At 39.1% G+C, this 144,179-nt stretch overlaps 3 protein-coding genes across 7 annotated transcripts; 2 read left to right on the top strand and 1 right to left on the bottom strand.

Moving 5' to 3' along the window:
• The first annotated feature begins 5,218 nt into the window (after nucleotides 1-5,218).
• On the top strand, nucleotides 5,219-14,733 carry LOC108709790 (stress-associated endoplasmic reticulum protein 2). The gene is made up of 3 exons (XM_018249941.2): nucleotides 5,219-5,378; nucleotides 10,249-10,321; nucleotides 14,511-14,733. The coding sequence occupies exons 1-3, from the start codon at nucleotides 5,295-5,297 to the stop codon at nucleotides 14,549-14,551; spliced, it is 198 nt and encodes a 65-aa protein (XP_018105430.1). The 5' UTR covers nucleotides 5,219-5,294; the 3' UTR covers nucleotides 14,552-14,733.
• A 17,616-nt stretch (nucleotides 14,734-32,349) lies between these two features.
• LOC108709791 (TSC22 domain family protein 1) lies at nucleotides 32,350-86,681 on the bottom strand. 5 transcript variants are annotated; one of them, XM_018249942.2, is made up of 3 exons: nucleotides 83,053-86,673; nucleotides 39,768-39,819; nucleotides 32,350-34,010 (listed from the first exon to the last, which is right to left on the bottom strand). In XM_018249942.2, exons 1-3 carry the CDS (start codon nucleotides 85,767-85,769, stop codon nucleotides 33,744-33,746), a joined length of 3,036 nt encoding a protein of 1,011 aa, XP_018105431.1. In that variant the 5' UTR covers nucleotides 85,770-86,673; the 3' UTR covers nucleotides 32,350-33,743. The 5 variants fall into 5 exon arrangements, with proteins under 5 accessions (XP_018105431.1, XP_041440285.1, XP_018105433.1 ...); XM_041584351.1 differs by lacking the exon at nucleotides 83,053-86,673 and adding an exon at nucleotides 46,942-47,147; XM_018249944.1 differs by lacking the exon at nucleotides 83,053-86,673 and adding an exon at nucleotides 39,991-40,852.
• A 45,872-nt stretch (nucleotides 86,682-132,553) lies between these two features.
• On the top strand, nucleotides 132,554-137,856 carry LOC108701294. Its single transcript, XM_018235713.2, is given in 2 exon segments — nucleotides 132,554-136,287; nucleotides 136,289-137,856. Coding segments are annotated over 2 exon segments (5,256 nt in total). The 5' UTR covers nucleotides 132,554-132,555; the 3' UTR covers nucleotides 137,813-137,856.
• Nucleotides 137,857-144,179: the final 6,323 nt, after the last annotated feature.

Genomic DNA, 144,179 nt, shown 5'->3' on the forward strand with positions numbered 1-144,179 from the left:
TAGGGGTGTAGGTGTACTTTACTTGCTGTCTGTAGATGTCATATTGCTTATGGACTACACATGGGATTTTCATGGGAATCTATATGTCACTTTGTTGTAAAGATCTACCAGGAATCCACAGAATCCAAAAGTTTTGTAACCCTGCGTTTGAAGCTAATTTTAGAGGAGTGAAGTTTAGCACCAATGGAACGGAAGTGTGTGCACAGAATATGTGCACAGATTAATAATGTGCAAAGGCTGGTGCATTATCAATTTATCAGCCCATCCCCAGTGCATGTACCTCTGTCATCGCTGGCTACAGATTACATCACTAAGCTCTGTGTCATATTAGTTTACATAGGTTTAGCATGCGTTAAACAGTGTTTTACAGCAATGTGTAACTATTGCCTGGAATATTTGCCATGTAGCCACGCAGGTTGCAAAACAAATTCCTGATAAACAATGTCAACACAATGTAGTATAATGGACACACTGGTAAATAAAAAAACAATCTATACAGAACATACCATATGACAGTTTGAAATGTATTAGTCTTCTGTAGAAGACATTTCATCAGGGTAAATGCACAAATAGTTAAATGCATATGTAAGTTAAACATGTTCCCAAGTAACAGGGCAGGGATTTTAACCATTTATTTATTTTTTTAAGATTTGAAAATCAGTTTTCTTACCCCCAAAACTGGTTTAGAAATAATTATTTTAAATACTTTTATCTATTGCAGTAGGGCATTTCACTTTCTTAATGCAGCACTGATATTCAGTATTGGGTCCTGACCATAGGTTAAAATTGACTGTAAAAGAGCTTATAATTTTATATATTCTTGTACACTTATAGCCATAACATAGTTATTAAATTATATCTTATATTATAGTTTATTAAAACAGATTAAGTTGATCAAAACATAGTGGAGACTATAGACACTATGTGATATAAAAACAGGAATCTACCCAGAGGCAATTTGTATACAGGTATGGGACCTGTGATCCAGAATTCTTGGGACCTGGGGTTTTCTTAGAGATCCTTCCTTAATTTGGAACTTCATACCTTAAATCTACTAGAAAATCATGTTAACATTAAACCCAAACGGCTGGTTTTTCTTCCAGTGAGGACTAATTATATATTAGTTGGGATCAAGTACAAGGTATTATTTTATTATTACAGAGAAAAGGGAAATAATTTTAAAGTTTCCAGATAACGGATCCCATACCTGTATTTATATATTTCGAATGAACCCAAAGTAAGTATGTGTGTCATAATTCCTGCAGATTTCATAGATTTGGTGTCAAAATGCAGGACACAAATCAGTTGGGATCTGTATGTTCTAGAAAACTTGAAAGTGCCCTGATTCTTGAGTGAGTAGAACCAATCAAAATACCAGGCATAACACAGGCCTTAACAGCCTTGGGACAGCTGGGGCCAGAGCTAAGCGAGAAGGTGAAGTATCTGCTAACACTAACTACAAGTGCTCTGTTGTACATGAACTGTTGTGCATGCATCCTATCACTTGCCTTCACAGGCTTCTCTGTTCAATGCTACTGTATGTATTTAGAAACAAGGTGAGCATAGCATAGCCCAGCAAGTGCCTATCCAGTATTAGATAGCATGATGACATTGACATCATGGTACATCACATACAGGTGCAATCACACAAATTTATCAAGAAATTATCTTGAAAATGCTATGTACACTGGCTATGAATACTGCTCCTTTTAATTGCATATTACACCAGTGTCCATGTGAAATCCTTTGTCCACTATAATTGTCCCATTGGCAAATGGTTGTAAAGGTCTAGAGCAGTGTAAAAGATATATATATATATATATATATATATATATATATATATATATATATATACACACCTTTAAAACGGTTTTTATTAATTACAAATTTACAGAAAACCCTTCACCATGTTCTGATACTGGAATAAATAGAAGGAATTGTCCATATTGGTAATAGGTAATTGTCAGTGGCAGTGCACATGAAAAGGTGGTGTAGGGTTAGTCTGTGATATCTATTGCTTAAAATCAAAACAATTAGTGCTCTGTAGTGATGAGTGAATTTATTCGCCAGGCGCGAATGTAAGCGTTTCGCTGTGCTGTGAAAATTCGGCGGTGAACGACAATTCCGATGCCGGCGACAATTAAACACACGCCCATTGACTTTAATGTGCATCAAATTGATGGCGGCGTCGGGCATTGTCATGGGCGTCGATTTTGACGCCAACAAATTGATGCTGGCATCAAAACTCGCGTTTTGCTAATTTAGTGCGAAAATTCGCAAATTTTCCTGCAAAGAAAAACGGGACAAATTCGCCCATCACTGGTGCTCTGAAATACACATATCTACAGTGAAAATCTTGAAGAGCATGTTGCCTTTTACAATGGAGTGAAATTAAGAGATGCAAAGAAATATAAATAGGTGGCTGAGCTTGATTATGAAAAGGGCCCTAAAATTTGTAATATTCATTATTTCTATAAGTAAAACTCGGTAGTAAACAGGCATGAGTAGTGATAGTGAAATTTTTCACCAGGTTTCACAGCGAAAAAGATGCCCATAGACTTTAATGGGTGAAACAAATTGTTGCCCATCTGGCGAATTTTTTGGCATTTCACAAATTTTCTGTGAAGCGGGTCAGATTCACCCATCACTAGACATGGTCCTTAAGTAACAGAGGTATTTGCCAGTAGCAAGGGATCAAAACAAAAACTGGGAGACAATGAAGCAAGTCATATAATTATAAGAGCAGTGACGTAACTATAAAGGAAGCAGATACCCTGGCGACCCGGTGAAAAAGGGGGGAGCATACTGCAGGATCTACTTCCTCAATAGGCCGTTTGTAGCAGCTTACCCAAATAAATATTGTCCAGAAGTGCCGTCTGCCTGTGGAGTTTTTGATCTACTTCCTCAATAGCTGCAGGAGAAAATGAGTGCAATAGGCGCAAATAGGCTGTAGGGTTGAGCGTAAAAGTGCATGCATACAGGGGTTGGTTCAAGTGCAGGAAAGGTTCCACTACTGTATAAGAGATAAGTTGAGTAAAGTTCATGCCATTGCAGTATAGTATTAACTATTAATATATGAAGTTAATGTGTTGAGGGGGTAAGCGATAAGCCTTTGATTTGGGATCTCATGCTAGAGACCTTGGAAATCCTTATGATTGTGGGGAAATCCCTTAAAGGGGTGGTTTACATTCAAGTAAACTATAGAATGGACAATTCTAAACAACTTTTCAATTGGCCTTCATTGTTTATTTTTAATAGTTTTTGAATTAATTGTTTTTTTCTTTGGACTCTCGCCAGCTTTCAAATGGGGAGCACTAACCCCATTTATACAACAAATGCTCTAAAAGGCCTCAGATATATTGTTACTGCTACTTTTTATTACTCATCTTTCTATTCAGGCCTCTCCTATTGATATTCCAGTCTCTTATTCAAATCAGTGCATGGTTGCTAGGGGAATTTAGACCCTAGCGACCAGATTGCTGAAATTGCAAACTGGAGAGCTGCTGAATAAAAAGCTAAATAACTCAAAAACCACAAATAATAAAAAATGAAAACCAATTGCATATTTCTCAGAATCTCACTCTCTACATCATACTAACAGTTCATTTAAAGGTGAACAAACACTTTAATCTCCTGGTGTCCCACTGTAGTTAGCGTTCCTATAATGGTTACCTTACTTGCTGCAAAGTGCTGTGAGTCCACAGGAGAAAAACACTATTGAAATGATTAACTTTCCATTTTCATCCTCAAAAAATAGGTTAATTGAATTTTCTCATGAAGACCCTTGGAGGAAACTTTTATTTTGCTCTAAACAGTTTGTACTGCAAAAAATATAGTAAGAAATTATATATACATATGTGTGTATACACTTACAAAAGCACTATGTGCTGGAACTTCATGTAGGCAATAGAGACAGGTGCCTTGGGAGTATTTGCAGTTGGTTTGTTCTGCTCTTACTGCCCTTGACTTCAGAGGGATCATAACAACCCACTATAAATAATTTTTTACTGACCCCTGATATTTTTTAACCTCTTTTCAGCAAAAGCATCCTGGAGAAAACATGGTGCACTCCTCCTATACATTTGGGGGTTCTATCATTTTTTTCTTCCATGGCCAATGAATAGTAGTTCTAGCACTGGTCCCTTGTCTTTCCCCCTATGATAAAACAACATTAAAGGGGTGGTTCACCCTTAAGCAAACTTTTAATATGTAATCGAATGACCAATTCTAAGCAACTTTTCCACTGGTTTTCATTATTTTTTTTGTTATATAGTTTTATAAGTATTTGCCTTTTCCCTCTGACTCTTTCCAGATTTCAAATGGGCGTTGCTCAGGTCAGGACTGAGAATTAAAATAGGCCCTGGCATTTCAGGTACACAGAGGCCCAATAAGCCCACACAGAGGCCCACCCAGCCCACTAAATACTGACGTTCTATGGCACCTTATAGCAGCCCCTCTGGCATTTGCCAGAACCCACAGATTGCCAGTCCGGGCCTGCCGTCGCTGACCCTAGATGGGTTAAAAGCAAATGCTCTGTAAGGCTACAAATGTAGTGTCATTGCCAAGGCCTCTCCTATTCATATTCCAGTCTCTTATTCAAATCAATGCATGGTTACTAGGGTCATTTGGACCCTAGCAACCAGATTTTTTTATCATGCAAATTGTAGAGCTGCTGACTAAAAAGAATGAATAACTCAAAAACCTTAAATAATAAAAAATAAAAACCAATGGCAAATTGTCTCATAACATCCCTCTCTACATCATGCTAAAAGTTAACTCAAACGTCAATAACCCCTTTAATATATTGCATACAGCAAATTACATCGAATTCAGGATCAGGACTATCAATAAATTGGTTTTTTTTAGTGTCATGGGTGTAGTCACCCTTTTTAAATACTGAATTTTAGAACTAATCGCAGTAGCCACGCCCCACATACACGGAAGTGCCGAACCAATCGCAGTGGCCCAAGTATCAGTCACTTATAGAGCATCTCAGCGCTGGTACCATCGCCATGGCAACCAACAAATGGAGCATCTCCGCCTCAATTATGTTTCCGTTAGCTGCAGTTTTATTCACGTGCCGATATAACAGAAGTCCTGCAGAAATGAGAACAATAAAAAAAAAAAGCTCAGATGTAACCGTCAGGTGAAAATGAGTGAGCGGGAGAAGCGCACGGCGCTCCGGTCATCCAGGCGGTGAGACGCAGGTGTTGCTGACGTCACGGGGCAAGCCGTTAGCTTTGTGAGCGCGCAGAGAGAGGGCTGCTGAAACGTTCACTGGTCGCGTTGGCACCATGGTGGCGAAACAGAGGATTCGGATGGCTAACGAAAAACATAGTAAAAACATCACCCAAAGAGGCAACGTGGCCAAAACCTTGGTAAGAATGGGAGAGGGGTGTGTCAGCTTTAATTATCTCTATATGACACTCCAACTGCTTTATTAATAATAATAATAATAATAAGGCAACACATTGGGCTGGGCTCTATGCATGGCTTTTAATTGATGTGTTTGGACAGTAAAGCTAAGTAGCCTGTTGTTCACATGCCTGTGCCACTCTATGTCATACCTCCCAACATTTTGGAAGTAAAAAGAGGGACAAAAATGTTTTTGACCACACCCCTTTCTGTGGCCACACCCCCTAATTATCATGTTCATTTTACAAAATTTGGCAGGTTATGAAAGTTTGAAAATATTTCTCCTTTTCTCAAAATTGTTACAAAGTATCTTCTTTGCACCTGTTAGCTCTTCTGTGCTCTCTGCTAAAAGCCAATTAAGTGAGAAACTTGGTTTATTTTTCTGGCGGTTCAGTGCAGAGAAAATAGGGACTTTCCAGTACAAATGAGGGACCGCAGGTTGAGCTGTCAAAAGAGGGACTGTCCCTCTGAAAAAGGGACAGTTGGGAGGGATGCTATGTGTCTTAAAGTGATACTGACATTAAAATTGTATTTTCAAAATATTAATCATGAAAAGTTACCTATAGGTCATGTTGATCGTTTTTCACTGATAGTTCTGCTTTTATAAGTAATTGTCCCTTGAAGTTCCTAAATCTGACTGTTTCGTCAACGTGACTGTCTTATCTCAACTTGTCAGTTAGAATTACTAATGCTAACAGACTACTGCTGCACAAATATAAAGGAACATGTGGGTAAGAAAGGTAATGTAAAAGCATCAGGCAGATACTTTTATGGCAAAATTATAAATAGTATTCAAAGGCAATGTTATGATCGATATTAAAAAAGTTTATTCTCTGGTGTCAGTATCTCTTTAAATGTGTGCTGTGTTGTGCTGTACTGCCGGGCAGTCTGTGCCTTCTGCTCTACTGTCATGTCTCTGCCCAGGAGCACTTGTACCTACACAGACATTGCTGAATGGAGTATTACTGATCATTTGGTAAGGGTGTTACAGCAGGTTTGCCCTCCAGCCATTTAATAACAACAAAAGCCTAGATGGGCACCCTGCGCTTTATTAGTATTCCGAGAGATCTGTTGAATGGACACACTGTACCTGTTGCACAGCTCTAACCTGTTGTTTGATTGTTTACGCTGTGGATACATGTACCAACCCTATGGCTACATATCCAACATTTGTTTAGAAACTGAAGTTTTCCTTGTCTGCTAACTTAACAAATGGCAATTATTTTGTATTTTAGTTGTATCCTACAAGACTACAGCTAGATCCTTTACTAGTTGAATGAATAAGAGTGAATAGGAAAATGTCTGTAAGAATCTGATTATGATAGGATGGTCTATTCACACAGTGGCATCTTGGAAAGTTGTGCCAAAGTTGGGCTGTTTTGTAACTTTGACCCTGTTGTATTTTGTCTCAAAGTAAACATGGGAATGTGCATAAAACATGCTCAATTCCTGTACACACAAGGAAAACTAATGACTGGCTCTGTGTTTTCTTATTAAAGGGGTTGTTCACCTTTAAATTAACTTTTAGTATGAAATAGAGAGTGATATTCTGAGACAGTTTTGCCGTTGCAAAATTTTTAATTTTTAGTATGAAATAGAGAGTGTTATTCTGAGACCATTTTGCCGTTGCTTTTAAATTTTTATTATTTGTAGTCTGTTATTTCGATTTTTATTCATAATTAGGGATGTCGCGGACTGTTCGCGTCCGCCGCAAGTTCGCGAACGTCGCACGACGTTCGCCAATAGGCGTTCGCCTCAAAATCGTTCGACCATTCGACCATTCGATCGCTAAAATCGAAGGATTTTCGTTCGAATCAAACGATCGAAGCCATTGGATTGAATGAAATCATTCGATCGAATGGCTTCGATCGTTCGATTCGAACGAAAATCCTTCGATCGAACGATTAAAATCCTTCGATCGTTCGAATCGAACGATTTTCGGATGTTCGAAGTTCGCGAACTGTTCGCATTTTTTGCCGGTGTTCGCGAACGGCGTTCGCGAACACATTATCGGCGGTTCGCTACATCCCTATTCATAATTGAATAGTAAGTTAGATTGAAATTTCAACCTTTTAAGTCTATGTATAACCTGCTAGTTGATCCAGAGGAAGGCAAAAAATCCCATTTAAAGCCTCTCCAATTTGCCTCAGAGGGGGGAAAAATTCCTTCCTGACCCCAAGATGGAAATTAAATTAGTCACTGGATAAACTTTTACTTTGAGCCATCTTCCAAAACCCTGTATTCTCTCCCTTGCTAAAAAGTGCACCACCACAAAGTAAATGACCAATGGATCTTGGATCAGTTTCAATACATCAAAATACTTGAAGAGATAATGTGGCCTTATGCCAAAGAGGAAATACCCTTGAAATGGGTGTTTTAACAAGACGAGTGGCCAGCCCAATCCCCGAAACTTGTGGGTGACATCAAAAATGCTGTTTCTGAGGCAAAAGCAAGAAATGCAGAAGAATTGTGGAATGTAACAGGTGCCAGAAGTTCGACTCTATGCAACACAGTCGGACTGGAGTGCCAGGGGCCCACAGAAAACCGTAGACAGTGGGCCCACTTTCCAAACTATTATTGCTCCTCTCCTCACTTAACCTCTTTATTCTCCTAGTCTTTTATATCTAGTTACTATATTCTATTCTTCCATTATTAAGCCTCTTTTTTCCAATAAAGAAATAGGAATGACAATGAAATAGGCCAAATGGTTAGAAGCAGAAGGGCCCACTGACACCTGGGCCCACCGGGACTTTTCCTGGTATCCCTGTGGGCCAGTCCGACCCTGAACACAGATGTGCAGCAGTTCTCAGAAACACTGATTATACAACTAAATATTATTTCAGTGATTCAGAGGAAAGCAAAATCTTGAAAACATTTTCAGTTTATACAGTGAATGTTTGAGTTTGTAAAGAATAATGCTGACACTCTTATTTTTTGGAACAGCCAAATATTCCCTTCTATTCACTTTCTGTAAAGGAATAACACAAATTTGATACATTTTTCCTTATTTTTTGATTTGGAATATAATGTGCAGAGTTCCCAATGCATTTGTGTGAATGGAAATAAAAGCTATTATAAGGATTTTGAGCTTTAATCACTTTTATAAACACATTGCTATTAATCTGAACACTATGTATACTGTAAAATATGAGGATGTTAAAAGTCATTGAGGCGTTCCATAACCATATAAAAGCACAAGGCTGAAAGTCATATTTACAATATAAGCATTCCTATAGGGCCCTTGCATAGTTTTAGGGGGCAACCATCACAGGCCTAATGGGAGAATTTCATATGTTTCATTAACACTAAAAACGCTTGCAAACACCTTTGGTAACGTTAGCGACCATGTTTGCATCCTTTTTGACCTATTACAGACTTCAACAACTTCCTCGCAATGCTTGCAAACAAATGGATTTTGCAAACATGTGCAGTGCATGTAATAAAATTTCTCAATTGTATAGCTTTTATTGTGACAAAATATTCTACAGAGCGTATCTGTTATCTGCTGTGTAACCTAAGCATTTTCTCCTTTGAATGGCTACCCCCATTGCTACAGAGCAGCTTATTTTAATAAACAATAGTAGTGTTTCTAAAACAAACACAGCAGTTTTTACCAGTGCAAGACAACACTACATTATTATTTTATTACTTTAAAAAAATCTTTCATTTTTTGATGTTACTGTTCCTTCAAATATGTTGTACGGTCTGATGTAAAATATTTTGTTTAGGAAATTTGGCATAAATATGAAGATATGAAACTACCTGCACTAACCAATGTTGTCGGTCTTATCTAATCAATCACTTGGTATGTTCTGTAGCGTTATTTGTTTGTTATTTTATACTCCACTGCTTTGCCTCGGGAGACGAAAAGGTAATAATGAATTTCAGCCTTTGCATTCTATACCCCATAACCCCATATACACATGCAAGTTGGCATCTGATATCTATGGAGTGAGTAGCATCAATGACACAAAACACTGTGGTACTGTAAAATACTTTTTTTGTAGTTTCAACCTGTGGCTTCCTATAGAACTTCTTAATTCACATATACTAAGCTTGTTTTATTAAGCTTATTAAAGGGATCCTGTCATGGGAAAACATATTTTTATCAAAACGCATCAGTTAATAGTGCTACTCCAGCAGAATTCTGCACTGAAATCCATTTCTCAAAAGAACAAACAGATTTTTTTATATTCAATTTTGAAATCTGACATGGGGCTAGACATTTTGTCAATTTGTGCTTCAGTAAACTAACACTGACTTTCATTGAAGGCTCTCAAGTATTCCTTACTACATATAACATTATAAACAGCCAGGAAGGTACTTTACATTTAACAAATCTGCTTGATTTGTGACGACCCTTAAGCTTAGCTTCTCGACAGCTGCTCCAGGGTGGGAAACTCCTGTGGCAAATTTGAAGGCCTGGGTCATTAATAATATAGAGATGCCGAACTTTTAGGCTGATTCAATAAATATATACAATATGGCTTTTCTAGCTATATTTATTTTAAGGGTTTAGTTATCCTTTAAAGATGCAGTTATTGTTTAAGTCTGTGTAATTGATTGCGCCTAATTGTGTGCATTAGCAAGTTAGTTCTTTTGAATGTGGGACCTAGCTTCTGAATATAGCAGATTAAATCATACTCTTGCAAGTGTATTCAAGATGCACTGTGGTTTTTCTATATACTATCTTATTTACTATACTATTATAATGCTTGTTTTGTTGGATATTTTTCAACCTATTTTAGAATTTATTTTATACCGGTACACAACATTTTTAACACATTACATGGCAAATGGATAACAAAGTACATTTCTTTTTCCACATTTTAGAGGCCACAAGAAGAGAAATATCCTGTAGGACCTTGGCTTCTGGCACTATTTGTTTTTGTTGTCTGTGGATCAGGTATGAACAAAGAACAGTATAGAGTAACCAAAAATACAATTGATATGTTCTGTTTCCTGTTGGAAATCATGTGCAACGAATGAATGTTACTTATTCAGTTGTAAAGACAATCACATTTAAGTAATAACGTAAATGCATTTGTAGATTTGTCTTCATTTATATTACTAACACCTTTAAAATACCAATTCCTAGGTTTGTCACTCAATTTACTGCCGACTTCTTTATTTACCAGCGCTTATGTGACAAGGGCCACGCTTGTCCTCAGCTCTGACAGGCACAATAAATCGATGTCTGAGCACAGGAATGCTTTGTGGTTGTCAAAACTCAGCAAAGCCTGCAGGAAACACAAAGAGGGATCCCCTCCCTGCTAATCTATTTCTACAGTGAACAATAAACAAACACTGCTGCACAATATGGAGTTCACAATTCCAATGTCACTGTTAATGTAGTGGTGTCATTGTTTGTAAAAAGGTAAAGTATTTATGGGGTTTGGAGTACTGAGAGGCTTATATAGCAATGCCGTAGGACCGGAAGTGAGAGATGGTAACCCTTACTTAAATCATTATGATGGGGGACTAGCACATTGCTTATATTCCTGTAGCTAACGATGCATCCAGAATCTTCTGGATTGCATGTTGCCTAGCAACTCTAGACAATAATTGAAACCAGAAATCTAGAATCTGTGTCTCTTGGCTCTATAAGACTAAAATGATGGCAACAAACTTTTCTTAAGTAAAAAGTCAAAAAGCAAGCAAAAACACTACCGCTACTCAGTACACATATATATCTTTGGGTTTGACCTTGCTGCCAACCATGTGCTCTGAGCTTCTGTTGAAAAATTAAACTTTAAAGTGGTAAGAAATCATCAAAACTGTAATAGACAGCTACAATGGCACCTTTGGACCACAAATCTCCACTGATAAAGGGTTAATCCATTGTGCCCAGCCCCCTAGGAACAGGGTCAGGTCTGGACCAGGCCCGGATTGGCAATCTGTGAGTTCTGGCAAATGCCAGAGGGGCTGTTTTAAGGTCCCATAGACAGTCACTATTTAGTGGGCTGGTGGAGGACTATTTGGGCCTCTGTGTACCTGGAATGCCAGGACCTATTTTGAATCCCAGTCTGGACCTGGTCTGGACTGACAATCTGTGAGTTCTGGCAAATGCCAGAGGGGCTGCTGTAAGGTCCCATAGACAGTCCCTATTTAGTGGGCTGGTGGAGGACTATTTGGGCCTCTGTGTACTTGGAATGCCAGGGCCTATTTTGACTTCCAGTCCAGACCTGAACGGGGTGAATATAACAAATGAGTAATTTGCCAGGCACTGTGTTCTGCTTGGAAACAGTTTACCGAAACAAAGATTTCAGTTGAGTAAAAAACTTACACAAAACAAAAAAATGTTGGGTTTCAGTTAAGCCCTGGCATAGCCAAAATCGTAGACCCAGGAATGTGTGAACCCTTTGACAGTTTTTGATGCTCACCCCTTTTCTGACCATTACCCCTGTTGGTGATATTTAAACGGATGCCGCCATTATGTTTGGCCATCCAAATAGCAAATGATGTGGATATTCATCACTGCATGTAACTTCCATTCTTGACCCCTAAAAAAGGGAATTTTGCCTTCAGGAAAATATGATTCTTTCAGAGATATCATCACTGAGGGTATTTCAGTTCAGCTAACTCTGCAGACAGTTAAGCTAACACTGTTGCTTAATGACATGGAATTACTGAATTGGCCTATGGGACTGCCAGCATTGTAATTATCCTAAAATAGACTAAAACATCGACATCATTAATTATTACTTCAGTATTCTTCTCTAAGCAAAACTACATAGTAACAGTAATGAATTTTCCATTTACCAATGCTTCTTCAATGGATGGTATCCGTATTTGAATTTCTTTTTTATTAAGCTATATATTTTTCATTGATTTGAAGTATGCAGGTCAGCACTCACTCTATAAATTTCTAGCACAGACACTAATAAGACATTGCCAGTATTGTGATAGCATGAAAAAAAAATTATTTTTGACCAAACTGACAGACCATTGGTTATTTGTGTGTATCCCACACCAATGTGAAAAAGCAGAAATGATCACCTGCAATGGAAGGCATAATAAACTCAGATGGGTCAATATAATTTGAATGTTCTAGCCCTGCTTACTCCGAGCTGGTTTTTATACAGACAACAAATACAATTAAAGGGCACCTATCACAGCCAAAATCAAACACATATTAACAATCTGACCAGTACAAGCTAAACACGTTTAATCAAACTACATATATAGTTTTTTGAAAAAACTGCAGGTTTTAAAAAAATCCCTTACTTCGTCAAATGGGTTCTTTCATTGAGGGAGGCCATACTGTGACTATAACACAGGCTCTAATATGCAGATTTCAGGAGCATGCTCAGATTGTAACACTGCTTTGAGTATTCTACCCAGAATGCCTTGTTTAAGTAAACTCCTCCACTAGAAGTATCAGGAGATTTCCCCATCTTGTCCCCTGCTGGTGATGTTATTATGCAAATGAAGAGCACACAGTAACTTCCAGCAGGTGGCAGCACTACTGAACAGCAGCTAACACAGAGGTTTGGCTGATTTGAAAATAGCTTAAAAGGGTTGATAAGCAACAAGGAATTGCAACTGAGCATGTGCGAGATTTCAGAGCTACAGTTGGCTGGGAAGATATAGGTAGGAGGAGCCAGTGAAATCCAAGATGGCTGCTTCAGCTAGAACTGCAGTGGAGATAGGGGAGATCTTGCAGAAGGAATAGTGAGCTGATCATTTACATTATACAAACAATTCTAACTGTTTTAAAAATCGAATTTCTTGAACTTTCACATAGTGTATTTACTTAGTAAATGATTTTGGTCATGATTGGTGCCCTTTAAAATAGTTACTTGTTCCCTTATGAAAGTCCTTAAAGGACCAGTAACATTATTATTTTTTTTTTTTTTTAATTAGTTTGTACAAATCGAGAAAAAAAACCACCAAGACACTTTTAACTTTAAATTAGCAAAGTCTTTAATTAGAAATAACTTACAGATTCTCTGCTTGCGCTCCTCTTCAGAAACGGCAACGATCCATTATGCGGCACTCGGTTTCTCCTCCCTGGCTATCTCCTTTAGAAGGCAGGGAGGAGAAATCGAGTGCCGCATGATGGATCGTCGCCCTGTCGCCGTTTCTGAAGAGGAGAGCAAGCAGAGAATTGGTAAGTTATTTCTTAATAAAGACTTTGCTAAAAGTTAAAAGTGTCTTGGTGTTTTTATTTCGTTAAGTACAAACGAAAAAATTTTGAAAGATTTTTCATGTTACTGGTCTTTTAAAGGGGTTGTTCACCTTCAAGTTAACTTTTAGTATGATGTAGGAAGTGATATTCTTGCAATTGCTTTTAATTTTTTATTATTTTTGTTTTTTGAGTTATTTCGCTTTCTATTCAGCAGCTCTCCAGTTTTCAATTTCCGCAATATGGTTGATAGGATCCAAATTACCCTAGTAATCATACATTGCTCTGAATAAGAGACTGTAATATCAATAGGAGAGGCCTAAATAGAAAGATGAGTAATAAAAAGTAGCAATAACAATACATTTGTAGCTTTCCAGAGCATTTGTTTTTTAGATGGAGTCAGTGACCCCGATTTGAAAGCCGGAAAGAGTCAGAAGAAAAAGACAAATAATTAAAAAAAACTATACAAAATAAATAATGAAGGCCAATTGAAAAGTTGCTTAGAATTGGTCATTCTATAACATACTAAAAGTTAACTTAAAGGTGAACCACCCCTTTAAGGAATTGTTCAGTATAAAAATAAAAACTGGGTAAATAGATTGAGTGAGTTTTCAGCTATAGCTTGATGGTTTCTGGTTTGACCTCCTGATTATTTTAGGGATGCACCGAATTCAGGATTCAGTTCGGGATTTGGCCATATTCAGCAGGATCCTAATTTGCATATGCAAATTAGGGGCAGGGAGGAAAATCCCGTCACTTTTTGTCACAAAACAATTAAGTAAAAAATGCATATGCAAATTAGGATTTGGTTCGGTATTCGGCCAAATCTTTCACAATAGATTTGGGGGCTTGGCTGAATCGAAAATAGTGGATTGGGTGCATCCCTAGATTATATACATGTTTGTGTTATATTAAGAACCCGAGTAATAATAATACTGACTGGAAGATCTCTTTTCTTTTGTTCTAGCAATTTTTCAAATAATCCAGAGCATCAGGATGGGTATGTGAGAAGATAATGACGTTGGACACTTGTTTATCTAAGAGCAAAAATGTGGAACTACATCTACCTAGCAGAGATATTTTTGAAAATAAATTTTTTTGAAAACAGTCATCATACCAATATTTCCCTGAAGGGATACAGACTCTTTTTCAAATTTGATTTCAAATATAGATAGACCGTGGATTACTGAAGTGCTTGGTGTGTATACAATTGCTTTTTGAAGAGGCTGCAGTGCTGTACATTCTGGACAAGAGTAGCCACCTTGTTTAATTAGTAATTGATGATAAAAATGCACATACATCAAAACACTATAAAAAATATATTTTCACGTGTGATGTAACCACCACTCGTCCCTTCTCATTTTCATAAGTTTTTGTACACTAAAATTTTACATATAATACATAATCTAACTGTTTATACAAGAGTAGAAGCTAAAGCCTGTTATGATATGGTTTTTACAGGTAAGATTTTGCTATGGTTTTCTCCAACAATAGTGGAAGATAGTGGTAACCACCTTCATGTTGAGAGTGGCAAGCAGAGTTCGTTGTGTGGGTGAAATACAATACAGGTATGGGACCTGTTATCCAGAGTTAACGGGGCCTGGCGTTTTCCGGATAATGGATCTTTCTGTAATTTGGATCTTTATACCTTAAAGGGGTGGTTCACCTTCACATTAACTTTTAGTTATAGTCAACTTTCCAATTGGTCTTCATTATTGATTTTTTATTGTTTTTGAAATATTTGCCTTTCTCTTCTGACTCTTTTCAGCTTTCAAATGAGGGTCACTGACCTCATCTAAAAACAAATACTGTGTAAGGCTACACATGTATCATTATTACTACTTTTTATTACTCATCTTTATATTCAAGCCTCTCCTATTTATATTCCAGTCTCTTACTCAAATCAATGCAAAAAAGCTAAATACTGTAACTCAAAAACCACAAATAATAAAAAATGAAAACCAATTGCAAACTGTCTCAGAATATCACTCTCTGCATCATACTAAAAAGTAATTTGAAGGTGAACAACCCCTTTAAGTCTACTAGAAAATCATGTAAACATCAAATAACCCCAATAGGCTAGTTCTGCTTCCAATAAGGATTAATTATATCTTAGTTTGGATCAAGTACACGCTATGGTTTCATTATTACAGAGAAAAAAGGAAATAATTTTTAACATTTTCAATTATTTGGATATAATGGAGTCCATAGGAAACGGCCTTTCCATAATTTGGAGCTTTTTGGATAATAGGTTTCCGGATAACTGATCCAATACCTGTATATTTCTGTAATGGTTTTTATTTTCCCTAAAAAATAAAGCAGGTTGCTACATTTGAGATTTTAAACTGTATAAAAGTTATTTACTACAGATGAATATGAGTAACTTAAAGTGATACTGACACATTAAGGAATGTCGGTATTTTCTAAAAATCACTGCGATGTTGATTTAGTAATATACTTCCCCTAAGCTGCCCAAGCCCAACTGAACACCCCATATGGACCCCATATTTGCCTGTCAGTCAGCACTGGTAGTAGTATGATTCTTGCATAGGCTGGAGTACAGTTTACATTTGTACTCCAGTCTATGAAATAATTACACTTCCCACAACCCAGTGTGACTGCAGGAAGCCTCTTTCTCTCCAGACAGACCACATCGTTCCACATGGGGTAAGTGCGGATATGCTGGGGAGACTCAGGGTAAATCTTTAACAGAAGCACCAGTGAAGTGCTACATTATTAGAAATATGGACACATTCCTTACAGTGATAGGAACATGTCCGTATCCCCATAATGTTATATAACATGCATATGACAAAGCTGTTTGATAATAGCTCCCCTTGTGATATGCAGTGGTGTGACATGAGTGTTGACATATGAAAGCAACAAATATTGAGGCTGGTTTATTAATGTTCAAGCCTCCGGGCTCAACCATTCATTTCCTAAAACCACGCATGAGTTACACATGGTTTTTGCACACGAAAACCTTGATTTGCTGCTGAAAGTTTTTTTCCCCAAGTGGGTTTTTCAAAGAAAATTAAAAAGCAAAGCACCTATAACCTTCCAGGCAACAAGCTGGGGTATTCAGATGCAGAATCCAAGCATGACTTTAAAGGAGAAGGAAACCCTGCAGGAAAAAACCTGTTCCCCCACCCCACATAGACCCCCCTCCCTCCTACCCCCAGGCTAACTGCCCCCCCCCCGGGGAAATGCCCCATACTTTATACTTACCCATTGCTGCAGATTCTGGCAGCGGACTTCACGGCATACATCTTCCAGGTCCTTGGTAAGCTGACTGGGAGATCGGTATGTCGGCACATTCGCAGTTTGAGCAATCTTGCCGGTCTTAGCCAACTGCGCATGCGCCGGAATTGACGGAGATTGCCGATCTCCCAGTCATCTTACCAAAGACCCGGAAGATGGATGCCGTGAAGTCCGCTGCCAGAATCTGCGATGAAGGGGAAGTATGAAGTATGGGGCATTTCCCTGGGGGGTTGGGCAGTTAGCCTGGGGGGAGGAGGGAGGTCTATGTGGGGTGCGGGGTATGGGTTTTTTTCTACAGGGTTTCCTTCTCCTTTAAGAACACACAGATTTAGGAAGTGAAAGCTCGAGTCTGGATGCTTGAGCATTAATAAATAAGTCTCATATTATGTAAGTTGTTACAAGGAATACAAATTGTTAACATTTAAAGGAATTGTTCAGTGTAAAAATAAAAACTGGGTAAATAGATAGGCTGTGCAAAATAAAAAATGTTTCTAATATACTGTAGTTAGTTAGCCATAAATGTAATGTATAAAGGCTGGAGTGACTGGATGTCTAACATAATAGCCAGAACACTATTTCCTGCTTTTCAGCTCTCTTGGTTTACACTGACTGGTTACCCTGGCTACCAGGCAGTAACCAATGAGAGACTTGAGGGGGGCACATGGGTCATATCTGTTGCTTTTGAATTTGAGCTGAATGCTGAGGATCAATTGCAAACTCACCTAACAGATATGTACCATGTGCCCCCCTTCAAGTCGCTGACTAACTCAGAATTATAGAGCTGAAAAGCAGGAAGTAGTGTTCTGGCTGTTATATTAGACGTCCAGTCACTCCAGCCTTTATACATTACATTTTTGGCTAACTAACTATATTAGAAACATTTTTTATTTTGCACAGCCTATCTATTTACCCAGTTTTTATTTTTACACTGAACTGTTCCTTTAACAAAATGCATCAGGGACAGTTTGCACATGGTAAAATCCAGAAGATCCCACCCCAAGCAGCTTGGCAGGATAAAAGCCGGTCAGTATAAGTACAGGCGTTTACACGTGGACTACTATGGGCATTGTGAGTCTGGAAACCATTTTCATAGGAGATTCTTGTGTTTTTTAATAAATGTGCATTTTTATCATTGACTACAAATAAAGATGGGTTTTTCAAAATGTGTGTTATTCTTTCACTTTATCAGGCCTTATCAGTCACAACAGGCAATGGACACCATAGCATATTTAATAACACTGTGCCTAAAGCATTTACTTGGATGAACAGACTAACATCACATTTTGGTGCATAAACAACTCAACTGCTGCTACAGGAGAGGACTGCTTTATTTAATATAGACTTTTTCTTAAGGATATGTTGACTGTAACAGCTCTATTATGAATTTTATTTAATGTATTTTTTTTTTAAATGGAAGATAAGGTTCATATGCACTGGATGGTTCATATGTATGTGATGTGCTTATTCATTTTAATAATTAACTACATTGTTTTATTTTTGCAATTTATTTCATACAGATATTGCCTTTTTATTTCCATAAAAGCTTGTATGATGTATAAAATGCTGGCCATACACTAAAACATCCACTTGTTTGGTCCTCAGGCCTCATGATCAGATCATAGAGACAGCATATGCAGGCTGCCCAGACAAGATTGGCGTTAAAGGTGAAGGAATGTGATTTACACTCGGAGGTGCCAAAAGTTAGGCACCCCCTAGTGGTTGTATATACTTACCTGACACTCCAGGCTGGTGCTCTTATCAGCAGAAAACTGCAGCGGCCTGGGGTTCTACCAGCGAGCACCACAGAGCAATTGTCTACTTCACTTCTTCTCTTTTCAAATTTCTTGGGGCAGATTCATGCGCAGTAGAAGGAAATAGCCGACTTTTTCTTTAAAATGTAGCCGCGACAAGACCAGAAGAAGCAGCAAGATGATGATGGGCTGATCACTATTTAGTGGGCTGGTGGGGGGCTGTTTGGGCCTCTGTGTGGTCTGTTGGAGCCTGAAATGCCAGGGTCTATTTTGATTCTCAGTCCAGACCTGCGGCCTGGTGTCAGGTGTGTGAATAAAATCACTTGGGGGTGCCTAACTTTGTAAAATCACTTTCCTTCTCCTTTAACATGGCGATTCAGTCCTCACCCCAATGGAGTTTTCAAACCGCCACATTGAAGGGCTAAACACATCGGCAAATAAACTGCCAACTCAGTCCGGAAGGACTAAATGAGCAGCTTTTATCAGCCCGTGTATGGATACCTTTATTCTCAGCCTGTCGCCAGTTTTAAAAAAAAAAGCAAACCGAATATTTTTGTTCCAAGAAACCATATCTGGTATTGTATAGCATACCTCCCAACTGTACAATGTTTCTAACGTAATTGGCTTTTGGCAGAGAGCCCAGAATATGTGCTAGGTGCAAATTGTTACTTTTGTAACAACTTAAGATAAGCAAAGAAGCAATTGTAACAATCTAAGATAAGCAAAGAAGCAATTGTAACAATTTAAGATAAGCAAAGAAACTACTGTAACTGTAAGATGGAATATGTGACTTGCACCTTAAAGGGCAATTCACCTTCATTCGCAAAACTGTAATAACATTAAAACCACAGAAATGTGTTCAAACTTTCATAACCTGCCAAATTTTGTAAAATAAACATGGTAATTATGGGGTGTGGTCACAAAATGGGCTTGGCCAAAAAAATTTGCTGTGCTCCAGATCTTTTTGTCCCTCTTTCTATTTCCAAAATGTTGGGAGGTATGGTATAGTACTGTAGGATCCCCTGTACTGTTCACACCTGAAACCCAGACTGAAACTGCCCACATTGTTCACCTGTTCACACCTTATTCAAAATGCTAATGGGGCACCAGCACTGTGTCACTGTATGTAGTGCATCTTAGAATGATAGCTTTCCCTGTCTCCTGCTCTGTTCTGCCTTCCCTCCCTGTGTGTGCCATTCTCTGCTTACTCAGTGCTGCTTGTGTGTGCCATTCTCTGCTTGCCCAGTGCTGCTTGTGTGTGCCATTTTCTGCTTACTCAGTGATGCTTGTGTGTGTCATTCTCTGCTTGCCCAGTGCTGCTTGTGTGTGCCATTCTCTGCTTACTCAGTGCTGCTTGTGTGTGCCATTCTCTGCTTGCCCAGTGCTGTTTGTGTGTGCCATTCTCTGCTTGCCTAGTGCTGCTTGTGTGTGCCATTATCTGCTTGCCCAGTGCTGCTTGTGTGTGCCATTCTCTGCTTAGTCAGTGCTGCTTGGGTGTGCCATTCTCTGCTTGCCCAGTGCTGCTTGTGTGTGCCATTCTCTGCTTGCCCAGTGCTGCATGTGTGTGCCATTCTCTGCTTGCCCAGTGCTGCTTGTGTGTGCCATTCTCTGCTTAGTCAGTGCTGCTTGGGTGTGCCATTCTATGCTTGCCCAGTGCTGCTTGTGTGTGCCATTCTCTGCTTGCCCAGTGCTGCATGTGTGTGCCATTCTCTGCTTGCCCAGTGCTGCTTGTGTGTCCATTCTCTGCTTGCCCAGTGCTGCTTGTGTGTGCCATTCTCTGCTTGCCCAGTGCTGCTTTGGGTGCCATTCTCTACTTGCCCAGTGCTGCTTCTGTGTCCATTCTCTGCTTGCCCAGTGCTGCTTGTGTGTGCCATTCTCTGCTTGCCCAGTGCTGCTTTGGGTGCCGTTCTCCGCTTGCCCAGTGCTGCTTGTGTGTCCATTCTCTGCTTGCCAAGTTCTGCTTGTGTGTGCCATTCTCTGCTTGCCCAGTGCTGCTTGTGTGTGCCATTCTCTGCTTAGTCAGTGCTGCTTTGGTGTGCCATTCTCTGCTTGCCCAGTGCTGCTTGTGTGTGCCATTCTCTGCTTGCCCAGTGCTGCATGTGTTTGTCATTCTCTGCTTACTCAGTGCTGCTTGTGTGTTCCATTTTCTGCTTACTCAGTGCTGCTTGTGTGTGCCATTCTCTGCTTGCCCAGTGCTGCTTGTGTGTGCCATTCTCTGCTTACTCAGTGCTGCTTGTGTGTGCCATTCTCTGCTTGCCCAGTGCTGCTTGTGTGTGCCATTCTCTGCTTACGCAGTGCTGCTTGTGTGTGCCATTCTCTGCTTGCCCAGTGCTGCTTGTGTGTGCCATTTTCTGCTTACTCAGTGCTGCTTCGTTGTACCATTCTCTGCTTGCCCAGTGCTGCTTGTGTGTGCCATTCTCTGCTTACTCAGTGCTGCTTGTGTGTGCCATTCTCTGCTTGCCCAGCGCTGCTTGTGTATGTCATTCTCTGCTTGCCCAGTGCTGCTTGTGTGTGCCATATTCTGCTTACTCAGTGCTGCTTGTGTGTGCAATTCCCTGCTTACTCAGTGCTGCTTGATTGTACCATTCTCTGCTTGCCAGTGCTGCTTGTGTGTGCCATTCTCTGCTTGGCCAGTGCTGCTTGTGTGTGTGCCATTCTCTGCTTACCCAGTGGTCCTTGTGTGTGCAATTCCCTGCTTACTCTGTGCTGCTTGTGTGTGCCATTCTCTGCGTGCCCAGTGCTGCTTGTGTGTGCCATTTTCTGCTTACTCAGTGCTGCTTGTGTGTACCATTCTCTGCTTGCCCAGTGCTGCTTGGGTGGGCCATTGCCCAGTGCTGCTTGTGTGTGCCATTCTCTGCTTAGTCAGTGCTGCTTGGGTGTGCCATACTCTGCTTACCCAGTGCTGCTTGTGTGTGCCATTCTCTGCTTGCCCAGTGCTGCTTGTGTGTGCCATTCTCTGCTTGCCCAGTGCTGCTTGTGTGTCCATTCTCTGCTTGCCCAGTGCTGCTTGTGTGTGCCAATCTCTGCTTGCCCAGTGCTGCTCTGGGTGCCATTCTCTGCTTGCCCAGTGCTGCTTGTGTGTCCATTCTCTGCTTGCCCAGTGCTGCTTGTGTGCGCCATTTTTTGCTTACTCAGTGCTGCTTGTGTGTGCCATTCTCTGCTTGCCCAGTGCTGCTTGTGTGTGCCATTTTCTGCTTACTCAGTGCTGCTTGTGTGTGCCATTCTCTGCTTGCCCAGTGCTGCTTGTGTGTGCCATTCTCTGCTTGCAAAAAGAAAGACTTACACTCGCACACCCTGGCCGTCCAGACTTCAGCGACTCCCAGGTGCTCGATGCTAGAGGGAATGGGCAACCTCAGAAACAACGTAGGAACAGGACACACCGGCACAACATGGGTAATTTCAGCAGGTAAAACCTTGCTCGTTTATTGCGGATGCAACGTTTTGGGGCGTGACCCCTTTCTCATTCTCTGCTTGCCCAGTGCTGCTTGTGTGTGCCATTCTCTGCTTACTCAGTGCTGCTTGTGTGTGCCATTCTCTGCTTTCCCAGTGCTGCTTGTGTGTGCCATTATCTGCTTACTCAGTGCTGCTTGGTTGTACCATTCTCTGCTTGCCCAGTGCTGCTTGTGTGTGCCATTCTCTGCTTACTCAGTGCTGCATGTGTGTGTGTCATTCTCTGCTTGCCCAGTGCTGCTTGTGTGTGCCATATTCTGCTTACTCAGTGCTGCTTGTGTGTGCAATTCCCTGCTTACTTAGCGCTGCTTGTGTGTGCCATTCTCTGCGTACTCAGTGCTGCTTGGGTGTGCCATTCTCTGCTTGTCCAGTGCTGCTTCTGTGTGCCATTCTCTGCTTGCCCAGTGCTGCTTTGGGTGCCATTCTCTGCTTGCCCAGTGCTGCTTTGGGTGCCATTCTCTGCTTGCCCAGTGCTGCTTGTGTGTGCCATTCTCTCCTTGCCCAGTGCTGTTTGTGTGCACCACTCTCTGCTTGCCCAGTGCTGCTTGTGTGTGCCATTCTCTGCTTGCCCAGTGGTCCTTTTGTGTGCAATTCCCTGCTTACTCAGTGCTGCTTGGTTGTACCATTCTCTGCTTGCCCAGTGCTGCTTGGGTGGGCCATTGCCCAGTGCTGCTTGTGTGTGCCATTCTCTGCTTGCCCAGTGCTGCTTGTGTGCCATTCTCTGCTTGCCCAGTGCTGCTTGTGTGCCATTCTCTGCTTGCCCAGTGCTGCTTGTGTGTGCCATTCTCTGCTTGCCCTACGCTACCTGTGGGATGTAAGCCTGTTAGTGGTTTATTCTTGGGGTTTGTTAGCATTTGGAAATTGTTGTTAAGGGCCCCTAAGGTGTTTAATCATGTGTTGGGGGGTTGTTGTATTATCCACAGTGGAGGATGAGGCATATGGATTTAAGGTTATGTTTTAACATGACTTCAATTTTTCACATATGAGTGATGAGGGATTTCCCTGCAGTGAGCACCAACCATTTGGTTTGTTACCACCGTTAATGATCTTAAAAGTTCTTGTGGTAACATGGGTGTGGTTTACAGTGGCTGTGGTTTAAAAGGGGCGTGGCCAACACTGACTTCTATTATCGGCCCTCCACCACATAGGCCAGTAAAATTTTGGCCCTCTGTACCACAGAAGTTGGACAGCATTGCTATACATGCTTCCCACACATAAATAATGAATTGAGAAACAAATCGCAACATGAATAGAAGAAAATACATTCCACCATTATTGGGAAATGGAGAATTTCTTTAAAATGTAATCCATTGCAGCGTAGAATGTGTTTCCTGGTTCTCGTGGCAGTTTATTTTCTTAATTTTCTGGTTTCTGAGTCTTTTAGTTTATCACTCCAGAGTTTCATGGTTAAAACCTCTAATGTTTCAGTCTAGAGAGTTTATTACACTTTTGGCACCAGAGTAACCAATGATTAATTACACTGACGTTTTGTTCAGTCTAATATTAATTAGAAAATGGAAGCAATGATCTGATTGTTTGCTATGGGTAATCGCAGAGGTGCTATTTACTTCTTCATTTCCTAAACAATATATCCAAAAAAGGGTTAGACAGGTGTGCACAGCTTATGTGTGCAACTTAAAGGGGACTCAGGGCTAAACTACATTGGATATTTTAATCAGATTTGGTGTGTCAGATTTTACCTGATCTTGCCATGCAATAGCATGATATTTGTAGGATCCTACGAAATCTGATCCCCTTATAGCTATAATGTTAAATTGGATTAGGTAAAGTCAGATGGTGTGGCTTGTTCATGCATCTACATCTAACATGCAATGAATTTCAGTGGGAAAAAAAAGTCGCATTGGATGGAAAATGTTCTATGTAGCCAACACATCAGATTCATCCATGGAGTTTAGTCCTTAAAGTGATACTGACACATTGATATTGAAACCGATAGGTGTGTGTCATTATTACTAGGCAAGAATGGCTACAGTCTTCCCCCAAGCTGCCACTAGGCAGCACCACCTGAAGACAAAATCAAGAGATTGAGCTGTAGGAGACAGCATTTGGTCATACTGGGCTAGAGATGTCACCGTTCTTAAATAGGCTGGAGCACTAAGTAGTGCAGCCAGTTAAATGATTGTACCCCCCTTAGCACAGGTTAAGTGATAGTACTGGCATTTTACTCAATGGGACTAAGCTATGCTGTACCATAGGAAGGAACGGAACAAGAGCTAAGCTCAGTTGCAACTGAAGGGCATTGTTCCACAAAATAAAGTCTCGCCACACTGAACCATTTAAGCACGATTTAAAACTTGGTTAAGTTGTTGAGACCCAGAAATGGAAGTGGCCCCCACCCAAGAAGAGGCTTTGCCTTCAGACCAAAAAGTGATCCGTCCACCCCCCTCTCACACACAGTTCCAGCACGGAGACTCAGAAACAAAACAAGAAGAGGCATCATCTTCGGACCAAATAAGTGACATGGTAACCCCCGATTTCCAGAAATGGAAGTGGCCCCCATCCAAGAAGAGGTGTAGGCTTGGACTGAGATTCAAAATAGGCCCTGACATTTCAGGTACACAGAGGCCCAGACAGGCCACACAGCAGCCCAAACAGCTCTACACCAGCCCAATATCTAGTGACTGTGTATGGAAACTTACTGCAGCCCCTCTGGCATGTACCAGAACCCACAGATTGCCAGTCCGGGCCACAGTGGCTTAACTTGAGTGTCATGGGGATAATTGATATGCAACTGGCTTTTCCATTAAATAAGAAACAAACCCTTAAAAAACCTACCCTACATGGACCCTCCTCCCCCCAGCCTATCACCCCCCCCCCCCAGGCAAATCCCCCTAAGTCTTTACTTACCCCTCCGTGCAAATTCTGTCCAGCGGAGTTTAGGCACCATCTTCCTCTCTTCGGAATAAGAGAGCATATGCGCTGTTGGAGCAATTTTCTGTCTCGCGACAACTGCGCATGCGCCGAAACTCACGAAAATTGCCGAAGCGCTGGTCTCATTCCAAAGATTACCGAAGCAGACGAAGATGGCGCCCATGAACTCTGCTGGACAGAATCTGCACTGAGGGGTAAGAGTTAGGGGCATTTGCCCGGGGGCAGCTAGGTTGGGGGGTCTATGTAGGGTAGGAGGTCGAGTTTTTTTTTTTATTAAGGGTTTGTTTCTCCTTTAAAGATGATGTGGTGTGGTAAAGGGTAAGTTAGTGCCTAACTGAAGGTACTGTAAATAGACCGTGGAGATAAAGTACCAGTGGATGAAGTGGAGTGATGGCGGCATAAGCAGAGAATGGCCATTTGTTTATTTATGTTCAGTGTTTGCTCTTAAAAGTGCACCCAGGATGTGTTATAAATGTCTCCTTTATGAGGTCATTATGTAATGCAAAACCTTATTACTAAACCAGAGCAGCCTGATGATGTTTCTAGTTAATCATGAAACCAGTTCTATAAAGAGCAAGCTGCAGCAACTCATTTCATTGTATAACAGTAAAACATCCCCATCTCGGAGCCAAGCACTTAGGCGCCTTGATGAGCATCATTAATTCTCTCATTAGATTTTAAGGAAGAATGGGGGCGCAACATGTGTGGTGCTTTGGCAGCTAGCTGGTGGGTCTGCTCCCCTAGTGCTACATTCTTTCATTTCAGTGGATGACTTAATTATAAGGATCATTTGGTTTAATCAATGTTTAACTAAATTGCAAGTACAGCCATATCAGTGAGAGATCACAGTGATTCAAGCTAAAGCAATGGCAGCTGAGATGTTCTATGTACATTCCTATTCTATGATACCCATTCACTTCCCTATTAACTGCACTATTTTACTCATTGTTAAGACTGAAAAAAGATCACGTACTTTGCGTCTGCCCGTGACACTATGCTTAGAAACAGCTTAGAAACAGCTTAGAAACGTGCCTAATTACCCCCTAGTCATCTGTGAAAAATAACTGGGAACCACAAAGCTCAAAGACAACCACATAAAACTGTATTGTAAGACGTGTGCTCACCTAGTATAACTGCCAACATCATAAACTCTTGATAAGGACACTGGGTGTCAACTTCTTTCCATGCTTCAATGGTGTTACAGACAGGGCTGGAACTAGGGCTACGCAGGTACCTACTCTGGCTCCGACCCCTGGTCCGGCTCTGGTTACAGGTATAGGATCTATTATCCAAAATGCTTGGCACCAGGGTTTCTGAATAAGGAGCTTTTCCTTTAAGCATGAAATAAACCCAATAGGATTCTTTTGCCACCAATATTCATGCAGTTACCACGAAGTACAAAATTCAGAGCTTTCTGGATATTGGGTTTTCGAAGCGTAATTACAATGGTTTGAACTTACATAACATTTTGCAGTGGGTGAGTGAGTGACAATATTTCAGGTTCAGGTATGAGACCTGTTACCCAGAATGCTCGGGATCTGGGGTTTTCCAGATAATGGATCTTTCTGTAATTTGGATCTTCACAACTTATGTTTACTAAAAAAAAAAAAAATCATGTAAACATTAAATAAACCCAACAGGCTGGTTTTGCTTCCAATAACGATTAAGTATGTCTTAGTTTCGATCAAGTACAAAGTACAGGTATGGGACCTGTTATCCAGAATGCTCGGTACCTGGGGTTTCCGGATAACGGATCTTTCCGTAATTTGGGTCTTCATGCCTTAAGTCTACTAGAGGGATGCTATACCTGTACTGTTTTATTTTTTCAGAGAAAAAGGAAATCATTATTAAAAATTTGGATTATTTAGATAAAATGGAGTCTATGGGACATGGCCTTTCCGTAATTGAGCTTTCTGGAAAATGGGTTTCTGGATACCGGATCCAATACCGGTACTGCCTGCCCCTTCAGCCCAGCCATAAGCAGACAATTCAGCAGCAGGACATATGCTACCCCACCGTTATCGTATTTTTAAAGTAACAATAAAAAAAGCATCAATCTGCTGCAGACATTTTTCTCTGGGCCTGGGCAGTTCAACTTCACAAAACATATTTTTAAATTGTATACCAAAAATAATGTTTTTTTTTAAAAAAAATTCTATTACAATTTGTAAAATGTTGTAACAATTTTAACAAGATCTAAAGCTGCTAACTGGCAGTTGCTCATCATGCGCATGTGGATGCCCCAACATAATCCCTATGAGACCATGCTGAGATAGAATACCATTGCTTCCCCCATGAGAAGAGAAATCAAATTCATTTTGAAAACAAACAAAAACAGTGAAACAGGTTACAGTTTATAAAATGTAAATCTTGTAAAGATGAACTTCCCCTTTAAACATACGCTAGTACCAGCTTTCTTAGTAAAACAAAGGGTATAAATGACTGAGGAGATGCCGGACTTCCCTTTACAAAAGACTCTTCTTCAGCTACGCCTTTTAACAAGAGATTAGAATGTGCGCCTATGATATTGCAGCCGAGTACTGAGCTCCTACATGATCACAGATATTTCCGTATAGAAACCGAGGGAGAGGGGGTGTATCTATTAGAAAGAAGGGGTGCAAGCTGCTGATTTAGACAACATTTCTGCAGTTGCAATGAGAAAAACACAAGGAGAATTAGCTACCGTTTACAACATGTGTATATTCCTCAGGTTTATTATTTATATTCAAAAAAATTAGATACTCGAGATTACACTTTACTAATTTATCCCTTTAGTAAAATAGAGGTCTGAAGAGTTCAGATAAAATTAAGTTAATTTTAAAAGAGAAAAAGAGCCCCTCCTCCACCAAAACTAACATTTCCACAGTGTTCGTCCACAATAACACTGTACAAGGTACCACCCTTAGTTTAGTTCATTCTAAAGTTTCACCTTAGTACTGGGATTCACCAGATTTTGTATTAAAGTTCTAGTGCAATTAATAAATAAATAAATAACTAAGTAGGACACAATTGATAGTACCTTAAAAAACGATATACATTAAAGTGCTGGTATAATAGTTTTCTGGGACAGCTCCATTTTCCTACTATTTTCGATTTGAACGGAGTCCATTTGAATGAATTTATCCTCCAACAATAATTTGGTCACATTGAGGGTCATTTATCAACACTGGGCAAATTTGCCCATGGGCAGTAACCCATTGCAACCAATCAGATTGCTGCTTTCATTGTTCTACTTGCAGCTGGCTTTAAAAAGCTAATCACTGATTGGTTGCTATATGTAACTGCCCATGGGCAAATTTGCCCAGTGTTGATAAATGAGCCCCATTGTCTTTTTATTAATGAATGAATTACCAATATATGGGTACAATTCATTTGTCAGCAGTGCACTTTAATAATTGATATCTAGTAACAAGAAACAAATTCATTTAATGACAATTTATGAATTTATTTATTTAATAGCACTGCACTTTAAGAATGATCAATTGAGGTAACACTAATTAATTGCTCATAAAACTATTGTACCAGCACTTTATGTGAAATATGTGCCTGAATCCCGAACTGAAACCCTAATTTGCATATGTATATTTGGGAAATGAGGGGGAATTAGAACTGCGTACATAGCGTGCAGTTAAAAATGTTTTTATTTCCTCGTTTGACGGAAAGTCACAAGTTTTTGGATCAGATCAACCAGGCACTTGGATTCAGCTGAAGAAAGCAGAATCTTGGCCGAATCGCAATCCATGTCTAAGAATTGCTAGTCTGTTTCATGCTGAATCATAGGGGCTTATTTATCAAAGGTCAAATTTTAGAGTAATGTGAATTTTTCACATTGTATTTCGAAGTAGCCCGAAGTTAAACTTCGGACGACTTCAGAAAACGAAGCGCCACATGTGCCATGCCGCAGGCGATTTTTCATTATAGCCGGCGCAAGACAGGGGGAAGCCGTTCAGGGAGATTAGTCGCCCCAAAGAAGAGGCCATTAGTCGCCAGGCGACTAAATCTCCCCAAATCGCCAGGTGTGCCCTTACCCTTAGGCAATTCACAAAGGCATTTTGTATGGACCCCCAGCTGAGAAGCTGCCCTCTTGCATTGTTAAGCATAACGGTCACATGACTGGGCAATGTGTTGCTGTCCATTGTTCTCCAAAGATACTCACTGTGAGGAGATCAGCACTAATTGTACTGTTCTGCATGGAAATTCCATCAGCAACAAAGCTGCACATTTACATAGCAAGTGTAGTACGTTTGGCTGCTAAACCGTTTCTGTGATGATGGTCGGGGGGGGGGGGGTTGCCTCGTAAGAAAAGGGCACTGGGATACTGAAATGCAAGATTAAACGTGAATAAATTCACTTATCTAACTTCTCCCATTATATATTTAGGGTCATTTTGTATTTTGATCAGAACAATAGAACTAAACGTGAAATCATTAAACAAATGTATTTTGTAGCACTGAGACTCTTTATCTTATGTTCTGCAGGACTGCCATCAGAAATCACGGGATCCTGCACAACAACATTTTCTGGGCCCCACTCGCCACCCCTCCCTCACCCATTAGTATGAAGACCACACAAGACAAGCATTAAAACTTTAAGTGCCCCCTACAGGTTAAAAAAGGAACTTTGATGCCCAGGGCCCACTACAAGTGGGGATGCACCGAATCCACTATTTTGGATTTGGCCAAACCCCCGAATCCTTCGTGAAAGATTCGGCCTAATGCCGAACCGAATCCAACCCCTAATTTGCATATGCAAATTAGGGTTGGGAAGCAGAAAGCATTTTTTTACTGACAAAAAGTCACACAATTTCCCTCACACCCCTAATTTGCATATGCAAATTAGGATTCAGATTCGGTTCGGCCGAATCATGCTGAAAAAGGCCGAATCCCGAACCGAATCCTGGATTCGGTGCATCCCTACCTACAAGTTTTTTAAAAAAAAAAAAAACATATGTGGCCAGGGCCCCTTACAAGTTATATAAAAAAAAGCATTAGTGGTCAAGGCCCCAACGAGTTATTAAAAAGAATCAATTGGCCAGGGCTCCTACAAGGTAACAGAAAAAAGAAAACTGCACTTTCCTTAGCCAGGGAGCTCAGATGCTGCTATCTTCAGTTTCCTATGCTCTGATTCGCCATGAAGTGTAAGTCCCGGTAAAGCCGCATGGCGATTGGATAAAGTAGAGGAAAGGTTGAAACTTTACCCATCTTATCCCCATGTGGCTTTACCAGGACTTACACTTTATGGTGAATCAGAGGACACAAAGTAGTCATCGGAGCTCCAACCAGCCCTCCCTTCCGAAGTCTGCAGCTCACTGATGGCAGGGGCCCGACTATGCAAGAAAGTGCAGCACGGCTGGGCCCCATTTAGCTCCCCAAACCATCCGGGCCAGGGACAACAGTACAACCAGTAGCCCCCGATGGTCTGAACTCAAAACTGCCAATGCCTCTAATAAAAGGACACTTATTCTTGTCATACTCAACAGTAATTACAATAAGGCACATAATGCTCAATCAATATTGGGTTGTGGACCTAATCTGGGTCCCTTTTCAAGGAAAACCTGTTGCAACATAATACTCCCCTGTTCCCCTAAACTCACACTGTCAAAATGCTGCAATCATTCACATGGCAAAAACATGGGGGGGGGTCAGGCTGACAAGGAACAGTGAATACTTTAAAAATAACTTGCAAAATGTCTCAGAATACTAATGTCTACATCATACTCCAAGTTAATTTTAGGGTGAACTATCCCTTTAGGGTAGTGGCGGATGGGGAGATTTGTCGCCCGCAATTATTTATACATGACAAATCTCCCGAAAATGTGTCTATAAAGGAAAAGTGAACTCTCCATCTGTAAAATCAATGCATGGCTTTTTTCTTCCGAAGTCGCCCGAAATTGCGGTTGACAAATCTCCCCGTCAGCCACTGCCCTCAAGTGAAGTGGACCCATGCACAATATTTGCTATTGAAATAACATCTCCTAGTCTTACAGCCAATCACATTATCTTTCATAAGGAGGGTTTCCGTCTGTTAAAAGACTGTTCCTCTGGGGGACTGTATCATACTTCTACTTGTTCTATTCCAGCAGGACTTAGATTTCCTTGATACATCCATGTGCACATGATAAAGGACTGGTAAAATAAGATACTGGGGACATCAGCAGCCATAAAAAGTATGAGGGAGTTATTCGCAAATTTTAAGTTTTAAGTCCTTACAACAAATGAGTTGAAGTTGATTTTAAAAGGCAACTTAAACTATATTGCCCTATAGTGCATAATAATGTGATGATAAAAAAAACTCCTTAGTTCTAATATAGGCAAATACATTCAGAGAAGCTTTCAGTATCTGGTGTATGAATTCTACCTGCATTCCCCTTGAAAAAGACAACAGCAGTGGGGGGAGGCTCTCTTTTCCTCAGAAATAATATTTCAAATATATTAATGTATAAGAAAGATTTGCTCAAAAACAAATAATGAAGAGCAGGTTTCCCAAATCAACACAGATTAAACACCAAGTAATAAGTGTAAAAATGAAATGGCAATACAGGTATAAAATCCGTTATCTGAAAACCCACTATCCAGAAAGTTCCGAATTACGGGAAGGCCATTTCCCATAGACTCCATTTTATCAAAATAACACAATTTTTTTTCCTTTTTCTCTGTAATAATAACAACACAGTAGCTTGTACTTGATCCAAACGAAGATATAATTAATCCTTATTGGAAGCAAAACCAGCCTATTGGGTTTATTTAATGTTTATATGATTTTCTAGTAGATTTAAAGGGGACCTGTCACCCAGACAGAAAAAGCTGTAAAATAAAAGTCCTTTTCAAATTAAACATACAATTTCTATTTTTAGTAAAGCATTCATAGTTGTTATAAGGTAATTTAAAAATCTCAGCTGCCAATCAAATATTGTCTGCCCCTCTCATATGCCTCAGGCATAGAGGCGGTGCAGACAATTACTTTCACTTTCCATTCAGCACTTCCTAGATGTCACTGCTCTGAACACATTCCCCCAGTTCTCTTAACCATTTAATTGTGTAGCCAGGGCATGGGGATGGACATTGGGTCCCCCATTATGGTGCACAAACAATTCTGAGATGATTCAAGGCTTGTCTTAATAAAATGGCTCCTGCCTGTTTGCTATAATTATGAAACCCCAGACTGAAGGAAACAAGAGTCAAATAATTTATATAGTGTAATCAAAGTTCATTTTGCTTGACTAATGTGATAAAATAGGATTGTGAATATTTTTTTTTTTGATACCCCTTTAAGGTGTGAAGATTCAAAATATGGAAAGATCAGTTATCTGGAAAACCCCAGGTCATGAGCATTCTGGTTAACAGGTTCCATACCTGTATCTCAAGTAAGGAAATTTCCCTAGAAAAAATTGATTGCTGCAAATACCCCATAAATCGCTGCTGTAAAAGAGAAAAAGCAGCCGTCCCACAGACCTTTATTTACCAACAATGTATGCTTTATTGAAAGTTGACAAGTGCAACAGTTAAATACATTGACGTGTTACAACTGTTTAGAGATCATGCACAACATATGCATACTACCTTACAGCTCATATGTTCCATTGTGTTAGCAGAATGCACTAAGTCACAGCTGGAGTGTCTAAACCAAAACTAAAACATCAGTGAACTGGGTTTTACTTCAAGAGATACTCACCAGCAAAGGCCATTTCTGAAAAAAATAATACACAAAAAGTGGCATAAATCTGCAATGTCCTAAACAGTTGATTGGGTGTGGGTTGCAGGCTAACTAACCCCTTAAGTGCCAGAGGAACCTGCCACTTAGGCTCTTCTGCCTCTAGAGGAGGAAGCAGCTTTAAAATAAAATAATAATAATAAAAAAAAACTAGTCAAATTATTAAGGTCAATCAATGAAACCACTAAATTTCAATCTGTACAACCTAAGCAGTACTTACAAGTGGTCTATATTACAGAGTACTTACACTACATACAGAAATATACAGAAGGCAAATTAACTTCATTGAAATCATTCTAATTTTGCAGCAGTGTGTTCTTTTCTAAAATGCTCGGTGCATACAATCTTGCCTTAGATTAGAAAAAGAAAGGACAAAGTAAAGGTTCAGCTCACTATGAGAAATGCAGAGTATACCTCAGAACCTGGGCAACCCATAGACCTACAAATGCTGAACTACAGCTCTCGGCATCCCACTGCCACCAAAAAATGCAGAGAACTGTATTATTACACTTGGCAGGTTGTAGGTTGTCCGTGTAGCCACTGGGAACTTGTAAGTTGGGGATCTCACTTCACCCAGGTACACAGAAAACAGAAGAGAGACTTTAGGCTACTTTCAGTAGTACTGCTTTACCACACATACACTTGGATGTTCTTGCAACACTTACAGTACAGCACTGGATTACACAGAAAAGTAACAGCGATTGAAAAAAAATGTCATCAAAGAGGAGGAGGATGAAAAAAAGGTTTAATACTGTAAAGAAAAGGGTGGGGTGCAGCAAAGGATTGGGAGGCACGGGCGGTACCTGTGCGGCAAATATACAGATCAGAGAGGCACATCCAGAGGTGAGTGTGTCTTGGGCAATTGTCTTATCATTGCTGAAATTACTAGGACACTTCATTTCCATAGAAAAAGCTCAGATTTTGGCTGCCTCCTTTGAAAATACCATAGTCAAACTTATTTAGTAGTCATGTCTTGACTTGCAGTCACATTTCAGGATGCAACATAGCCTTCAGAATAACAGGTGCAGTTGAAAACTTCCCGACTTGGTGATGACATCGCTGTTCGGTCACTTAAAGTCACAGCAGATGTTTGTCCCACTGAAAGTGTAACTGTGTTTAGGATCAAGTGCCAGCAGCTATGCAGAGGGGCCTGTGTTTTGTGGTGTTGGCTGAGCAGGTGGTGGATTACTTCCTGGAGGCTGGGAACAAGATGAGGAAGAAGGAGGGGACCCTGACTGGAGCTGAGCCTGGAACTGTGCCATCTGCTCGGGACTGGCGAGTGTTTTCAACAAGCTGTTTTCCTGCTCCAGCTGTGAGTTCTTGTCAATGAGCTCCTTGATTTGCTCCTTAAGGACTTCCACTTCCTCCCTGACCGCATACATGAGGTGGCTCTTCACCAGATCCTAGGACACAACAAAAGGGTCAGATTTCTAAATATAAACATTGTATCAACCTATATATCCCAAATGCAAATTAAGGAAAATTTAGAATAAAATATCTGAAGAGGAGTATGGTGTCCCTATAAACAGCGGCCATTAACGGGGAGTGTATGTCTGACTCACACCCTGAAAATTTGGGACTCTGTTAGTTTGAGAAATACTTTACTAACAGCTTGCACGCCAGCTATGCCCTTTCTAGGGGAACCCCCTCTTTCGCCCAGGGTTACAGCCTTCAGCTTTTCAATGGTGGACCTCTACTAATATACGCTATTTGGGACAGTTATACACTGATACAGGACCATACTCCCTTCAACGCCTTATTGATAAATATCTCGTTCCTCCTTCAGAGTATTTCCGTATGCGACAACTATTACATTTTGCCCGGTCTCAATGGATCTCTGAAGGAGGGGTGAATACATCTCAGTCGTTTTTTGAACTATGGTGTTCCCGCAACCCTTTGAGTCGGAAAGTAATTTCCTTGCTGTATAGGAATTTTTATGACAAGGTTGTGCCAGATCAGTTGTCCTACGTACAATCGTGGCATAGAGATTTGACCTGTCAATTAGATGGTGACGAATGGGAGTCGATTTGGAGCAATGTCATGCGATCCTCTAAAAATGTTTCTTTGCTCGAGGCTAATTACAAAGTTTTATTCAGGTGGTACCTGGTTCCAGCCCGGATTGCTAAATTTGCCCCATCTGCTGACCCTAGATGTTTTCGTGAGTGTGGACAAGTGGGTTCTATGTTCCATATTTGGTGGGAATGCCCGAGTGTGCGTCGCTTCTGGATTCGAGTTTACACTATGACTCACTCTGTGTTCCAAGTTGTAATTCCTAGACATCCTAAAACGGCTTTATTGGGGCAAAAACCTGACCAACTCACTCGGTCCCAATTCCAACTTTTTACGGCCATTACTACTGCTGCTAAGAGCACTATTGCAAAAGCATGGAAGACAAAAGTATTGTCCATTGAGATCGCTAAGCATAAGATTGACTGGATCATGTCTCAGGAAAAAATGACCAGTATCTTAAATGATTCCCATAGCAGATTTCTAAAAATTTGGGGTCCGTGGTTGGAATACAGGTACGGGCCTGGTTATCATCTGACATTGCTTAGTATTTGAATTAAATTTCCTAAACCGGTTGATTGGGGCCCTTTGTGGGCCCATCTCTCTCTGGGTCCATTGGAGGATCTGTCATTTAGTTTGTTATTTGTTATTGAAATACACCTTGTGTTTTTACTATGCTTTATCACGCAAGGCTGGTTATATTCTGTTAGCTACTGTGTTTGGTCTATTGGTACAGATGAGATTTTTTTTATCCTACTACATATTATTTGTCTGTGCCATGTGCCTTTCACTGCAGTATTCTTGATTTCATATCTGTGTAATGGCCGTCATTTCCATTTTTTACTGCTGTATGCTACCTATGTGTCTTATGTTTTGTAAAACACAATAAAAATTATTGAAAAAAAAAAAAAAAAAAATATCTGAAGAGGAAATGTGGGTAATGAAAGAGAGAAAAAAACATCCCTCCTCAGACCCTTGGGTTAGCCTGCGGGTAGTTTGGCTCTCAGTAAAATGGATTAGTTGGTTACATGAGCCAATACCTACCTATGTCGGTGTGGGTTCAGGTTGGTAAAAGAAAACACTGGGGTGGTTCCTACTGCTTTATTTGTGGAATGCGAACATTGCTAGCCATTTTTAGCATATCCCAAATGCTGCGAGACCACACCATGTAGACTAGGGGTCCCCAATCTTTTTTTTACTAGTGAGCCATATTCAATTCTAGGGAGCAACACAAGCATGCAAAAAAGCTCTTGGGGTTGGCAAACACTGGGTATATGGTAGGGCTATATGGTAGCCCCTATGTGCACTGGCAGCCTACAAGAGCATCGGTGAGGCAGTAGATTTATTATTTATTGACTTCAATAAACTTGACTTCAATAAATAAAAACAAACAAACACAAAGCATCTGCTTTGAGGCCACTGGGAGCAAGAGCAAGGAGTCCATAAACAACATGTTGCTTGCGAGCTACTGGTTGGGGATCACTGATGTAAATGATTAAGCCCCATTACTTGTTGAAGGTGATTACATCAGTAGATAAGAATGGGTGTGTGGCCTCACAGAGAACAAGTGAGTGTTATGTAAGGCTGACTATGAAAGCAGTCATTAATACCTTCGTGCATGATAAGGAAAATTAAACAAGGACCATTTGGTGACCCTAAAATCATTGCATTTTTTAGGTACTATGATTAGATATGGTTAATGCAGTGATTTTTGTGGCCCCCAATTGTCTGGTCAGCACACTAGAAAATCCACAAACATGTCAGTATAGAAAGAACGATTCAGGTGCAAGGAAAACAGAGGAAACATAAGGAAAGCCATATTACATGGATTAGGAACGATCTTCAGATCAGTGGAACACTTAGGAGCCACAATAGTGAGTTGCTTACTCAGCATTCTTTAGCCCCCTTTTTACATTACACAAGAAAGGGGCTAAATAACAGCGGAAGCATTCTGTACTACTGCTGGGGGCCCAATACTGGCCTAAAGGATGTGCAAAATATAGGTCAGTGCAACAATTCCTTCTTATGAAGTTCTGGAGGAGCCTAAACAAATTTTTGCTGTGGGGCCTCAGTTATAACAAGTTATTCAAGTGGGCAAATCTGTTCTTGACCCAACTGGTTGTAACAACAGGAACTGTAAAGTGTCTTGGGACATTTTAATGATTATATATTAGAGGAAGGATATTAAAGGATTATATATTAAAGGAAGAACAATATAATGTAGTGTTGCCCTGTACTGATACAACTGGTGTGCTTGCTTCAAAAATACAACTATAGTTTATATAAACACTGCTGTGTAGCCATGGGGCAGCCATTCAAGCACAGGAAACACAACAGATAACAGATTAGATCTGAAGAATCCCATTGTATACTACAGAGCGTATCTGTTCCCTGCGAGTATCCTGTGTATTTTCTTCTTTTTTCAGCTTTGAATAGCTGCCCCCACGGCTACACAGTGGCTTGTTAATATAAACTATAGCAGTAAGGCTGAAGCAAACACACCAGCTTTACCAGTGCAGAGCAAGTGGACCTTGTATTTTCATTTCTTTAAAACAATTTTTTTTTGTTACTGTTCCTTTAACACACTCATTGCCATGTAGTGAAAGACAGCAAAAAGCCAACATGTGTAAGAGCTCATTGACAGCAGTATCACTCTATCTTATTATAATCTCTGCACTTGGTTCTAGCTCTAGAAGGCGGATTAAGAGCCCAGAAGAGCCGACTTCAACTACTTTATGCCCACATAGAAAAAAGAGCTAAACACTCTACTACTACTACTACTTTCAACTGCAACCACATTACAGAAAAGTTTAATATCACTGAAATGTTTTAAGTATACTGGGAGGTTGCTTAAAATTGCAATTTTTAAAGAAAAATCTACCAAGACTTTCAAGCTCATATGCATGCCCCATTGCTGCACAGATAAAGTCAACGTTCTCTCTCAAAAGATGCTTCAATAGAGGATACAGCCATGATTAAAGGGGGTTGTTCAGCTTCAAAATACTTTTTCAGTTGTTTTCAGATTGTTTTAATTGCTTTCCATCTCTTATCTTTTACAGTTTTCCCAAAATGTAAGTTTAATGTTCCAGTCTCTAGTGTCTCAGTCTTGTAGCTCAGTGATCTAGATACTGAGCTGTTACAACTTACTACATTTAGTGGATACATTAATCAGCAGTAGCTGTGGAATATTAGCAACTATTGTATCAATTCTAACCCATACATTCTGCTCAACAGGGACAAAGATAACAAATATTCCACTAAATGTACCAATTGAAAACAGTTAAAGAGTCGGTGATCCCTCCTCCTCTGAGCTGCTTTAGAAAGTGAAAAATTAAACTTTAGACTTCAATATTAGGAAAATGGTCACATATAGAAATCGATTGGGAAAAATCTTTATTTCAGGTCAACTATCTGAACTGAAAAAAAGTGCTTGAAGGTAAACAACCTCTTTAAATACACAGCAATAACATACAGGATAAATATACAAAGTGTTTGATGTGAGATGGTTCCTGGGTATGGTATGGCAACTTAGAAGTCCTAGAAAGGAATAAATGTGTGTATGACACGGCTGATATATTGCACACACATATATATGTATATAGGAGAGCTAGTGCCTGGGCTCAGTGTAGTAATGACTAGAGATGGAAAGACTAGGATCCCTACTCTCAGGAGTACTTCAGAGGATAATGAAGGTTAAAGGAGAATTCAACCCTAAAGTAAAAAATAAAAAACCCTACCCTATATAGACCGCCCTCCCTCCTCCCCCCCCCCCCAGCCTAGCTGCTACCCTGTGCAAATGCCCCTAACTTTTTACTTACCCCTTGGTGCAGATTCTGTCCAGCGCAGTTCACGGCAGTTATCTTCCAGTTCTTTGGTAATCTTTGGAATGAGAGTGGTGCCTCGGCAATCTCTGTGACTTTTCAGCGCATGCGCAGTTGTTGTGAGACAGAAAATTGCTCCAACTGCGCATGCGCCGATACGGCACTTACTTCCTGAAGAGAAGAAGATGGCTGCCGCGAACTCCGCTGGACAGAATCTGCACCAAGGGGTAAGTAAAGAGTTAGGGGCATTTGCTCGGGGTAGCAGTTAGGCTAGGGGGGAGGTCTATATAGGATATGGTTTTTATACTTTAGGGTTGAATTCTCCTTTAACAGCTAGGCTGGGGGGGGGAGTAGGGAGTGGGGTTTTAGGGTTTTTTCACTTTACGGTTGAATTCCCCTTTAAGTGAAATCAAAAGGTATGTGAAAGGAACAATCTGTTACTTGATGCTAATAAATAGGGGCAAACAATGGAAACGACATGAATAGACAGAAGGAGAGTCTGACAGGACTGTAGTGGAAGTAGGGTTGCCACCTGGCCGCTATTTTACTGGCCTGGCCAGTAAAAATGATAGGAGATGCCAATGTTATTAATAGGGAAAAAATATAAATATATAGGTAGGCCGGTATTTTTTTCAAGAAAAGGTGGCAACCCTAAGTGGGAGGCCAGAGCTAAACATGTGTGGGGCTAGTGGAGGTAGATTTTTTTGGTGTGTCATGGGGTACTAGTGTCAATGTTCTCTCTCATCCCGGCAGAATACAGTGTGTCAGTGTGGAGGAATGAGAACAAAAGCAGCTATGGCACAGCACCCAGGCACCAAACCCGGCCTGCACCGGCTGTAGCCAGTTTGAGCACAGCAGCTTGCCGCATAGTCTTTTCCTCCTTGATGACATCACTAGAGAAAGAGGCCGAGCACCTCCCACACTGGCTGCTTGCGGCCAATCAGCGAGCGACATATTTATAGTTGGGCGTTATGGGCTCTCCTCTTGCCTAGTAACAGCGCGCTGGGAATCGCGTGAGCGCAGAGGCTGTAAGAGAATCGCGGGCATTACCCCAATAACAGAGTGCGGGACAAATGGATGTCTGACCCGTGCCCAGAGGATCAGCAGGCAGTCAGTGTTTAACAGTAATAAAGGCGAGGCAAGGATGATACAATAGATGCATAGGACTCTCACATTCCCCAGCAGCAGAAGGGGCGCAGGTGGCTGGACAAACGAGAAGTGTAACTGGGGGCTGGTGGTGCGGATTCCCCTTATACAGTATATTCCCCTCCAGGGAGTGTGCGAGCTATTGCTGCATTGTGACCCCCCCCCCAGTGCCCCAGTGGTACATACCATGGCTTGTTCGATCTTGTTATCGATAGCTACCACACTGGCACCCGAGGCGCTGCAAGACAAAGAGAGAGAGAGAGCGGTGTTAGCACGGCCAGTGGGGATGCTGCAAGGGAAACATCGTATTAGTCCTACAGCCTTCCTGCCCACCATTACATATATATATATATACACACACACATATATATACATATACACACACACACACTCAGCGCTCCTCATTTACCTACTGTCCACTGTAACCGCGGGGCTGTCAGTCCCGAGCAGAGCTGACAAGAAGGAGATGGAGAAGTGTCTCAGCTGACAGACCCCAAGATCCATAGCTGCCCTGTTCTACATTGGGGAATGGCGTGCTCCCCAGCTGACAGGACGGAGATGGGCCCCGGGGGCGCTACCTGCTGCTCTTACTGCTGCTGCTGAAGGAAGAAATGTCCCAGGTCAGCGCTTCCCAGGATCAGCTCAAGGCTGCGAGCTCATTGCATAATCTATGCGAGAAGCCCATTGGCAGAGCCGTTGCTCGGAAACGCCCAGTCTCCTGATACAACCCTTTCGATGCCGGCAGCCTGCGCAAAGCCAGCTCTGTTACAATAAAATGGGGGGGGGGGGACAGTACTTGCGCTAAAGGAGAGATGTGGGCAGATTCTCCCTACAACAAGGCAGGACAAGAGGGTCCCTAGCGAGCCGACACCTGCACATTACTAGAGTGGGCTGCTGCTAGTTCTCCTGTATCCTGTGAGCGATGCTTGAGCCAGCACCACTAGCACCTGCAGTGCGCTATCGCCCCCTAGCGGGAAGGATTCGCCACAACTACTCCTTAGCAACTGTAACCATGGGGTACCAGGGTAAACACCGCACTCGCCATTACTAAGCACTTTACGTTCCATCACAGCACACGGCCACAAACACACCGCATAAGAGCTCAGCCTTCCTCCTATAAGCTACAAATAAACAGAGTGTGCCCTGCTTCTATTAAACCGACCTCCCTTCCTCACAGGCTGACTAGTCATTTCCCAAACCCTGGGTGTACAGCTGCTGCCTACCAGGAAGCCCAACAAATTGCCATGTACATTGGTTTTCAAACATCACCTTATGTTATATCTTAACATTCCAAAATGTTTAAAAGAAAGTTTGTTTCAATACACAAGTGTAGAGCTCAATCCTCAGATATAAAGACGGAAACAATAGAATTCTATCTGTATCTGACTATTCTGCACTCACAATGGCTGATGTTTAGGTGCATGTAAAGGCACCTGATCAAAATTTTCCCTCCAGCCTGATCGACGAGCCGACCAATATCCAAGTCTTCTGCTGATATCAGTCGGCTCTTTTCCCACTATACACGCACCGAATATGGTACAAAAATTAGTTTCATACGATATTATACATTAGTCTATGGCCACCTTTAGGCCCATAAATCTTTGGTTCTGTACATTACCCCAATGAATTTTAAATTAAACAACAGACTTTCAGCTTTAATTCAATGGGTTGAACAAAAAGATTGCATAAAAATGTGAGGAACTAAAGCCTTTTTTAACACAATCACTTCATTTCAGGGTCTCAAAAGCAATTGGACAATTTATTCAAAGGCTATTTCATGGGCAGGTGTGGGCTATTTCTTTGTTAGGTCTATCAATGAAGTAGATAAAGCCCTGGAGTTGATTTGAGGGGAGGAGTGCTTGTATGTGGGTCAAAGGAGCTCTCCATGCAGGTGAAACAAGCCATTCCTAAGCTGCAAAAATAGAAAAAAAAACATCCGATTGCTACAATATTAGGAGTGGCAAAATCTACAGTTTGGTACATCCTGAGAAAGAAAGAAAGCACTGGTCAACTCAAAGACCTGGACGTCCATGGAAGACAACAGTGGTGGATGATCGCAGAATCATTTCCATGGTGAAGAGAAACCCCTTCACAACTGCCAAACAAGTGAACAACACTCTCCAGGAGGTAGGCATATCGATATTCAAGTCTACCATAAAGAGAAGACTGCATGAAAGTAAATACAGAGGGTGCACTGCAAGGTACAAGCCACTCATAAGCATCAAGAATAGAAAGGCTAGATTGGACTTAGCTAAAAATAAATAGTAAAAACATTCTTTGGACAGATGAAACCAAGATCAACCTCTACCAGAATGATGGCAAGAAAAAAGTATGAAGAAGTTGTGGAACAGCTCATGATCCAAAGCATACCACATCCCTATAAAACATGGCGTAGGCAGTGTGATAGCTTGGGTGTGCATGGCTGCCAGTGGCACTGGGACACTAGTGTTTATCCATGATGTGACAGGACAGAAGCAGCTGAATGAATTCCGAGGTGTTCAGCAACATACTGTCTGCTCAAATCCAGCAAAATACAGTTAAATTGATTGGGAGGTGTTTCATAATGACCCAAATCATATAGCCAAAGCAACCCAGGAGTTTATTAAAGCAAAGAAGTGGAATATTCTTGAATGGCCAAGTCAGTCAACTGATCTGAACCCAATTGAGCATGCGTCTCACTTGTTGAAGACTAAACATCACAAATAAAATATGTACTAATAGTTATATGCCAATTTGATGACTTCTTTGATTAGGTCAGTCACTTAACAGGATCATGGCCACTCCTGCCATGAGGCAAGACGAGATCCTTGCCTCAGGAGGCATGGAGCGGCCAGTTAACTGAGGGGGCAAAAAGCTGCCTATGGTAACTTTAAGAGCCGAATTTCCATTTTTTAAAACGGAAATTCGGCTCTGCTAGTGCAGTGAGCGCAATACCGCTAACTACACTAGCGATGTGGCCCCTCCTTGACCCGCTCAAACAAGAGAAGCTAGAAGCACGGAGCTTGGGGGGGAGCCTCTGAAACGTCCCTGAATAGGATACCATTTATCTGTTAAGATACAATTCACAGATAAATGCATAAAAGCAGCCATCAAATCTGAATTCTACATAATCATTCTGTGGCATGTGCCTATGATTCTAGAATAGGGGTGCCCAAAAGGTAGAATCTGATGTACAAGCAGATCTTGAAGAGGGAGTTGCATAAGGCTGTACACGCAACAAGGTTACATGATCTGTGGCAGTGTAACAACTTAGGTGGTAAACCATGACACTATAACTTCACTAAAAGCCGAGACCTTAGAACTGTAGCTTTTGGGGACCCCCATTATAAAACGCACAGATTTCCAATGGTTCCTAACCACCTTATAACAAACATCATACTTGCAGATATAGTATCCACTTACACCTTCTGGGCATGTGAGAGGGACTGGACAGGTAATTGACTTCTCTTTCATTCAATTCAGTTGTTGCTTAATCTTTCCTTTCTGCCTTACCAAATTGGATAAGGCACATCTTTATAGAAAAAGCAAGATAGGATCCATTTAGGGCAATGACACAAGAGGAGATTAAGTTGCCTGTGATAAATCTCTTCTGCAAGTGACTAATCTTTACCTAATTCTTTCGAACTGGTGATATAGTGAATTGTCTGTGTTAAATCTAGGCGGCACTTAATTTTTCTGAAACAACGCAAAAATGCATCAAGAGAAAACTACAAAAAGTTCTGGGATTTGGCCCATTGTGAACCCAAGCCTTTCCTTGGTGCATTCCAAATTTGATATATTTATATGTCCCAAAGTGCACTCTTCAATAATAATTTGAGGTGCTTGATCAAAATCATGTTTTATTCAAAGGACTTGCACTCCGTCTGTGTTTGATGCACACATGTATTTTTCACATTATATAGTATCTGGACACATTATATAAACACACACACTTAAATATTATATAGTTATTAATATATTTTATTTTTTTTCTACTGCAAATTACTACTTCATCCCTGAAGGAGACCAGTTTGTTCAGGGATTCAGAAGACCCGGAAGATGACGCCAATGAGCTCCACTGCGCTACTTTGTGTAAATAAATGAGCATGCTACTCCGATACACCTTTTGGAATAATGTAGAAAAAGAATGCGGTAAGAAAGCAGGGAATGGGGGTGGGATTATCTAGGGTAGTAGATGGGGCTTTTCTTATGGGGGGGTTAGTTCTCCTTTAAGGATGAGGTCACATGGAGAATTGGCTCATCTGCAATTAGCCTGCTTTTGTTTAGTTTTGTTTTTTGGAGTCTGGAAGAAGCAAATCCACTCCTTCTGTAGCTCCATTTGATCTGCATTTATCCATTTTATCTGCACTGAAAAGAACAGCTTCTGATGCGTGATTAAAAATGGTCCTCGAATGGTTACAGGCAACTAGCACTTGGTTCTATCATAACTACCAACTACAATGAGAAGCAATCACAGAAATAAACAAATTACATCTGTCTGGGTGCTATTTAAATACTCCCACAGGTACAGGCATCTCTCTGTAGGGTACGGCACCAAAGAAACTGACAATTTTTCCATGAACGGAATATGCTTACAGGACAAAATGTGTAAAAGGGATAGATTCCCTATTAAGATGCATAAAAGTGCACATTACATGGTAGGCTATGTAACCTGAAACCATTTAATCAGCGTTACAAGAAAAAAGAGAGACATATCCATCAAGTTCAACCGTTTTGTATAAATATTATAAATTATTATTTCTGTTAAGATAATCAAGTCTTTTCCAATGAAAGCCATTTCACTAGTAATTTAGTACCTGTGCAAGTGCATGTATTTTCAAAAACAGGGGTTTATAGTTACAAAGTTATGAACATAAAAATGACAAGCCACCATACCACTTCAAGGTAAACCCCATCTTCAGTTGCCCATAAAATTATAGTAAGCCCCATGTATTAGGCCAATAGTTGCTCACACATATTCACTTAATCTACTATTTCTCTTACTGTTACTTACTTTTATTCATCATTAAGTACAAAGGTTATATCAAGGAAAAAAAATCCTTTTTCAGAAATTTTTATAGACATAAGCTCCCTGCTGAAATCTAGCTGTCAAATCCAGCAATGGAGGTGAGGGGCTAACCCCACTCCACTTTGATCTGCGCATATATATTTGAGAATGTTTCAACTGCATAGCTTATTCTTATTCCCCAAGGCCCACGACATTGCAGATTCCACCTACATTGTGGTACATTGCATGCCGCAGTAGATGTCTGTACAAGCGAAGTGATGCATTTTCATGCTCAAATACACGGAAATGAAAGATCATTTTCGCCCTGTGTGTCAGTGCCTTAACGATGAACTTTAGAATACAGCAAGCTGCTAAAAGGAAAACTATACCCCCCCAAACAATGTAGGTCTCTATAGAAATATATTACATAAAACAGCCCATATGTTAAACCCTGCTTCATGTAAATAAATAATTTTCATAATAATATAGTTTTTTTAGTAGTATGTGCCATTGGGTTATCCTAAATAGAAAATTGCCATTTTAAAAAACAAGGGCCATCCCCTGGGATTGTATGATTCACTGTGCACACAAACATGCCAAACAAACTATACTTGCCAATCAACAAACAGAGTTTGTCGTTTTAGAGTTGTGTTATTTATGGTCAGGTGATCGAATTCAAATTAGTTTTTTTTTTAAACTCAAATAAATTTAAATACACATGAAATTCGATTGGGAGGTTATTTAAGAAAAAAATCTAAATATTTAAAACTCAAAATATTACCTACCGGAAAGCTCAAATAGAATTAGACTAAACTCAAATTTTTTTCTTCAAAAAAAACTCTAACGCCAGGAAGGCTAAGAACATCTTCAAATTGGTCACTAGACTACTCCCATTGACTTATACATGAACTCGGCAGGTTTAAGGTGGTGAATAATAGTCAAATTTGAATTATTCCCAGGGTAAAGGTTTGATAAATCTCGGAATTTGAATTTGAAATAAAATTTGAGTCGAGTTTGGATAATTCACAATTTGAATTTGAGAGCTTTGACCACAATAAAAAAAAAAATTAGAAAATTCAAATTAATTAATTATTCGATCCTTAATAAATCTGCCCCATAATGTTGGGGTCACTGTATTAATTTCAGTTGAAGACAGGAAAAGTTATTTATTGTATTTTATCGAGTGGGTCAAGTATGTGGATTCAAGAGTGGCAGTGGTCTGTACCAAAATTCAAGTTGGCATGGCCTGATCAAAATTTGATCTTGCATACCTTGGACACCACATTTTGAGTAACTTCAACCACTGCACACACACTACCTGCAACTTCTGCGGGGTTGTTTTCCAGTCCCAGGCACCAAAATGTCATCAAGCATGTCATCAGGTATGCGTGTGAACCCTAAACCAGCTAAAGAACCCACACAGTACAGTTCCAGGAGTACAGGAGCACTATCAAACCAAGGTACACTAAACTATTTCCAGACTTATTCTTTGTGGGACCCTGCTTTGGTGCTCAGTACAAACCAGAAGCCTTGGATAATTAATCATAGATTGTATGCTCTTTCATGAAGAAAGTATCAGCTGGGAATACTGTCATTGTATGCAAAATCACTACACTACAGATCACAATACAGGTATTGGATCCGTTATCCAGAAAGTTCTGAATTTCTGAAAAACTGATTCCCATAGACTCCATTTTACCCAAATAATCCAGATTTTGAAAAATTATTTCCTTTTACTCTGTACTAAAACAGTACCTTGTACTTGATCCCAACTAAGATATAATTAATCTTTATTGAAAGCAGAACCAGCCCATTGGGTTTACTAAACGTTTACTAAACGTTTACATGATATTCTAGTAGAATTAAGGTAAAATCCGTTATCTGGAAAGCCCCAGGCATTCTGGATAACTGGTCCCATACCTGTATACACTCTTTTCATCAGTTACTGTGCATCTATATAATTTGCTGTGAAATACTAGGCTATGTAGGGGTTTTTGCTCAGAATTATATGGTAACAAAACATAGTTGTAGTTCCACAGAAGTAGGCTTTGCAGAAGACAGAAATACGTAAAAGACAGGAGGGGTATGAAATAAAAGGTTACCTATTCCCATCACCAATAGAATCCAGTCAGCAGGAGGAATACTGTTCACTTATTTCCAATTAAACATCATGTGGGTTGCTATGGGTTACTGCATCTCCGTAAAACTTTGCACCTTTTATTACTTATGGGGGTGAATCTGTTTAGCAAAAGCAGGTTCCTATTAAGAGTTGTTTTAGTCCTAAGGGAAGAATTGCTACAAGCTTCCCCGCAGAGTGGCACACCTGCAAATTGGTACACCCAGCTATAAAAACGGGACACCAGCATGAAATACCTTTGCAGATGCTGCTCCAGTTCTAACACCAGCACCTTCATGTTTAGTGCACGACAAAAGCCCTGGTTAGGATGAATACTCCATTGCATCAGGTTTCCCAGTTTACACGTGCTGCTTGGCTCGTGTTGTATCATTTCACAGGTGCCTAATCCCAGCATATTGTGGGCTCCGTGTGATTTCTATGCGCACACAAGGGGGGGGGGGCTGGTGGGTGCTATTCTTCCCGACTAGCACTCGCCCTTCGTGCAGATGCTGTTGCTATTGGATTCACTGCCCTGGGATGGAGGAGGAGGAGGAAAGCAGGGCAGATGATGACATCATGAGCTGCACAGGTCACATGGCAGTGTGTTACATAAAGCATCAAGGGAGATTAAATCTTTATGGGAAAGGGATTTCACATGTGAGCAAGCACAGGCGCACTCTAGTTTAACACGAGGGCTAATCCTGCTATATAATCCCTGCGCCTACTAAACCAGTTACTTATGTTTAAATGATCAGTGTAACGTGAATGTTGACATCTATCAGTACATGGAAGCAATGTGACTTGGAAAACGCTTTTCCTGTGTGCATAGCTTACTGATAAAATGTTGGAATGTAAGGCCTGAAGTTTAACCATGCCTCAGTAGCTATTGGGGCTCAATTAACACTGGGTGAAACTGCCTTGGTGCAGTAACCCATAGCAACCACTTTGCTATCATTATCGTACACAGAGCAGACTGACAAAACAGAATGCAAACAAGTGCACATATCTTTAAAACTGCTTTATTTGCAAGGAAGAATTATACTGACACACAATATGAAAGGCACTCAAGTTACCCGGGTGCAGCAACAAAGAGCAACCAATAAAATGCTTGCTTTCAAACAGTTGACCAGTAAATGCTGCATGCTGATTAGTTGCTATGGGTTACTGCATCAGTCTTATTACATAACCGAAAAAAGGGCTTCAAAGAGTAATACATAACAGCACATATAGCAAAAGCTCTCACGTCTTCATCTCTAACCTTTAATGGTTAAATAGCCATTGTTTAACCATTTATTTTTCATATATTTCATCAGAAATAAAGACTTTTGAGTTTTATGTTCCTGTCTTTGGTGTTTCAGTCTGGCAGCTCAGGGATCCAGGTGCAAATTCTAAACGGTTACAATTTGCTACATTAGTCGATACATCTCTCAGCATTATCGGTGGGATATTAGCAACTATTGCATCAATTTCAACAGTGCCTATTAATGAAGCCCACCCAAGCTCAGCACTTCCAAAGATAAGAAATGTATCAACTAATGTAACATGCAGAACAGTTTACAGAGTCTGTGACCCCCTCCCAGAGCTGCTTCATTATAAGGTTTCACTGAATGTTAGTTCTAAAGATAGTGCCACATGGGGTGTATAAAAGCAGGGTGATAATCATCTGATCCACAGGCCTTCACTCTGTGTGCACGCACAGGCACTGCATCACCCTGGGTGCAGAAACATGGAGCAGATTTTAGCATGAAAATGCATACTAGTGTTTCCACACAGAATTCTGCTCAGGTGTACCTGTGTCACCCTGGGTACAGACACAAGAACAAGTGGAGCTCAGCAGATTGATTGAGAATCTGCCCTATGTAGCACTACCCTAATTCTTCACAAAAGCATTTTTTGAATTTTAAACTGAATTTTGGAGGTGGTAATTATCTCCATCTCTTTTCAGTACTGTATTACCCACAACTTCCAAAGCTTCAATCTGAATACGACTCTGCAGACACAGATAAAATGTGCTGTTGCCAAGTGGGTCAATCTTTTGTCCTTTTCAATCAGATTACCATTAACATGACCTTTCTACACAAAATAGCCTATTTGTTCTTAAGGTCACACCTGGCGACTAATCGCCTCTTCTTTGGGGCGACTAATCTCCCCGAGCGGCTTCCCCCTGTCTTTCGCCTGCTAGAATGAGAAATCGTCTACAGCATGGCACTCACAGCCGCTCATTTTCCGAAGTCGCCCGAAGTTTCCTCGTGAGGTATCTTCGGCGGAAAACGAAGCGCCGCGAGTGCCATGCCACAAGCGATTTCTCATTCTAGCAGGCAGAAGACAGGGGGAAGCCGTTAGGGGAGATTAGTTGCCCCAAAGAAGAGGCAATTAGTTGCTGGGCAATTAAATCTCCCGAAACTCCAGGTGTGACCTTACCCTAAATGGTCCACATTCCAGGTAAACTCTAAGGGAAAGATTTATCAAGGTGCGAATAGAAAATTCGAAATTCTAATTTTCGAGTTTTTTTATGGTCAATTCGACTAGGGAGTTATTCAAATTCGATTCGAGTTTATAAAAAAATTCCTATTTGGTTTTAGAGATTTATCGTACTCTGACCATTTAAGAACTTGAATTCGACTATTCAACACCTAGAACCAGCCAAATTTCTGTTTAAGTCAATGGGAGACGTCCAGGGATCAATTTAGAGTTGTTTGCAGCCTTCCTGACATTCAAGTTTTTTTCTGAGAAAAAAAACTCGAATCGAGGTTTTAAAATTCTAATCGAATTCGATTCAAGTTTTCAGGTTCGTCCTATGCCCCCAAGTTTAAAATTTTTTTATTTTTATAATATATTTGGATTGGTTGAATTTTGAGTTCATGGGAGTTTTAAAATACTCACATGAATTCGAAATCTGACCATTGATAAATGTGCCAGCATGAGGGTCAGTTACTGTGCATTAGCTTACCTTCCAACTCCTAATGCAGGTAAAATAGGTAGCTGCAGTCGTGAGGCAACAGATAAAAGATTTAGTATCATTGTCTAGTGGTGTATCTTGCCTCTAGGGTCACCCCACAACTACAATATAAATCGCTGTGTTCTCTGATAACACCCCACCACATGCAGGGCATGTGATCAGCCAGATTGGGCTCTGTTTGTGAATGGGCAAACAGACCCACAATCTGGCAGTGTATGGCCACCTTTAGACAATAATAAACTTTTCCAGTATTATTCTAATGAGCAGAGCACACTTTACCATCTGGATTTGTATGTAATGTATAAAAGATGTGTACACCCTTTTATTGTACAGCACTGCAGATCATGTTGGAACTTTTTTAAATATGGTAAAAATAATATAAAAGCCAAAGCAAATGCTAATAAATGCACAAACTCACAAGAAGCCAAAATCTAGACTGGATTAAGGGCAGAGCAGTAAAACTGCTTTTGAAAACAGCCCCTAGCTACAACTGAAAAAATGCCTGAATGTCAGACCTGCTGATCAATTGAAGCATGATACAGCAGAGTTGGATTCTCTTCCATTGTTTAGAATTGTTCACACCCTTATACAAAGTGACAGGTTACCAGATGAATGCCTCTTCTTGGTGCACCCTCGTGCCAAACCCATGCATTAGAAAACAAACATATCCTAGGTCCTGAACTCATATTGGAAGCTGTATAAAGGACAGCTGAATTAATAGCATTACATACGTTTAGCTGCAAACTATATATGCATAACGAAAAAAGTAATATCCTATGCCATTTCTTATTTCAACATATGCTCCAAACACCAATAACAGTACATTGCATTAGAAGAGTGGAATGAGCTCCTGAAATTATGAACAAAATGTTTATAGTTCAGTTCAGTGAGATGTAGTTGTACGGCATGATTAGGATAATGTTATGCAGGGCTGGGAATAAGCCGATACACCAGCATTCACCCTCTCCTATGTCTGCAGTCTGAGACACTGTTGGTCTGGGTGCAGACACACGGAGTGGATTCAGAGCAGAAACTGCAATGTCTGCATTTTTGTGGCAAAATTTGCTGTGTGTGTCTGCATCCAGGCCAATGGATGCCTCTAGTTGAAGACACAGAAGAGAGTGGATACAATCAGACGGGATGTTTAATGGCCTGCAGTTTTAAGCAGATCAAGAAACAGCGCAGTGTGGCATTAGTCAAAGAAGGTTGATGGAAAGAAAAGCAGTTGTCTGAGACATAACTCTGAGTAGGCTGTTCTACAAAGGCACCAAACACGAGGGAACCAACCTCAAGGGAATACGAACACATTTCTGGTATACAAAACTAATTTCATGTTGGCAACAAATATGCAGGTACAAAAGTACAGGTCTAGCTGCAACACTTTAAAGTGCACCAAGAATGAAACTGGGGTAAATGAACCCAGAGGTGCTGCTGCCATAACGCAAGCTGAGAAACTCACTGCTCCTGGTAACATCAAGAGGCAAATTTCCAAATTTTAAAGGGGACCCGTCACCCAAAAAAATTATTCCAAATCCTATTTTATCATGTTAGTCAAGCAAAATGAACTATAATTACACTGTATAAATTATTTGAATATTGTTTCCATCAGTTTGGGAACTCATAATTATAGCAACCAGGATGGAGCCATTTTGTGGACACTGTTATTAAGGCAAGTCTTGAATCATCTCAGAATCTTGTTTGTGCACCAGGGGACAGGGACCCAATGTCCATCCCCATGCACTGGTTACACAATAAAATCGTTAAGAGAGCTGGGGGAATGTGGGGAGAGCGGTGACATCTAGGAAGTGCTGAATGGAAAGTGAAAGTAATTGCTTGCCCCGCCTCTATGCCTAGGCATAGAGGCGGGGTAGGGAGTATTTGATTGACAGCTGATATTTTTAAATGAGTTTACAACAGCTATGAATGCTTTAATAAAGAAAAGAAATTGGATTCCATGTTTAATTTAAAAAGGACTTTTATTATACAGATTTTTATGTCTGGGTGACGGGTCCACTTTAAATTAGATTCTTGGCTCTCCTAGTGTAGAGAGTGCAATTTCGCCCTCTGTCCACTAGCAATGTGTGCCCCTTTGACCTGTTCAAAGCAAGAAAACTTGGCAAGGGAACACTCAAAATCCCATTCTGATTCCGATTAGAAGAAAGGAGGTTCCATCTAAATACCGGAAGGGTTTTTTTTACAGTGAGAGCTGTGAAGATGAAGAATTTTCCACCTGAATCAGTCATACAGGCTGATGCATTAGATAGCTTTAAGAAGGTATTGAATGGCCTTCTAGCAAGTGAGGGAATAGAGGGTTATGGAAGATAGCTCATAGTACAATTTGATCCATGGACTAGTCCAATTGCCATTTTGGAATCAGGAAGGAATTTTCCCCCTCTAAGTCAAATTGGAGAGGCTTCGAATGTGCCTTCCTCTGGCTCAAGTATCAGTTAGGCAGGTTATATATAGACTTAAAACGTTGAACTTGATGGATGTGTGTCTTTTTCCAACCAAACTTATTATTTTACTATATTGGACTTAAAGCCAAACAAATGGATTGCTGTGTGTTTAAGCCACATTACTTTCTTGTGCCTAATAAGTAGCTTAGCACCTTGCCAATAGCCATGTACAGAGCCTGCAAGGAACCAATGTTATCCCACTAGGTTAAAAATACTTCTGTCTGGACCTTATACAACAGGGTTGTCTTAGATTTAGAGATCTGTTGGCAGGATACTGCTCTCCAGAGAATTTCAAATGTTTCAATCACCATTATGATATAAACTGTTCTAACAAATGCATATAAACAGTGCAGTGTGTCTGACAGGCTCAATGACAACTAAAGAAATACAACACATCCAAACTGTAGTAGAGACTTAATAAATGTTTCAATAATGAGTTTTAGAATTTCTTCTTGAGATATAAATGGCTAATCAGAGTGCTTTTTCACACTAACATTTTTTACTACTGCAAAACACTCGACCAGGTGTAAAAATAAATGTTAGGTTGAGGAACTCGTAGATAAATCATTAAACAAATGTAAAAATAATATCAAAGTATTTGTGAATCAAATCTTATAAAATTTCCAATACAAGAGGCTTTTATATATTGTCAATGGTTCTCCTTTAAACAATTAAAAATAATCCATAAGGCCAAATAATGAATTAAACAATCATTCACACAAAATGCATCCCCCTCGTATTATAGTGGAAGTCTTACCTGTGGTGCCGAAGAAAAACAAAATTGTAGTTTGAAAAGACGGGCCAAGATGACAAGAAGAGCCCCAAAAGGAAAAAAAAAAAAAAAGAGAAAAAATCATTATTAGTATGATTTAATACTAGAAAACTAGATTTGTAGAGAAAAGTAATTGGTGGCCTGTGTAGTGTTTCTCTATACATGATCATTAGAAAACGAGTGGAGTTTGTTTGTTTGTTTGACTTAACTATGACATAACAGAACCTCATGGAATAAGAAGAAAACGTGATTAAAGTGCTTACAAGTCTATATCTAAAGATACCTGTCTGAAAAGTCTAACATATTCATGGGCAGGCACTTGGTCTTGTATGTGCTAGTTTATCTTGTGATTTTCACCTTTGCTAAAGGGAAAACCTCAACAGAAAGTTAAACTAAAAAACATTTTGCTGGAGAGATGAATACAAGTATCTGAAAACTCATATTCTGGAGAAATACTGCCACACAGTGGTAAATGAAAGCAATTACTACAAAGGTCAACTACAAAAGAAAACAGAAGAGACATTGCTCTAAAGCAGGGATCCCCTACCTTTTTTACCTGTAAGCCAAATTCAAATGTAAAAGATGTGGGAGAGCAACACAAGCATGCAAAAGTTCTTGGGGGTTCCAAATATGAGCTTTGATTGGCTACTTGGTAGCTACTTGGTAGCCCCTATTTGGGCTGGTAGCCTCAGTGAGGCAACTTCAGGCGACTATAGAAAACGCATCGCCGTGTGTGCAATAGCGCAGGCGACTTTTCATTCTAGCCTATGGGGGAAAACGCCGAGGCAGTTCGGGGAGATAGTCGCGCAAAAGACGAGGCGATAAGTCGCCAGGCGACAAAATCTCCCCGAATCTCCTTGTGTGGCCTTATCCTTAGGAGATTCTATTTGGTAGTACAACTGTTGTTTGTGCAAATAAAGCAGATATAGTAATGTCACTGACCCCCATTTAAAAAAACAAATTCTCTGTAAGGCTACAAATGTATTGGTATTGCTACTTTTTATTACTCATCTTTCTATTCAGCCCCCCTCCTATTCATATTCCAGTATCTTATTCAAACCAATTCATTTTTTCTAGGGTAATTTGCAACCTAGCAACAAGCTGCTGAATAAAAAGCTAAATAGCTCATAAACGACAAATAATAAAAAATTAAAACCAATTGCAAAGTGTCTCAGAATATCACTCCCTACATCATACTAAAAGTTAATTTAATCTTAATTTAATCTTCTCAAAAACAACTGCAAACTATTGCCAGTGGTACTACAGGCATCTTGGTCAGCAAGGTATAAATGACATACTGTGCACTGCAAAAAAAGCCATCACAACAGCAAAAAGAATACATTAAAAGAACATATGGAAATAAAAAGTGGTCACTGGACATGATAGGGGATAAACTCATAGCAGGTTTATGTCCCAGTGAACTAGAAATAATAAACAGGAAGCAAAAACTGCAATAAACCAATAGTATTTTACAGAAACTACTCACAAAGCAAACAAAAGCTCTGTGCAAAACATTGTAAGAAAAAACAAAGCATTATGTGATGGCAGTATCACAAGGGGAAAAAAACGAAGGAAGCACCAAATCTATTATTTTGGGATTTGGGTGAATCCTTCATGGAAAATTAAGCAGAATCCCCAACCCAATCCAAACCCTAAATTGCATATGTTAGGAAGTGCTAAAGAGAACAGTGTATCACACAGATTTAACCTCCTGTAAGTCATGTGATCTCACGGAGTCCGATTGGGTTTGGCCAGGCACTTGGATTCGGCTTAATCCGGCAGAAAATGTCAGAACCCCCAACCAAATCCTGGGGGTGGGGGGTGGATTTTTGACTACACAAAAGAGAAATTTTTCTTTGAACAAATGGTCTAAAATGCATAAAATTCTTCTCTTGTCTTTTTTACACTCACACACACGATTGTATCTATGGCACCGACAGTACCTGAATGCCAGTAATTCTACAATTCCATGACTGCTATTGTTTTATGGGTTTCTTGAGAGGTCCTACATATAGCCACCATGGCCAGAATTTAGTTACACACGTGTAGCATGACTGTATTCCAAATGCAATGTAAAAATAGTCAAGTAATTTATAGAGCAAACGATCATTATGATGATGTTAGTTTTGCTCCCTTGCAGTACAGGGATCCTATTATCCCTTCCAGGCACTATGTGCACAGTGTTTTAACAGTTCACTAAAAAGTTCATTATTCCCCCATGACAGACGACATGTAATTCTAAGGATTATTCAAAAGGTGGCAGCAAGCAACCAGTGCATGGTCAGCTAGATGCTTGAATGCTTTATAGTGACATCTAGTGGCTATTCTGTAAAAATGTTACTCTGGAATGAATAAAATACATTTATCAAAAACTACATTTACTACACTGTCTGTGCTTCACCAGGCCAAAAATGGTTATGCAGACACAGTAAAGCTGGCATTCAAATGTATATGTAAGCAAATAAATATATAAAAAAGATAATACATACACAATAGTCTATGTCCTTATATGTATGAACATCCTTTATATAGCGTTTATATACACAGCACTATTCATGTTTACAATACACCAAAATGTGTGAAGACACAGCATCTCTGCACAAGAGAGCTGCAGGCAAAAACAAACGTATAATAAAATAAAGATTGTTTTCCATTTTGGGTGTAAATATATCCCCATACTAAAAAAACTGCTACATGAATAATTACTGAACCCATAAGCTTCTTTTACCAGCTTAGAGGTACAGTCTACTCACAGGGAGGAGTTCAGTCTTCAAAACTGTGCAAGGAGCATCATTAAAATGACCCCAAATTGCTTCTTCTTTTTTTTTTTTTTAACCACTCCTGCAGATATATTTTTATGGGGGTTAGGATGTATGAAATCCTATAATTGCACACACATTTTGTTTTACAAATACATTTAGAGTTTTCACAAGTATTCCAATTGAGTGCCATACTATATACATATATACACACAAACATATACAAACAGCAGGTCTGGATGCAGTTCAAAACATCCACACAACTATATCACGAAGGAACCAGCACTCACAGAACTACAAGAGGCAACCCAGTGTAATGTCATTACTGGTCACTGAAACAGGCCAATTAAACTACATAAAACTACTAACGAGCAAACAATTTTTAGGAGTGACTAAACATTTAGTTAAACTGGCACCAATATAAAAGTGACCGTTTTTGACTGAAAGTGTTGAACCTGGTTTATCTTAAAAAAAGCTGAAAAAAGTTTAAATTTGGTAAATTTGCTATTGTAAAATTGGTAATATCTTTAAAAAGAAGTGCTCTCAAGCAAGTTTTATTCTTGACTTTAGACCCTCTTTAAAGGGCACCTGTTGGCTAAATATTTTATCTCCAACCAAAGGTGCGGACTTATAGAGCTCACACTCTGGTTGGGGTAACAGTAGTAGTTTTTTTTGTTTTTGTTTTTTAAATTGTCCCCATCAGCGCTAGGTTACATTCCTCGTTGTTTCCAGGTGCAAGCTGGCCATACATACAGCAATCCATCTTAAGGTGGGCGATATTGGGCTGATCGGATTGTGGACCCTAGGGCCCAATTATTGGATTACAAACAGGAGAATATGGGAAGTTGGATCAAGGGCCACATCAATAAACAAATGCGGTCCTCTTTCCGATGGAATTTTAAAACCCGCCCATTTGACGTCTGGCCAACTTTTGGCCAGATATCGATCAGGGGAGCCCGTTGGAGGGCCCCATACACTGCCCAATGAGCTGCCAATTAACAGTTGTTTAGGAATTAACAGTCACTGAAAAGAGGTCAGAGACAAAGAGCTGATCACAAGCAGTACCTAGCAGTATTCTAGCTTTCTTTTGCTGCTGAGTTGTCCATACATTAACATGTGCGCTTACTGCAGAGGATTAGTCTGGAGACTGGAATCTCATTTCATGCCCCTTTTTAAATGACAAGTGTGATTACACTCCTGGCTGGAGTTACTCCCATCTAAACAGTCTAATATTCACAGACAGATTTAGAGAAAGCAGGACTCATGATAAAGAACCCCTTCATTTAAGAAGTGGAGCATTGCATAAATCAGGCAAGTTAAACCTACTGGCCTCCAACTGGTACTTAAAGGGGAATTATCATACAAAAAGTTTCAATACAATTAATCTCATGATAAGAAGAAACATTACAAATAAAATGAATTAAAAATTCTCTACTATTTCTAAAATAATGATGTTAGGCTTTACTAAATGCCTACCTGCAGAGTTTGTTGTTTTGAAAGACAGCTTGAATATATTTGTCTAGGAAAAGGGAGCACAAAAGCTGGAGGGCAGTAAACTGGACATGTCATGTGTATAGTTTTCTCTGCCAGCAGGTATCAGCCTGTCGCTGTGCCTACAATCTAAAAATTGGCTCTAAATGTGCCTTTTTTGGGCCAATATACGTATAACCTTTGTGCAAATTGACAGACTGCCTAAAATGCCAATGCACATACACAGGGCTGTAGGGGGCCCAAATGACCATGCGTTTTGCAAATTTTTCCCTTCGTGAATTTGCCAGCAAAGCAACAGTGAACAGATTAACTAGTCTCACTAGTTGAGAATTCAGCTAGTCTGATAATAGTATACATAAGAACATTGGTATATTTAAAATCAGTGCCACAAAGCACATTTATTTGTCAGAAAATATACAGTCCTAGAGAAATAGATTCCCCTGTAAAAGTAAAACAAGCACTAAATAAAATAATTTTCCAGCACTAAAGTAAAACTTTAATACAATACACAATTTTATGCATCATTTTCAGATAAAAGAAAACCACTGCAATGCTGATGAAAATAGCCCTATAATCCCTTGCTTGTTGGGCAACAAATATTTGGCATTGACATGAAATCTACCTTTCACCAATGGACACTAGAGTCAAAGGTTGTTAAAATTCTTCCATATCCAGGAGAATGTCTCATGAAATTGAAATTGTGCTGATAAGACAAAACAACCCATGGATTTTAAAGAACTGCTATCACTTTTGACATGCAACATGTAAAAATCACAAATTTTCCTGCTGCATTTTACATTCTTAAGGCTAATGTCAACTGGAATTATGTCCTGGGCAGGAAATTTAAAATGATTCTCAGATGCAGAACAGGGGGTATTTGGAGGGGATTTTTAAACACTAATCAAAATTAAGCGAAGCTAAATTTCAATTTGCCTCTACCACATCATAAATCAAGCCTGTTAAATAAAGCACAAAAGAAAAGAAAATTTGACATCAACAGATAGCCTTTAACGGTCTCCTGGAGGTTTTGTATTAATTGCTGAAGAAAGCTAGCTAAAAGATCAAGGTTGTTTACATGAAACAGAACATTAGTTGATAAAGCACTCGCATGAGCAAAGCCAAGAAAAAAAATCTAAGGATGATTAATTAGCTGGAGAGGCGGGTGACTATTATTACACATAATTGGGTTAATTGGGATATGCTGCACAATGTATTGTACACAGTTGTAAGGGTTTGAGTTGAAAATGTTCTGTAACAAATTCTGTAAATTAAAAAAACACCAATTAATGGATCATTGTTTTGTCTTTATTGTCACAACTTCTAAATGGTGTCCCTTGTTTAAAACTTTCAGTAATGGTCAGCTGGGAGTGAAGCTTACGGAGAGGAAGCTGAATATCATTTAATACAATATGACACGACTGCATGTGATTTTCTAGTTAGAGTTGCAGGTGGCCCTTTTTTGAGCAGCCACTGTGGGTGCTGGGAGACCTGTGGCACTTCCCATTTTAGTGAATGTCAAGAAAATAGCAGTGGCAATCAAAGCCCCTCATGTGCCACAGCACTAATATGATGAAGCCACAGAATGGTATTAATAGTACAAACATTATTAGAAAACAGGATTTCTTTTTACACGATCAATTGATGGAGTTATTAAAGGAAGGGAACCGTTATAAGACAGAACAACAAGAACTCAGAACTATTACTATGAAATGTGTACCAGTCATTTTCCAATATTTAAATGGAAAAAAAACCCCACAAATTTTCCACCGGATTTCCATTAGCAAGTGTTCCCTGGAGCAAATATGCTAATAACTGTTGAACAGTATCTGGAATTCTAGCCATGCACTGATCACAGTTAGGCTGGCTAATGATTAGCAGTACTGGCTGTGGATATGTATGCGCACACTGGGGGGGGGGGCAATATCAACACACAACATGAATGTAATTAGGCCTCAGTCAATTATTTAACCCCTTGGAGCCCATTAAATCAATACAGCCGAAAATTGCATATAGGATGTCTCATCCATACACAGACCCATCCAGTTAATCACACAAGCTCAAGAGGGATATTTATCAGTAATCACAATCATAATTTTGCCATGAATAGCAAAAAAACAAAAACAAAAAAAAAACAATTGAAAAAAAAAGGAAAAGAAAAACTTTTGCATCTCTTTTTGCCACTATCATGATAAATCCATTTGAGATTTAACTACCTTTTACTAGCTACCTTTTACCTTATCAGTTGTAAATCTTCACTGAACACCAATCTCACAATGTCATCAGGTTTTTGTTTTGCTTTAGGATAGTGTTACACAGCATGTTGTTTCACCCTTGTATACAATATATAGGACATGCTTTGACGTCCTTATATTTGACTTTTCTTTCTTTTTTAAAACTTAAGCAACAACGGGGCCTATCTTTAGAATGGGAAACGACGGTAATCGTGCAGTATCCTTTTATAATACTGCAACCAAATAATACACACATAGCATTTATTTCAAGATGAAAATGTTAAAGAAAACAGGAAGTAAATACAAGTAACATACACATATTTAAGGAAACAAAGGTGCTGCAATAAGGATTCCAAAAATTATAGTTACTGAAAAGCAAAACATACTATGGATGAAACAAAATGCAACATATTCCAGTGTTAAGGTGGTCAGACGTTAAAATTACCATCTTTCCAGGAAAGATTGTTCGTTTCAAAACACACACATGTAGAGCTGAATAGTCAGATATACAGGTAGAAACAATAGAATTATACCTGTATCAGAAAATTCAGCACTAACAATGGCCGATGTTCAGGTGCCTTCAAATGCACCCGATCAAGATTTCTCTGGCCCAATTGACGAGTCGACCGATATCAAAGTCTTCTGCCAATATTGGTTAGCTTGTACCCCACCACACATGCACCGAAAATAGTACAAAATTTGTTTTGTACGATATTATCGTTTCATCTATGGCCAACTTTAGTAGTGCACTTCTCTGGCAGAGTCTTATTTCCAAAAGAAGTACCGTACTCTATCATTACTTAAGAGGAAAACAAACATTGCAGTCACTGGAACACTATAACATTGTTCATTTAGAAAAGCACCTATGGGTTCACAAAGCTACACTGGGGACTACTGAGAGGTCACCAGACACTGGTCAATTTGCGTTATTAGTATGACGAAGATCAAAAAAACTGTGAGAAAAAAACAATTTCTCTTTTTTTTGTTTTAACTGCCAACTATTTTCATTTCCTATTATTATTGTTTTTACCAGGTACATTTAATCACTTATAGATGTTAACCTCAACAATAACTAAAATATCCTGGCCAAATTTAACCTGCAAGATTTTCAATTTGAATTTTGTCAGAAATTTAGAGGCTTTAGGAAGTGCATGCAAGTAGAGATGGGAGTCAGAATAGCACTACAAGCTACTGCCCATGCTAATGGACAAGCAGAAAGGAAATGCCATTAAGTCTGCTTCAGTGGAAGTACACTCAACATTTTGCAGGGAAGGTGCTTTTACAATAATCCTCAGATTAAACCTGAAGGAAAGCAAAAGGGCAGTTAGTTCCAAAAGGTCATTTCAATTATAAGATCTAAATATTTCATAGATGCACTGAACATAGGATGGGTTTGGCAATGCTGGTCCAGCAAGCCTTGATAATTATGTGAAGAAGAGACACTGTCAAACTGCAGACAAATGTTACTATGCATATGTAGTAGTAGTACTATATACTACTAGTAATAGTTGCAGTTAGATAAACAACTGTGACCTGGGACAACCTGGATAAAATGTGTGACCCCGCATCACAGACAGACAAATGATAAATTTGGAAGGGCTTAAAACCTATTCTCTGTGAGAAGAGTAGCCCTTTAAAGCATCATAAACATTTTTGAGAGGCTTTCAGTGCTTCAGGCTGAACTCATTTTCATATACATCAAGGCCACATATAGAAAGATTGTATAGTATGTCCCAAACTGCTCTTCTGGCTTTGATACACAAGCTCAAAAACAAAACAGCTGCATCAGCAGATGCCTGAATAATTTTGTATCAAATACCTTGCAATCAACTTTTAACCACAATTAAGCTGAATACGCAAGTTGAAAACATCAGAAACAAATCTACTCTAAAGCATGCATTTCCATGGTGGGTCCAAAGGAGCCTTCTGGGTACAGTCTTCAAAGATTGTTATCCTTTCTCTATCCAAGCGTGCTGCTAGCTTTGAGATTATATTGAGATAAGAAAGTAATTTCATTTGAGGCAACATTATTGTCAAACCTAAAGGCAACATCATTAAAGGTTTGTTAATCATTAATTAAAATTATTTCATTTATGATGTCCAAGAAAACACTTTCTGAAGACTCTAAACTAGAGAGAGTGATCTGAAAGAGACTCACTTAAAGGAGAAAGCTAAAAGTGAATACGAAAAGGAAGGCTGTATTTTATATTCTGAACCAGTGTAAAGGTTTGGCATCTGTAGAACAGGAATGATCCAGGCCTGTATCATAGGAGCACCCCATATTTAATTTCTAAGGTATGTCAGTGACACTGCACATGCTCTGTGTGCTCTGAGCAGCTGTTGAGAAACTAGGAGTTGTTGCTAAGCATCAAGAAAAGATCACCTGTCAAACTAGCTGATGCTTACAAGAGCGATTATTAAATGCTAATTGTGTTGCTTTCAGAGCTGCCATGCAACGAGAATCTGAATAACTAATCAGTCTTGTATTGTGACATTTATTATATATATATATATATATATAAATATATATATATATATATATATATAAATATATATATATATAAATATATATATATATAATATATATATATATAATATATATATATAAATATATATATATAAATATATATATAAATATATATATATAAATATATATATAAATATATATATATATATATATATATATATATATATATATATATATATATATATATATAAATATATATATATATATATATATATATATATATAAAATATGAGTCAGACACTAAGCTCAGTGAGTGACAGCAGCACAAAGCGTGTGCAGTGAATGAGTAGAAAAGAAGATCGGGAGCTACTGGGGCATCTTCAGAGGCACAGATCTTCCCTGCTAAAGGGCTGTGGTAGTCTTGGTCTGATACAAAATGTAGCGTTTCTGCAGTGTTGTAAAGCAAGACCTATGAACATTGCTATTCTCCTCAAACTGTATTTTCAGTGTAAAGGAAAGCAGTCTTGATCAATATTTAACTTACACTTTTTATTATAAACTATTACGCAACTTCGGCACTATACATAATCTATACTTTTAATAAATACACTGTAACTCTCCCCAAACCCAGCAGCTCATATGTTGCAGTAATCCTCCTTCTCTACCAGGATCTTTATCCCTGCAAGAGCCTGACTCAATAAAAATAATGACTACGGGCTTAACCACAAAAGGTATATTGATCACTACTACTTAACGCAACAATTAAAATACTCAATACTTAAAGCAGGTTGTTTCCCAATGACTTCAGTAAACAAAAAAAAAAACTGCATGAGTCATCCTGCACTGTCAGTTATTCACTAAACATGCACACTAGTGTATTTTCAGATTATAATCATTGCTTCAGGGCAAACAGCCAAACATTCCCATGTGTGTCTCTGCAGTTAGAAAAACCTTTTCTAATATTTATACCTGTGCTGGAGAGAAATAACAGACAAGTGGTTGCAACTGAAAAAAAAACTTTCATTTTCTAGTATAAGAAGTTTAACAGAATATAATATAGTCCATAGGCAAGTTACTGCTTGATTTAACGCTATACATACATTTGCTTAAAGATGCACACAGATTATTTGACAAGCGAATGGGGTGTCTCTGATCCTCACCCTGTTGGGTTTGCTGCAATTGGCCACTTGTTAATGGATATTCTTGATATAGTAATAAAGGGGTTTTCATGGTTAGGTTAATGCTGATTTGGATCTTCATACCTTAAGTCGAAAATCATCTAAATATTAAATAGACTCGATAGGCTGGTTCTGCCTTCAATAAGGATTAATTATATCTCAGTTTGGATCAAGTACAAAGTACTGTTTTATTATTACAGAGAAAAAGGAAATCAGTTTTAAAAAAATTTGGATAATTTGAATAAAATAGAGTCTATGGGAGACAGCCATTCCGTAATTCAGAGCTTTCTGAAAACAGGTTTCCAGATAACGATTCCATACCTGTAGTATGCCTTTCAGTGATGCATTATCCTTATAGAACATTGTAGAATAGGTTGCAATGGCAAAAATTTACATTTTCCTATTGTTTACAGTAAGAAATATTATATAGTGAATAAAATACCCCCTCTTGTAAAATATAAGGATATTATAAGTTACCGAGGAGTTTCATGACCATATAAAAACACGAGGCCGAAGGCCGAGTGTTTTTATATAGGTCATGGAACTCTGAGGTAACTTCTAATATCCTCATATTTTACAACTGGGGGTACTTTATTTATTATAATACACAAATTTCAGTGAGTCATGTGACAGAAATGACATCAGAACTCACCGTTTATAACTGATGACATCAGAACTCACCGTTTATAAGGATATAATTAACAAGATATTCATGGCTTTTGTGTATTATACAGGTATATGATCCATATTCAGAAAGTCCAAATTATGGAAAGGCCCATAGACTTCATTCTATCCAAATTTTTAAATGATTTTTAAAAATGATTTCCTTTTTCTCTGTAAAAATAAAACAGTACCTTGCACTTGATCCAAACTAAGATATAATTTATCCTTGCTGAAACAGAACCAGCCCATTGGGTTTATTTAATGTTTTCACGAATTTCAAGTAGACTTAAGGTATGAGGATCCAAATTATGGAAAGACCAGTTATCTGGAAAGCCCCAGGTCTACAGTATCTGTTTTCTTGAATAAATATTAGGATTCACACCTCTAGTGAGAATCAACGATAATAAATGAATAAATGTGCTACCAGGTATTCGAAACCAAAACAGAACTAAACTGTAACTAAAATGCTCAAAGGACTTATATTTGTTAGCACTGTTTGTCTTCCACTTTTTATCATTACCTATATAATAAAGAATTAAGGCACAGAAAAGTAAGTAAGGAATTCTTAACAAGCAATGTCCATACATAAATGTCTCCATTAACATATAAAAATATAATAAGATTTATATAAATGCACTTCTATGCCAACACTCTTTCATCCACATGATCTAATAATATCTCAACTTTGCTATGTAAACAATGGCAAAGCAATTCAATATCAATCCAAATTCAATCATTTTTACAAAAAAGGAAACAGACACTAATAACACATGTGATGCACATCAATATTAAATTAATGTCACTTTCATACAAGTTTAGATGGTATTATACAAAGGGCTGTGTGATTGAATGTATATAACCTTTGTGGGATAGTACAATATATACTGAATAGAACTCTGTCCTTTGATTTCAACAGAAAAACAGAAAACACGATGAACAGGGCTATATCACAATAAAAACAATTTAATATATTAATACTAAAAATAGCCAATTTGGACCTCTTACATTTTTCAAATGAGTAGCCAGATGCTGAGCAAGGGGATAATATACAACAGGAATTTCTGTGATTGTTTTCTCCATGGGAAGAATGAGAACTAGTAAAGAAACTATGTAAACATGAACCTCAAAAGGTAGAAAGAAACAATTGCAGCAGAGAATGTCACAGCTATGACAGCAGTTTTTAACAGCTGAATAGAACGAGTTTTGTTTGACAAAGGACAAAAAAGGTATGGGATCTGTTATCTGGAGACCCGTTATTCAGAAAGTGCCGCATTACGGAATGGCGGTCTCCCATAGACTCCATTATAATTAAATAATCCAAATTTTTAAATGCGGATTTCCTTTTTTTCTCTGTAATAATAAAACAGTACCTTGCACTTGATCCAAACCAAGATATAATTAATATGTATTGGAAGCAAAACCATTTTTTTGGGTTTTTAATTGTTTACATGATTTTCTAGTATACTTAAAGTATAAGGATCCGTTATCTGGAAAACTCAAGTCCAGTACATTTCGGATTACAGGTCCCATACCTGTATTAAAAAGTAATATAGTAAGCTACATAAATTAGTTCATGATTACAGTTTTCAAATTATTTACAAAAAAAGAGCAATAGTCAGAGGATCCATTTAAGAGGCCAATGATAACTCTTAAGATGCTGGAAAAACTTCCACTTAACCCAGGCTCCACAAAAGTGGGCTTTATGGATGAGTAAAGAGAAGATACATTAAAAGAAAATAAAGAAAATTTGCAAGTCCACAAAACTCTGACTTTTCCAAGTAAGAAAGTTCCAAAAGTCCAAACTTTCATTCACATTTCTCTTGAATGACAATTTAAAAATGCACTTCTTGCATTCTCCAGGCAGGTTGTTATTTAAATAAACTACATGTAGCAATACATGCTCACAATTTACTTGGTTAGCACTTCACTCACTTGCATGCCACATGGCCACAAAAAAGTAACCTGAACTAATTAATAATTGGAAAAAAGGTTTTTAAAGGAATACATCATCCCTTTAAATCTGCACACATATAAAAAGCATATTCTTCTAGGCTCATTTGTAATTAAATCAGAATGTAAAATGTCTCAGATTGAATTAGCGAGCATTGGGATGATTTTAAATGTGTTTGCTTATGGATAAGTCAAGAATATATAAATAGTGATATTATGAAACAATATTTTTAATTTTCAAAATATTTGCCTGTCCCATATTTTACCAGGCTCAATTATAAATGTCTAACAAAAACAAAAAAATACTTCAATCCTTTTGGTTAATGAGTTATCTTTTGATGCCTTCTCCTATCCATCTTCCAACCTGCTATTGAAACCTGACAGACAGCTAGTTACTGGGGCCCTAATCACCACAGATCATTTCAAATTTCTAAATGGACAGCTGAAGAAAAGCAGAAATGTAGTAGACCCACATGCTGGACAAGGCAATGCAAAACATTTTTATAATCCCCAACTTCCATAAACTTCAGGGTATGATATCACTAAAACTGTAAAAGCAGCCTATGTCAAGCTTAAAGGTAATTTCTAGGTGAACAACTTGCTTAAATTAACTTGCAATTTAGATTTGTAAAATGTTCAAACATTAGAAGAGTCTCCTCAATTTAAAGGAACAGTAACACCAAAAAAATAAAAGCGTATTAAAGTAATGAAAATATAATGTGCTTATTGTGCTGCATTGGTAAAACAGAGGTATTTGTTTCAGAAAAATTATAGTTTATACAAGCAAGCTGCTGTGTAGCCATGGGGACAGTCATTCAAAGCTGAGAAAAGGCACAGGATACACAGCAGATAACAGATAAGCTCTGAAGTATACAATGGGATTCTTGAGAACGTATGTATAAGTTATCTACAGTGTAGTTTCAATGGCTGCCCCCGTGATTACAGAGCAGCTTGTTTATATAAACAATAGTTTCTGAACCAAAACCACCAGTTTTACCAGTGCAGAGCAAAAGTATAGTATATTATCAAACACTTTCATTTTTTGGTGTTACTGTTCCTTTATCAGGATTAAGACGTAATCTTTCCCAGACTCCAAAGACTGTAGGCACTCCAGAGCCACTAAGGGGCCGATTCACTAACTTCGAGTGAAGGATTCGAAGTTAAAAAACGTCGAATTTCGACGTTTTTTTTGGGCTACTTCAACCATTAAATGGGCTACTTCCACCACGACTTCGAATCGAAGGATTCAAAGTAAAAATCGTTCGACTATTCGACCATACGATAGTCGAAGTACTGTCTCTTTAAAAAAAAACTTCGACCCCCTAGTTCGCCATCTAAAAGCTACCAAAGTCAATGTTAGCCTATGGGGAAGGTCCCCATAGGCTTGGCTAACTTTTTTTGATCGAAGGATATTCCTTCGATCGTTGGATTTAAATCCTTCGAATCGTTCGATCCGAAGGATTTAATCGTTCAATCGAAGGAATTATCCTTCTGTCGTTCGATCTAACTATCTGCACTAAATCCTTTCGACTTCAATATTCGAAGTCTAAGGATTTTAATTCCTAGTCGAATATCGAGAGTTAATTAACCCTCGATATTCGACCCTTAGTGAATCGGCCCCTAAGTATCTTCAAGAACACTGGGCACAGGGACAGGAACTGGCTTACCAAGAATAGAAAGAGCTGCAGGGATGTCAACATAAGTAACTTTAGGCAGCTACTGAAAGTCTTACGTATAAAGTATATGTTTTCTAGACTGACTTTGTAGCACAAAAGCTGTAAAATCTCTGACTGAAGTAATTCACGGGTATAAACAGCAAACTAAACGAATAATTTGAATTTAGAAATTTGCAGTTTCAGGATAACAAGCAAGTAAACATACGTTAACAGGAATTTCTATTGCATACCTCCCAACTGTCCCATTTTTAGAGGGACAGTCCCTCTTTTGACAGCTCAACCTGCAGTCCCTCATTTGAACCGAAAAGTCCTGTTTTTCTCTGCACTGAACAGCCAGAAAAAGAAACAAAGTTTCTAACTTAATTGTTCTGGGCTCTGCCAAAAGCCAGCCATAGCATTAGATAAGATACTTTTGTAACAATTTCGAGATAAGCAAATAAGTAATTGTAACAATGTAAGATATAAGGTCCCTTGGGAAAAGTTTGACTCACAGCTTAAAGGGCAATTCACCTTCATTAGCAAAACTGTAATAACTGAAAAAAAAACAGAAATGTGTTCAAACTTTCATAACCTGCCAAATTTAGTAAAATGAATATGGTAAATAGGGGTGTGGCCACACAATGGGTATAGTCAAAAACAGATTTGCCGCACTATGCATGCCAACTTTTTTTTACAGAATGTTGGGAGGTATGCTATTGTCACCAATATGGCCCTTTTTTTTTTTTTTTTTTTTTTTTTTTTTTTTTTTTTTTACTTGTGTGCATCAAGCTTTGGTTCTTACATTTTATATCAATAATTGTCTTCCAGTTTCTCCAAAAATGTACCTACATGGCAACATTCGATATTATGATTTAAACTAGGGATGCACGGAATCCCAGATCTGGTCAAATCCAAGTTTCTTTTTTCTTTCTGCAGCATGTGGTCAAATTAAAGTGCTCCAATGACCAAATCAAAACATTAAAAAAAAAAAATCACAGGACTTTAGATCACTTGACTGAGGAAATTCTATGCTGCAGTCCGTTTGGTATTTGGCTGAATCCTTTATGAAGAATGTTCTTACAAATAAAAATTATGCACATACAGGTTTGGGATTTTTAACCTATACCCTCTAGCAGCTGCTCTCCTTCAATATTTCGTATGGCACAGCATTATCTTGGAATGGAATCTTAGTGTTAGTATAATATAGGACATGATATTTAGCATTTAATGCATTAAACAATTCTACACATTTGCATGGAAATATAACCTAAAGTTGTCAACCATATTTATTGTTGCTGAACTGTAGTAAGGAGAGTGGAAAAATGTTGAGTATTTATATATGAACGAGGCCATCTCTGCAAAGTTGCAATGTTCAGCATTTAGGGTGAAGACACACAGAACTACTAGTAGCAGCTACATGTCATCGCTACAAAATAGACAATAGTGAATTGCTACTGTTAGCATTTACTTTGTGTGGCTACACAATGCCCTGTCATAGACAATACCGAGAATTCCTACTGCTAAAATACATGTAGCATCTTAGCAAAGCTAATAATCACTATTGTCTATTTTGTAGCTGTGATAAGTAGCTGCTACTAGTGTCTTCACCCTTAAAAGGAATAAACCTAAGAAGCATTTTACTTTCTTGTATTTTACACTGGACTCTTAGCCAGTGGCCGAAGGGGAGATGTCACCCAACTTCAGAAGAATGAAGTGATGCATTGGCCCTAATACCGAGCCTTGCACATTTTTTTCTTTTAAAGGAACAGTAATACCAAAAAATTTAAAGTTTTTTTAAGGTAATTAAAATATAATGTACTGTTGCCCTGCACTGGTAAAACGGACGTGTTTGCTTCAGAAATACTTCTATAGCTTATATAAAACAAGCTTCTGTGCAACCATGGGGGCAGCCATTCAGTTTGAAAAAAAGAGAAAAGGCACAGTTAAAATAGTAGAAAATTGAAAAGTTCCCATTGTATGCTACAGAGTTAATGTTATCTGCTATGTAAACCTCAGTCTTTTCTCCTGTGAATGGTAGCCACCATGGCTACACAGCAGCTTATTTATATAAACTATAGTAGTCGTTTTGAAGCCAACAAAATGTTTTTGCCAGTACATTATAAATTGTTTTTTAAGATTATCATTTTTGTGTTAATGTTCTTTTAAATCAGATCTAAATGAATTTCATCATCACAAATCATCCATTTGTGTAACACAGAATTAGGGAACAAGGACATTTTCTCAGACTAAAAAGGGATTCACTGCCTGCATGGTGTACAAGGCCATTCCAAGGATTCACAGCTGAATTTTTCAATATTTACTATATTGACCAGAAAACAGTATTTAAAGCCTTCATGTGAGATTTTCCTGGCAGACTGCCTACAGATCCCAATGTCAGCTTAGTCATATCTACAAAGCTATTTTAAGCCAGGGCTATGCTGCCAATTAAATTCTTCAAGCAAGAGAATGGCTTCCTGAAAGTAAAGTCAAAATGATGTAGGTTTGTTTCATAGAAATAAGAAATTATTTCTTAGGGTGACAGGTCCCCTTTAATGGCAGCCATTCAGCAGGGATGGTCGAAGTGAAATATACACAACAAATAATGCACATGCTTTTAAATGACAAATGTACATTGTAACTGTAAATAACGGCTAACAAATGGAGCTAAGAATAAACTAAAATCTGCTGTTTTAATAGTGACGGCACATTTACAATAAGTCTACATTTACTTGGCCTACAACTAACCAATACAGCATTGCTATTAGTATAAAAAACACTCCTGGTTTATCACTGTTCCTATGCATTGTGTTACTCAGCTTTGCAATGCCACCTTCATATTAAATAACTGAATTATAAAAAGCCAAATTTAAACCGGTTTTTACAGCTACGGCTCTATTTCTTGATAATTACAGCTTTCCTGAAATACACAGCTGGTGTCACTAGAGAAGTAGATAGGAATCTTTATATTACCATAAGCAATAGCACTAAAATTACAAAATTAAGAATGAAAGAAAAAAAATGGAAAGCATTGAAAGTGCAACAAATAACACATAAAAGCAAAGGTTCTAAAGAAGGAGAATAATTAGGTCTGAGGCGGTTAGCATTGCATAAAAAAAAATACAACTATGACTCCAGTTCTGGGGCTCAGCAATTTATTTTAAAAATATACTAAATATTTATATTAAGAACAGAAGTGGTCCAGATAGTGAAGTAGTTGCAACTTCTCCCATGCTCTAAGACAGTGATCCCCAACCAGTAGCTCATGAGCAACATGTTGCTCTTCAACCCCTTGGATGTTGCTCTCCATGTCCTCAAACCAGGTGTTTATTTTTGAATTCCAGGCTTGGAAGCAAGTTTTAATTGCATAAAAACTAAGTATAGTGCCAAGTAGAGCCTCTTGTAGGCTGCCAGTCCACATAGGGGCTACCAAATAGCCGATCACAGCCCTTATTTGGCACCCCAAGGAACTTTCTCATGCTTGTGTTGCTCCCCAACTCTATTTACATTTGAATGTGGCTCACAGGTAAAAAAAAGTTGAGGACCCCTGCTCTAAGACAACTATGTCCAACTTTGCAACAGACCTGAGTTAGATTCTGGCTTTAGCACTGCATACAGTTCATATGTTCTCCCTGCGTCTTTGTGCTTTTCCTCCAGGGACTCCAGGATCGTCCCACACGCCAAAAATATACAGGTTAACTGGCTGCCGTGAATGTGATAGGAACGTTAGACTGTAAGATCCACTGGGGTATTGACTGACATGAATCAATGTAAAGTGCTGGGGATATGTGTCAGTACTTTATAGGTTCCAAAAAATATATATTCATTATATGTGTAAAAACACACATGTTCAGAATAATAGTGTGTTTAAAAAGGTGAATAAAGCTCAAAATCATGATAATCCTTATCCTTATAGCTTGATGCTTAATGCATTGGGAACACTGCATATTCTAATCTACATCAAACAAAGAAAAATATATCAAATTATGATGTTCTTCTGAACAATGTCTGGAACAACTCATTGTAACCAGCACTAAAACCAGCATGCACATGTGGTACCTGTTGGTTTTCTATTACTCTACCACACCTACGTGTAAATTATTTGCCATCTAGAAATATAATTTCTACCAAAAACAGTGATCAGTTTAGTGATGTCGGACTGCTATTATTCTGAACATAACTGTATATATTAAATTTATACAGATCCCTGAAAAGCAATATCTGACCCAGTCCTCCAGTTGGACTACCTTGCTCTACTAGACAACAAAAACTGCAGCTTGACAGGAGCGGAATTACAATGGAGTTAGTATGCGTACATAAAATAATCTCTAAAATAAATTCACACTGCAGAAAACAAAGTCAAAGCATATATTTGCTTTTGTTTCTATGTAGCAGACAGTCCAAGGTTGCCAATTGTTCTAAAAGTAATATGTTTATGTTGGGAGAACAATACAAACTGATATCTTCGAATCAGGGATAATTGGTCGGATTGTCAAAATGTTAAATAGATTGTCTTAGCAGTAATATTAGTAAATATGACTACAATAGAAGTATCACTCTATTTTTGCCTTCACACTTGCCTGCTGTCAAACAATCCTTGCCTCGGCCAATAATCGTTGGATTCGATTTTATTTGTGAGCCAATTTAGATAAAGTTTAAAGATAAAATTCACAAGCAAGCACATAAAAAATTCGTACACTGAAACTATCATCAAGATATGAATGACTTCTTACCAACAAAAAGCATAACATATCCTCACCAATTAAAAAAAAAAAAGATAGTTTGCAAATATTAGTATCATATAATATTCTGGTGAAACATTTTTAATATTATATTTGTGTGACCCTTATAATTATAATTTGTTTCAATGTTAGTTGTCAGGAAGCTTTCGACTGTGACTTTATACTGTCCCCTTAATAAACACCCCATTAGAAAAACCTGCAATTACAAGCCTTTTTGCCATACTTTATTCTGTTTCAGTACAGCAGTGCCACTTTCCACTAAATATTCAACAACTACCAAAAAATAATTTAAAATAATAAAATATTAGGGATGCACCGAATCCACTTTTTTCGATTTGGCCGAACCCCCGAATCCTTCGTGAAAGATTCGGCCGAATACCGAACCGAATCAGAACCCTAATTTGCATATGCAAATTAGGGGTGGTAAGGGGAAAACATTTTTTACTTCCTTGTTTTCTGACAAAAAGTCATGCAATTTCCCTCCCACCCCTAATTTGCATATGCAAATTAGGATTCGGATTCGGTTCGGCTGGGCAGAAGGATTCGGCCGAATCCGAATCCTGCTGAAAAAGGCCGAATCCCGAACCGAATCCTGGATTCGGTGCATCCCTATAAAATATCATACTGCTTAAGACCAGAACACTCTAAATAATGTCCTTTATAAAAATGGTTGTACTGCCCAAATTATTATATCTATTCCATAATTCCCCAATCCCTCTTCCAGTTTACATGTTTGCCAAACTAGACTTGATGACTCGCCCTTTCATATGGGCCAATAAACAACCACGCATAAGCCTCAAGACATTAACTGCCCCCAAAAACAAAGGTGGGTTATTAATGCCACACTTCTTCCTGTATTACTTAGCCTCAACGTTAGTTTATATAGCATGGTGATTTTCCTCCCCAGCCGACAATGCAGCCTTTTTCATATCAGCAGAGGCAGCTGGATCAATTGAATCACTTGCTAACGTTCCCTTATGGGGGACCACTCAAAGGGGGTGCTCCCCTTCTACTACAAGTATGCTACCAGGATATGGGAAAAAGCCCTCAAGTATGACATAGAGGCACAAAACCTTGTTTCTCCCTTCACACCTATATGGTGTAAACCCCACATGAGTCGTATGTCCATTCTGGACCCAGCACTGTGGGCAAAGTACAAAATTAAATATTTGGGACAACTATATGAAAACCAAAAATTTAAATCCTACGAAACTTTAGCAACAGAATATAACCTCCCTTAGAAATATGTGGTTCAGATACCTCCAGCTCAGACATGCAGCAAATAGCCAGTTCCCAACTCCCCCCAGAGTATCCCTCTCAACACTCGAGAAAGGGCTCAGGGCACCGGTCAAGAAAAAGCTAACCTCCTGGATCTATTCTATCCTCAACAAGCAGAGGGGAAATCCCTTTGCACATAGCTACACTAAATGGGTAACTGATATGCCGCAGTTAGACCTAGAAGACTGGGAGGACATCACCCACTCATACTTACCTTCAGTAATTAGTAGTAACGATACACTGATACAATACACAGAACTTACCTCACACCAGTGAGGTTGCACTCAATGGGCCTTATGCCAAATAACCTTTGTTTTAAATGTGGAGCCAGTCCGGGCACATTCATACATACCTTCTGGACCTGTCCGATAATTGATAAATTTTGGGCAAAAGTAACAACATTCATAGAACAAACTCTAGACCTGCCAAAAGTGCGATCACCAGAGGCATGTCTCCTGGGTCTGGTGGAATATATAGTGCCAGACAAGCACAGGTGCTCCCTATTGAGACTTTTGTACTATGCTAGGAAAAACATTATTCTGTCATGGAAGCTACCCAACCCACCTACCCTGAAAAGATGGAAATCTTGGATAAATGAGGCCCTCCCACTTTATAAGCTGACCTATTTGAGTCAAGGCTGTCCAGACAAATTTGACAAAGTCTGGGGACCGTGGGCAGACAACATGGACTCTTCTACAGCACAAAATAACAGATAAAATAGCACCCAGGACAGGAACGTCTGAGTGTACTGGGTAAACTACACGGCCACTGCCCCTTCCCCCCCCCCATTTGTTGTGTATTTGTTATTAGTTAAAAAAAAAGTTTTGCTCATTCATACACTCTGCTTTGTTGGAATAATGCAAAAAAGATGGTTCAATATCAAGTATAAAGAAGGTATGTTGTATTGTGCCCATTGGCAAATACCTTGTTGTACAAACCAATAAATAAAAACCTATTTAAAAAAAAAAAATAATGTCCTTTTTTACTGAAAGGAGATTGATAAAACAGTTGTTAAAAGCATATGGACAACTTAGGGCTTGAATATACAAGAGATTTTGTGGGTCAGATTTGATCATTCTTGTAAAATATACCCATCAGGTGTTTGTATTAGTCCTATCATATGTTGACCCATACAACTACATCCAACTTGTAGTATGTGTTATGTTGATCCAACACCAGCCTATAAAATCTCATATGTAGTTAGCTCCATGGGTAACAGTACAAAGGTTGTTTTCTTTACTGTCATATACGTAACAGCAGAGCGAGTCACCCACCGAGTGAATTTTGGTACAGAAATCTCTGCAAAAATCTGCTGTGTGTACGCGGACAGGCTGATCTTGTGTCCGTCAATCCACACACATACAGTGGTTTGGCATATAAACTGCAGCAGAGAAAATTACCCGTGTGCCATTAGCTTTAGATTCTTACTGCTTGTGAGAATAAAAGATTTATAACATTAATGTTCAGTATAAACATTTTAGCTATGATGCAGCCCTCTCAGGGAAAACGCAGGAAAGTGAACTCAATTCATAATCGTCATTTATTAAATATAGCCCCAGCAAGCTATGCAGAACTTTACATTGCTGTATAACAAACAAAAAATAAAATAAAAATATGATCACAAAGCCCAGCTAACAGGAGCTCACAGTTCACATTTGAACTTATTTCCATTCCCTATTCGAATTCTTGATTAAAAAATTAAGAATAGAAAGGACAAAAAAAGAAAAAATGACCTGCCCTTGTACTGAGCTGTATTTTAAAGCTGACCAACTGCATTCAGCAAGATACATAGAGAAAAGGTTTGGGCTCAGTTATATATTTAATAACACAACAATGTATAAGGTAATAACCTTCCCACCCCAAACTGATCTCATACCTCTCAACATTTTGGAAATAAAAAGAGACAAAATAGTTGCCGCGCGCAGTGCGGAAATTTTTTTTTGACCACGCACATTTTTACCCCTAATTACCATGTTCATTTTTTGGCAGCTTATGAAAGTTTGAACATATTACTGTGTTTTTTGCCAGTTATTACAGTTTTGCTAATGAAGTTGATTTGCCCTTTAAGCTGTGAGTCTAACTTCTCCCAAGAGACCTGTTATCTTATATTGTTACAATTACTTATTTGCTTATCTCAAAATTGTTACAAAAGTATCTTATCAGCAGCTGTGGCTGTTCTGGGCTCTCTGTCAAAAGCCAATTAAGTTAGAAACATTGTTTCTTTTTCTGCCTGTTCAGCGCAGAGAAAATCGGAACGTTCCAGTACAAACAAGGGACTGTGGTTTGAGCTGTCAAAAGAGGGACCGTCTCTCTAAAAGCGGAACAGTTGGGATGTATGTGATCTGATCTCTTACACAAGCTAGCACATAAGATAAACTCTTTTAGCCGATTTTAAATATTGTTTTTAATAAATAAAAAATAAGCAAAGACTTTGGAGACCAGTGTTTCACACCCCACTGTAGGGAATTACAAAACACATTACAAAACACTAAACACAAGTTGAGCATTTTAAGTTTTAGTTTTACGTGCAGATGTACAGTAGTCGGGGTCTTATCAGTAACGAAACACATTCCATTACTAGGAAAAAGATTTGCACACAGTTAGGTGTTTCTCCTGAAAACATATCAGCTCTCCTGTTGCTATCTGCTGATAAACAGCTCCCAACTATTGCTGCAACTATTAATTAAAACACCTACTTTATAGAAATATCAAATCCTTAATTTTAACTAAAATTTCTCCATAAACATGTCCCTTTTAAGAAACAAATTATCCTGGCTGACTTGACCTGACAATATGTAGAAAACTATTTTTTAAAGAAACAGTAACATCAAAAAATGAACGTGTTTTAAAGGAAAGACAATATAATGTACTGCTGTCCTGCACTGGTAAAATTGGCGTGTTTGCTTCAGAAACACAACTATAGTTTATATAAACTAGCTGCAGTGTAGCCATGGGGGCAGCCATACAAACACAGCATACACAGTAGAGAACAGATATGTTCTGAGGAATCCTACTGTATACTACAGAGCTCATCTGTTATCTGCCGTGTATCCTGTGTTTGAATGGCTGCCCCTATGGCTGCGCAGCAGCTGGTTTAAATAAACGATTGTAGTGTTTGCAAAGCAAATATACCAGTTTTATATTGTCCTTGAAAACTCATTTTTGGTGTTACTGTTCCTTTAAGAAACATCTCTGGAGAAAATAATCTCTCAGAAACGAAAAGGACCGCTTCAACTCACCACCACTTAGCTGTTCCTCTGTAGTGCCGGGTGCTCAGTCCGCAGTGTCCCCACTGCCAACAGTAATATACGAACAGGAGGACGGCACTCCGGTAAAAAGCAGGTTTTTATTGTAGAGAACTGCAAGAATACATAAACCTTACGCGTTTCGGGAACACCTTCCCTTAATCATAGGCCTATGATTAAGGGAAGGTGTTCCCGAAACGCGTAAGGTTTATGTATTCTTGCAGTTCTCTACAATAAAAACCTGCTTTTTACCGGAGTGCCGTCCTCCTGTTCGTATATTTCTGGAGAAAATAACCTTTACCATAAATAGGATGCAGTTTCCCTTTAAATTATCCTGTTCTATAGGTGCTGAAATGAGACCAACTGCATTCCCCATTCAGTCACACATATCTTCTGACAGAGGAACCGAGTTCTGAGCAATAACTAAGCTTTCTGAAACATAATCTTAGACAAAATATGCTTTTTGTGGTATTAAATGCACTATTACTACAATTTCAGGAGCACTGGAAAATACTGGGGATGTAATCATAACGGACTGATTTTGATTCCTTTCAACCAGCAACATCCAAAGTTCATATATATCAAGCAATGCCATAGCTTTAGGTTGTGGCTTTGCAAAATATTTGTCCCATCAATACTCAATGCAACTAATAGTGTACAAAAATAAGTATTCAGGCCTTGGAAAAGCAGCTGTAATAATATATAAGAAACAGTCACTGAATTTATCTAAGAACAGAAAATAAATATCTTCTATTAACTTTTTTTGTATTTAGCAACAGCCTGAACTATAGCATCTTCATAGAAAGCAAGAGTTATTTCAAGAACAGGGTCTGTGAAGGTACTCCTTCATCCAGGTCATGGTATATATATATATATATATAATAATAAATTAAATCAACTGGACTTGCTGTATTTCCTTTTTCCTTGAAGATGTTTCGTTAGTCATCCGACTGACTTTCTCAATTCAGAATAACATGTAAAAAATATTTGTGGTTATATGCCCTGGAATATTACACCAATCAGCATATTCTGTTTAGTACCTGACCCCATGCTGGTTTTACTAAACAGATTATGGAAACTGGAGTAAGAATCCAGGGCATAGAGCCACAAATATTTTTGTACAGGTCATTCTGAATTGAGAACAAACTGTGCAAAGAAAAAGAAAATACAGCAAGACCAATTGATTTGACTTATTACTATAGATAAGAACAGGGTAAACACATACAATTGCATATTTAAAATCAATGTATTTGTAAATTATGTGCAACATAGCAAACCGCTTACTGTAATGCTTTGGGAATGCTGGCCCTTTAAATAATCAGAGCAGTTCTTATTTGAACAAAAGTTACAGCATACATGAATATAATGAAACGTTTCTATACTAAAAGAAGATTTACTGCTTAAAGGAACAGAAAGTCAAACACTCACCATGATATATTTCTGCACCAGTGGCCAAAATAACAACTCTACCCAATAATGCCATTCTAACAACTACTTGGCATTATGAGAAGATCAATAGGGAATATTGACCTGCTTTTAAATAGCTCTGACAGTGCAGTTCAGTAATGCAAACCCTTCAACCAATTATAGATCACATGGATGTACACGACTGTCCTGGAAATGCACATAAAAAAGCAACATGTTTACAAACAACTTGTAGGCCATACCTGGCCCAAAATATACTGAAAATTCAAACACCAATCACCAAGTCAGTGGCCTATTGGTGCAGTATGGTGAGATCCTGATAGAGTAAACTAAAAATATAAAATACCACATAGGTTTGCATTTGGCAATAGTAGCCTTTTCCTTGTGGGTCAATATATATGAACCTATCATTGGCTTATGAGATAGCATAACAAATCAACTCCTGCACATCTAATTAAAATGCTAAAAGCTCCGATTTCAAACCCCTCTCTCACTTTTCCATTCACCCTGATAAAATGATGCTATGAGAATTCCTTCTACCACACAAGATGATATTTTGATTTTGATTGTAAAAGCCTTGCATTTATTACTTACAGACCGCATTCACGGAATGATTAAATCTAAGCACAATCTAATTATGCTAACACTATATTATAACAACTTCAAATACTGTGCATGCACTCGCCCTGGGTGACGCAGAGGAACATCTGGGAAGACCTTCGATTTGGCATAAGTAAAGTTTTGTTTTGGTCATGATTTCTTTTACTTAAAAATTTCAGGTAACCCATAGAACTCAGAGAAACGGATTTGTCTGCAAACGACATCAAGAGGAAAGTCATAAAAAGGCAAATAAGCATTTACTCTAAATAGATTTCTATTGAGCTGCCTCTTGAAAACCTTTGTGCAAATGCAATATTTAACCACAGTTTCCTCTGCATGCCTCACTTCATGCAGAACTAGTATTTCTTACAGGCAACCCTGCACATGCTTTATTTCTTTAGAAACCTGGCAATTACGTTATACCGCTAAAGCCCCAAAATGGTAAATAGAAAACTTAAAGTATTTGCCCTTCAAGTCATTTCCAGGTTACATTTAAACAATGTGTGGATGTCTAAAACAGGTTGACACTGAAACAAAAGCCTTCCCTCTATCAAATGACCCACCAATATAAAAGTTACTATTGTCTGAAAACAATGTACAAAGTAAATAAAATTATGGTTGAAAGAATTTTGCTTAAATTTAAAAAAAAAAGTTATACCCACATTTCTGCTTGAAAATCTCATTCTCTCAACTATAACTTTAGGGCAATGGCACTTGGGGTGACTTCCTCCATTATGTGAGCCAGTCAGCAACCACTGACCTTGACAAATTGCTTTGGGAGTCGGAAAAAATAGCATTTAAAGCAATGCTCTAACAGTCAAAAATAGGGATGAGCAAAATAGTTTGTTGTGTTTCAACGCAAAGAAAAACCCAAACAACCCACTCCTATAAACTGTAATGTTTAGTAAAAAGAAGTTGCGTGGTTTGAAAAAAGTCACGTGAGAAAAGCCTCAGACATCAATGAGTTTGCCACATTTTTACCTTTTTGCAAATTTCTGGCAAACTGAAATGGGTCAGATTCGCACATCACCAGTCGAAGCATCTTTTCGTGCTTTTTAATTAATTTAACCTAATATTTTCACTTTTAAACTACTCGTTACATGGTCAAAGACTCTTCCAACCAATCACTAGTTTTTACTTACAGAGCAAAGAGATTAATAGTGAATTATCAATAGAAAGAGAAGTAATATAAATCGCAATAATAAAAATGTAACCTATTTTTGTTGCCACCTGGAAGAAAACAAAAATTAAGAAAACAAAGAGACCAAATGCATACTGAGAACAGCAATCTCTCAGATCGAATTTGAAGTGGTTTCCCGCGTAATAAATGTGGAATATAGTTAATGTTCATTTTGCCCAGCCTCTTCCCAAAACGTAATATATAATAAAGGGATTGTTCACCTTTTTTCCGTTCAGTTGTTTTCAGATAGTTCGCCAGAAATAGACTTTTTTTCAATTACTTCTATTTGTGACCAATTGTCTAATATTGAAGAATAAATCTTTGATTTTTCACCTTCTTATGTCTTTCTAAAGCAGCTCTGGGAGCGGGGTCACGGACTCTGTAAAATGGTTCTAAAAGATACATTCGTTGATACATTTGTTATCTTTGACCTTGCTGGGCAAAATCCCAGAGTTTCATCAAAGGCAGCTGTTAGAATTGGTACACTAATTGCGAATATTTCACAGATAATGTTGATAAATATAGCAACTAATGTAGCAAACTGTAACAGTTCTGAATCTGCACCAGGATCACTGAGCTGCCAGACTGAAACACCAGCGACAGGAACTTGAAACTGTCAATTAAAATTTTTGGGAAAAAAGGTAAAAAATATAGAGCATTTGAAAAAAGTATCTCTGGTGAACAATCTGAAGACAACTGAACTGAAAAAAAGATTTTTGGAAGATGAACAACCCCTTACATAGCAGATCACTTGGCCATCCTATCAGAAAACTATTGGCTCTCTTCTCTGAATCATGTACATGTCTAATCACCTATAGCAGGGATCCCAAACGTTTTGAACCCGTGAGCAACATTCAGAAGTAAAAGGAGTTGGGGAGCAACACTAGAATGAAAAATGATCTTGGGGTGCCAAGTAAGTGCTGTGATTGGCCATTTGGTAGCCCCATGTGTATTGTCAACCTACATTGAGGCTCTGTTTGGCAGTACACCTAGTTTTTATACAACCAAAACTTGTCTCCAAGCCTGGAATTCAAAAACAATCAATGCTTTGAGGCCACTAGGAGCAACATTGAAGGGGTTACAGAGCAACATGCTGCTTACGCGCTATTGGTTGGGGATCACTGACCTATAGCAACAAACTAGCAGCTAGGATTGACTGGCAACCTGTTTAAAAATCAAACATCTTGTAGGTTGCTATGGGTTACTGCACCTGGACAAAATTTTAATTGGGGTTTAGGCTGTGGGTGCATAGGCTAAAGGACTCTGCTGCTCTCAGTCTGTGTATTTGTGCAGGCTGAGAGAAGTAGATCCACGTTTGAATCTGATCAGCCTGCAAGTAGTGGAGGTCACGTTTGAATCTGATCAGCCTGCAAGTAGTGGAGGTCAGCCCAGAGATGCCTCCTTTCTTGCATTTGGATTCCTCTCATATGTGTGTGCGCGCATGGAGGAGGATCAGAGTCAAACCAATTGATCAGGGGCATGGAGCCGATCTGCTTCTCTCAGCCTGCAAAAATACCAAGGTTAAGAGCAGCGGAGCCCATCAGTTTTTGTGCCCACAGCCATAAACTCTAATTTAAATCTCTGAAATGGGAACCAACCTACCTATGGTACAGACAAAAATATTTTTACTTTGGAATACAGAAGCAGGAACTCTTCCACACTATGGCAAAAGTCTTTTAGCATCTCACATTGCAGTGTAACGTTTGGCCATCCATCTGTAGTAAGAGTAACTGCCAGCGCACTGTGTATGAATCACCACTATATGCCAAGAGCACCGCAATTCATACTTAGTAAAATGGCAAGCGGCTGCCAGTGGCTGTATGCAGGCCGGATTTGTGGCAAGGCCTCAAAGGCCCGGGCCTAGGGTGGCCACATCCTAAGGAGCACTAGGTGCTCCTGTACTTAACAGAGTGCGCTCAGGGGCCATCGCTAGGACTATGCGGCCATGGGAGGGTGCGCACGCAAAGCGTTCGGCGTTGGCCTTGGGGTGTCCCTTGCATAAATCCAGCCCTGGATGTATGTGCTTTGATGATTAAAGTTCTTCTTGTGAAGACTGGGGTAACTGGGTTTAATGGTGGAAGTAGGGGGATCAATACTATTGCTTCAGTATTTAAGTACTGTAGTCCAGTTATGGGTCCAGTTAAATGGTGGCAATATTGTGGAAGATAAAGCTACAAAACAGCAGTGTGACTTTAAAGGAAAACCTGAAGAAAATAGTACTATTATATTATATAATGAATAGCCCTTTAAATTGGTGTAATAATGGAGTAAAACCTGCTGCCACTGTGTGTTTATAAAAAAAGAAGCAAATGTAAAGACCAGCAATAAAAACATACTGCCGTGGAAAATATTTTAGAAAAATATTGTGCAGAGTATATTATAACTAATGGTAATGGTCGCTTTCGCTGTAACTACACATGCTTTAATTAAGCACTTGGGAGTTTAAACACACACAAGCATACTGGGAAAAGTAGCACCAAAGGGTTGAACTGTTCTACAGGCCTCTAAAAAAATTCTGCAAAAGGGAAACCAGCAGCACACTGTGTTAAATTGCAAAAGTGCACCAAAAGAAATTTATGAAGCCCAAATCATACAAAAATGCAACGTTTCGGGCCTACCAGGCCCTTTATCAAGCCCGGGTATGCCCGAAACATTGCCTTTTGTATGATGAGGGCTTAATAAATTTCTTTTGGTGCACTTTTGCAATTCAACACAGTGTGCTGCTGGTTTCCTTTTTGCATATTATTATGACCTGGCGACAGGAGTGGGTTTTCCAGTTCAGCACCTGACACTACAAAATTGAGTTTCTGTGAGGTGAGCAATCCCCAATAATAAGTGTCTAAAAATATTTTTGGAGAATTTTGTTGGGTTGAAAACTACAGGGCAACATTAATGATCCTTACACAGTGGACAGATATCTTGTGAGTGAAGGACAATACACCTACAACAGAAAACACTTGTTTCTGTGCCATTAAGTGTCACATGCAAAGGTGATGAAAATGTGAGCAGAATAAAACAATTATTCACTGTAAAAGAAAGTTTCAGACTGCCTCGCAAGATGCAGAGCATTCCATGATGTTCAGTAGACAGCGAAAGCAAAGTGAAGCAGCACCAAATCTAACAGATATGCATACAGTGAAACATATGAACACAAGATTGTTGTTGTTGACATGCAGCCCTGTAAGGATACAATCCCAGAGAATAATAAACCAAATCTGCAGCTTATCTTGGGCAAAATAGGAATACTAATATATATCTTGTGGAGTATTTTGACTAAGTGATAACATACTAGACCTTTTATCTTGTCAGTTTCAACTTACCTTTCATCTTCACCATCAACAAGAGGCGTGGAAAGAGGAAGAGATTTCAGTGGAAGCAAGGACCCAGAGACAGGAAGACCACCGCCACCTTCAACTGAAGCTCCTTCTCCAACACTAGATAAGCCAACCACAGAATGCTCCATTATACGTCTGGCATCTTCTATCTGGCTTGCCACAGACTGAATAAGTGATGGTGCAAAAAACAGGCCAGAACGGTGTGTCATCTGTAGTGGTACACTTTGAGCAACTGGCACATTTGCCATGACAGGTGCTTGGTTACTACTTTGACTCAAACTGCAATTTTGCACTGCAGAAGCCTGTGAAACTGTTGGTGGTGGACCCAATGTTGATGCTGCTGGAGATAAAGCGGAAGTTATACTTGTACTTAGTTGCTGAACAGTTGGAACACTCGCTGCAGCAGCAAGTAGAGGACTTACAGCAGGCCCTTGTTGGTTTGACATGCCTTGTACAGGGGGGTCAATAAGCTGACTTTGAGGTTTTGCAGGAAGCAGTGTACTTTGAGGTGCAATAATGACTTGTTGAGTGATTCCAGGAGGACCAACCTGTATTCCTTGTGGTGGAGGCAATACCTGGGAAGAAGGAGCTGGAACACTCTGTTGTATTATAGATGTTGCAAGTTGTGGGGCAGCTGCCTGATGCACAGCAGTAGGAAGGTTACCTTGTGGGTTAACCCCCAACATCTGACCTGTTGCTGCAATTGGTGCAGGGATGTGTGCCACAGGCTGAGTTTGAGCAACTGTTGCTGGAGCTTGTGCTGTTGAAGACTGGGCTTGCAGGACATGTGCTTGGGCAACAGGGACAGCTGCAGTATTAACAACTCCAGTTGAACTAGTCTGCATTGGGGGAACTGCTGTTTGTATTATTTGTGAATGCTGAATATATTCCTGCAAATTCCCTGGAACAGAACTTTGATTTACTGGTACGTGTCCAGAGGTCATCTGGGCAGCAGAAGTCTGTTGATGAGTATATTGTAACTGTTGTGGAACAGCTGGGAGACTTTGCATGGGTTGAGTCTGTTGAGTGTATGGCAATTGTTGTGGGATCAAAGTAGGAACACTTGGCTGCTGATGTCCCAAAGAGGATGGTACACCAAGTATATTAACTGAAGCTGGCTGAACACCAGCAGAAGCATTCAATGGAGCTTGAGCAAGCTGCCCTGCTAGTTTCTGAGGAGAGAAGTTGGCATCTTGTGAATGCATCTGTAACTGAGCAAGCTGGGGCTGAGAAATACTCTGTGGCATACTGGGGGCAGGAATAGTTTGAGCTATTGCATTACTCATGTCCATCTGCTGAGGGCCTAGGCCTTGAAATCCTGGCTGCTGTATGGAAGGCGTCCCCATTTCTCCACTACCAACACTTTCAGTATAATGACTCAAAGTGCTGATGTTGCTACTAACGGAGCTTCCACTCGTGCTCTCTCTTTCAGACATTACTTCAAGTGGGTTTTGTTTAACGCTTTCTACAGCTTTGTTGACTACAGCTCCGTTGGATGCAGCTGCTGCATTATCTTTGTCATAGAATTCCATACACGTCCATCTGCCTTTTTTAAAAGGTTCCAAACTAGAGTCTAATTTTACAACTCTAAATCTAGACGTTGCTGCACCTGAAGGAACTGTCTGATGCTGTACTGCATTTTGTCCAACTGCTGCAGCTGCGCCAGAAACATTGTTCATGATAGCAGAAGAAGCACTGCTACCATTGCCAGTAGTGCCTTGTGACTGCAGATTAAGGCTGCCAGGTAAAGTGCCTACATTACTTGTGACAGAACTTGGAGTTATATTTACACCACTGGGCAAAGAACCTGTTACACCACTTAGACTTGATATATTTGCATTATTTGGTGCACTAGCGTTACCTGAAACAGGAGCAATGCCAGTACTTACAGGTCCACTTGCTTTGCGTACAGTAGGTGGTATAGATCCTGCAGGCTGATGGGAAATAGAAGGAGCAGCAACAGGCACAGCTGTAACAGCACTATCAGAACTCCCTGTTGGAGGTGCTTTCACTGGAGCAGGAGTTGGGGGTAACCCCCCAGGAAGGGCTGCATTGGGTAATCCATGTTGGGGAGGATGATTGTGGCCATGGTGATAAGGATGGTGATGATGTATACCCCCATTGATCATGATATTTTGCTGGACATTCTGCGGCAGGTGATGCTGGGGGAGGTGGGGTTGGTTTGGAGACACAGCACCAGGTGTCTCAGCTTCTTGGAAGTTGTTCAACGTCTCTTCTGATGAACTTCTCTCTGGACCCCCAAGGTCTGTAGCTCTTGATAAAGACACATCCAGTATTTCAGAGGAGGACAGATCCTCCGTGTGAGACTCATCCAGGTCGTCGTAGCTCTCAGTATCTTCCGCAATACTATTGTTGGAGCTCATGTTGGCCGAGATTTGAGCCGAAGTGACGCTGGTGATCTGAAAGCCGCTCTTCTTCTTCATCTGAGCGCCGCACTGGGGCAGCAAATTGAGTGTCTGGGGAGGAGGATGCTGCTGCTGCTGGGGTCCAGGAGATGAAGCTGCGGCGGGAGGCTGCACCAACAGAGGAGGGTAATCATCTGAAGGCACGACGTGGCCGGCGACCCCAGGCCCTGCAACTGCATTCAGCGCAGCCGAGTTGCCACTACCCCTCCTGGGCAGATCTGCCGGGTGCGCCATCTTCCTGGCAGCAAGATCTGCGGCTGGATCGGGCTGGTGCATTTTAACTCCCCTCCTCTCAGCCCTTAGCCCACCCACATCCACTCCTCCAAACGTGCGAGATGTGCCTCCCTCGCAAAGGGGGAACGGGGCTCTCCCGCTGAGATGAAACAGCTGCAGGCCGGTTCGATAGCGGAGATGTCTCTCTCTATAGATATATTGTTATACACACGGCACGGGGAGATGCACGTCACCCGCTCCTCTGCGCACTAGCCCGATACCTGTAATGCAGAGCCACCCGGCCGCCTCCCACTCCTAATCACAATGATCAAAAGGCTTCCCTTTAATGACACTCCGGCTCCATATCAATCCTCAGGGGGCAGCACAGATAGTTTGCCAGGATCTGGGCGCCGGCTATGGAAGATGACAGCAGGGCGGCCGCGGTTATCTTGTTCGCTGTAGGTAGTGCGGCCGCTCAAGGATCTGGAGACGTCGGCAACAAGCTGATCGGCCAAGGCAAAAGAATAGGCCATCACTGACAGCCATCAGCAGACATCGTGCCCGGGGCCCGGCAGGCAGCGGCCCAATCCTTACAGCAGGGGCCCAATCCTTACAGCAGGGGCCGAATGGGAGTCGTCTAGGGATGCGCTAGTTGCTAACGACGGCTTTCAGTCAGACCGCTCCAAGAACATCCGCCCGGCACGGGAAAGAGGACGAGTAGAAGTCGAGGCAGTGGGTGGTAGCGGCCGGCCGTTAATAATCTCCTCTGTTAGTGTCGCTTTTCCCCCCGTGACTCTGCCTTTCTTTTCTCTAGCAGTGGCTCAGGCTCCCTGTTACACAGCGCCTGTCCCTCCCTCCTCCTCTTTAATCTCACACGGTATTGGAGGACAGCTGCTGGGAGCCGGGCAGGCAGCTAGTCAGAGGGGCGGAGCGATGCATTGACGGGAGGAAGTATGGGAAAATGGCTGCCGCGCATGCGCGCCTTCTACTTTGTGGAACGCTGATAAAAAAAGAACTGTTGAAGCAACTGGGGGAGGTGGAGATGGGGGGTGTGTTTTGGTGGTGACGCAGTCGTCTGTACGATTGCTGGCGGAAGCTTCCGAAGAGTGTAGGGCGAGGGTTTCGGCAGTGGTGACGTTAATGCAGGAGTCGGGAAGACGTGTCCAGTCTGTATGTGGGACCAGTTGAGTGCGTGTGGCTGGGAGAAGCTATTGTGCTGTGCATGAGCCACGTGGCCGCATTGTCTGCCAATGGATTCAATAAGTCATAGGAATGAAATGTGGCGGGGCAGGTCATTGTGTCACCTGTTGTTTTGTGTCATTACTGGGCTCTAGTGCGTCGGTTCTTTCATCCCTAAGTATTACGTGTGGGTTACATTATTACTTCATTTGACCTTGGTGACGCCATAATATTCCAGAAGCTGCTAATTAATTATTTTTAATGTCCAAAGTGCATTTGGCCAGTTTCTAACTCTGTATCTGGTGACCTTTGTCCTCGGAAGTGACAGTCGGTGCAAGGGCTCTGGTGAGGGACAAGTAGCTGATCTACTACAGACGAGTGTTTGAGACAGCAATGCAGCAGATCTGGCCTGTGCTGTGATTGGCTGCTTGTGTGTGACTCTGGCCAGACAAGCTCACATTTCATTTGTCATCTAACAAACTGTCAGATACTGATCATATCAGTGCCACGATCTGTAACTAACATACAGATATTGAAATGGTAGCATTAAAGGAACAGTTCAGTATTAAAATAAAAACTGTGTAAATAGGCTGTGCAACATAAAAACTGTTTCTAATATAGTTAGTTAGCCAAAAATCGAATGTATAAAGGCTGGATTGACTTTGTGTCTAATATAATAGCCAGACCACTACTTCCTGCTTTGCAGCTCACTAACTCTGAGTTAGTCAGTGGGGGTCATTTATAAACACTGGGCAAATTTGCAACTGGGCAGTAACCCATAGCAACCAATCAGTGTTTAGCTTTTATCAGCCAGCTGCAGGTTGAACACTGAATGCAATCATCTGATTGGTTACTGCCCAGGTGCAAATTTGCCCAGTGTTTATAAATGTTCCCCAGTGACTAAGGGGGTCCACATGGGACACAACTGTTCAGTGAGTTTGCAATTGATCCTCAGCATTCAGTTCAGATTCAAAAGCAACAGTTATGACCCATGTGCCCCCCCCCCTCAAGTCTCTGATTGGTTACTGTCTGGTAACCAATCAGTGGAAACCAAGAGAGCTAAAAAGCAGGAAGTAGTGTTCTGTAGGGATGGTCGAATTTTTTCACTGAAAAAATGATGTCCATAGACTTGTATGACGTTGTGCATCAAAATAAAAAGACGAATTTTTGGCGAAATGAAACGGGTCAAATTTGCCCATCCCTAGTGTTCTGTTATGTTACACATTTAGTCACTCCAGCCTTTATACATTACATTTTTGGCCAACTAACTATAGTAGAAACATTTTTTTTTTTGCACAACCTATATATTTACCCAGTTTTTATTTGTATACTGAACAGTTACTTTAAAGTCCTAAAAATAAATCATTAAATAATTGGCAGACAACAGGAGTCCAGAAGATGCAATGTAGATCACCTATGGATATCGTCAGAGAGGCAATACATGCACAGATATTATTGTTATCTGACCTGTCCGATCAACTAAACATACGATCACCATGGTATGATAGCAGAATATTCTGTCTATATAGTGTCTAAGGCCATGTGATGTTGCAGTGATTAAAGGGATGAAACAAGGGCTTCCCTGGGCCACAGAGGCACTCCTTTCAACCTTCCTACTGCTTTGTGTAGATTCCAAGCACATTTAACTACATAGCACAAATAAGGAAACAATTTGGGCAAGATTGTTTAGCTGTTGGACACAGAGATTCGGCTGCAGATTTGGCCTCATGAAGAAATGAGAAGTCCATTGATCTGTTTATGAAAGCAAAAAGAATCCTCTTTTCTCACTGAATCTGATCAATAATGTTCAGTTATCGATTATTCTGGATGGAAAGCCTGTCTAGCCAAGAACCACATTATGTTGTACAAGTTGAACACATGGATTCCATGCATAATTCAATTTATGGCTTAAGGGCTAGATGTTTAAACCACTTCAATGTGACACACTGTGAAGCAAAGTCTAACTGGGCAGTTTTGATGTAATGACCTGATGCAGATACCAAACTGTTCCATATGCACAAACACGCAGAACAGTGCAAACAGAATTGATCAAACTACATGAAAAATTGAAGTGAAGCCAGAATTAAGGCAGGCATTCTGAGCTACTTGTTTAAAACAAGCATTACATAGTTATGTTGGGTTGAAAAAAAGACCAAAGTGCATCAAATTCAACCCCTCCAATTGAAACCCAGTGCATATACATATCCACACTCAAACCAACCTCTCCATACACTCACATAAACTATATATGCACATATCTACACTAATTGTAGATTTAAGTATCACTATAACCTTGGATATTATGCTTGTCCAAGAAATCATCCAAGCCCCTCTTTAAAGCATTAACAGAATCAGCCATCACAACCTCACTGTCCTCACTGTGAAGAACCATCTACACTGCTTCAAAAGAAAGTTTTTTTTCCTCTAGTCTAAAGGGGTGGCCTCTGGTGCAGTGATTAATTTTATTGGAAAAAAGATCTCCCTCTATCTGTCTATAATGTCCTCTAATGTACTTATAAAGAGTAATTATGTCCCCTCGCAAGTGTGTTTTTTCCAGAGAGAACAACCTCAACCTTGACCATCTACCTTCATAAATGAAATCTTCCATCCCCTTAACCAGTTTAGTTGCACGTCTCTGCACTCTCTCCAGCTCATTTATATCCTTCTTAAAGGAGAATTCAACCCTGTAGAAAAAAAACCCATACCCCCCACCCCACGTAGACCCCCCTCCCTCCCCCCCAGGCTAACTGGCCCCCTGGGGAAATGCCCCATACTTTATACTTACCCCTCGGCGCAGATTCTGGCAGCGGACTTCACGGCATCCATCTTCTGGGTCTTCGGTAAGCTGACTGGGAGATTGGTATGTTGGTGCTTGCACAGTAGGAGCAATTTGCCGGTTTTCGACAACTGCACATTTGCCGAAATTGACTGAGATTTGCAATCTCCCAGTCATTTTACAGAGGACCCGTAAAATGGATGCTGTGAAGTCCGCTGCCAGAATTTGCGCCGAGGGGTAAGTATAAAGTATGGGGCATTTCCCCGGGGGGGGGGGGGGTGCAGTTAGCCTGGAGGGAGGAGGTCTATGTGGGGTGGGGTTACAGTGTTTTTTTTCTACAGGGTTGCCTTCTCCTTTAAGGATTGGAGCCCAAAACTGCACTGCATACTCCAGACGAGGCCTTACCAGAGAGCTAAAAAGAGGCACAATTATGTTTTCATCTCTTGAGTTTATGCTCTTGTTATGTAAGACAGAACTTTATTTGCTTTAGTAGCCACAGAATGACACTGCCTGGAACAAGACAACTTGTTTTCTTTTAAAAAAAAATCCTAGATCCTTCTCAATTGAGAAAACCCCAGCACACTGCCATTTAGTGTATAAACCCCATTTATATTATTTCTGCCAAAGTGCATAACCTTGCTTTTATCAACATTGAGCCACATTTTCCAGTTTGCTGCCCAGTTTTCCAATTTAGTCAAATCACTATGCAAAGTGGCAGCATCCTGCACGGAACTTATAGTTCTGTACAATTAAGTATCATCAGCAAAAATAGAAACAGTACTTTCAATGCCCACGTTCAGGTTATTAACCAAGTTAAAAAGAAAAAGACCAAGGACAGAGCCCTGCAGTACTCCACTACCATCACTAGTCCAATTAGAAAATGTTCCATTTACCACCATTGTTTGTAATCTATCCTTTAGCCAATTCTCTATCCAGGTACAAAGACAATATTCCAGGCCAATATTATTTAATTTAGCTAGTAACCTTCTGTGTGGTACAAATCAAAAGCTTTACCAAATTCCAAGTAAATTCCATCCACTGCCATCCCAAGCAAATAAATTAGATTGCTAAGCAGGGGCGTAACAACAGCGTGCCGGGCTCCCACCAGAAAAATATTTGGAGGGCCACTCATAGGGACTCCAGCGCGCGCATCTGCATGAGCGCATCAATTTTTAAAAAAAGAAAGCGGCGGGGAGGGGAATTTCAAGATTATAGAGAGGAACCCTGTGGTTCGGGGCCCTCTTTTCCTGGGCCCCCCACAACCGCAGGGTCTGCTTCCTGTATAGTTATGCCAGTGCTGGAAAGATCTATTGCACATAAAACCATGCTGGCACAAACTAATAGGATTATGATTTGCAATAACGTTTAGTGTCTTGTCCCTTAATACCTCTGCGAAAGGCTTTCCTACCACTGATCTGAAACTAACTGTCCTATAGTTTTGAGGCTGAGAAAAAGATCCCTTTTTGAATAGAGGCACCATATTAGCAATATGCCAGTGATTACATAGCTGCATGTACCTCTAGGATGGTTTCCTGCTTGCAGCCACACTGCAACATGTCAACAGTGACACCTACTTGTAAATATTAAAGGGGCAGTTCACCTTTCAAAGGAGAAGGAAAGTAACTTTAACTTGCGGGTGTCAAAAGTTAGGCACCACCAAGTGGTTTTATTAACCCTCCTTGACTCATCGGGCTGGTGCTCCTATCAGCAGATTAATACTGTTACTTTTTATTCCTTATCTTTCTTTTCGGTTCCACCCCATCTATATTCCAGTTTTTAATTCAAACCACTGTCTAATTGCTATTGTAAAAAAAAGTCCCTAGCAACCAGATGGTTGCTGAAATTCCAAACTGGAGAGCTGCTGAACTAAAAGCTATACAAATGAAAAAACACAAAAAATAAACAATGAAAACAAATTGTCTCAGAATTTCAAAGTCTTTGTCATACTAAAAGTTAATGGAAAGGTAAACAACCCTTTTTAAGGCAGCTCGGCTCAGCAATCTGTGGAAAGCTTAGCTCTATATGCTATAGGCAGCCCTATACGTAGACTTAAACCAATCCTTAGGGTGAGCATAAGGGTGTGTTTTATGCATTTTCTTCATGTGAGCACAAATTACACTTAAGAACCACAATATTGATATAATCTTATTACCATATGCCATGTTATCCTATTGAGTATAATGGTAACCCGTATAACATGTTATCCTATCGAGTATAATGGTAAACTGTATGCCATGTTATTCTACAGAGCAATTGCAGGTAAAGTTCTGTACCGTGTTAGCCAGTAAAAATGTTACAGGGCAACCCTTTTGAAATAAAAAAATAACAAAAGTGGTATTAAGGTGATACCTTTATTGGCTAACCTATATAATCTATGATTATATTAGTTAGCAAATAAAGGTATCACTTTTATACTACTTTTCTTATTTTTTTATTTCAAAAGGGTTGCCCTGAACAGTGATCCCTAACCAGTGGCTCATGAGTAACATGTTGCTCATTGGCCCATTGGATGTTGCTCCCAGTGGCCTTTTTTAATTCCTGGCTTGAAGGCAAGCTTTAAGTGCATAAAAACAATATATTCTGCCAAATCTAGCCTTCTGCTGGCTTCTAGTCCACACTGGAGCTACCAATGGCAAATCAGTGACCATATTTGGTACCCACAGAAACTATTTCATGCATGTGCTGTTCCCCAACTCTATTTACATTCAAATGTGGCTTATGGGTAAAATATATTGGGGACCTCTGCTATAATAATACTACAATACTACTATAGAGTATTATGGTATATAACTGTGGCTGAAAGCAAACACTTCAGTAGTAGTGGTCTTCTCTAAGAAGATCACAGTGCTGTAAACACTATTATCCAATTTTTAACATTTGTTTATTTGGCAGGATACAAAAGGTGAAATGGCTAAATGAGTAATGGTAGGTAACACACATAGCACAAATGGGGACTTCTCTCCATTCTGAATCAGTGGAGTTGGTTCAGCTCATGATCACATAGCAAGTTAACATTTTCTTATGACAGGATTCAGTATAAATTGTATTTGCATATTTTTGTTTACATCTTTCATAAGCATTTATGTATTTTGTTTCCTAAAATGCTTCTAAACCTTTTAACAGAAAAGAGCATGGGAGTAAGTCCATTCACTGGTAACTGAAATACAGCAATGAGTTAACACAAAAACCACAGTGCTAAAAGTGAATTAAAACATATGCTATATGCTTTTAAATCAATAAATCAATAGATAAAATATGGCTTATTGATAATGCAGAAAAAAAACATATTAGAATGACAGTATAACGCTCAACCCTACAATGCTAAAATGCCCTTTATTTGACCTACACTTTTTTAAAAATATGGTTATTGTTTTTTAATTTACTTCTCATCCTGCTCTCTGATCCTCTAAGCACAGGTGTATTATCCTCTAATAAAAGCAAAATTATGTTAAAAGCTTACATGATACGACTAGGTCTGTCTGTTTAATGCAAACATACATGAAGGTTTTACTTGACTTAACTCTGGCCTTTTAACAACCAGTATTTATATCCTGGCAATAATCATTGCAAAATTAGCTTAATCTTTGCTTTAAAGGAGTGGTTCAAATGTCAGTGAAAACAAAATAATGCCCAATATTTAAAATTGTATTGAGCACTTTTGAGGAAATTAGAAAATGTTATGTTTTATTGACTGCATGTTATTTGATACAGTATTTGGAACTGGCAAAAATACCCATAATGTGATTTTAGAAAGTGTTAATGTGGCAGTGGTGAGCCATAGATAGCCAAATGACATTGATATCAATTGCAAAAGGATCCATTTTGTTCTAATAAATGATGCCCTTGTACAGATGAGGAGGATATTTCTGCACCACCAGGGCTGATCTTAAAGCTATCACATATGTTTAGGAGAGTTAATTGTGCTGAAGGTGCATCATTGCTTGCCTACAAATATCCTTTAAGCACTACTGATTTACTACTTTTTACTGTTCAGCAAAAAAAAAAAAAAAAAGACGGGGGCGTAACTACCAGGGCTACGGGTTATTGCACCAGGGCCCCAGAACTACTTGTTTCATTACTACTAAAAGATGTGACCTCTAAGCCTGAATTCACAATCCTTACCAGCCACTGCAGTGATTGAGGAGGGTGAGACACTCAATATTAATATTACAATTGGGCACCACAGCACAATCAAATAAACAATTCAAATAAAAGAATAAAGAATTGTTTTAATTTAGAGACCAATTTAACATTGTAAGGACAAGAGGTAGTCTTTGTGTACCTAAATAAACACATTTTGGATTTTATATGTCAGTGCACCTTCAAGTACTTGGGGAGTTATGTGATTATCCATTGGGACCTTCTGGTACCATTTCATGTCAGTGCTTTACCCTTCTACCTATCAAGCTTATTCTATGATCAAAATCAGAAAATGTTCTTAAAAAAAACAAAAAACACTTTCTTAAAAATACTCCATATTCAAATAAGGTAGAAAAAGAATAGATCTTAAGCTGTATTTTTCCTTAAAGGAATTGTTTAGTATAAAACTAAAAACTGAGTAAATAGGAATAGGCTGTGCAAAATAAAAAAGAATTTCTAATATAGTTGGTTAGCCAAAAATGTAATCTATAAAGTCTGGAGTGACTGGATGTCTAGCATAATAGACAGAACACAACTGCCTGCTTTGCAGCTCTCTTGGTTTCCAGGCAATAACCAATCAGTGACTTGACCACATGGGTCATAGCTGTTCCTTTTGAATCTGAGCTGATTACTGAGGATCAATTGAAAACTCACTGAACAGTTATGTCCCATGTGGGCCCCCTTAACACTGCTCACTAACTAAGTTAGAGTTAGAGAGATAAAAATCAGGAATTTGAATATTACGTTAGATATCTGCTCACTCACAGTCTTTAAATTTAAATTATTTATTAAGTTATTAAATTTAAATTACATTTTGGCTAACTAACTATAGTAGAAACATTTTTTATTTTGCTCAGCCTATCTATTTACTCAGTTTTTATTTTGCACAACCTATTTACCCAGTTTTTATTTTTACTCTGAACTGTTCCTTTTACCAATACAATGTTTTTAAAAGATATGATTTTTCCACTTAATAAGTTTGTGTTATGATATGTACTATTAGCACCATGCATTGATAGAACTGGAGGCAACAGCCAGCTGAAAAGTTACTTTTTTGTTTAACTTGGCAATACAGATGAAAAGTTGCTGACTTTCTTACTCATTAGGTGGCAGGGGTCCATATATTTGCATAAGAGAAGATCCGTTAAAGCAGAGATGCAGCACCCTGCACACCAGGGCTCTGCGTAACAATTGGAATTACTTACGAGGGCATTTGATAGTGGCTATGTAGGGAAAGGGGCTGATGTCAGGTTAATAAACTTGACATGCTTTTGAAGTTGATGGTCTTTTCTTTAGTTTTGATCTAATTTGTAATATAAGCATCCTTCTGCCTTACATACAAGGGAAGTTGTGCTCACCACTAATTTTTCAAACCATTAAGCTGGGGTACAATGAGGCTGTGACCACAAAATACATATAGACAAATACAAGAGGTCCTCTACACTCCTCTACCCATTATCAATATATTTAGGACATTGAGACATTTTGTGCCTTAAGCTACAAAAAAAAAAATCCTTACCCTTCAAACAAATCAGGGATTCTTTGTCCATATGTTGCAATAGCTTTAAGCTGGCCAACTACGTAAAAGTCATCTCTGGTGTGGCCAGTCCTACACTCAACTTGCATCTAATTCATTAAGAATTGTACTGCTTCATTTTAAATTTTACACAGGGACTAAGTTTTACCTGCAACTAACTTGCTGCTTTCAAGGTTAAAACTCCCAAACATGGTTGCCCTTTTATTGGCCAACGGTGGGATTACCTGAGTCAGAGTATAGGACTGGCCATACTGGGGATGACTTTGACATAGTTGGCCAGCTTAAATACGAGAGAAAAATGTGGTGTTGGGGAGCACCAACCATCAGGTACAGTATATGGTGTGCAAAGCCAAATAGTAATAATATGCAGGAAAAGGGAAAAATTGAAAGAGCTGGCTCTCACAGTTGCACCTTCCCATATATAACTTCCGAAATAGTTAGAAGTGTGAAAGTTAAAACATAACTTTTAATCTACAATTTAAAATCGATGTCCAGACGAAAAAATATTAAAAGAACAGCGAGAAACAGGACGTTGATTGACTGGTATAGGAGGGTTATCACGATTAGACTGCCTACTGGTAAATGTTAGTTCTACCTCCAATTGTAAATTCAAACCCACGGTTTAATTAGCAAATTCCAGCCCCTTCACCCTCATAGCAGGCCTCCCATTGTAAAGTACCATTCGAGTAGTGCCTTGTTAATTAGGTGCTTAGTATTCTGCACAAAGCTCAAATTCAGGCCCACGGATCAATTCAGCCCATCCAACCCCTTCACCCTCGTGAGACACCCTCCCGATCCGTTTTTATCAATACAGTCCCTATCACACGTCCTGCCTAACTGCAGCTAAAAGATATGCGCCTGACGCGCGTTTCACCCGCCAAGTGCGGGCTTTGTCAAAGGCATATGCGAGACCGACGTTGCACTCCTAGAAATAGCTGCGGAGCAGCCGTTACAGATTCAAACCGACCAATCAGTATGCAAGACGTCACGATGGAAATCACCCGGCCAATGCCGTCTTCTCACTGCTGTTCTATGTAAAGTCGCTCTGGAGAGGATTTCCTATGAAGCGATACTGACGTAACCATTTGTGGCATTGAAACAATGTTTCCATAATGACACCTGGCTGCCAATGTATCCAAATACTAGTATACTGGTGTATCTCCATTTGGAATGAAGATTTATTAACCCATATTGTTCACTCATGATGGGCTCGGATTGCAATCTTGATAATGGGTGTTAACCCTTTCATGACTAGAGTAGTAACAGTCCTACTCTCAGAGAATTATGAAATGCAAGATAATAAATATATTTTCTCTTATCATGACAAGTAAGTCTGTACCTAGGTATGATGATCATATAAACGAAACCCTTAAACGACCACATCCCTAAGAGATATTGTAATAGAAATTGCTATGAAATATTCTGGATACTATATGCAGACAAACTGTTGAGCATTTTGATTCTGATGCTTATATTATTAGTTATATAAACGTATTCATTGTAATACTAGCATTTAGACCGGAGGGACTTAGTGCGTTCATTAGAAAGATCCACTCACTTTCTTTGGATAGGAGAGCTGTTTCAAGATCCCCCCCTCTAATACCCAGAGATACTCTAGATAGCCCCATTGCTTTAAGGCCCATGCTGGAGTGATCATGACTTTCAAAGAAATGTCGGCTGACCGGTGATAATTTCTTGTCAGCTATGAGAAGGTCCACTGCATTCTCAATACTATGAACATGCTCCATAAGTCTCTTCTTAAACGCTCTATTCGTTTTGCCAATGTATATTTTATTGCAGGGGCAAGTTAACATATAAATAATATTATCTGTAAAGCCACTGCAACCAACTCTATACTTCATTTTCAGAGTCATCATCCGTTGGCAACGAAGAGAGGAATTCCCATTGGTGAATTCCTCCGCCTACGTCGGAATTGCTCAGATCTACAACTCTTTAAGAACAGAGCCATGGAACTGACTGAACGACTAATTCATAGGGGGTACTCACGTAATGTGATCCTTAAGGCTTATTCGAGAGCTCTCCAGACTCCCAGTAATACACTATTGGAAGTACGTCAGCGACAATCACATAACTCTGAACAACCCATCAGATTTATAGGGACTTATTGTAAGCAATGGCCAGCTATCGACTCAATATTGAGAAAACACTGGCATATATTACATACAGACCCAATCCTGTTTATAATGATGGGTCCTCGGCCACTAACTTGCTGCCGACGGGCACCTAATTTAAGAGATCGTTTGGTCAGAAGCCATTTTGGCAAACAACAACAAACCACAATATATGGTACCATGGCATGTGGCAAATGTAGGGCATGCAGATTTATGCACAATTGGAGTTATGTCGTGGATAGGTTTGGCAAGAAGCATCGAATTACACACAATTTCACATGCAATACAGATAATATTATTTATATGTTAACTTGCCCCTGCAATAAAATATACATTGGCAAAACGAATAGAGCGTTTAAGAAGAGACTTATGGAGCATGTTCATAGTATTGAGAATGCAGTGGACCTTCTCATAGCTGACAAGAAATTATCACCGGTCAGCCGACATTTCTTTGAAAGTCATGATCACTCCAGCATGGGCCTTAAAGCAATGGGGCTATCTAGAGTATCTCTGGGTATTAGAGGGGGGGATCTTGAAACAGCTCTCCTATCCAAAGAAAGTGAGTGGATCTTTCTAATGAACGCACTAAGTCCCTCCGGTCTAAATGCTAGTATTACAATGAATACGTTTATATAACTAATAATATAAGCATCAGAATCAAAATGCTCAACAGTTTGTCTGCATATAGTATCCAGAATATTTCATAGCAATTTCTATTACAATATCTCTTAGGGATGTGGTCGTTTAAGGGTTTCGTTTATATGATCATCATACCTAGGTACATACTTACTTGTCATGATAAGAGAAAATATATTTATTATCTTGCATTTCATTATTCTCTGAGAGTAGGACTGTTACTATTCTAGTCATGAAAGGGTTAACACCCATTATCAAGATTGCAATCCGAACCCATCATGAGTGAACAATATGGGTTAATAAATCTTCATTCCAAATGGAGATACACCAGTATACTAGTATTTGGATACATTGGCAGCCAGGTGTCATTATGGAAACATTGTTTCAATGCCACAAATGGTTACGTCAGTATCGCTTCATAGGAAATCCTCTCCAGAGCGACTTTACATAGAACAGCAGTGAGAAGACGGCATTGTCCGGGTGATTTCCATCGTGACGTCTTGCATACTGATTGGTCGGTTTGAATCTGTAACGGCTGCTCCGCAGCTATTTCTAGGAGTGCAACGTCGGTCTCGCATATGCCTTTGACAAAGCCCGCACTTGGCAGGTGAAACGCGCGTCAGGCGCATATCTTTTAGCTGCAGTTAGGCAGGACGTGTGATAGGGACTGTATTGATAAAAACGGATCGGGAGGGTGTCTCACGAGGGTGAAGGGGTTGGATGGGCTGAATTGATCCGTGGGCCTGAATTTGAGCTTTGTGCAGAATACTAAGCACCTAATTAACAAGGCACTACTCGAATGGTACTTTACAATGGGAGGCCTGCTATGAGGGTGAAGGGGCTGGAATTTGCTAATTAAACCGTGGGTTTGAATTTACAATTGGCGGTAGAACTAACATTTACCAGTAGGCAGTCTGCTGAGATTTAATGGTCGCTTAACCCTAATCGTGATAACCCTCCTATACCAGTCAATCAACGTCCTGTTTCTCGCTGTTCTTTTAATATTTTTTCGTCTGGACATCGATTTTAAATTGTAGATTAAAAGTTATGTTTTAACTTTCACACTTCTAACTATTTCGGAAGTTATATATGGGAAGGTGCAACTGTGAGAGCCAGCTCTTTCAATTTTTCCCTTTTCCTGCATATTATTACTATTTGGCTTTGCACACCATATACTGTACCTGATGGTTGGTGCTCCCCAACACCACATTTTTTCTCGTAATTTATTCTTTCCTATATTTCTTTGGAAAGTCTGGGTGTAGCACACATCTTCTCGATTTTATTGAGTAAAGAATCATGTCAGCCCCAATTGTCAATCTCCAATCGCGCTTTGAGAAATGGTCAACCCAGCTATCTGATGTTTTTCAAACTGAAATGGGTAGCAGTGGCTCCCCCGCAGATGGGGATTGGAAATTGTTATTATCCGAGTACCAGCAGCAACAGATTAAGCTGACTAAAGCCTGGTGGTCGGTTTCGACATTTAATAAATATATAGAGGATAACATTATCCCCAGGGGACTGCGCATAAGGATCCTTCCCACCTTTGAAATTCGTGATGAAAGTTTCAGGAAAAGGTGGGAGGAGACCTTACACAAATGCTCTATGCAATTACTCACTTTGACTCGTGAACACGAGCAACAAGTAGTATCTGATCTGACTAGAAAGATCAATGATATCGAGAAACAGTTATCCGAACACTCTCAAAATGAAGTATATATTTCAAGGATGTCCAGAATTAATACAGAAATAGACCGGGTTGCACAAGAGATCATTGATAGAAAGAAACAGAAGTATGTGAGAGATACAACTGATTATTCTATGGGCACGGTGTTTAAATGGGGACGTAGGGTAACTAGTAGAAATACATCCCAAAGTGACTTATCTAGATCAGAGAGATCTGATGATGATAGTGCCGCTAACCCCACAAATACAAACACTACAGTACCTTTTTTAGGGTTAGACAACAGAAGAGGGTCAGAAGAGGGGGGAAGAGAGCTACGAAACAGAGACAAATGGGCCTATCGGCGCCAGAATCACTGGGAATGGGATCGGAAGAGAGGGAAGAAAACACAGAGACGCTGAATATTATCAATCTCAGTGATCATGTCCTCTCTGATAATCAAAAACTTGTTTTGATGAGGGGTCTGTCTTTCTCTCCAAGTTATGATATAAATCCCTTCATTCTATATAAAGATCTCTTTCTTTTCTGTCGTAAATTATTGCTTAAAAAACATTTTCATCATGACAATGTACCGAATGAGCAGAGTTTAGTAAATCCTTTAATGGCCATACCTGATCCAATGAACCCACATGATCTTACACATGTCATTCCCAACCCTACTACTGAGCAGATATCATTTGATCAAGTTTTGACAGATCTGAATGACTTATTGATTGAACAAACGGATCCTCAAAAAACGTTGAAACCTAAGAGTAAGTTCATGCCTCCTAGAAATATAAGCTCTGCAGTAATCACTTTTGGGGAATTGGTCATGAGGGATCTCATGAACATACCCAGTCAGGGCCATGATAATCTTAATAAAGATGAGAAACTCGCCCTACAGGAAATATCATCCTGGGATGATATAATTATTAAGCCTTCTGATAAAGGAGGTAACATAGTTTTATGGCCCAGGGTTATGTATTTAACGGAAGCGTTAAAACAACTGAACGATACATCATGTTATCATAAACTATCTAATGACCCAACTGCACGCTTTAGGCTGACTTACAATAATTTAATCAAAGATGGGTTCCAAACAGGCCTTATCACTGCTAGTGAATTAAGGGCACTACAGAACAATCTTTCCGTCACCCCTACTTTCTACATGCTACCTAAAATTCACAAGAACTTAAATAAACCTCCAGGTCGTCCGATTGTGTCTGGGAATGGCAACATATGCGAAAAGGCTAGCCAATATATTGATATGAAACTTCGCAAATTTGTAGTTTCACTTCCCTCATATATTAAGGACACTGGTGACCTACTACAGAAATTGGCAGAGGTTAAGGTTGATAGTGGCACATTTCTAGTGGGTTGCGATGTAGAATCTCTATATTCCTCCATTTCTCATAAGTAGGGTATAAGAGCTATACGATACTTCATGGAAACGGAGAGTGATTGGGACCAACAGTACATTGACTTTATGGCTGACTTGACAGATTTTTGTCTAAACCATAATTTCTTTGTTTTCAACGAGAAATTTTACCTACAAGTTAGAGGAGTTGCAATGGGTGCAGCTTTTGCTCCAACATATGCAAACCTTTTCATGGGATGGTGGGAGGCCAACTGGGTATTTGGTGACCAGATGGCACAATATACCCAATTTATCTCATATTGGTTTCGCTATATCGATGACCTGGTATTCCTTTGGAATGGTACCAAGGAGTTGCTGAATGATTTTCTTACAAGTTTGAATACCAACAATCTTAACATCAAACTCACACATACTATCAGTGAGACGAGTCTTGATTTTCTGGATATCACCATTATCATCAAAGATGATGGTACCATTGGCACTGATTTGTTTCGTAAAGCCACTGCAACCAACTCTATACTTCATTTTCAGAGTCATCATCCGTTGGCAACGAAGAGAGGAATTCCCATTGGTGAATTCCTCCGCCTACGTCGGAATTGCTCAGATCTACAACTCTTTAAGAACAGAGCCATGGAACTGACTGAACGACTAATTCATAGGGGGTACTCACGTAATGTGATCCGTAAGGCTTATTCGAGAGCTCTCCAGACTCCCAGAAATACACTATTGGAAGTACGTCAGCGACAATCACATAACTCTGAACAACCCATCAGATTTATAGGGACTTATTGTAAGCAATGGCCAGCTATCGACTCAATATTGAGAAAACACTGGCATATATTAGATACAGACCCAATCCTGTCTACAATGATGGGTCCTCGGCCACTAACTTGCTGCCGACGGGCACCTAATTTAAGAGATCGTTTGGTCAGAAGCCATTTTGGCAAACAACAACAAACCACAATATATGGTACCATGGCATGTGGCAAATGTAGGGCATGCAGATTTATGCACAATCGGAGTTATGTCGTGGATAGGTTTGGCAAGAAGCATCGAATTACACACAATTTCACATGCAATACAGATAATATTATTTATATGTTAACTTGCCCCTGCAATAAAATATACATTGGCAAAACTAATAGAGCGTTTAAGAAGAGACTTATGGAGCATGTTCATAGTATTGAGAATGCAGTGGACCTTCTCATAGCTGACAAGAAATTATCACCGGTCAGCCTACATTTCTTTGAAAGTCATGATCACTCCAGCATGGGCCTTAAAGCAATGGGGCTATCTAGAGTATCTCTGGGTATTAGAGGGGGGGATCTTGAAACAGCTCTCCTATCCAAAGAAAGTGAGTGGATCTTTCTAATGAACGCACTAAGTCCCTCCGGTCTAAATGCTAGTATTACAATGAATACGTTTATATAACTAATAATATAAGCATCAGAATCAAAATGCTCAACAGTTTGTCTGCATATAGTATCCAGAATATTTCATAGCAATTTCTATTACAATATCTCTTAGGGATGTGGTCGTTTAAGGGTTTCGTTTATATGATCATCATACCTAGGTACATACTTACTTGTCATGACAAGAGAAAATATATTTATTATCTTGCATTTCATAATTCTCTGAGAGTAGGACTGTTACTACTCTAGTCATGAAAGGGTTAACCCCCATTATCAAGATTGCAATCCGAGCCCATCATGAGTGAACAATATGGGTTAATAAATCTTCATTCCAAATGGAGATACACCAGTATACTAGTATTTGGATACATTGGCAGCCAGGTGTCATTATGGAAACATTGTTTCAATGCCACAAATGGTTACGTCAGTATCGCTTCATAGGAAATCCTCTCCAGAGCGACTTTACATAGAACAGCAGTGAGAAGACGGCATTGGCCGGGTGATTTCCATCGTGACGTCTTGCATACTGATTGGTCGGTTTGAATCTGTAACGGCTGCTCCGCAGCTATTTCTAGGAGTGCAACGTCGGTCTCGCATATGCCTTTGACAAAGCCCGCACTTGGCGGGTGAAACGCGCGTCAGGCGCATATCTTTTAGCTGCAGTTAGGCAGGACGTGTGATAGGGACTGTATTGATAAAAACGGATCGGGAGGGTGTCTCACGAGGGTGAAGGGGTTGGATGGGCTGAATTGATCCGTGGGCCTGAATTTGAGCTTTGTGCAGAATACTAAGCACCTAATTAACAAGGCACTACTCGAATGGTACTTTACAATGGGAGGCCTGCTATGAGGGTGAAGGGGCTGGAATTTGCTAATTAAACCGTGGGTTTGAATTTACAATTGGCGGTAGAACTAACATTTACCAGTAGGCAGTCTGCTGAGATTTAATGGTCGCTTAACCCTAATCGTGATAACCCTCCTATACCAGTCAATCAACGTCCTGTTTCTCGCTGTTCTTTTAATATTTTTTCATCTGGACATCAATTTTAAATTGTAGATTAAAAGTTATGTTTTAACTTTCACACTTCTAACTATTTCGGAAGTTATATATGGGAAGGTGCAACTGTGAGAGCCAGCTCTTTCAATTTTTCCCTTTTCCTGGCCAGCTTAAATATATTGCAATATGTGGACAAATACTTCTGCCTTACATAGATTGAGATGCCACAGACATAGTTTGGACCATGGTCAACATTAACTTTTTTACAGCTTTATTAGAGGACACATAAACCATTTGTTTAACAAGCTTCACTGGAGACAGAACCAGATGTTCTTTACTCCCCCTTTATGTAAAAACATGCACTGCCTTTCCCAGTTTTTAAATGCTGGCAGTGATTTATGTATTTACTCAATGTAATTTAATACTCTCACCCATGTTTACTTCAAGGAGTGTTAAACATGGAGGTGGATTTTTTGTTTTAATAAACCCAAGATACCAAGGTTTGGTAGCTGCATCCATCAGGGTTCAGGCAGGCTATTCACATCCCGTGGACTTGAGGTCTTGTGTATGTTTCTTCATTTATTCTCAGATCATTGTCACAGCCTAGTTTTGTCTGCTTTCCTCGATTGTTTCAGGGACTGCCCTCTTATCCATATCAAAGAGAGAGAGAGAGTTTGTTTATTTTTTAGCAGTTACATATCTTTCGTAGAATGTATCACTCTATAACATTACAAACAGAGAAATAATATTTATTCCTCATTACTGATGAAGTAATAAAAACAAATTTTAGGATTCAAAAATACCAACAAATTGCTTTGCAAATATGTATTTCTTGGACTCAAGTGACGACGGAATTAACAGATGCATCATGTTTAATTAATATTTTTAGTTAAAGGGATACTGGGAAAAAAATTTTTTTTTCAAAATGTATCACTTAATAGTGCTGCTCCAGCAGAATTCTGCACTGAAATCCATTTCTCAAAAGAGCAAACAGATTTTTTTATATTCAATTTTGAAATCTGACATGGGGCTAGACATATTGTCAATTTTCCAGTTGCCCCAAGTCATGTGACTTGTGCTCTGATAAACTTCAATCACTCTTTACTGCTGTACTGCAAGTTGGAGTGTTTTCACCCCTCTCCCTTTTACCCCCATCAGCCGAACAAAAGAACAATGAGAAGGTAACCAGATAGCAGCTCCCTAACACAAGATAACAGCTGCCTGGTAGATCTAAGAACAACACTCAATAGTAAAAACCCATGTCTCACTGAGACACATTCAGTTACATTGAGAAGGAAAAACAGCAGTCTGCCAGAAAGCATGTCTCTCCTAAAGTGCAGGCACAAGTCACATGACATGGGGCAACTGGGAAATTGACAAAATGTCTAGCCCCATGTCAGATTTCAAAATTGAATATAAAAAAAATCTGTTTGCTCTTTTGAGAAATGGATTTGCAGAATTCTGCTGGAGCAGCACTATCAACTGATTCATTTTGAAAAAAAATTTTTTTCCCATGACAGTATCCCTTTAAATACTGTGTAATTTTTTTGTTCCTGCTCTATTTACAAGCACATTTGCAACTTTACATAAACTACATTCTACTATTTTAAGTTACTTTTAGAAATTAGTCTTGAAACATTTTAATTAAAATGTATAAACGTAAATGGAGAACTCCAGTATGACTTTTAGAATAGATAATTATTATTAGATAATTACTAGTACATCATATTTTATTAACTTTTCAATTAATTGAAATTTCTTTAGAGCTTAATATAGTAAGTTTCTGTTATGTTAATTCACAGGATCCTTAGTGCTATGTTTTGGTAGCTGAGGATTAGTAGTAGTAGTAGAGTATAACAGTGCTTTTATTAGCTTTTATTAGCAGACTCATGCAGCCATTACACAACAGTAACTTCCAACTCTATCACTTTTAAGCAGTATCGATAGTACTATGTATACACAGTATAACTCATGTGCACAGTGACACCTGCAGGCCATTCGTATAAACACCACATATTCCCCCTATAGTAGGAAAACATTTGGACAGATGTAATAAACAACAACAATTAAACAGTATGCATCTTAAAGCAATATTATGCATTATTTCCATCACATAGTCCTGGGTCCATGCAGGTAGTTTTCTGATTCTCTCAGTACGCCTTATAGGTTCACTTTCTTCAGGCCCATTGCAGTTGTAATCAGGGGTAGGAAAATGTTCTTCATCAAATGGAGCTTCCCCAAAGTCATTACTAACAGGAGCAAGACGATTTGCATTCCATATGCGACCATCAGACAGTTCATATGTGTATGGTCCTCGCTGGCGTCTCACTTCAAGTGGTGTAGTAAATTTATATTGTCCTTGTTTCAGTAGTCCTGGTTTCTTAATTCTGACTAAAGATCCAGGCTGAAAGTGCACCACGTTTTTTGTCCGTATAAGCCTTGCATTTGGCTTGTTGACATTTGACAATGTCAGCAGTAAACGATTTTGTAGGCACATTATTTTATGGCAGTTTGATGTCTGCAACATGTAACTTAGTGCGCATCTGTCTGCCATGTAATAATTCAGCTGGAGATGATTGGGTTGTTGCATGGCGCGTTACTCTGTAGTTAAGTAGGAACTCTGTTGTAAATACTTTGCAAGATTTCCCAGTAAGATTTGCTGTCTGTAGTGCTTCTTTCAGACTTCTGTTGAATCGCTCGATTTCTCCATTTGCTTGTGGATAATACACTGAAGATTTCCTATGCACAATATTTCTCTCTCTCAGAAAGAATTCAAACTCAGATGAGACAAACTGTGGTCCGTTGTCTGATAATAACTCCTTTGGATTACCTTCTCTGCTGAAGACTGTAGACAGAAATGTTATTACTGTAGCTGATGTTATATGAGAAACAAATGCAATTTCAGGCCATTTACTGTAATAGTCTATCAAGGTTATAGAAAATGGCAGGCTATAGGAGCATCTGTAAAAGGACCCACAATATCAATAGCAAGTTTTTCCCATGCTGAATCAGGGAATGATACTGGCTGAAGTGGTGGTTTATGTGTGGTAGCTGTTTTGTCATGATTCTGACAAGTACCACAAAAATGAATGGCAGTTACCACATCAGCATCCATTTCTGGCCACCAGTATAGTTCTCGTAGTCTTTGTTTTGTTCATACAATTCCTTGATGACTTTTATGTGCAAGGTGTATGAGCTTTTCTCACAAGGTCTCTGGTACCAGTAAACGGTGAGCTTCACGGACAACATAGCCATCTACTAAGGACAGTTCATGTCTAATCATGTAGTAAGGTTGAAGATCAGGACTGAGTTTCTTCTCAGCATTTGGCCATTTGCTTTGTAAGATTTGCTTTGTAAGATTGCTTAAAATCAGCAGCTGTAACTTTAAAAGATAGTAAATCACTCAATGCTACAACTTCTATGTCCTCATCCAGTGTATCAGAAGCTGCAGGTAAAGGTAAACTTGACAAACAATCAGCAGTAACATTTTTCAAACCCATTTTTTAGTTGAAATTCAGTAGCCTTGCTGACCATCTAGCTATACGCATTCCAGCTCTTCCTAGTCCCTTTGTTGTAAGTAGTGTAGTTAAAGTAGACCTTTCACCTACACATAAAAAGCTGCATAATGAAAGTCCTTTGCAAATTAAACATGAACCACAAATAATTTTTTTCATTAAAACATCCATACCTGTTATAAAGGTGTTTAAATATCTGAGCTGTCAATCAAATATTATCTGCCCTGCCTCTATGCCTGAGGCATAGGGGTAGGGCAGTGAATTACTTTCACTTCCCATTCAGCACTTCCTACATGTCACTGCACTTCTTACATTGCCCCTTCCCTCCCGAGGCCCTATAATTATGTAGGACACTGTGTATGGGTATTAGGTTCCCCATTCTCATGCTTGCACAAGATTTTGGGGTAATACATCATTTATCTAAATAACAGTGATTTACAAAATTTACAATGAAGAAAACTGGAGGTATTCGATTGTGTGTTGATCTCCGTGAACCAAATAAAGCAGTTGTTATGGACAATCATCCCTTGCCACACATATCGGAAATATTTTCAGAACTCCGACGAGCAAAATTCTTTTCTACTTTGAATCTTCAGAGTGCTTATCATCAAGTATTACTGCATGAGGAAAGCAGAGAAGTCACTGCATTTATCACCCATGATGGTTTGTTTTGGTTCAAGCATGTACCTTATGGACTGGCTTCAGCACCGAGTGGTTTTCAAAGACTTATGTCTACTATGCATGGCACTACATGTTTCCAATATACTTTATTTAAAAAATGTGTACATTTTTTATAAGAAATCTGATGTATGCAGTGAAATTCCCCCTTGGTTTTACTTGCTGTGACTGCTGCGGATAGGAAACTTCAGATGGTCCCTAACTGCTCTGCAGGGAAACAATCATGCTTTCAAATAGCAGGGGGGAGTCCCACCTTACTTCCCAGAACTCAAGCAGCTTTATTGTTTCCCTGTAAAGCAGCCGGTGACCGTGTAAAGATTTATATCCACAGACCCAGTGCAGTCTGCAAATTCTGATTATTAATCAGTCTTGCTGTATCAGCTTCTATGACAGATATTATTTGATTTGTGCTGTTTTGATAATTTATGATGATCCCTAAGCTTAACCTCCCAACTAAAGCACAGACCACACTAAGCACGTGCATGGTCTTGGTCTTGCAAAGATATTTAACAACATACAAGATGATGACCCCCTGCGGCCAGTAAGTTTATGTTTAGTATACAAAATACAGCATTTCTAACATTATTCTATTTTTAGACTTTAGTTCCCCTTTAAGAGTGGCTTGGATGATTTCTTGGACAAGCATAGTATCCAAGGCTATTGTGATACTAAAATCTATAGTTAGTGTATGAGTATATATAGTTTATGTGAGTGTATGGAGGGGTCAGTGTGTATTTAAATGGATGCTGGGTTTCATTTGGAGGTGTTGAACTTGACAGACTTTGGTCTTTTTTCAACCTGATCTAACTATGAAACTATGTATACTAAAGGTGGCCATACACGTAACTATTACATCCTCTTCCCCAGTCCCAAGCATTAAGAGCTGAATTGTCAGATATAGATCTAGAAACAATAAAACTCTACCTCTATCTGGCAATTCAGCAGTAAACCCTGGCTGATGTTTGTGTGCCTTCAAAGGTGCCCAAGCCAAATTTCCATCTTGGCCGATCAGTGAGATATCCCACCATACACACACCAAATATCATATGAAATGAAGTGTGTATAGCCACCTTTATACTAACCTAGCTATACACTCGCATATAAACTACATATACCAATGACAGGCAGGCAAAGATGTTTTTCCTGGGTGACAACAGTGGACAAAAGCTCCATGTGTCTTATGCTTTAGTCTTCATGCTAGTGATGAGAATCTTTGGGAGCACAGAAGGAGTCAAGTGACATCTGTTGTTGGAGACTCTTAATGCACTTCATGAACCAGTCCAACAGAGGGGGGTCAGCTGGTTGATGAAAACAAAATAAAAGCGCAGATTCTGAACTCATATTTTTCATCTGTCTACACAAATGAGGAACCATTAAGTGAAGGTTTCCTTCTTAACAGTCCCAATTCTAGTAATACAACTAATGATGCATGGTTCACACATGAAGAAATTCAAAAGAGACTAGAACATGTTAAGATTAACAAAGGTCCAGGGCCAGATGGTATTCATCCCAGGGTAATTAGCGAGCTTAGCTCTGTGATTGCCAAACCTCTTTACTTAATTTTTCAGGATTCATTGAGATCTGGCATAGTGCCGAGAGACTGGCGAATTGCTAATGTGGTGCCTCTATTCAAAAAAGGCCAGTTAGTCTGACGTCAGTGGTAGGAAAGCTTTTCGAAAGGTTAATAAAGGATAAGATACTGGACTTCATAGCAAATCATAATACTATGAGTTTGTGCCAGCATGGTTTTATGCATAATAGATCTTGCCAGACTGACTTAATTTCTTTTTATGAGAATGTAAGTAGAGACCTCGATTCTGGGATGGCAGTGGATGTGATTTACTTAGACTTTGCTAAAGCATTTAATACAGTGCCACACAAAAGGTTACTGGTTAAATTAAGGAATGTTGGCCTGGAACATAGTATTTGTACCTGGATAGAGAACTGGCTAAAAGATAGACTACAAAGAGTGGTGGTAAATGGAACATTTTCTAGTTGGACCAGTGTTGTTAGTGGAGTACCGCAGGGCTCTGTACTAGGTCCCTTGCTTTTCACCTTGTTTATTAATGACCTGGAGGTGGGCATTGAAAGTACTGTTTCTATTTTTGCAGATGATACTAAATTGTGCAGAACTATAGGTTCCATGCAGGATGCTGCCACTTTGCAGAGTGATTTGTCTAAACTGGGAAACTGGGCAGCAAACTGGAAAATGAGGTTCAATGTTGATAAATGCAAGGTTATGCACTTTGGCAAAAATAATATAGCTTGCAGTGGGGTGGAACACTTATACTGAATTGAGCTCAATCTTTTCCTTGTTTATGCAAAAATAATATAAATGCAAGTTATACACTAAATGGCAGTGTGTTGGGAGTTTCCTTAAATGAGAAGGATCTAGGGGTCTTTGTAGATGACACGTTGTCTAATTCTGGGCAGTGTCATTCTATGGCTACTAAAGCAAATAAAGTTCTGTCTTGCATAAAAAAGGGCATTAACTCAAGGGATGAAAACATAATTATGCCTCTTTATAAGTCCCTGGTAAGGCCTCATCTGGAGTATGCAGTGCAGTTTTGGACTCCAGTCCTTAAGAGGGATATAAATGAGCTGGAGAGAGTGCAGAGACATGCAACTAAATTGGTTAGAGGGAGGGAAGACTTTAATTATGAGGGTAGACTGTCAATTGTTGGGGTTGTTTTCTCTGGAAAAAAGGCGCTTGCGAGGACATGATTACACTTTACAAGTACATTAGAGGACATTATAGACAAATAGCAGGGGACCTTTTTACCCATAAAGTGGATCACCGTACCAGAGGCCACCCCTTTAGACTAGAAGAAAAGAACTTTCATTTGAAGCAACGTAGGTGGTTCTTCACAGTCAGGACAGTGAGGTTGTGGAATGCACTGCCGGGTGATGTTGTGATGGCTGATTCAGTTAATGCCTTTAAGAATGGCTTGGATGATTTTTTGGACAGACATAATATCAAAGGCTATTGTGATACTAAGCTCTATAGTTAGTATAGGTATGGGTATATAGAATTTAATTAAAAGTAGGGAGGGATGTGTGTATGGATGCTGGGTTTTCATTTGGAGGGGTTAAACTTGATGGACTTTGTCTTTTTTCAACCCAATTTAACTATGTAACTATGTAACCCGCAAGTAACCCACTGGTGTACCTCATGGACATTGATTTTAAAGTGTGATTCACAGCTAGCCACACACTTTTTTAAGTGCAGGCACATAGGGGCCATGAACACTGTCTATTCTAAGTATGAGTGCTGCAACCAACTCACCCTCCAGCTGAACAAGGAATTGAATGTCCAAATAGCTCTTTCAAGCTATTGCCATTTCATCTCTATATTGTAGCTGGAAGGGTGCCCCGCCAGCCACTGTGCCCCTGCAGACGTCCTACAGTTCACTACCGTGCACAACTAAATGATGAGCAAAGTAGGGGGTGTGCAAGGGTACACCTAAATGTCTTCCCCAGCCCGTGTGCCAAACAGAGCATGCAAAGTGCAAAATTAAAAGATTGCAGCCTTTTTTCGCCTGCTGCATTCTGCCTCATATTTTCCTTTTTATTTGGCCAGAAATACAAGGTTTATATGTTTAGCTGATTTGTTATTTCATCTGATTGGGTCAACAGTTTGTTAAGTGTTTATTCAAATAAAGGCATGGTTTCAATAACCTTTGTAACAATGTGCTGAAAAGCATTAGGAAGTTAGTGGGTGCATCCTTTGCAACTATTATTTGAAAAGCCAGTAAAGAAATACCTTGCCTTCTTAGAATCTCCGCTTATCCTCTATGATTCCGATTTTATTACTTTTTCCAGAACTAGATTGAGAGACATTTTCTGCTATGATTTTGCCTTTCTTTAATAAATAGCTTTGCATTACCAAAGTAATTTGTTTCAATCTAGAATCTTTTTAAAGATAATTCAAACATAAAAGGGGTCATTTACTGTTCTGAAGGCAGAGTGCAAAGTTTGAAAAAACGAGTGCATTCTGTAATGTTGTTTTCAAGAGTAGCATGTGGGGGGAGGCATGTACGCTGAAGAACAGGAGTTTTCTACTGTTTAATTTTGCCTTACTTCATTAGGTACCTCAATTAAGATATTAGTCTTAATAAACCAGGGTTTATTATCGCCAAAACTGCTTTGGTGGAGTTGCTAGGTATACGATCATTATAGAAACATGAAAATACCAGCACTTTACCATCTTTACCAATAAAAATAAGAAATATTATGATTGACCATGGTGTCACTACTGATTGTAAATCCCTCAATATTGTAGTTCTACATGGTCTTGCATTCCAGATGCGAACATGGTGGCCTCCATATTACCTTGTAATTAAGTCTCTCTCTGGAAACTCATGGGCCCTTCCCTTTAGAATTTAGATTTAAGAGTTTTAATATAAAACGATATAAAAACAATACCTTTATATCTAATGACTATAGCAAGCTTTAAAACATTTCAGTAACTTTCAGTTTATAAAATATTATAAACTGAATTCTAAACATAGATCTAGTGGCATGCAAATGTATATACTATATATATACTTATGCATAACTTTAGGTACAGAAAGCAGCAAACGTATAGAGAGAAGTTCTATATCGAGGGGAGGCATACAAGCTTCTGAACGTAAATTAGACCCAAGGCATGCAATGGTTAGCTTGACATGTCAACATATATTTGCATTTATAAATTAATATAGACAATTCTGATCTTAATTTAGAAAATATGCCATAATACCCAAGCCTACAAGTCCGAATGTTTTGAGCATGTGAGTATCATTTTCTATTCAGCAAAGAAAGTCATACAAAATAGGGCTTATTATATAAGTAGGTTCCATGCAACATTTATTATATTTGAAAACCCTGTAAAACAATAGGAAATGTTATTTCAAAATAATGCATTGTTTTCTAGTATGAATGTTAGAAATAGACGCAATACAGCTGTCTTCTCCTTTTTTCACTTCTCTCTTTCCTCAGATTTTCCTTTGTTTGAGGATTTGAACGATCTGATCTTTACATCTATGGCCAGCTTTAAAGTACATAACATTACATTGTAATGCCACACAGGGCTGAAACGTAAATTCCCAAAAATGCAGGACAAGAATCAACCCTATGCAGCAATCTGGTACAGGCACATGCAATGGATTTCATAGCTGAAATGCAAACTCTTGTTTCAGCAGGCCTAGATCAACCTGTGTGGCATCAGCCTTGCAGTTTTTCTACTTACTAACAGTTTGTGAAGTTGTTACTTTTTTTCTCTGTTAGCTTAGGCAGTGGTCAGGACTTAGAACAGGCATGAAGTACAGGGCTCCCTTGAATCTGCCAGTGGCCCAATGTATAAAATGCAGTAGAACTAACTATGGGCATGGGCACTAAGTTCTAAGTGTATAGGCTCTAAGAGGTGCAATTTGCTCTGGACTTTACCCTGCTATTGCCTCCTTGTTAACCCTGTCTACACCAATACTTACATTCTGTCAAGGCCCAGTGCCGTAATCTGGTGAAGTCTGGACCTAAGAGGAAGCTATATGTGGAGAAGTCCAATACGCGGTACCAAGGGAATCAAGAAGCTCATAGTCGAATCCAGGAAGAAAAGTCGAGGCTGGCAGCAAAGGATCGAAGTCAGGAACAAGCAGAGAGTCAGGAACCGATGAATCATTCAAGGAAGGAATTTAGACGCACCTAGGAACTTTACAAGTAAAAGACTATACTTGGGCATTGAACTTGGATCATCGGGGCCCGCCTGACACATTCTGCCTTTCATTGCCTGTGCCTCAATAAAGTTTTTTTCCTGTTTTCCAAGTACCCATCCTGCCTATGTCTCAGTACACTTTCCTCCTTACTAAACCCCTGATTCAGTTGCTCCTGTTGTTTTTTTCTCTACCACATTGCCCCCAAGCTAGGGTACATAGTTGTGTTACTCATGCTGGTATGTAGTACTGTTTCTATTTGTACTGCAGCATATAAAAGAATCACACTGCTCCCAGCATGATGGAAATAATAATCTCTCTTCTAATCGCTGTGACTTTTATTAGCACTGGGCTGAGTCACAGCTGGCCTTTCATTACTAACACTATTGCTTTCAAATGAATATGTCAGTATCCCTTTAATAGTTTCCAATATTAGTTCCAGCAGGGCTGACCAATGAAAAGTTGAATTGATATCAGACAGTGTGAGATGAGTGCACACCATTATCTAACTGCCAAATCGTAACAATGCTAGGGCATTTTATTCTCAGTTACATAGAACATTTTATTTACATCAGAGCTCTGCTGGTTAATAACTTTATACTAATTTATCTGAAAAAATGGTAACTACTTTTTTAGCTAGTCCACAAAGCCTGCAGTGTATGCCCCAGTTAAGAGTGAGCCTAGTGGCAGGAGGCGCCCAAATTACTTCGATTGTAAGCTTTACTGGTCAGGGATCTTCTTTCTCTTGTACTTTGTATTAATTATTGTACAAACCTTTGTTTGTTGTATTAAATTATCGTTGTGCTGCTTACATATATATGATTGATATATATATATATATATATATATATATATATATATATATTCAGTAAAGAAGGTCCGCACTCTCAGGACTTAAAAATTAGATAATGTTTTATTAACAAAAGACTAATCTCCGAGGCCTTTCTCAAAGTCTTTTGTTAATAAAACATTATCTAATTTTTAAGTCCTGAGAGTGCGGACCTTCTTTACTGAATAATTATTTCAAAAATTTTGGACACTGCACCCAGGCAAGTTGAACTTAGTGACGAGAGTGCCAAGTCCCCCAAAGTTCTTGTGTGTGTATGTATATATATATATATATATATATATATATATATATATGTGAATAAACATACAGAAACATACAAATCAGGAGGGGAACCAATGAATGAGAATTAGCTAAAGGAGCTTTAGTTGCAACAGTAAGATGCTCTGAGATTCTAATACTGAATTGGTCATGTTCCTGTTCAGTACAGATAGGAGTGTATTCATTAACAATGGAGACAAACATCACTGGTTATGTTGCCCATAGCAACAAGTCAGATCACATTGTCGCCAATGTTAATAAATACACCCCTTAAAGGAATTTTTAACCTGTGCCATATAGCCTTGTTTATATGAACTATAATAGTGTTTCTGAAGCAAATAGATCAGTTTTAGCATTGCAGTGCAACATTACATGATATTTTCACTACTTTAAAACACTTTAATTTTTTGGTGTTACTGTTCCTTTAATGTAAGGGGGCTTAACTAGAGAGGGCTTATCCTTAAAGGGATTTGTGTCGTGGGAAAACATGCTTTTTTTTTAAAACCACATTGGTCAATATTGCTGGTCCAGCAGAATTCTGCATTGAAATATGTATTCAAAATGTTTAATAATATTATATTTCATTTGTTGTTTAATATTATATTTCATTTTTGTGTTTATACACATATATATATATATATATATATATATATATATATATATATATATATATATATATATATATACACACACACACACAAAGGGCAAAGACACTATCCCTTCACGATAGCACGGGCACTTTCCCCTATAAATAAATACACAGCCACCACAAGTTAAGGATATTGTTTTTTTATAATAATAAAGACATTAGTTGCCGATAACACTAAGCTCCCTTCTTTTAGTTTTCCCCATCGCAAGAAGACAGGCACTGGCACTAGCACTGGTCCACTTCAAAACGGTAGCACTCTAATGGAAAAAAAAAATAGGTATATGTCTTTTAAAATAGCACATTGGGTTTTTATAATAATAACGACACTCTTTTCTTTTTTAAAACATTTTTTTTTAAATGTATTTATTTTTTTTCTTTCTTTTCTTACACGAAGCAATACCACCCCCCTTTTTAGAATACAAACAATACCGGCACTAGCTCTTCACTGTCACTGACACTGGTCTCACACAACAACATTGACACTTTTTCTTTAGAAGATTATAGGTACACGTTCCTTCTTAGGAAGTACACTAGTATTTAATATAGGTAGTTAATATATGTATCATATGTATTACAATTTATTATTTATCTATTTAGTTTTTGTTTTTTTATTTATTTATCTTTCTCTTTTTTTCCCTTTTTCTTTTAAGTAATGTTTACAACAATGTCGATATTACCTTTTGTAATTTGGAAAAGTTAATAAATATAAAAAAATATATATATATTATATATGTTTAATATTATATTTAATTTTGAAAATCTGAAATGGGGCTAGACATGTTGTCAGTTTACCAGGTGCCCCCAGTAATGTGTGCTCTGATAAACTTCAGTCAGTCTTTACTGCTAGATTGCAAGTTAGAGTGATATCAACCTCAATTTTAGAATAGCACTCATTAAAATTTCAAGTCCCACTGTGACTCCTTCAGTTACATTGATTGGAGAAACAATAGCTTAACTGAAAGCAGTTACATTATGAAGTGCTGCCTCTTCCTGAGTATCCACCAATATTATAGCTAAAAAATACAATTGTTGGTTCAGGAATAAAATATAATATGGTAGAGTGAATTTGCAGTATAAACAGTGTAACTGAGAAATACATTATTTCATACAAGTCAGTCTCAAGTAAATATAAAGAATGGGCCACTACCAAAATAACATCTAGACAATACCATTTCAAAAAATAGAACTGTGTTGAAAGGGTCTATGGAGGCTGAAATGAATTGTGCAGTCATTGAATGTGATATGTTTATTTTTTTAAATATTACAAAATACATACTTTAGTAATTCTATGAATACCCAACAAAATGACCTCTATTTTTTGAGAGCAAAGATTTGGGCCAGATCACTAGAATTGCAAGTAAGCCTAACAAGTAAGAAAACACTTGGGAAACACTGCTGTAGAATTGTTTGGCATTTTAGTGATAATAAATTCAGCCGACATTCATGTTTCCCAACACACATGAAACATGAAAGAAAAATGTGAAAGGTTTATGTGAAAAAAAGACTGCAGCAAAGATATTATTATACTTATAATTGACTATTAAATGTATTTGAGAATATTCTCATATTTATCGTCACTAGTGTTAGGTGCCAGAAATGAGCATCTAAAACAGTAACATTTCTGGCACAGAGTACCATGCAGGTATAATCCTGCCAAATCATTAGGACAACTGTAGGATCTCTATTCATACTATATTTTATAGAACACCTTCATACTAAAAAAACAAAAATATCCATCCAGAATAACTAGTAAGTAATATGTCAAAAAGCCACTAGCTAATATTAAGTTGAATAAAGCAGATGTGCACATGGCATCTTCCCTTGAATGCTTAGTAATAATACAATTTTTCATTATATGTTCAGTACTTTGTCATTCAAAAATGGAAGCAACTGGTATGGCTTATACACAGAAGCTGGATGCATGAACATATTTTGTTGCTCTTCCTACTGCAGTTGGTTTTGGAAAACAAAATCTAAGCTCAGTGGGGTTTGCAGGTACTATCTTGAAAGTGAATGCCAAAGCTGAGCATGTGCAGTTGAAGCCAGGTCCAGTGTGGCATCAACTGTGTAAGCTCAGTGTGGTTGTTTTTAAAATAAGTCTAAACTGAGTGGAATGGATTTGCCAATACTTCTAATTTTTGGGAACAGGTACGGCAATCCAAGCTGTTTTTGGGGTGTGCACTAGTATAGTTGTGGTGCTTGCTAAAGGGTTTTGTGCTCCTTTAACTGTTCGGGGTGGTCAAACTCTATGAACACTCTAGGGCTCACATTGGCCATAAGTTGACTCATAGGTGAACCCAGCCACTTTGGTATTGGTTACCTATAGACAGCAAAACAAAAACAAAAAATGCAATTTGTGAAGATTCCCATGTTTCACCAGTCATCCGACTGGCTTTCTCAATTCAGAATGACTTGTAACCAAGATCTTTCTGGAATAAATACCCTAGGATGCTGCTCCAATCAGAATAATCTGTTTATCATAATCAGCAAGGATCTCATGAAGGTAAGGTGTTGATTGTATTAGCATGATTGGATCTTCGAGGTGTTATTAAACGTTCCAGAATACGTGCCAAAATAACATTGTATGTGGCAGACAATAGATGTCGCACCCTCCACCTCTATTCAAACTTGGTTTTTCTGTTTTTAAATATATGGCTTTTTAACACCTCTTTTGAACCAGTTGTTCTGCTGGTGTAGAATTTGGACTAGGCAGTCTTCAAACGTGTGTCCTTTTTCCTTTAGATGTAGGCACACAGCTAAGTCCTGACAATAGGAGCTGGCTCTTCTGTGCTACACTATACATTTGTGTAAAGGTTGTTTGGTTACTCCCACATACAAATCAGAACACTCCTCACTGCACTGCATACATGTTACGTGTCTTGTGCTTTGGGGTTGGGTCTTTTGGGTGAACCAATTGCCCAATCTGGATACCCACACGTCCCCTCTGAGATGTTTCAAATCATTTACCTTTGTGCTAGCGGGGATCTAATCTGCTCAGTGATGTAGGTTTCTAATAACCCCAGTTTGTAATCTAGTGGATGGTGAGAGTCAATCAGCAGGTACTGGTCTGTGTGGGTTGGTTTCCTGTAGACCTCTATTTCCAGATTTCCATCCTCTCTGACTTTTACCAAGCAGTCCAAAAAAGCCAGTGTGTTATCTTGCACATCTTCCCATGTAAACCTGATGTTGTGGTTCAATGTGTTGAGGTGTTCAAAGGGAAAGTCTGTATCTCTTGTATGGGTATTTTAACCCAGGTGTCATCCACATATTGGAACCAATGACTGGGAGTGATTCCTTTGAAGCTATCCAGGGCCTTTCATTCCACTTCCACCATGTACAGGTTCACCACAATGGGCAAAACATGGCGGTCCCATGACTCAGCCATGCTTCTGCCTGTAGAACTTATCCTTGTACTTGAAATAGGTGGTACTTAGGCATAGGAACATACTTGCTCTGGGTTAAGCTTTGTTCTGTTGTCAAGGGTGTTGTCTTTTTACAACAGTTTTCTCACTGTTTCAATAGCCTCTGCGTTGGGAATGCACGTTAAAAGAATTGCAATAAAATAGCAACACTCACTTGATGACGTGGTTAATGAGTTCGGTTAAAGAGTTCAAAAGCGTTAAAGCAGGTGCTTATTTTTTTAGTTGCTTAACTAACTGCATATTTATCAAAGGGTGAACTTTCAATTTTACCCACTGATAATTACTCTTTTAAAAATCCCATAGAAATGAATGGAGAGTGGAGAAATTTTACTCTAGTGGACTGTGGTGATCTCTAGTTTCACTTTTTGATAAATATGCTCCTAAATCTGGTACAGAAATGTGCAACATTTCTACCCTTCTTTCGTTTTCCTTTAAAATTTGAGATTATAATATCGCCATGATTTGAAAAATCACATTAAAAAAAAAATTGCAATTGTGGTAAAAAGTAAAAAAACATGATTGCATTAATAAGCCCAAATGCATTGCATTTTGTCACTGCACTTTTTCAAGATTTCTGAAATGGCAAAACAAATTAAAGAACTCACCCCATCAAACCTGCTAAGTTGCCATAGAAATAAGTGGGAAGCGTATATTTTAGCAAGTATTTCTTTGTATTTTTTTTCCACCATGACAACTCTCAATCACAATTCTTTTTAAATAATTTTTTGGTTGTGATTATTTTATGCATTATGTTTTTTTTTAATCTTTTTTTTTTTGCATTTTAAAAAAATATGCCCAGAATGATGAAACCAAGGGGGTTATTTACTAAACTCTGAATGCAAAAATCACAAAAAATTTGTGATTTTTTTTATAAAATCTGACTTTTAAAAAATCATGAATTTTTCGGAATTTATTAAACCCAGGATGGAAAAGTCAGAATTAGAAAATCCACCATCTCAGACCTGTCGAGGTTGCATATAAGTTAATGGGAAAAGTCCCAATGATCTTTGATGTGCACTGGGTTTCGTGCAATACCCTGAAGTTTTCAGGTAAAAATCTGAGTTTTTGGGTGAAAATATAGTGAAAATCAGAGGAAAATTCTGAAAAATTGGGAAAATCTGATTTGTTCCCAAAAAATTTCGGGAAAATTTAATAATAAATAAGCGTAAAAAAACCCGGGCGGATTTGATCGGAGTTTGTAGCAGAAAATATTGAGATAAATTCAGACTTGGCTGAATTCTGTTGTAGGGAGTAAAAAAGCTTGTAGCACTTAAGACACACAGTTAAAATTCAATCAACATTTTATTTACAAATAATATTTACAGACTATTAATAGCACATCTGTGCAGATAACAGCATATACATTTCCTTGTATTGTGCATGCTAGGCTTGCATGTAACCTACATTTCAGGTGCAAATATATAAGGTGTATTGTGAGCAAAATACATGGGGCTTTGAAGCTTGAAATGTGCTCCTTGCCTCGTTTAGTAAATGTATGCTAAGGAGCAATACAGTTATGCCAGATATTCATTTGCATTTTATTTGTAGTTAATATGTTCTCTGAAGCAGTGATACGTCTGCATAATAGGTTTTTGTCCATTGTCTTTTTGTAGTATTTGTTGTGTAGTCTACACATTGCTTCTGCCTTGTGCCTCCATTGCTTTTACAGATACCATAGCTGGCGAGTTTAGTTGCATCATCTTTAACTACTGTTTTGGTCCATCTAAAAATAGTCATAATAAGCTTGGTAAAAGCACACCAAGATATAGCAGCACTTTCCAGAACCTCAAGGATCTTTTCAAAGGCCGAACTGGGTAGCTTTTAGGATACAACTCTCATGTCCAGTGTGTGCAGGGCAATTTTAGAAAAGCATTCCTCTTGGGGGAAATCTGCAGAAGAATTAAAGAAATTACTCGACATGCACAAAAAGAAATATGTAAAACTGCGAATAAGAGTACAAGTGGAGCTCACCAATTCTCTTTATCGGATTTTCCAACGGGGTATCCTGTGTGTAATATCCCAATTGAGTCAATCTATAGAAATATGTAGAGGTGTGGGACAAATCCAAGGCAGCAACTGGACTGGACTGGCCAGACCAGGATTGACTTTGACGTAGTTGGCCAGCTTGAATATATTGCAATATATGAACAAATAATCCCTGTTTTGTTTAAGGGGTAAGGCATTTTTTAGTAATGCACAAAATGTCTAAGTATTGCAGAGGACCTTTTTTCCTTTGTCAATATAAATTTTGTGGTCACAGTTTCATTGCACCCCTGCCCAATTGTTTAAAATTTAATGGTAACAACTTTACCTGTTTTGCTATAGTTTATACAGTAGCAATGGCCAGCTCCAATAAAAGGGACAAACATTTGGGAGTTTCAACCTTGAAAGCAAGCAAAATGAAAGTAAAACTTAGTCTCTGTTTAAAATGTATAACGAAGTAGTAGAATTCTTAATGAATCAGATGACAGTGAGCTTAGGGCTGACCCAGACCCAGTGAAAATACAGGGCTTCATGGGTGTTATTTGCAATTTATTTGTCTTAATTATCAAAAATTTCAATTGTGTGGCTTTAGAGTTTTTTTCTACTTCAAATAAACACACAATTTTAAAAAAGTGAATGTTTATTTATTAAAAAATCTGATTCTAAAAACCTTGTTTGAATACAATCGGAAAAAAATTCGTAAAAATTCCAATTTGTGAGTTTGCAAACTCAAAAAAACACGTAAACCTCAAATTGTGTGAGTTTTTTGTGCTTAATAAATACCAAACATTGATGTTTTTGAAAATATAATTCGGATTTGTGAGTTTTTGTGCAAATAAATTCGAATCATGGCAAAAATTCTAATTAAGACATTGATAAACCACCCCCTAAATGTATGTGAGCAAAACAGATGACATTCCTTGTAGCATAGTGATGGAAACTCTTGGGTCTGGAGTAGAAGAGGGAAAGACAAAAGTTTTATTTGCCATCTTGGATAACCAAGGCTCATGTAATTTGCTATACACTGGCCAAAATGTGTGGTGCAAAATTGTTTGTGTTTTGGCTAAGAACAATTATGCTGGGACTTTGCTCCTGTTAGTACATGTAGCCCTATTTTTATTTTTTAGAAGGGTCAGTTGTAGTGAAGGAGAACACAACAGAGCTTTCAATATTGAAGCCTACAGGGGAGGATGTAGGGACAGCCTTGCAGCCAAGCACTGCTACCAGAGATTCAGAATGACTCTGCATGATGGGCATGATAAGAAACAAAGTGGGAGAGAAAGGAAAAGAAAAAAGTGTTTTGAATCATTTGAATTACCATATAACATTATGTATTATTTTTCTGATAAAAAATACAGTGCAGATTTCCAGATTGCTTTTTATGCATAAGTAACAGATTAGTTATTTTATGACTTTATCACCTGCTTGTGTTGACAGGTGGAGATAAATTCTAGTTGAGAAGCCTTCCCTTGGCCATATAATATTACATTCTCACATAACATTTATTCCTAGAATATTTCCATATCACTCCACCAACTTGATATGCTTATTTCAGCCCTGTGTTCCTGAGTGGCCATATCAAATGAAGAAATGTAAAACCCAAGATTTTCTTTTACTGTTTGAAAAGCATTGTGGGCTCTACTCTAGTGAAATTCAAGATTTTCCATCGTAGCTGTTCAGCCACAAAGCAGCCCCATTAAAATGAAACTTAAAAAAAATACAAATATTGTTAAACAACACTCATCTTTCAAAGCTCAGTTTTTTGTCTGATCAATAGAAACTGTTTCTTGGCAACAACCTACATTTGTTCAGGAACTACTGCTCAAACAGTAAAGATGGTGTGAAGCAGTGGCTGAAGTGGTCCAACATGAAGGCCACTGGGGATGACATTGGGATGGAATGATTATTTGCTGTTTTACATATTCTGGAAGCCAAGCTTCATGGTCAGTACAGATGTTATTAATGGTGAACATTTATCTTGGGTCTAAGATATGTTTGGAACTATAGTAGTATGATTTACTTAGCACAGTTTTGTATATCTGCATATGGGCATATTAGAAAATAACCACATTTTAGAAAAGGGAAGCACTCTTTTACAAATGCACCTTGCCCCAACTTTTTGTAAGGCTCAGGGTGTGGGCATTCTTTTGAACACCACTGCACATCATTTACAAACCAGTACATCAATGCAAAAGCACTTCTGGGCCCCTTTAGTTAAAGGAAAATTAACTTGCACCACCAGCTGCAGAGCTATTGCAGTTTGCCACTTGCATTATGGGAACTGGAAGTCATTAAAGGAATAGAAACACCAAAAGTAATGACAATATAATGTAGTGCTGTGCTGCACTCATAAAACTGGTGTGTTTGCTTCAGATACTCTACTATAGTTTATATAAAAAAACTGCTGTTTAGCCATTTAAGCTGGAAAAGGAGAAAAGGCACAGGATACACAGCAGATAACAGACATGCTCTGTAGTATACAATGGGATTCTTCAGAACTTATCTGTTATCTACTGTGTATTCTGTGCTTGAATGGCTGCCCCCATGGCTACACAACAGCTTGTTTATATAAACTATAGTAGAGTTACTGAAGCAAGCACACCAGTTGTGGCAGATGTTCTGTTTACAATTGGAAGATCGTTTCGTACAGTAATCCAAAAAATTTGTGGGTTTTGGGCGATAATTGGGTGTCAGTTTTATCAGGTCTTTTCCAGCACCATATTTTTTCCAGTACATTTATTAATAAATACTGTAAAGATGTGCACGGTAGTTTGGTCAAAGTGGTTTTAAGAAAACAGTGAAAAATTTTAGTATTTTAGCAAATAAACCCCTTGTGTTTTGAAGAGGGGTACACCAAAGTATTTGTATGTCATTTAATATTTCATTACACATTCCTTTAAGAACTGCAAGCTAGATGGGTCAGGAGAATGAAGCAAATACTTCCAAACTACAAAAAAGTTAAAGTTGTTATAAATAATATATTCTATAACATACTAACGGGGGAATGTAATAAAAATCGCTAACGGAAAAACTATTCGCAATGCGAAAAGTTATGCCTTTGAGCGAACAAATTTTGCTTTGTGCGAATTTAATATAGCTTTTGCGAGCCCGGAAACTGTTTAGCGACCACTTCCGACAGTGAAAGACCGTTTGCGAATTTTATAGTTTGCGCCAATGCGCAGTCAATGTAATTAAACTTCTTACTGAAAAAGTCGTTATGTTTGCTCCAAAAGATTATGACACCTTCAAGCACTTCTTATGAGTGCGCAATTAAAATTCGCAATGCGCAATTAAAATTCGCAATGCAATAACAGTTTAAGGAACAATATTACATTGCGAGATGTGGATTTTTAGTCTTATTGGTGTGAATTGTTTTGCTCTTTGCGACTTTTATTACATTCCCCTGTAAAAGTTTACTTAATGTTTAGCTGCTGTACACTATTGGTCAATCTGGGTTTTAAATAGCAGGATAGGGATGCATTTTTCCGATGTACTTATCACCAGATCTACTTATCACACCTGTTCTTCCTATAAATTCCCTTTCTGCATTTGCATAAAAAAACTACTTAGCAAGAGATGTGAGGGGATGTGATCTTGCCAAACCTCTACAGAGAAGTATGGTGGTGGCAGCATCATGCTGCGGGCAGCTTTACATTCGCAGGGTCTCCTGTTAAAGTAGAATGAAGAATGGATGATGCAAAATAGAGGTAAAAATACAGCAAGAGAACCTGTTTCAGGCTGTTAAAAATGAGTATTGGAAGAAAGTTCATCTTTAAACAGGACAATGATCCCAAGCACAAAGCAAAGTAACACTGGGGAGGCACAGAAATAAGAAGGAGCAAGTCTTACAATAGCCCGGTCTTGCAGTGCATGTCTTACAATGATCAACAGTAACACCACCCATTTTGCAGAAGCCTCCTTCCCTTTTTGGTTCTGCAATTCTGGATTGTCCAACCTAACTTGTAACTATTGAAAAGTAAGCTGTATTGTGTAATTTGCACTTCACATGTTGCTCTCAACTGCAGTGTGAGTAGTTTTCATATTCTGTATATAAAAAGAAAGACAAACATGACTTATGAACATTTAGCCAATACAAGGTCGCTTGTGTACTCTGTACTTCATGCCAAATAATTAGTTGATTACTTAGTGTAAAATATCATACATTTTACTGATGTCCCTCAGCTGTTTTCTAGGCAGCATATGTCCTATTCAGAAACATATGGCATTACATTAAGTTGGATGCAAGAACCCATCAATCAATTGGAAGCCGAGATACTAGCTGGATTGTCATATGAGGTTACTCCTTTTATCTGCAAATATCCAACAGCTGCATCCATTTTTCCTTGGCAGTCAGTTAGTAATGACGGCACATATCGCACTGTATTCACATGATACTGTACAGTAATAAATTCACTGGCTATTATCTGCTTGTAATGGATGTCTGAAGAAAGCTGATGGATAGATGAGAAAGAGCAATATATATACAGTATATATATATATATATATACAGTATATATAGTTGTATATATATACAATAACAGTATTGGTTGACCGCTCGATTATATGTTATATGCCAGTGTATGATGAACAAGCCAGGAGAATACTGCTGTCTACATCATCCTAAAAAATACTACTCCTTTAAGTGCAAGGACCTTTGCCCAACTTGTGCCATTCATACAGCTAAATAGACATAGGTGGGAATAGGCCCATGTTGAGTTTTCATGAATCTTTCAGACAGGGAACGTGAATTTATTATACCTCCTTACATACATACAGTAAGTAGATTTATTTGGTCATACAAGATGAAAAGGAGGGATTAAAAGAGACCTGCATTTTCCTTTGCTGTTTATGACCCTATGACCCTGTAAATAGCTAGCAGTGCTAGGTCCTAGTGCTAAAACCTTACCTGCACATACTGTAGCTAATCCAAACAAGACTAAAAAACTATATACAGGACATATTTTGCAAAAAGTAGGTCAGAAGAGCTGTGATTTCCATTAAACCAGAAAACAAATAGCATTGCTTTAACACCTAGGGAATGTGGATATGCATTTGCAAATAAACACATTTTCATGAACACAATCTATTATCTGTTCCAATGCATATTAATCCCAAAGCTTAGTGAGAAAAGATCCAAAGTAGTATCACCGCCCCCTACTAAAAAAAAAGCAAAGCACACTGATGAAATTTAGATATAGAATTCCAATAATGCATTTGTCGGTCAAATGCTGTTCCCCATTAGTGTTCCTGTAATCATTCCTGTTTTACTCAGAGGAGACCTGAACACCAAATTGCTAATAAAGGGGCATGCGAATTAGCAATTAGATCTCAACATGTCGAGGCCCATTTATCAAAAGGTCGAATTTCAAATTCACAATTCGACTGGCAGGTTATTTAAGAAAAATTTGAATGTCTAATATTTGATCGAATGGTTCCGACCTGAAGATTAGATACAAGACACACCAGCACAACATGGATAATTCCAGCAGGATTTGACCTTGCTCGTTTATTTGCGGATGCAACGTTTCGGGGCGTGACCCCTTTCTCAAACCTGAAGATTCTAATTTTTATGTCAGGAAGGATATTAACATCTCCAAATGGCTCAACAGACCTTTGCCATTGACTTGTACATGAACTCGGCAGGTTTTAGGTGGCGATTATTTGAATTAGGAATTAGGACTGTTTCCATGGTTGAGGTGTGTTAAATCTCACATTAAAATTTACATTCAAGTAGGGGGATTAAAAAATTTGGATTTTTGAATATTCAACCCTTGATAAATCTGCCCCACACTGTCAGTGATGTTGTGATGGCTGATTCTGTTAATGCCTTTTAGAGTGGCTTGGATGATTTCTTGGACAATCATAATATCAAAGGCTATTGTGATACTAAAATCTACAAAATCTAAAATCTACAATTAACATAGATATTGGTATATATAGTTTCAGTGGGTGTGTGTATGTATGGATGCTGGGTTTCATTTGGAGGGGTTGAACTTGATTGACTTTGGTCTTTTTTAAAAACACTTAACTATGCAACTGTCAGTATGCATACATGGCCTCTCAATACGTTTTAATTCTCACCGGAAGACTTCTTAAGGGCACAGTGCAATGTCAACACTTATTTACTAAAAAAAAAATACCAAACTCCGAAACCTGAATCCCCTTAATTTACCAATACAACTTCTTGAAAAAAATTGCTGCAAGAAAATTGAGCCTCAATTCAAATTGTGCATCTTTTTGTTGTTCTGAAAACTCGACTTTGATGCCCAGAAAACTCGAATTTATCAGATTATCAACCGAAAACCAGTGCAAACAGCTTGAAACTATTGAGAATCCTGAAGATAAAAAACATGTTCCAGTTGTTAAAATCAGCCATTGACTTCTACATGATTTCGACAGGTTTTAGCTGGAGTATTTTACTAATTCAAATTTTTAGTTGCTTAGGAGCATAATAAATCTCTAACAATTTAAGGGTTTTTTCCCTCTAAAAATATGAGTTTTTCCCCTTTAAAAAATTGACCAGAAAAATTTCAGTTTTAATAAATACGCCCTTAGGCAAACTTATTCTGAGGTTTATTGGAATGGATTATAATTGGTGATCATTACAGATAAACAACAGAAAATTCATTAAATTCTACCAAACTATAGGCAGTCAAAGACAGCATAGAAGCATTTGGTTCAATGGGTTCTTGTAACACAAAAAAACAAGCATGTTTTCAAAGGTGGTTTATTTTAGAAGGCTTTAAAAATAGCCCAGACCACTGGTTGCAAATCATAGCAAACAAGGCAGCATATGTTGCAGAAAATACATAACATTTCCACTGTTAACTGCTAGAGGTAACGTTCAGTAAAATCCAAATTTAAGTGAATTTGCGGAGTACCGTCCATTCGCCAGAGCGAATTGTTGCCTGGCGATAGAGTGCGAATCAGTGCTAGTACCTATCTCTTTCGCTAGCGAATTGGCTCCTGTGCCCGTTAGTAAATCGGCAACACTGGCGAATTGGCGCCAGAGTTTGCCACTTAACCCTTTGTGAAATCTGCCCCTAAGAGTGTGGTGTTTACAAATTACCATCATTCAATAGCTATTAATAGCCACATAAACTCCAATGATACTGTGGTTATCATACAGCATCCCTGTGGGAGTTCTCTGCAAAATACTGATAGTCATGAGGTTCATGGGGCACAAGAGTGGATATTCAAACTAAGTACTAAGAGGACTGGAATTGTGGAATGATTTGGAGACTTTAAACATATTAAGGAGACTGGAGTGTCTCCCAATATAACTGATAATTCAAACTAAATAAGAAGAATGTGTTACCAGCCTAAAATTGGAGAACCCAGTATGAACACTGAATTCACTGGATAAATAACTCAGTAATTTGTCTTTAAGTGGATATTGTTATCAAACAAAATTTGTAAAATCACAAAGAAATCAAGAAATGTTCTTTAATACATGAACATTTTGATGGACTTAGAATGTGTGACAAGCATTTGAGTGGATACCAAAAATTCAGCAGCAGATAAAATAAAACAATACAAAACCTCCTAATATCACCAATCCAAAACATATTTTACCCATTTAAACACAGGACAGGACCATGCAGCCAATCTGTTATATATAAATTATGCTAAAGGATTTGGTGTTTTTTTTTTTACTACACCTGTTCCACGTAGCAGATTAGCACATAAAAATAGGGCATTTGAAGAAAAGGTCTGTAACTTCTTCTTCCCAAGATAGCTGTACTGAAAAATAACTTACTCTAATGTAATCTGTTGTTAATGATCAATAAAAAGAGATAAACAAACCAAGATAGCTGTTACAAATGGAACCTTTTCTGCTGGAGATTTGATTTTAAGTGGGGTATTTTATTTTGTCTGTAGTGTTCTTTTAGTGCATACCACCATATCCCTTTCATGTGTATTTTGTAGGTTATTTATTTATAGTAGGAGTAATTACAAATGCTTCATCTAATCATGAAAAAAACGTAATTTGGCGCAAATACGCCAACGTCATGACACAGCATCATTGTGCATGCACGCCAATGACATCATTGCGCCTGCTCGTCTTCGGCCATTCGCAGCTAGAGGCACCCGGCGCCTTACGGCACCCCCCTCTCAGGAGCATCCACTGGGGGCTCCCAGGGCTTTTCAGGAAAATTTTTATCAAAAAACAACTTCACCAACCGAGGGGCATGAGTGTCCTTGGCAACAACCCAACACCTCTCCTCAGGACCAAATCCCTTCCACTGAATGAGGTATTGAATGTTACCTCTAAATTTGCAAGAGTCAACAATCTCCTGGACCTCCGATTCTGGAGGAACCCTTCACTACTCAGATGCAGCCAGGTCTTAAAGTGAGATAACCAAGGCAAGAGTTCTGGGCAGGCAAGGGAACTGGAACGTGTGACTTGGATAACAGGGAAGAGCTACGTGTAGTCCAAGAAACGGGCTGGGGTCAAAACCTGGTCAGTGCAGTACACAGTCAGGATCCGGAAGAATAGTTAGTAACAAGCAAATGTTGTTTCAGGCAGCTATATGGCGGTGGTCAAGGACAGGCAGAGGTCAAGGAACAGGGAATGAGACTAGAAGTGCACCCAGGAACTATCTACATTGAACGTTTGGCAACCTGAAAAAGGAAGAGACACCTTTAAGGGGTCCGTTTACTAAAGTGCGGTAAATCTGACTTTAAGTTTCCGCATGTTATCGCTGAGAATATTTTTACGCCAGAATATTCGCAGCGACTAAGTTTACTAAACAGCGATGCGCTCAGAAGTCATTGCGATCACTTGCGGTAACTACGTTAAGGAACCAGCTTACGTTAGCGGTAATTTTAGCGAGTTGCGAATTTTCTGGCGAAAAATTACGTTTTTGCGAATATTTATGCTATAAAATAGTCTTGTTTTATGGCGGTTATTATGGCAATTTTTACTGTGACATTTATGGCCAGAAATGCATCTTCAAAACTTATAAACTTTATTGACTGATGATTATACCATCCAACAACATCACCAGAGTAACACCAATCAAACATTTATGCATCATATAAACCCTTCTGCCAATAGAATCATAGGAAATGATACCAGTCAATCTCTTTGCTTCATAGAAATGCACAGTTTAATGTAGCCAATCCCAATGAAACCAAAAAGCGTAGAGGCTGACGAATCCTTGGACTGTGATGCCACTGCCAATAATACGCCTCTGAGCTGAAACTGCTGCTGTTGTACCAGATAGAAGCAGAAGCCAAAACATCCTGTCAGCAATAGCTACAGATCTCCCTCCTGTCAGCAAAGAATGATGGGTAAAAAAAAAACATTATTATGGGATATTTCCTGCCCCTTGAGAATTTTCTGGCGGAAAAAATACTTTTACGCCACTTCATATGTGGCGGTAAAAGTTTGCGAATATTCTGGCGTTAATTTTGTCTTTAGCACATTTCGCTGTTTAGTAAACCATGCGTTAATGTGTACGTAGCGTTATTTTCAGCAAATGCGATAACTGGCGAACAATTATTCTTGCGCAAGAAAATTCGCAAATTTATATTTACCGCAGGTTAGTAAACTGGCGATAACATATTTGGCGAAAATTCTGTCTATATATTGTGCGAATATTTTTAACGCACTTTAGTAAACGGACCCCTAAATATTTGAATTTCAACCCAAATGGCACGCTGAATAAAAGGTTGTGGCATCCCCACAAGGAGAGAGGAGGGGCCTCCCACTAGACCAAAAGATACCGTTACAGTCTCAATAGCAGCGAAAATGGGAAGTAAGGGGAAGCTGCCTTAAAAGAATTTTAACAAAAAATACACAAAAAAGGCATCTGAGTTCTTTATCCTTTTTCAAATGAATCAAAAATAAACAAAAACAAAAGAAAGTAAGTGTATTGATTGTAAGAAAATACTTAGCTATTTAGTGCGGAACCACAGATGGCTAAAACGGCTCACCAATAATCATCTGGGGTCTGGGTGCATATTCCCCAGACCAACAGTGTGAGAAGATAGGATCATACTATGGAAGAGCAGCAGGTACTCACAGATCCATAGAGAAGTGTAGTAAAAGAACTGGAGACTTTGTTTTAAGCAAAGACATAGCATAGGTGATGCTATATCTTGTGTTTGCCTAAAATAAAGTCTGGCGTTCTTTTACTACACCTGTCTATGGATCTGCTCTTCCATGGTATACTGATTGTCTACAAACAACTGAATTATATGTATAATACATATCTGCAAAAATAATATATTGACTTGCTCTTTGTATTATGGTTGGAATGCAGTTTTACACTGATTTTGTCAACCTTACTGTACTTCCTTTGTGAGCAAACATTCTATTTAGTAGATTAGTACAATACACTTGTCTCAATGTTTGACTTAGAGCCCCAGTGACATTTAGTTAATTGACAACATGCAGGACTGATGTTTGTGATCTCATGTATGTGGAAGTCTGTGTAATATATGTAGGGAAGTGTTATTTGCCCTTTCCCTAACTGCATAACCCTGTGACTTTAAATCTGGATCCACCAAAAGCATGGCTGCTGCTTGCACTGCAGTGAGACAGTTTTCAGCCACAGCCTAGCCAATCAGCAAGAAGGATTTGCTTCTGACCTTGTGACCTCTCTGAAAGAAGTTTGGAGCCAAAATGAAAGTGAGGCTTAGGTTAACCAGGAAGAAGAGAAGAGGAAAGCATGGACTAATACACTGAGAGCAGCCTGCAATCTCTCCTTCTCTCTTGTGAGTGTTCCTGCTGATTTATCTGAGTAGGAAGCTAGGGATTCACCTATAGAACATTTACCCATATAGGGAATCCCATAGTCAGAGCACAGGGAGTTAGTTAACCCTTTCCAGACAGCCATCATAGTGAGTGGAACTAGTGCAGCTGCCTGAGCTATTGCTAGGGAAGTAATCCCTGTAGGATAGATAGGACTTCAGCCCTGTAGTGAGTTGCCAGCGTGTACACCGGATCTGGACTGTGGATTTCCCATCAGCCTCCGTGACACGTGCAGTGGATCCTCAGGATTTTAGGAAGCCTTTCCCTACACCAGCATTCCAAGCACAGTGTGGATTAAAGCTGCCAGACTGCTTGTCTGTATCTGCTCTGCCTCACAGGATCTTTATTCTTTCATTATCACTGGGAGTTGGTGAGACCTTCACTTTACACACCCCGGGGTGCATCAATCTAGTGTTGCAACACATACCTCTTCTATTACTACTTTGGTATATACCCTCAGACCTCTAGTGTGCACTCACCATTCTTAAAGTGACAGTGGACATTTTCATACCAAGGGTGATACTAATTATATTGTCTTATATTCATCGTATTATTGTTATTTCACTGTTCTTATTGCATTTGCATATATTGCATTTCTAATATTATATATTACTGCATATCTGCCTATTGTGTGGTTTATTGTCTGCTACAATTGGTACCAAAATCACTGCTATTGCAGTTCCCAGGGAGTTGTATGCCACCAATATCTGGTTTTAGCCCTGGGTGGAGGCACTTAACTTATCCAAACCCCGCAAATCTCCCACTTAGCGGAGGCTTGGGATCTATACTGTTAGCGCCACAGTGTGGCCCTGGATATTCCTGCCAAGAAAGGGTTACATTTTGGAGGCACTGCTGAGAGAACGATTTGTGGAATTTCAGTCACAATGTCTGCTATTACCCCAGAAGGAGTTAAAATGTGGGCTCTGCAGGATGGACTTAATTTGCCCTGTGCCTTTGCACTTGATCATATTCCCCTACAGTTACCAAATAATATGCTGGAACAGACACTGTCATCTTACCCAGGCCTGGCTGGTTCTGCTATAGTCACATCATCACTTTCACCTTTACAAGGATTGAAACAAGTGCTGTGTGTAGCTCAGTCTGAGCTTAACAGAGACAGTATACCTGCAATTATCTATCCAAATGGTATTTCTCCAAGGGGATGGCCTGTTATATATCCTGCTACTGTTCCTGCTATGCACCCACAATGCTCTTCCAGTCCCATGTCTGTACAGCCAGACTCCTGCAGCATACTTATTGAAAATGACACTTTATATATACCACCTCAATATCCTAATTTTGAGTGGCGACCTCCTCCAGCACCTCACCCATTCACTAGCCTAGACACAATTGCACCTGTATTTGCTGAAAGCATACAGAAAGTGACTGAAGCTAGTCTACGGTTATGGCAAGAGACTGTCTGGAGTGTAAAGAAGTATTTTTCTGGTACTGAACCAGTACCCAAAGGGGAAGAAGTGTTTACTGACTGGATAGAGTACATCCGCCCATTGTTAGAGGAATGGGAGGGAACTGATAAAATGAAGCAACGCAGACTAATGGAGCTAGTAAGACCCCCTGCTTTGATTTTCTTACAAGCCCATAAGACTAAACAGCCTGATTGTACTGTTCAAGATTTATTACAAGCTTTGATAACTCGCTATGAGAAATATGAGGATCTTCAACAACGTCTTGCTAAGTTTCAAGCTATGCGACAACTTAAAGGTGAGAGAGCATCTGTCTTCATTAGCAGAGTGTCTAACGAACTGAATTACCTCATATTCAAAAAGATAATTTCTGCAACTCAGGAAGTGTCTCAACTTCACAGGCAAGTAAAGTGGGGATCAGACCCCCATCACCCTGTCAATCTTGCTGTGCAAGCTTACATGAGATACAACCCAGATGCTGTAACAGGGGATCTCTTAAGAACTGCAGAGGAGGAAGAAGCCAGAATAGACTTCTATTATGCATCTTCTACCCAAGATTCAGATTTAAATCAGAAAGAGAACCCTTCAAAAGCTCCATCCCAGACTGCTCCACAGCCTGCAAAGAGCCAGCCAGCTGGAGCACCATTATTTCCTAAATTCCAGAAATTTTTCTGCGAGTATTGTCGAAAACAAGGCCATGACATCACTAAATGCCCTCGTAAGGTACAAGCTACTCCTGTGCAAAGCCAAGCTGGAGAATGTAACTCAATCAGACATAAGAAACGGAAGCCTAACCACCCAAAACCACTTGTTGGGGTAGGGCGGAAGTGCATCTTCCATCTGACTGTGAATGATGTTCCGACTACTGCATTATTTGACACTGGATCACAGATAACCATCATTGGTCGTCCTTTCTACCAGAAACATTTATCCCACCTACCCTTGACTCCAGCTGATGACATAGAGGTAGTAGGTGTGGGTGCCAAATCTGCTTGTATGGATGGAAAAGTGGAAGTTGATCTCCGAATTCCTGGGATAACTTCTGAAGATGAACCACCTCTCAAAGTGGTTGCTTATATTTGTCCTCCTGCTGCTCATAGGACATCTGCACCACTCATCGTGGGATCTAATGTGAAAGCAGTTGAAGATGCTTTTCTAAAGTTTCTGCAATTACAAGGCACCACTGATGTTTCTTCCTTCCCTGTGTCAGCAGCAGTAAAGAGACTGTGTCAAGCCTTTGTACCCGAATTTTGTCAGGGCCCTGTGTACAGACTAAACGGGCCTGCTATGGAAATTCCAGCTGGGCAAGCACGACTGATAAAGGTTACCAGATCTCTGCCTATGGAATGTGACACCCAAAGCTATTTTCTTCTGGAAACTCCACCTGAACAAGTGGCAAAGCATGGTTGGGAACTAATTCCAGAAAGAAAAGATTGGCGAGAGGGGATGCCCGAGTTTGATTGGGTTGTTCTGCAAAATCACAACCCTTGGCCTATTACAGTAAACGAATTTGATGAAGTTGGAGTGTGTTACTCGGTTCAGGAAGTTACATCTGAATCAGAAGTATGTTCTGCACATATTGAACCAAAAGATGCACCTCTTAATTTTGATTTTGGGGACTCTCCCATGCCGAAAGAAGCCAAAGAACTGCTAATTAAGGAGCTGAACTTCAGAAAAGATGTGTTCTCCACTGATGACATGGATGTTGGATGTGCCAAGAGTGCCTGTCATACCATTCGCTTAGCAGATTCTAAACCTTTCAGGGAGAGATCTAGGAAGCTGCCACCCCGAGACATTGAAGATGTGCGTACATGTCTGAAGAAGATGAAAGATCAGAATATAATCACAGATTCCAGAAGTCCTTATGCTTCCCCTATTGTGGTGGTTCGGAAAAAGGATGGATCTGTTCGTCTGTGTGTCGACTACCGTACATTAAATCGGAGAACCATACCTGACCAATACACTTTGCCCAGGATTGAAGATTCCTTGGAAGCTTTAAGTGGCAGTAAGTGGTTTACAGTGATGGATCTTAGATCTGGATACTATCAAGTACCCATGTCCCCTGAGGATCAAGAGAAAACTGCCTTCATTTGTCCTCTGGGATTTTACCAATTTACCCGAATGCCTCAAGGTATTTGCGGGGCCCCCGCCACATTCCAGAGACTTATGGAAAAAGTATTGGGAGATCTATGCCCCCGAGAGTGTCTTGTATACCTTGATGACATCATTGTGTTCGGAAGTACTCTAGAAGAGCACCATGAAAGACTCATTCGTGTGATTGACAGACTTCAAGAAGAAGGTCTAAAGTTGTCTATTGACAAATGCAAATTTGGCCGTACCTCAGTACACTATGTGGGACATATTGTGTCTGCTGAAGGCGTATCCACTGATCCTGCTAAAATAGAAGCAGTGGTGAATTGGCCACAACCAAACAACCTCACAGAGCTTAGGTCATTCCTAGGGTTTTGTGGCTATTACAGAAGATTTGTGGAGGGATATTCTAAGTTGGCAAAACCCTTACATGCCTTACTGACCCTCACCTCAACTGATGAAAAGGCTGCCAAAAGTTCCAAATTACCCTTTGGGGATAAGTGGACTGATGCCTGTACTGAAGCCTTTGCTGCTTTGAAGAAATGTCTCACAGAAGCTCCTGTGTTGGCTTATGCAGATCCTACAAAGCCCTATATCCTCCATGTGGATGCCAGCTATGATGGCTTGGGAGGAGTTCTTCATCAAGAGTACCCCGGAGGATTGCGTCCAGTGGCATATATCAGCCGAAGTTTGACTCCAAGTGAGAAAAACTATCCAGTGCACAAGTTAGAGTTTCTGGCACTTAAGTGGGCCATTGTTGACAAACTTCATGGATACCTGTATGGAGTACCATTTGAAGTAAGAACTGATAACAACCCTCTAACATATGTTCACACCACAGCCAAACTAGATGCCACAGGCCACAGATGGTTAGCAGCCTTATCCAACTATCAGTTCACACTTAAGTATAAACCAGGTCCCAAGAATGTAGAAGCCGATGCCCTATCTAGAAGACCTGGCCTACCTGCTACTTCTGAGAATGAAGAGTGGAAAGAAATTACACACTCAGGAGTAAATGCCTTTTGCCTAGCTTCTGCTGTAAACAGAAGGAAACTCAACTTCTCAGACTTAAGATTAGTGGATTCACTGGGTGCCAGACCCAATTGTGTTCCGGATGCTTTCAGCTGCCCTGCAATGCTAGGGATTGATCAGTTGCACCCTTTGAAGAAAAAGGATTTGATCAGAGCCCAGCAAGCTGACCCTATCATTGGACCCCTGAGGAAAGCTGTCCTGCAAAAAGACCAGGAGTACCTTAAGAAGTCTCTGCCTTCTGATAGCACTATCCTTTTGAGAGAATGGGAGAAGTTTCAGATAGACAATGGACTCCTGTATAGGGTACTACTATACCATGATCATCCTGATCGACGTCAATTAGTTCTTCCCAAGAGGTATAGGCAGTTTGTGCTCAGAAAACCTGCATGACAAACATGGCCATTTAGGTATCGAGAAAACCTATGGCTTGATTCAAGATAGGTTCTACTGGCCTAAAATGAGAGAAACTGTTACTGATTATTGCAGAAGATGTCTGAGATGTTTGCAAAGAAAGACATTGCCCATAAAAGCTGCACCTCTGGAGCACCTGAAAAGTTCAGGGCCCTTAGACCTTGTCTGCATGGACTTTCTCTGCATTGATCCTGATACTAAAGGTGTTGGAAACATTCTGGTAGTCACTGATCATTATACTCGCTATGCTCAAGCATTTCCTACCAAGGATCAGAAAGCTGCCACTGTTGCTAAAGTCCTTTGGGAAAAGTTCTTTATCCACTATGGATTTCCTGTCCGTCTGCACTCAGATCAAGGACGTGATTTTGAGAGTAAATTGATTAAAGAGCTTCTGCAGCTACTCAATATTAGCAAAAGCAGAACTACACCATATCATCCTCAAGGAGATGCACAACCAGAAAGATTCAACCGCACCTTGCTAAATATGCTTGGTACACTTCCTGTTAAAGAAAAAAAATTCTGGAGTCGCCATGTTAGTACCATGGTTCATGCTTACAACTGCACTCGTCATGAGACTACTGGATATTCTCCCTACTTCCTCATGTTTGGCAGAGAAGCACGACTACCAATAGATCTTTACTTTGGAGTGTCAGTAGATGGTATGGACAGTATCAATCACTCTCAGTATGTTGCTAAATTAAAGGAAGACTTGTCTAGAGCCTATCGCCTTGCTGAGGATAATGCTTCCAAAACTAATCAAGGCAACAAGAGAAGATATGATGCCAAAGTACGCCACAATGAACTTGTTCCTGGAGATAGAGTGTTACTGAGAAACCTAGGAAACCAGGCTCAGCATAAACTAGCTGATCGTTGGCGTACAGACTTTTATGTTATAGTTGATAAACTGCCTGGTATCCCTGTCTACCGCATCAAAGGTCCAAGGGGGTATCTAAAAGCCTGGCACAGAAATCATCTCTTACCCATACCTCAGGTATCTGACTCAGAGACTGAAAATCAAACAGACTCTACTGTTAGTGATGATCCCTCTGATGCTGAGAATTCACAAAATGACTTTGATGTTTCAGTAGATTCACCTGCAGCAATTCATGCCGATGATGATGAACAGCCAACAGTTGCACCTACTAACTCACATGATGACCAACCTCCATCTGCAAGGACTTTGAGCCCAGACACCCCAGACTTTGTTCCTGCTACCCATTCTGGACTGAATCAAACTCAAAATTCAGTAAACCCAGCCTCAGGACTGCCTGCTAGGGATGTGCGGAGGGGAGGAAGGATAAGGAGGCCTCCTAGTGCCCTCACCTATGATTCTCTAGGAGTACCTAGCTATACTTCTCAACCTTTTGTTGGATATGCTGTACCTTATCAAAATGCTTTGAATGTGCCTTGTGTTACTGATGTTCAATCTTTGCTAAGAGAAATGCACCAAATGATGAGTAGATTATCTTCTATGATGTCTGTTGCATACTACTAATTTAATTTCTCTTACAGCAACCATTGTGACTTGATAGATCTCAGGAGAGACTATAAGAAGTGGATGTTATTACTGTTTATAACACATTGCATATTGCTTGTTTACAATGTTTGTACCCTTGCTGGGCCAGAAGGGATTTTCCGGGGGGAGAATGTAGGGAAGTGTTATTTGCCCTTTCCCTAACTGCATAACCCTGTGACTTTAAATCTGGATCCACCAAAAGCATGGCTGCTGCTTGCACTGCAGTGAGACAGTTTTCAGCCACAGCCTAGCCAATCAGCAAGAAGGATTTGCTTCTGACCTTGTGACCTCTCTGAAAGAAGTTTGGAGCCAAAATGAAAGTGAGGCTTAGGTTAACCAGGAAGAAGAGAAGAGGAAAGCATGGACTAATACACTGAGAGCAGCCTGCAATCTCTCCTTCTCTCTTGTGAGTGTTCCTGCTGATTTATCTGAGTAGGAAGCTAGGGATTCACCTATAGAACATTTACCCATATAGGGAATCCCATAGTCAGAGCACAGGGAGTTAGTTAACCCTTTCCAGACAGCCATCATAGTGAGTGGAACTAGTGCAGCTGCCTGAGCTATTGCTAGGGAAGTAATCCCTGTAGGATAGATAGGACTTCAGCCCTGTAGTGAGTTGCCAGCGTGTACACCGGATCTGGACTGTGGATTTCCCATCAGCCTCCGTGACACGTGCAGTGGATCCTCAGGATTTTAGGAAGCCTTTCCCTACACCAGCATTCCAAGCACAGTGTGGATTAAAGCTGCCAGACTGCTTGTCTGTATCTGCTCTGCCTCACAGGATCTTTATTCTTTCATTATCACTGGGAGTTGGTGAGACCTTCACTTTACACACCCCGGGGTGCATCAATCTAGTGTTGCAACACATACCTCTTCTATTACTACTTTGGTATATACCCTCAGACCTCTAGTGTGCACTCACCATTCTTAAAGTGACAGTGGACATTTTCATACCAAGGGTGATACTAATTATATTGTCTTATATTCATCGTATTATTGTTATTTCACTGTTCTTATTGCATTTGCATATATTGCATTTCTAATATTATATATTACTGCATATCTGCCTATTGTGTGGTTTATTGTCTGCTACAATTGGTACCAAAATCACTGCTATTGCAGTTCCCAGGGAGTTGTATGCCACCAATATCTGGTTTTAGCCCTGGGTGGAGGCACTTAACTTATCCAAACCCCGCAAATCTCCCACTTAGCGGAGGCTTGGGATCTATACTGTTAGCGCCACAGTGTGGCCCTGGATATTCCTGCCAAGAAAGGGTTACATATATATGATATGCATGTGTAATGTATCTAAGCAACAGTTTCAATGATTAAATGTAATGAGAAAAAATAAATATATTTCACATTTATTTATTCCACATTTGCAGCATTGCTTCTTTCTTTATAAAAGGATTTCAGATGTTGTCATAATATAACTTACTGATTTTATGTAAGGAACTTGAGACATCTGGTCAGTGACAGGTGTATAGGGCTCCCTTGTCACTTTGCACACAGAGCCTCATTTACATTAATAGGCACAATGGTTGCATCAACACTAGGCAAAAGATAACAGGTGCAACTGTAAAATATATAGTGTTTTAGTATGAAAAATTGAGCAAATACAGTATAGCTACTACATTAGTAAATTATCTCTGATATAAGGGACCCAGCTTTAAAAATAAAATGCATATTGTAGATGTTTTGTCTTTGTTGTAAAATTGTTTTCATTATTTTATAACCTATCTGTATAATATGAGTATCCAGGAATTCATTTAGCAGTATAGGGATAGAATGGTCTATCAAAAGACCTTTTAAATTATGTTGTTCCAGTCCAGAGGACAAACTCACAAAGCAACAGTCTCAGTTTTATCAGTATATTTTTGCTGATATTCCAGTCAGTTCAGAAACATATCCCTTTCTACACAGACTTTAACCATTTTCTATGGATTTCAATCTACTAGCACTTTAATTCAGGGTCAAAATGCATACTGTATATACAGGGCATTTTGAAATAAATGGAGGAGGAACCAGATTTCTTAAAGTCAGGTGTGTAAGTCAGGACTAAAAAACAAAACAATGTTTAACCAAACAGACGCACAGAACTAAAAAACAAAACAATGTTTAACCAAACAGATGCACAACAGCAGGCAGCAAGGATTCAGTGCACCAGGCAGGAGTCACAATGGGCAACAAATAGGTAGGAATTACAAATAATTTATATGCTACTGCAGGGGTTCACAACCACCGGGTCCATGGGCTGTGCTGAATCGGGCCTCCTCTGGTCTTGGCTGCAGTCTACAATAGCTGCAGAAACAATTAAAAAAAACCCAGTTACGTGCAATCTCAGCTCCCTGATGCACCATCACTATGACAACAGCTGTGCAAAGTCCCGGAAACTACTGATCACAACAAGGAAAAAAATACTGTTTGGACATTTTTTTTTGGTAAGCCTGAAATGCACCCAAGCATCAAATTGTCTTGATTTAAACTGGTCCGTGGAGCAAAAAAGGTCGTGGACTGCTGTGCTACTGAACACCTCAGAGGTGATATCTAGATGCAAACAATGATATTTCTGTGAACTGGCAATTTTATTATACAATTTCCACAAATGGAAATTATGGCTTCATACATAGTCCGTCTGAATGGACTAAGTGGGCAGCAACTAGCTTTTGATGGCGGGGTGCAGCAAGCTGGTGGAACTTGCCAAAGAACAATTTGGTTCAACTGAAAAATAGTCTACTATGTTTAGCAAAATTGTGCCAGATGCTTCACTAAAATCAATATGTCTGCATTGTGGTATATGCATTGTATAGGATGGGAACGTCTGCTACTTAACCATAATTTTAATTCCCATAAGGTTACTGTATATGTAGTTACTGGTCAGTTACAGAACATAATTAGACAACTTTGTATGATTACTTTGCATTTTCTAGTGTACTAGTTTATTTAGAAAATACATGTTCCTGAAATATGTAGTAGGAGTATTTGTTTAGTATTTCTATTATTATTCACATTGGAAAAAAACTGTTTTTTTGAGGAGGATCTAGAAGCTTATACATTGGTTTTCCTATTAAACGTTGTCAGATATGATGCTGCTGCCTTTGTTGGCTGGATGATAATGATGATGATCAGCTGCACACCATGGCTGAGGCAACAAAACAACATGTTTTGTCAGTTTTTTGAACACCTAGAGCCAGCTTGTTCCATTGGGTTATAGTGAGAAAGTTAATAAACAGCCAAATGAAAAGGAAGTTGTTGGATTCTAATTAACATATTCCATTAGTATCTGTGTTTTTGTCCAGACACAGCAGACAGGCCGAACCAGTACATACAAATGAGTGTCTGCCTGAACTGCAGAGAGAGAAAGAGAGATGATTTCATTGTTAGAGTCTGGTGTTGTCAGCAGCTTTAAATCACTGTGGTACTTAGTAACAAAAACATTGTATTCTAGAACAACAATACAGAACTCAGAATCATTTTTAAATATGGATATTTTTGTTTTTCTTTTTAATTGATTACGTTATGAATCCTACTGTTGAATTTCAACCCAATACAGAGCTACATAAAATGATGGTGTTTTAAAAACAAGTTAATAATAATGATGATAATAATAATAATAATAATATTGGATTTAATGTAATATATAATGCAGGTAGCTCTTTTAATGAAAAAATTACCTCTAGTAGTTTTCAAGAAAATTACATGGACGTTACTATTCCAACATAAGATATATACAAAAGGGAGTACAGGAAGTTTAGAAATAAGATTAAGAATTCAGAAAGAAATTGAAAAAATTAAGCACTGAATTTATAAAAATCCACCAGGCTATTATCCCAGGCTTAAGGACATTGTGACCCACCGGCTGTAGCTAAACTCAAGACAAATTAACATTTACATCATGGTTCCTTTACTTGCAGAACAACACTATAACATTTATTTAGACAATTTCTTAACTGCCTCTTAAAAAGGTAGGAGAAGGTATAAGGCTTGGTGACTGTGTAGAAGATGGCATGTTTTTAAGACTGGTTGATATTACTATAGATGTAATAGATTAATAATATCACATATTATATGGCATCTTTGTGATGACTAGTTTGCCAGGCATTCTGACAATAACTGTGTATAGAGCAAGACTTTCTGTTTCAAATATCCATTTATAACTATCCGACTGAGCTCAGTTAGAGATTGGGGGCTGGCGGAGAGTAAATAAGGAGGTATCATATCATTTTGGGCAATTATAGGAAATTGTATTTTCTGTTAAAGGCAGAGTGGATTTATAAAGTTCAGATTAGTGTAAATTATGGGATCCTGAATTCTGAAATATGCTAGCCAGGAAGCTCTGAAATATGTCAATGTAATCTCTCCCAGTGTCCTATTTAAACAAACAATTTGTCATATATATTTTTTCTGTAATAATAATAATTGTTAGGCTGCTTGGGGAGGAAAGGGGGTGATATCACTCCAACTTGCAGTACAGCAGAAAAGAGTGACTGAAGTATATCAGAGCACAAGTCATATGACTGGGGGCAGATGGGAAACTGACAATATGTCTAGCCCCATGTCAGATTTCAAAATTAAATATAAAAAAATCTGTGTGATCTTTTGATAAATGGATTCAGTGCAGACGTCTGCTGGAGCAGCACTATTAACTGATGCATTTTAATTTTTTTCCCATAACAGTATCCCTTTAAGTTTATTGAATAATGTAATGTTTTTTAGTAATCTACGGCATGGTGCTACACATTGAAAAAAGTTTGCCTAATAAAAGAAAACACAATCTTAAGCAACTTTAAAATATACATTCATTACACATTTTCTATGATGTTTCAGTTATTTGTATATTTATTGTTATTGAAAGCAGTGTTAGTCTGCCCCTTTCTATTCTCTGCCCTGGTGGTTGAGACTATTGAAACAATGTAAAACAAGGCAGCTGATTAACAGATCCGTCTTTGCTGTGGAACTAAGACTTTTGCAACAATGTTTAAAAAGTAATAAGCAGGAGTTAAGTAAATGCTGGTTTCAATAACTATTGTTTTTACAAATACCTTTAAAAATATTGAGAATTTTATATAGAAGTATATTAAAAAATTGTTTTGAATTGTCTTCTTTTATTAAAGGGATACTGTCATGGGAATCAGTTAATAGTGCTGCTCCAGCAGAATTCTGCACTGAAATCCATTTCTCAAAAGAGCAAACAGATTTTTTTATATTCAATTTTGAAATCTGACATGGGGCTAGATATTTTGTCAATTTCCCAGCTGCCCCATGTCATGTGACTTGTGCCTGCACTTCAGGAGAGAAATGCTTTCTGGCAGGCTGCTGTTTTTCCTTCTCAATGTAACTGAATGTGTCTCAGTGAGACATGGGTTTTTACTATTGAGTGTTGTTCTTAGATCTACCTTGCAGCTGTTATCTTGTGTTAGGGAGCTGCTATCTGGTTATCTTCCCATTGTTCTGTTGTTTGGCTGCTGGGGGAAAAAGGGAGGGGGTGATATCATTCCAACTTGCAGTACAGCAGTAAAGAGTGATTGAAGTTTATCAGAGCACAAGTCACATGACATGGGGCAGCTGGGAAATTGACAAAATGTCTATCCCCATGTCAGATTTCAAAATTGAATATAAAAAAATCTGTTTGCTCTTTTGAGAAATGGATTTCAGTGTAGAATTCTGCTGGAGCAGCACTATTAACTGATTCATTTTGAAAATTTTTTTTTTCCCATGACAGTATCCCTTTAAGCATATTTTTATTTTGGGCTTGACTTGCCCTTTAAAGAAAGACCCCTTACACAGGGGTCAAGCATTCTGGATAATTTAGTTTGGCAGTGATTTCGTTTTGAGGGGCGAGACTAACTTGCACATCATTTAGGGATTCATATTAAGAGTCCCATTAATTAATGTGCTAATTAACAGTCAGTTCATTGGGGTCAATTGGGTTTGCCATAATTTTAAACCTACCCACCTCCCTGCCCCTGTCACACTTCTCTGCTTTGTCATTGCTTGACATGGAAGTACATAAGTTTGTTTCAAAGTAACATAAGTTTTTACATAGGTTACACACATTGCGTGTAAGGGGCCCAATGATGTTGCTGTGAGGCCCAAATACTAGTCATGGTTCTGCTAAAAGGTTTATGAAGGAGACACTCATATACAGTAATTCAATGAATAGATCCCAATATAAACAGCAATGCTGCTCTATAAGTAGCCATTCATATAGATTGTTGACTTGAATAATTAATGTGCTAATAAATCAGACAATTCATGGAATGTAGTGGAATTTTATTTAAGTCTTTTAATTCTTTGGTGGCAGAGGAATTGGCCCCTGCCTGCCCCTGTCAACATTATTCTGCAT

The sequence above is a fragment of the Xenopus laevis genome, chromosome 2S (genome assembly GCF_017654675.1).
Source record: "Xenopus laevis strain J_2021 chromosome 2S, Xenopus_laevis_v10.1, whole genome shotgun sequence".
Lineage (NCBI taxonomy): Eukaryota > Metazoa > Chordata > Amphibia > Anura > Pipidae > Xenopus > Xenopus laevis.

What these genes read in the sequence shown, in the direction of transcription:
- LOC108709790 (XM_018249941.2), top strand. Translation starts at nt 5,295, where the DNA reads ATGGTGGCGAAACAGAGGATTCGGATGGCTAACGAAAAACATAGTAAA. An exon ending in GCAACGTGGCCAAAACCTTG is followed by an intron (nt 5,379 to 10,248) that starts GTAAGAATGGGA and finishes TCCACATTTTAG; the next exon opens with AGGCCACAAGAAGAGAAATA. An exon ending in TTTTGTTGTCTGTGGATCAG is followed by an intron (nt 10,322 to 14,510) that starts GTATGAACAAAG and finishes CTTTTGTTCTAG; the next exon opens with CAATTTTTCAAATAATCCAG.
- LOC108709791 (XM_018249942.2), bottom strand. Translation starts at nt 85,769, where the DNA reads ATGCACCAGCCCGATCCAGCCGCAGATCTTGCTGCCAGGAAGATGGCG. An exon ending in GTTGATGGTGAAGATGAAAG is followed by an intron (nt 39,820 to 83,052) that starts GTAAGTTGAAAC and finishes TTTGTCTTGCAG; the next exon opens with CGCCTCGGGTGCCAGTGTGG. An exon ending in ACAAGATCGAACAAGCCATG is followed by an intron (nt 34,011 to 39,767) that starts GTATGTACCACT and finishes GTTGTGTCCTAG; the next exon opens with GATCTGGTGAAGAGCCACCT.